The sequence below is a fragment of the Ovis canadensis genome, chromosome 22, assembly GCF_042477335.2.
Source record: "Ovis canadensis isolate MfBH-ARS-UI-01 breed Bighorn chromosome 22, ARS-UI_OviCan_v2, whole genome shotgun sequence".
Lineage (NCBI taxonomy): Eukaryota > Metazoa > Chordata > Mammalia > Artiodactyla > Bovidae > Ovis > Ovis canadensis.
In genome coordinates this window covers 23,796,697-23,928,964 of record NC_091266.1, presented here as the reverse complement: position 1 = coordinate 23,928,964, position 132,268 = coordinate 23,796,697, and the positions used below count along the sequence as shown (strand labels likewise).

Genomic DNA, 132,268 nt, shown 5'->3' with positions numbered 1-132,268 from the left:
CCCCAATCCCTCCCAGTGTCAGAGTCTTTTCCAATGAGTCAACTCTTCACATGAGGTGGCCAAAGTACTGGAGTGTCAGCTTTAGCATCATTCCTTCCTAAGAAATCCTGGGGCTGATCTCCTTCAGAATGGACTGGTCGGATCTCCTTGCAGTCCAAGGGACTCTCAAGAGTCTTCTCCAACACCACACTTCAAAAGCATCAATTCTTCGGCGCTCAGCCTTCTTCACAGTCCAACTCTCACATCCATACATGCCTACTGGAAAAACCATAGCCTTGCCTAGATGGACCTTAGTTGGCAAAGCAATGTCTCTGCTTTTGAATATGCTATCTAGGTTGGCCATAACTTTTCTTCCAAGGAGTAAGCGTCTTTTAATTTCATGGCTGCAGTCACCATCTGCAGTGATTTTGGAGCCCAAAAAAATAAAGTCTGACACTGTTTCCACTGTTTCCCCATCTATTTCCCATGAAGTGATGGGACCAGATGCCATGATCTTCGTTTTCTGAATGTTGAGCTTTAAGCCAACCTTTTCACTCTCCTCTTTCACTTTCATCAAGTGGCTTTTTAGCTCCTCTTCACTTTCTGCCATAAGGGTGGTGTCATCTGCATATCTGAGGTTATTAATATTTCTCCCGGCAATCTTGATTCCAGCTTGTATTTCTTCCAGCCCAGCATTTCTCATGATGTACTCTGCATAGAAGTTAAATGAGCAGGATGACAGTATACAGCCTTGACACACTCCTTTTCCTATTTGGAACCAGTCTGTTGTTCCATGTCCAGTTCTAACTGTTGCTTCCTGACCTGCGTAAAGATTTCTCAAGAGGCAGGTCAGGTGGTCTGGTATTCCCATCTCTCTCAGAATTTTCCACAGTTGATTGTGATCCACACAGTCAAAGGCTTTGGCATAATCAATAAAGCAGAAAGAGATGTTTTTCTGGAACTCTCTTGCTTTTTCCATGATCCAGCAGATGTTGGCAATTTGATCTCCGGTTCCTCTGCCCCAGTGCAGGAGACTTGGGTTTAATCCCAGATTGGGAAGATCCCCTGGAGAAGGAAAACGGCAACCCACTCCAGTATTCTTGCCTGGGAAATCTCATGGACAGAGGAGCTTGGGAGGCCACAGTCTATGGGATCACAAAAGAGTCTGACATGATTTAGTAACTAGATGGCAATGATTTCAAATATTGGTCTTTCGTATGCCAGACACGGTGTTGGGTACTTCACATATGTTAACTGATTTATGCTTCATTACAGTCATTTGATTCTAAATCGTTGAAATGGTTTGTGCAGCAAACCAAATGAAACGGGTGGAGCATATGATTAGAACGTGGCAGTGTTAGACCTAAAACCCAGGCCTGCCTGCTTCCTCAGAAGCTGCTGTTTCTAACTGTATCACAGGATCTCTCAACAAGGCCTTTCAGGTACCAAACAGCTGAGGACAGAATCTTCTGCTTGACAAGGGGGTGGGAGTCACAGGAGCCCTGCTTTCAGTTGGCTTTTCCCTGGGGTGGAGACTCTTTCAACCTGCTATTGTAGAAGCAGCTGATTCTCTTCTCCAGGAGGTAAGAGACCCTGGCCTGCTGAGCTAGCTGGTCTTTGTGTGTTACCCCTCAGAACCTTCACCGTCAGCTTCCACAGCTGCCCTTATTTGGAGACTACCCAGGGAGGAACAGTGTCCCTAGGGGATTCTTAATTTGCATGAGATGTTTTGCCTCTAGTCTCTTTCCACGTCTGTACTAGGCACTGGTTTTGTTAGCCATGAAAGCAGAGTTTCTAGTCTAATTCTCTGAGATTCAAAGTCACTTCCCTGAAGAGATCATAGCTTTTGTACCTTTCTAGTAAAGAACAGCTATTAAAGAACAGATAACTTCAGAAGGTCACTTGTCAAGAAGCTATTTTTAGGGAGACTATTTTGGATACTTTTGGTAGGAAAGTTGGGTGAGAGCAGGCCTTTAGGACAGAGGACAGGAAAAGATGGGCTCTTTAAAACCCGGCTGAAACTCTTGCTTTCTGTGTGATTCTCTCGGTTTCCTCAGGTGTTGAAAGGAAGTGAATGTACCTAGTACTTGTGGCTGAATTCAGTACCAGATGAGATCCTGAAGATCTGCATTCTCACACTCCAAGCTGTTATAAGTCTATAAAATCCAGCAAAGACAACGTGGAAAACAGTTGCCAAGGTTTATTAATACGGCGAAGGAAACTTGCGTGTCTGACCCATGATGTAGAAACTATTCGGGATTCCCTCACCTCTTCAAATGGTAGATTTAAAGGAAAGTGAATTTTAACAGTTTGATCTGGAGAGAGGCAGCCAAGATGGTGAAATAGGAAGACCCTGAACTCGTCTCCTCCCATGGGTGCACCAAAATTACAACTACTTGCCGAGCAACCATCTATGAAAATGACCTGAAGACTAGCAGAAAAGATTTTTCCACAACTAGACACACAGAACGGAATCACAATGAGACAGGTAGGAGGGATGGAAACACAGTATGGTCAGGACACTCCCCAGGGTTGCTGCCCCACAGACGGAGGAGTGTGACAATTGTGGAAGTCCTCCTCCTCAAGGAATGAGGGGTCCAAGTCCCCCGTCAGACTCCGCACCCTGGGAGTCCTGCACCGGGAAGGCAAGTTCCCAGGATGTCTGGATTTGAAACAAACGTCAGGGCTTATGTTTGGGAGAGCCAGAGAGTTATAGGAAATAGACTTGACTCTTAGAGGGTACGAGCGAAATCTCAAACTCTTGAAGTCCAGGTAGGGAGGTAGTAGATTGAAAGAAACCAGGGTCAGACCCATTTGCTGATCCAGGAGGCAGCAGGGACTGCCCCTGGGGATGGAGATGCTAGTGGCAGGCCTATTTGGAAGCTCATTCTATCATAATAACATTGATTCCAGCAAGCAGTATTTTAGAATTCTCTCTTTAGACTATTAACCCTAGAAGTCCAGTCCCAGCTTCCAGAAGACTGACGTCAGTTCCTTGTCTCCCCATGCCCGGGTCATACAGCCAACCATGCAGGAAACCTACCTTTATTTCCAGCAGTCCTGCAGCCGCTGCGCAAGGCTCAGCCATGGAACCAACCAGACTGGAAGCCATCCTTGCCTTGCACACCCAGAGGAGTCAGCCCACTGCAACAGAAAGGCTCACGCAGCCCACATAGAGGGCACACCTACAGCACGTAGCTCTGGTGGCCATAGCGGACAAAGCTACTGAGCCACATAGGACATCTATATGAGGCCACTTGTCCCAAACTGGGAAATATAACCAGCCTACTACCTAACACAGAGACACAGAATTGGGCAAAATGAGGACATAGAGAAATATATTTTCGATAAAGGAATAAGACATAATCTCAGACAAAGAACTAAAAAGTAGAGCTATTCTATCCAATAAAGAGTTAAAGGTTGTGATCATAAGGATGCTAACTGACACAGCAGAAAAATGGATGAACATTGAGAATCTTAACAAGGAGATGCTATAAAGAACCAAAGTAGAGGGTTCCCTGGTGCCTCAGATGGTAAAGAACCTCATCTACCTGCAATGTGGGAGACCCAGGTTCAGTCTCTGAGTTGGGAAGATACCCTGGAGAAGGGAATGGGTACCCACTCCAGTATTTTTGCCTGGAGGATTCCGAGCACAGAAGAGTCTGGCGGGCTTAAGTCCACGGAGTCACAAAGAGTCACACATGACTGACAAACACTAAACAGAGCAGAAGAATATAATGACTGAAATAAAAATTACGGTAGAAGGAATCAGCGATAGACTAGATGATAAAGAGGCATGGGCCAGTGAACTGGAAGGCAGAGCTGGGGGAATCATCCAAGCTGAAAAGGAAAAAAGAACTTTAAAAAATTACTATAGTCTGAGACTGCTTGGACAACATTGAGTGTACTAACATTGGCATTTTAGGAATCCCAGAAAGAGAAGAGGGTAAGTGGTATTTCTTCTTATTTGAAGAAATAATAGCAGAAAATTTCCCTAATCTGGGAAAAGAAATAGACATCCAGGTCCAGGAAATACAGGCAGTCCCAAACAAGATGAAGCCAAAGAAGTCCACATCAAGACACATTATAATTTTAAAAATTAATTAATTAACTTTATTTGGAGTATAATTACTTTATAATATTGTGATGGTTTTTGCCATCAGTTCAGTTCAGTCTCTCAGTCATGTCCGACTCTTTGTGACCCCATGAACTGTAGTACACCAGGCCTCCCTGTCCATCACCAACTGTCCCTGTCCAAATCGTGGGTTTGAAGTCCACCCAAACCCATGTCCATTAAGTCAGTGATGCCATCCAACCATTTCATCCTCTGTTGTCCCCTTCTCCTCCTGCCCTCAATCTTTCCCAGCATCAGGGTCTTTTCAAATGAGTTAGCTCTTCACATAAGGTGGCCAAAGTATTGGAGTTTCAGCTTCATCAGTCCTACCAATGAACACCCAGGACTGATCTCCCTTAGGATGGACTGGTTGGATCTCTTTGCAATCCATGTGAAGTGAAAGTGAAGTCGCTCAGCCATGTCCGACTCTTAGCAACCCCATGGACTGCAGCCCACCAGGCTCCTCTGTACATGGGATTTTCCAGGCAAGAGTAGTGGAGTGGGGTGCCATTGCCTTCAATCAGCCATGTGTCCCCCCCATCCTGAAACCTCCCACTCCCCTCCCCGCCCTATCTCTCTAGGTTGTCCCAGAGCACCAGTTTTGGGTACCCCGCTTCATGCATCGAATTTGCACTGGTCATCTGTTTTATATATGGTAATGTACATGTTTCAATGCGATGCTCTCAAATCATCCCACCCTCAGTTTCTCCCACTGAGTCCAGAAGTCTGTTCTTTACATCTGTGTCTCTCTTGCTGCCTTACATGTAAGACTGTCAGTACCGTCTTTTTAAATTCCATATATATGCGATAATATATGGTATTTGTCTTTCTCTTTCTGACTTACTTCACTCTGTATAAAACGGCAGAAGTTAGAGATAAACAGAGAATCTTAAAAGCAGCAAGAGGAAAGCAACTAGTTACACACAAGGGAAGTCCCGTAAGTCGTGTGTGACTCTTTGCAACCCCTTGGACTTAAGCCTGCCAGACTCTTGCTGACTTTTCAGCAGAAGCATTGCAGGCCAAAAGGGAGTGGCATGATATATTCAAGGTGATGAAATGAGAAAACCTATAATCAAGAATATTTAGCAAGACTATCATTCAGAGACAAGATAAAGAATTCAGACAAGCAAAAGCTAAAAGAGTTCAGAACCACTAAACAAGCTTTACAAGAAATGCTAACATGACTTCTCTAAGTGGAAAAGAAAAGGCCACAACTAGAAATATAAAAATTATGAAAGGAAAAATCTCACTGGTAAAGCAAACATACGCTGAAGATAGCGGATCAACCACTTATGAAGATAGCAGGATGTTAAAAAGACACAAGTAGCAAAATCATCTGTATCTATAATAAGTAGTTAACAGATATACAAAATGAAAGAATGTAATATATGTAATAGAAAATGTGGTTGAGGAAGGAATTAAAATGCAGGGTAGCTAGAGTGCATATGAATTATATCAGTTTAAAATAGTTATATGTAGGTTGTTACATATGGACCTCATGGTAACCACAAACCAAAAACTCATAATAGATACACAAATGAAAAAGAGAAAGGAATCCAAACATAACACTAAAGATAGTCATCAAATCCTAAGGGAAAGGAGTAAAAGAAGAACAAACAACCAAGAACTATAAAAACAACCAGAAAACAAGCTACAAAATGGCAATGTGTTTAAAACTCCAGAGATTCAAGGTCAAACCTGCCAGAGGTCTAGTTGCCTGAGAAATCCAGGTGTCTGTGGTGAGAGAAAACTGACCCTTGCGGCTCAGCTCATCTGCAAAACTACTCTTGGTTCTGGGGAAATCATTTAAACATCACAACCTGCGCTTGATGGGGAAGGAGTTCAGTCTGTTAGGGGGTTGCTGTGCATCTTCTTCTCGGAGAGATGAGAGCAGCTGCAAGGGCGGGGTTAAGGAATGTCTCAAAGTGTGGGGGTCCTCAGCTTGGCTTCTAGCCTAGCTTCCTGCAGAGCAACTCTTTGTCCTTGGAGGAGGGGAGCTGTAACACAAGATTTAATCTAACAGAGTGGTTGTGTTAGCTTGGAGTGGATGAGAAGCAGCTACCAGGTATTTTGCCTTTACAAGAGCCCAGTAATAAGCCCAGAGCTGATTCTTCATTTGCAGTTCTTATTAGTGAAAGATGGAAGCAGGATAGTCAGATGCTTTACCACTGATTTTTAAGATAGAGGAAAGGCCTTGAGCCAAAGAATGCTGGCAGCTTCTAGAAGCTGGAAAGATAAGGAAACACATTTCCCTTTGGTTTCCGGAAGGAATACAGTCTTGCCAACACCTTGATTTTAGCTGGTGAGATCCATCTTGAACATCTGATTATACTGGTAAAATACTAAATTTGAGTTTGTTTTAAGCTATTAAATTATAGAAGTGCTAGGAAACGAAACTGATATCCTGCGTTTGGCCCTTCTCTAGGGATTTTTCTCAAAATGTTACATTTTATGTTTCAAAAATGCTTTTGAATCAGTTCTTTCTTTTTTAAAAAATATGTACTTGGCTGTGCTGGGTATTAGTTGTGGCTTGCAAAAGCTTGGTTGTAGCATGTGGGATCTAGTTTCCTGACCAGGGATGAAACCTGGGGCCCCCTGCCTTGGGAACATGGAGTGTTAGCCATTGGACCATCAAGAAGTCCTCAGTTAATTCTTTCTTATCCAGTCTCACACTTTTGCCCCTGGGTCAAGCACACTTACAATTGAACCCCAGGGTCTGCTTGTACCTACGAGGTGATTCTTGCTATCCATTCTGGGGATATACTTTCTTTTCTCTCTTATTGAGCCCAGCATGGTCCAAACTGAATTATGCTGGATTTAACCCTATCTATCATCCTGGCAGTTAGGAGAGGAGGTGGGAGCATCACTTTGGGAGTTACCTGTTGGAGTAGGAAGGAGCAGCCTTGGTAGTGTCTTCTCACACAGGAGAAGTACTAGTTCTTATTGTGGATGGCAAATTGGAAACTCCTGGGGAAGGTCTATGGAGTGAAATCCTTGAGGGAATCCACTCAGATGTCTCCATCCCACGTTTCTAGGGTCCCGTGCTTTCCCAACCAGAGCCCTGGCTTTAGCTTAACTGACATATTTTGGCTGAGTCTTGAAATGTGAGTAACTAGAAATCCAAGGGCAGCACTGTAAGAGTCAGACAAGTTATATACTGTGCACAGTAGACAATCAGTATGAATGAAATAAAGAGGAATCGAGTGCACACCCTCCGATACTTCCAAGAGTAATATGTGGACTCGAATAAAAGATGAGAACAGGTGTTAGAGCCACCGATGATGTTTTGTTTCTTACTGAAATATCTTTGGAGTTCTGCAACACTGTTAACTTCTAAACATGCTCTTCAGCTGTGTTTGCTTTTCCCCTGCAAGAAATCAGCTTCCAAAGAGGCCCTCTGCTTCTCTCAGTCAGCCAGCAACCACCACACCTGTTTCACATTACTCCTCTGTGACGCACTAGAACAACTTGGTAACTAACTCAAGAGACGAATTCTCTTGTCTTTGTAGGAATCGTGCCCCAATTCCTTTCAAATACCTGAGTCATTGTACGGCCAAGAGCGTTTCCTTCCCACAGAGCGTTTTCCAGATCAGCACCGGTGAAATCTTCAGCAGCTGGACTGCCCCCTGTGCCAGGGACTGTCTGTGCCCTGCAGTCTCTTCAGAATGGACTCATCCCTGGCATTCGGTTAGTGAGCGAGCCAGTCCCGACCCTGTAATACTGCCTGTTTTTCTTGGACCACTTCTGGTATCACCTGTGTCATCCAGGAAGCAGATGCCAAGATGAGATCACACATCCAAGACATTTATTGGGGAAAAGACGCATTTAGGGAAGGGGACAGAAGCAGGTTAGAAAGCCTATAGGCTGTGGTGCAGACCTGGCATTTGTAAGAGGAGAGAGGGAGGGAAGGAATGATTGCATAGGAAACTCCCCAGACCACAGTGCAGTCCCGGGAAAGTCTTGGTTAGGCTGATAGGGAATCTCTGAGCAAAGTCTGATTGATAGAGGAATCCTGTGCTGGGCGATGATGGCCCAGTTCTAATATCTCTGCTGTGCTCATTGTCTGGGAGCAGCCTGGGGTAAGTGCAGCCTTGCCATGAATGACGTGGTAGATCCAACCATGCTTCCTGTTCTCTTAAAGAAGGTCTGAGTGGTGGCCTTCCATGGCTATGACAGTGCTCAGGGTTTGAAATTTGTTTGTGCCACTTATTTGCTCTTTGGTTATTCATTTCTCTGCTGCTGCTGCTGCTGCTGCTGCTGCTGCTGCTAAGTTGCCTCAGTCGTGTCTGACTCTGTGCGACCCCATAGACGGCAGCCCACCAGGCTCCCCCGTCCCTGGGATTCTCCAGGCAAGAACACTGGAGTGGGTTGCCATTTCCTTCTCCAATGCAGGAAAGTGAAAAGTGAAAGTGAAGTTGCTCAGTCGTGTCCAACTCCTAGTGACCCCATGGACTGCAGCCTTCCCGGCTCCTCTGTCCACTGGATTTTCCAGGCAAGAGTACTGGAGTGGGGTGCCATTGCCTTCTCAGATTCATTTCTCTAAGCCCTAGTTATCACATCTAAAGTTGTGAGGTTTATAGTAAACCTCACAGGCAAGCTGTGAGGTTTAAAGACTTAATACATATGAAATGCATAGAAGACAGATTTTCACATGGAATAATCAATGATAGGAGACAAAATAGAACTGGTGACTCTGGAACCTATTCTCTTCTTTGAGTCTACTTATTGCTCTTGTGAATATTGTAGGCTGTCCACTCTATTCTTCTTTAGTTATTTTACAAATACTAAAAGTATCCTAGGCACAATATAGAATGTTGCTGACTCTTGTAGTACTATTTTAGGATTTGTGCAGCTCAGGCGTGAATTCTCTGAAATCCTCATCAACTTGAACTGTGTGGCTTCCACACAGGGTCCCTTTCTAGTTCTTACCTAGATTCTTTCCTCCTGTGGTGTTTATACCCTGGAGAAGGAAATGACAAACCCACTCCAGTACTCTTGCCTGGAGAATCCCATGGAGGGAAGGGCCTGGTAGGCTACAGTCCATGGGGTCGCAAAGAGTCGGACATGACTGGTGGTGTTTATATGGTAGAGAAGAATCTCATTTGTGCACATCAACATCTCAAGTAGTTTTTCCCAGGAATTTGAAGTTTAAAGCTGTTCCTATCTCCTCATACTGTGCAACACCAAATTAGTTCACATATATTTTCTTTCTTTCTTTCTTTCTTTCTTTGGCTGTGCCAGGTCTTCAGTCTTTAGTTGCAGCATGAGGCCTCTTTGTTGCAGCATGCAAGATCTAGGTCCATGACCAGGGATCGAACCCAGGCCCCATGCATTGGAAGTTCAGAGTCTCAGCCAGTGGGCCATCAGGGAAACCCTATTCCTCAAATGTTTATTGAGTATAGTCAGTGGTCAGGCATGAAGATGAAATATTAGTAAGATGACTGAAATACTCAGAAACTTTAGTCTCCAGGCAAAGATAGATAAGGACGCTACTCTGAATTTAACGTGAAAAGCCCAATTAGAAGAAAAGCCATGAAAAAGACAAAAAGATATAGTGAAATGATTCCCAGGAGCCTTCAAGGAAAAGATGGCAGCAGGGACAAATCCAGAATCATATGTAGAGAATGTCAGGAGATTTTGCCTGACTGCAGTTCAAGCATCTCAGAAGACTTTATAGCAATATCACATTCTTCTTCATATGTTTCTTCCAAAGCCCTTTTGCAGATAGTATCTTGGGAACAGTGCTGGGGATACTGTAGTTTACAATGAGTATGCAAAGTGACTCTGATAAGAGTTTAGGGCCCTGTGTATATATGTATGTAATGTGATTTAGCAATATAAGTAATACGTGCTTTCCATGTTTGCTGGTGATACCTACAGTGGTTCCTTGAGCACCATTTTAGCTCTAAAGTATTAGCTAGTCAACCTGCTGTTGGGCTTCCTAGCAGCAGTAAAGAATCTGCCTGCTAATGCAGGAGACTTGGGTTCAATCCCTGGGTCAGGAAGATCCCCTGGAGAAGGAAATGGCAACCCATTTCAGTATTCTTGCTGGGAATTCCCATGGATAGAGGAGCTTGGAGGGCTATAGTCCATGGGGTCGCAAAAGAGTCAGACACGACTTAGTGACTAACTACAATAGCAACCTGCTATCACTTTTGCAGAGGTGGAGCAAGAATCCCTGGTTAACAGGAAATGAATAAGAGCAGTCTTATATCCAAAGCTGACATGGAGCAGCACTTGTGAAGTTATTACTCCAACAGATGAATAATAAAATCCCTGGAAAGAACCGAGTTTTGTGCTAGAAATACCCTTTTCACATCTGGCCCAACACAGTGCAATCCTTCAATTAAACTATAAAAAAGAAAGCCTGTGTGGGGCATTTCTTCCCATCAGAGGAAATTTTAGGTGTACGTAATTTTTTCCTTTTTGGCCACGCTGTAGGGCTTGCAGGAAACCAGGGGTTGAACCCACATCCTTGGCAGTGAAAACACCAAGTCCTAACCACTGGTCCACTAGGGGAGTCCCTAGATATGCATTTCTTTGGAGAAAGGAACACATGAGGACAGGACTTTGAGCAAAATTACTGAATTCATGTGGGATTATTTTCATTCTCCTAGATGACCAGATTTTTCTTGACTTAAATTACAGGTGTTAAAAGATAGATCGAAGCATATTAAAACTTTTCAGAGTTTATTTGAGCAAAAATCGATTGGAATTGGGCAGCACCAGATTGGAAGTGGGCTCTGGGTCCACAGGAACCAAGAGAAAGACATATATAGAAAGTGCCAAAGCAAATTATTTGATTGACTAGCACTTGGCTATGATCAGTTATCTGTAGATTTCTATTTCATATCTAGACATTTACAGGCTTAGTTATGTTTCCTTATGTAGGCCCTCATAGCATTAGAGCCACCTCAGTCCAATGGCCTCCGTGTTTAACAGAAATAAATTTTACTTCCAAGGATTTTCCTATTGGAGATTTTGAATTTGAGAGGCAGCAGTTTTCAGGAAAGAAAGTTTTATACTGATCATGGTCTGGATTGCCTGTGGAACCTGAAGAACAGACCCTGATGCTGGGAAAAATTGAAGGCAGGAGGAGAAGGGACAGCAGAGGATGAGATGGTTGGATTACATCCCCAACTCAATGGGTGTGAGTTTGTGCAAACTCTGGGGGATGGTGAAGGACAGGGAAGCCTGGTGTGCTGCAGTCCATGGGGTCATAGAGAGTAGGACGTGACTTAGCTACTGAACAACAACACAGAGCGTTGTAATATGTAAATGAATCATTTAGTAAATAATCTAAGTAAAAAGATGCTCCAGAAGTGCTAGCTCTGTTCCGTTTGATAACATACATGGCAAAACTTGGCCAACTGGAAACTAGCTTTCCAGAAAACTCCATTAAACACAACCTTTCATCTGCATTTCACAAAAGAAAAGCTGGTATATGGTGTAAATATTAGTTTATAAACTTCAAACCCAACTTCATATATTCTAAACTTGTATAGTTACCAAGAGAAAGAGAAAGGGAGAGAGGGAGAAAGAGAAAGAAAGGAAGAGAGCAAGAGAAAGAGAATTTTTGTTTACCATGGAACCTTTAGCACTTAGAATTACCTGGCACATGGTAGGCACTCAATAAATATCTGTTGAATGAATAAGGACCCAGAAATCCTTAAGGAGCTTCTTTCTTTTTTGAACTTTTTACTTTGTATTGCTGTATGGCTGATTAATAATATTGTGATAGGTTCAGGTGAATGTGAAGAGACTCAGCCAAATGTATGTATGTATCCAATCTCCCCAAACCCCTCTCCAGTCCAGGCTGCCATATCACATTGAGCAGAGTTCCGTGTTATGCAATAGGTCCTTGTTGGTTATCCATTTTAGATACATCAGTATGTACATGACCATCCCAAACTCCCTCACTATCCCTTCCTCCCAGCAATCATAAGTTTGTTTCCTAAGAAAGAGCATTCTTTATTAGGAGTTCAATGATGCTCTAAGTCAGAAAAGGAGATAAACTATTTTACCGAGGTCTTCAGTGAAAAATGTTGCAAGTGAAATACTTAACTGGAGATTTCTCTGAGTTTCTCTGAAATGTTCTGTTTAATCAGCAACTTATAAGTATTCAAAAATTCATTAGTATTTATTTTTTGGTTACTATATGCAAAACAGCAAGATATAGAGTCACTTTTTTCAAGGAACTCAGATTCTAATAGGAAGATAGGGAACGTCAGGCCTAATTGAAAGAATGAACAAGCATGAACTGAAATTGAAGCTGTGTTGCAGTAGAATAAGGAATTCCCTCTCAGGGAGGGGTGCAGGGAATTCTGTGAAGGGGAAATTTTACTGTATTTGAGTCAAACCCTAAAGTGGGAGTTGATTCGTTACAAGTGGGAGGGACTAAACTGATAAAGAAGACTAGAAGGGAGATGGTTATGAGGGGAGAAATTCCAGGCATAAGACAAGACATGGCTGGTAAAGAAGCAGAGAAAGCTTTTCCTGGGGATTTTGAAGGGACGGGTCCCAGAGAAGACACAATATGTGAGAACAGTAGAGAGGACAGGTGATAAGTTTTACCACGTTTACTGCAGAGTTTGTACTTGAATGCCCTTCAGAGTCACTTGGAAAATATAAAGAGTAAAATTCCTTATAAATTATTTCCTGAATGTGAGTCTGAGACCGATTTGAAAGAGACTAGATTTTTATCTGGGAAAAATAGGCAAGGGGTATTAAAAAATAGTTCCTTATATGGGAATGGCGCCCCCATCGTTGTAGCCTAAACCAAAGACTAATGGCAGAAGAATTTCTGGCCAGACGATGGATGTCATCTGACTACTCCTGCAGGCTGCTCTCAAGGGTTTAGAATGTGGCAAGCTAAAGCCAGTCTTCGAGATAAGCTATTTAACTGCAGAGAAATGTCCACTCTCATTATTTTGGATGTTAAATCTTCCTCAATTAGATTACATATTTCCTTACTTGATTAAACTTAGAACTCTAAGAATAATTTAATTGCTTTAATGACTCAGGGGTCATCATTGTGGACATTAACTATTATGCCAGGTTGTACGGAGTGAGACCTTTGGAACTTAGAGTGTGTCAGACTTCTTGCCTCCGTATCCACTGTACTACCATCACATTCAAGTTATTTGTTTTTTTTTTATTTTTAAATTATTGTTCACTCCTTTCTCTCCTTTCTGCTGCCTATGGTTGGTATGAAGCAGAAGTTCATTTCTAACCTTCCAGTGCTCAGAGTGGGAGCTTTTCTCTGATACAAAGCAAAGGGTCTTTGTATTTCAGGGGCCCTGGTGGAGATAAAAGATGTTTCAGTTTAGTGGAGTTTATAATGAAAATATTAATTGGTGGGTCTTCTGTAAGACTTGAGTTTTAGCCTCAGCCTTTTCCCTCGTTGCGATTAACTGTTTGGCATCACTTAACCTTCCTCAGACTAATTTCTACATTAAAAATAGAAATTTGAAGACATGTACCCCCGGAAGGATGGATGCAGCATGGATTCAGGAGTCAGACAGTATTTGCAATTTCTTTTTTCCTTTTTCCCCCTGCATTGTATTTTTAAATTGGTGGGTAATTGCTTTACAATGTCACGTTGGTGTCTGCCATCAACAATGTGAATCAGCCATAAGTATACACGTGTCTCCTCTCTCTCGAGCTTCCGTCCCAGCCCCCACCCCATCCCAGCCCTGTATTTACGATTTCTTCCATGCAAGCTTCACAAGTTACTTGGATAAGTTAGCTCATCTCTATGCCTCCTTCTGTTCCCTTTTCCATTTTGGTGGATGATCATAGTTTTTTCACTGTGGAGTGTGGGTAGGCTAAATGGGGAAAGTTCTCACAGTGCCTACAACCCAGGAGGGAATACTTGTTAGTTCCAGTTCCCTTTCTTCCACTGGAATCTTTTCAGCAAAACTGAGTGCCTGAAAGATCAGAATTCCCCAAGCTATTGAAAGTCTCTAAGTGTCATTAGCAAATGGGCCACTGGATGTCACACTTGATCTAAGCTGGTGCACCTGCCTTGTCCAGTACACTCGGGCTCCGGACAGTCTTGGGCTTCTAGCGCTCAAGTGGACCTTAGTGACTTTGAATCAGAGTTTGAGCTGGAGTTTGAAAACTGAAATTTGTTTTGCGTGTGTTCCGTTTTGTTCCGTTTTAATGGAACATAAATGCACCCAGGCAGAGGGTGCCCTATTCTAATCTGTAGAGCCCTACTTGGGCCTTTCATTCATCTGGGTTACCCACCTGGTTCCTCGAGGCAATGGGGTGGAGAGCACCTGATCTCATTTTACAGAGGAGGAGACTGACCACCCAGACACCTTACATGGTTTGACTGAGGACATGGGTTGAATTGGTGGTAAATCAGGCCACTTGCCTCCCTGATGTTTAGCCAGGTACCCTAGATTCCATCAAGATTATGCACCTTTAGAAACTTTCCACTGTGCAAAAGCAGCTGAGAGGGCTCATTATCTGACTCTCTCTCCTAAGCTCTGTTCAACCACAAGCCTCAGAATATTTTGACTTTCACCGCAGCACTAGATGGGCAGTTTTATCTCATGAATGTTTTATCTCATGAACTTGGTTGGGGGGTTGGGACTGTGTTTGGACATTGGAACATGTTTCCCAAAGCACTTAGCAGAGAGACATTAGGCTAACAATAAAGTCCACAACCTCTAACAGGAAATCAGTAAGACAAGCCAAGGGTCATGATTTATACTGACTCTTATCAGAAAAAACATGCCAACAGAGCTCACTCTGAGTATTAATAAGTTATAATGTAACCATACACAACTTCACAGGAGTTTAAATTTTCATGACTACCAGACAGAGGATAAACACTAATATTGCTCACACTCTACCCACCATGTTTGGAAAAACCAGATCAGAGAGGGTGATTATCTCTCAAATTTAGATTTCCCTGGTTGTGTTCTCTTTAGAAGAGAAGAAGGTTCTTTCTGGGACAGGGTCGGCAGAATCGTAGGCCTATAGGAATTAACAAGATAAGAGTAAATCAGGCTTCCATTGAGAACATTTTACTGCCTAGGTCGGGGGTCCCCAGCCTCTGGGATCTAGTGCCTGACGATCGTAGGTGGAACTGATGTAATAATAACAGAAATAAAGTGCACAATAAATGTAACGTGCTTGAATCATCCTGACACCATCCTCCTGCCATCCTCTGGTCCATGGAACAGTTGTCTTCCATGAAACTAGTCCCCAGTGGCAGAAACGCTGGGAACCACTGGCTTAGGGCACTTGTTGGGATATTCGGCACAATTTGGGAAGGCTGTGATCCCTTCCCTGGCAGCCAGGAGTGTGGAGAGTGAAGCAAGCCTATCTCTTTAGTTGATAAGGATTTTGAAGGTTCTAAAAGGGAGCTTGCTGGCAGTCTCTTTAAAGTCTAATTTGAAGAACTCTTATGTCAGTGATCAGAAATGGTAGCGTAGTCTGTTAAAAGAGGAACAAATGTTGAAGAGCATGAAGTCTAACAATTTTCACATCGCACAATCAAAGATAGGGGTCCAGAGGAGAGAGGCCCTGGGTTCCACAGCAATTTAGCCGAGCCCATACTTTTTCCTTTTGTCAATACTTTCTTGCACCCATATCATCAGAATTCTCATCTCTTGATTTCTCGAATTACCCTGATACTTTTACTATTCCATACTCATTTTTAAATATTGAAGTCTTACTGACATAAGACCTATACAAATATATATAATAAACTATACAAAATAAAACTATACAATTTGGCAACTTACTCCAGGATTCTTGCCTGGAGAATCCCATGGACAGAGAAGAGTGGTGGGCTACAGTTCATAGGGTCACAAAGAGTCAGGCATGACTGGCTGAGGATGCAGCCTGACATTTACATACTCACTAAGCTGTCATTGCTGTCTGGATGATGAACGTATTCATCACACTCCAAAGTTTCCGGCTGCTGCCTGGTAATCCATCCTTCCTTCTCACCCCACCCCCCACCCCAGGCAAACACTGACATGTTTTCTCTCACTATAGGAGAGTGTGCATCTTCTAGAATTTTATATACATGAATCTCTCTTGTCTGAGTTCTTTCACTTAGCATACTTACTTTGAGCTTTAGTCATGTTGTAGTGTGTATCAGTTGTTCATTCTACTTATTGCTGAGCAGCAGACATTACTTTGCCAACAAAGGTCCGTCTAGTCAAGGCTATGGTTTTTCCAGTGGTCATGTATAGATGTGAGAGTTGGATTATAAAGAAAGCTGAGCGCCAAAGAATTGCTGCTTTTGAACTGTGGTGTTGGAGAAGACACTTGAGAGTTCCTTGGGCTGTAAGGAGATCCAGCCAGTCCATCCTAAAGGAAATCAGTCCTGGGTGTTCATTGGAAGGACTGATTTTGAAGCTGAAACTCCAATACTTTGGCCACTTGTTGCAAAGAGCTGACTCATTTGAAAAGACTCTGATGCTGGGAAAGATTGAAGGCGGGAGGAGAAGGGGACGACAGAGGATGAGATGGTTGGATAGCATCATCGACTCAATGGACTTGGGTTTGGATGGACTCCGGGAGTTGGTGATGGACAGGGAGGCCTGGTGTGCTGTGGTTCATGGGGTCGCAAAGAGTTGGACACGACTGAGTGACTGAACTGAACATTCATCTGCTGATGGACCTCTGGACTTTTTCCAGTTGTTGTTGCAAATAAAGCTTCTATGAATGTTCATGTACAGGTCTTTGTATGTGCATGCCTGGATGTGTACTCAGTTGCTTCAATCATGTCCGACTCTGGGAAACCCTATTGACTGTAGCCTGCCAGGCTCCTCTGTCCATGCAAGAATACTGGAATGGGTTACCGTGCCCTACTACAGGGAATCTTCCTGATCCAGGGGTTGAACCCACATCATGTCTCCTGCATTGGCAGGCAGGTTCTTTGCCACTAGCACCATCTGGGAAGCCCTGGTCTTTGCATGCATCCAAGAAGATGGCAACCCACTCTAGCATTCTTGCCTGGAGAATTCCAGGGATGGGGGAGCCCGGTGGGCTGCCGTCTATGGGGTCGCACAGAGTCGGACACGACTGAGGCGACTTAGCAGCAGCATACTTTTGACTGAGCGACTGAACTGAACTGATACTTTTGATTGGATCAAGACTCAGTAAAAGAATGGCTAGATAATAGAATAGGTATGTATTTAACTTTTTTAGATGAAGCTTAACTGAGTTACATTTGATCTATAACACATAGTACATATTTAAATTACACAATTTGATGTTTTGACACATTTATACACCTGTGAAAACATTACCATATTCATAATAGTAAACATATTCATCAGAAATATTTCCTCAGGATCCTTAACTGCCACTCTGCCCTTCTCAGCCTCAAGCTCAGGCAACCACTGTTTTTCCTCAGTATAGATTAGCTTGTGTTTTCTAGAATTTTAGAAAATGTAGTCATACGGTATGAGTTATTTGATGTTTATTTTCTTTCACCCAGCATAGTTATTTTAGAAGTCATCCATGCTGCAGAATATCAATACTTCATTTCCTTATTTTAAAGAGTAGTATTCCATTATATGGGTGTATTTTTATTTATTACAGATAAAGCTGGTGGGAACAGTCATGTATAAACTAATACTTTGGCCACAACTCATTGGAAAAGACCCTGATCCTGGGAAAGATTGAAGGCAAAGGGAGAAGGGGGCCGCAGAGGATGAGATGATTACAGAGCATCACTGACTCATTTGATACGAGTTTGAGCAAACTCTGAGAGATTGTGAAAGACAGAGAAGCCTGGTGTACTGCAGTCCATGGGGTCACAAAGAGTCAGACATGACTTAGTGACTGAACAACAAAATTCTTAGATTTTTCTTGGGCTGGATCATATAGTGCATGTACATTTAACTTTCTAAGGAGGAGTTTTCCAGAGCGATTGTATCATTTTACCTTCCAAACAGTAGTGTGTAAGGGTTCTGGTTCTTCCACATTCTTGCCAGTGTTTGGTAGGTCTATCTCTTTAAGTTTTGGTTACTCTTATTAGACATTTTCTATGGTGTTAATTTGCATTTCCCTTAGGACTAATCATGTTGAACATCTTTTTATGTATTTGACACTTCACTAAAATGTCCAGCCACATTCTTTGCCCATTTTTTTATTAGGCCGTTTGTTTTCTTAGCATTAAGTTTTGAGACTTCTTTACATAGACTGTGGTGTTGGAGAAGACTCTTGAGAGTCCCTTGGACTGCAAGGCGATCCCACCAGTCCATCCTAAAGGAAATCAGTCCTGAATATTCATTGGAAGGACTGCTGCTGAAGCTGAAATGCTAATATTTTGGTCACCTAATGCGAAGAACTAACTCATTTGAAAAGTCCCTGATGCTGGGAAAGATTGAAGGCAGGAGGAGAAGGGGACGACAGAGGATGAGATGGTTGGACGGCATCACTGACTCAATGGACACGAGTTTGGGTAAACTCGAGGAGTTGGTGGTGGACAGGGAGGCCTGGCATGTTGCAGTCCATGGGGTCACAAAGAGTCGGACACGACTGAGCAACTGAACTTACAGTCTGGATACACGTCCTTAATAAGATACATGCTTTGCAAAGATTTGTTCATTGTCTGTGACTTGTTTCATTCTCTATTGAATGCCAGAAGTTCTAAATTTTGATGAAGCTCAATTTATCAGTTTGTCTTTGTATAGGTGATGCTTTTGATATTATATCTAAACAATCTTTGAGGGTCACAAATTTTTCTCTTACTTTTTTATTCTATAAGTTTTATGTTAGGTTTTAAATTTTACTCTATCATTCAATTGGAGTTAGTAGTTATGTACAGTGTGAGGTAGGGATCAAACTTTGCTGTTTTACATATAAACATCCAATTGTTCCATCACAGGTTGTTGAAAAGAGTAGCCCTTATTCACTGACCTGACTTTGAACTTCTGTCAAAAATCAGTTGTGTGTGTGTGTGTGTGTATTTAAACTGTTTCACTCCATTGATCTATTTCACTGTTCTGATGCCAGGACCACAAGAGCTGGGTTCCTTTAGCTTTATAATAAGTCTAGAAGTCAGGTAGGGTAAGACCTCAGGCTTCTTTGTTTTCAAAGTTGTGTTAGCATATTGCATTTGCATTCTATATAAATTTTGAAATCATCTTGTCAATATCTAAAACATCTTCTGGGATTGAGATTTTGATTGGGATTGCACTGAAATTATAGACCATTTTGGGGGGAATTGACATTTTTAGGAACATTGAGTCTTCTGACTCATGAACATGGTGTATCTATCTACTCATTTAGACTTTCTTTAGCTTCTTTTGCTTTGTTTAATCTCAGAAGTGTTCTGTAGGTTTGGCCTCACATCTTTTGCCAAATTTAAGTCTTTGTATTTCACATCTTTTGATGATGTTGCAAATTGTATTTCTTTTTAAATTTCAACTTTGAATTCTTTGTTGCTAGTACACAGAAATATAATTGATTTTTGTATTGATCTTATATCCTGCAACCTTGCTAACTAAATTATTAGTTCTAGTAGCTTTTTTAAGAGTCCTTCAGATTTTCGGTATAGAGTATCATGTTGTCTCTGAATAAAGACAGTGTTACTTCTTCCTTTTCCATCTAGATTTTTAAAATTTCCTTTTCTTATTGCACTGGCAAGAACCTCCAGCACACTGCTGAATAGAAGTGGTAGAATCGGCCATCAATGTCCCTGCCCTGCTGTTACAGCCTTTCTCCTTTGAGAAGTCCCTGCTGAGGCTGGGGGCATGGGTGTCTATTCAAGCCTGCCTGAACTTGCTCTGAGGTTTCTTCTCTAAGATCTTATTACCATCTGGTGGGTGCGGCTTGGATGCAGAAGCCAAATTCCCCATATTCTTGGCTTTTCAGATCTCACTGTCCTCTCTCTCCCCATCCCCATCCTCTTTCTTCTCCATGACAGTCTGTCTATACTATGAATCACTGTCTCCTATGCTTTCACTCCCTGTAAATTCTTTGAATGGATAAAGCTTTTGGAAACACAGTCAGATATCCTTCCATGGAATCTCCAGTGTTTGGCCACATACCTTTACTGAAGCAACGTAGACAAATGGGCCTGCCGAGAAAGGGGGACAATACGGTGAGAGCCAAGTGAGTTCATGTTGTCCCTTCTTTTCCTTTTCTCTTTCCCTTTGTCTCTGTCTCTATACCTCCATCCCTTTCTCCCTTTCTGCTTTCCTCCATCTTTCACTCTCTCCCTTCATCCATCCCTCCCTTCCTTTCTTCTTTCTATTCAACCAGCAATTCTGAGCACCTCCTGTCAGGTACAGCCAACCTCCTTAGCTTCAATCCTCTGCAGTAGTGGGCAAATGCTCCTGCATATGGGCAACAGCGAAGTGATTCACAAACTCAAAAACGGAGTTGGGTTCTCTGATTTGGCTAACAGCTTCAGTGCCTCTCAGATAATAAGCGCAATTTATATTCACTCTAACTTGATAACTTTTCACTGTTTTATTATTATCTATTTCTTCCCAATGAATTATCCTGAAGCTTGGCAACTTAGACTTAAAACCTCCTATAAGTGATCCAGGGATCCAGGTGCAGTTTAGCTGGGTCCTGTGCTTCAGAACCTCTCATGATCTGCCATTAACCTTGTTAGCCTGGGCTACGGTCCTGTCAAGGCTCTGCTGGGGAAGAATCTGCTTCTGAGTCCAGTCATGAGGTTCTTTGCCTGATTCAGTTCCTCACAGGCTATTCCTTGCCATATGGTCCTTTCCATAGCACAGCTCACAACAGGGCAGTTGGCTTCAGCAGAATGAGCAAACAAGATGAGCTAGCAAGATGCCAGTGAATGGAAATTGTAATCTTTTATAACCTTATCTCAAAAGTGATATTCTATATTCTCTTCACTAGAAGTGAGCCACTTGGTCCATGTTGCACTCAAGGAGAAGAGATTATTTAATGGTATAAATACCAGGAGGTGAGATCAGTGGAACCATCCCTACCATAACCATACTTTGAATGGGTGCCAATATCTAAATAATTGAGGTAAACTGGCAGTTTCCTTTATTTGGGGAAGGGGAAGGAGCCAAGGTTTATATGCATCTCCCCTGTGTCAAGCCCAGTGTTGAATGAGCTGATGTGCCTTCCTTATTTCACTCCCACTTCTTTCCTGTGATATATTTGTGGCAGATGTATTGAGGCTTTCCCTCGATATTCATTCTTCCGTTCTTTCCTGGTGTTGTTCCGTCGCTAAATCATGTCCAACTCTTTGCAACCCCATGGACTGCAAAATTTCTGATGGTTGCCCAGGTGAAGACTATACTTCCCACTCATTTTCTGCAGCTAGGGGTGGCCGTGGGCCTAAGTTCCAGCGGATGGGTTGGAAGCTGAAGTGTTGTGTGGCAGCTTCCAATAACCCCCTTGTGGGACAGCTAGTAGGTATCCCTTCCTCTGCTTTGTCCTTCCTCCATCCTCCTATTTGGAATGCCTAAGTGCCATAATTTTAGGTCACGAGATCGACACCTTGCAGGGAAAACAGCTAGCAGAGAGACCTCCTGTTTATGACATTGCAAAGCACAATATCAGCATTGTATTGCCTTTTGGGACTTTAGGGGAGGGACAGTGAATTGCTATCTTATTTAAGCTGCTGTTTTGGGTGCTGTCAAAATGTCTGGTTTTGGTTTAGCGCAGGGTTGGCAAACTTTTTGTAAAGAGCCAGATAGTAGTCTTTAGTCTGTGTGGGCCACCTATGGTCCTTGTCACAAATTCTTCCTTTCTTTTTTTCAAAACAAATTTTTAAAATGTAAAAATAGTTCAGTCCTTGAAACAACAGCAACCATCCATAGCTCAAGGTCCAACAAAGCACAGGCAGCTGGATTTGGTCTCCAGGGATGGTGTGCTGACCTCTCTGCTCTTGTCTTTTAAGGGAACAGTAGGAACCCCAGGGTAAATGTTGACTTTAGGGTCCACTTACCTTTCTGGAGCCATGTTTTCTCATTATTTTTTGTTTCTGAGTATTCTTGTTTTCTTTATTGATTGGAAAATAATGCATTCAATCATTAAAAGTTACATTTACTCTCAGAAGTTGCACCAGAGGAAACTTTTATAAAAGATGTGGATGCAAAGAAGTCACCAAAGGAAATATTGCAACTATGGATCATTAATATTTAGGTATTTACTCAAAGAGGGAAAATTTTAATTTTCAGGAAAGGAAAATGAATCAGCAACACATGTTGATACTTTTTAAAATTTTATAATGGTACTTGAAAATTCAATTAAAATCATTTTACCATCCTGGAATTACACTAATCATTACAATATCACATTATTGATTATCTTATGAGCTTTATGCTTCTATAGTGCACATTATGTCTTCCAAACCAATGATTACTTTCCCGATGAACGAATGTTGTAATTTTACTCAGTATATTTAGATAGATCACAGAGTTTTATAAAACATTGTACGCAAAGTACAAAAATAAGTGCCTCATGCACACTCTTTAATACTGTTTTCATTTCTTTCTTTGGTACCTCAGCTAACTAACTTCACATAAATAATGTCAATAATAACAAGAAGGAAAAGAAGCAAGAAATTGCTTAACATCTAGAAACTAGAGATGCATTTTGCAGACTGCATGCTTTTTATCAAGAGTAGAGATAATATCTGGCTATACTGTAGTCAGAAAAGTAGGGAAAAAAAAAAGAACTCATGAAGAAATAGGGATAAAATGCCAATAATTACATCACATCTTTAAACCACTGATAATAACAAATTGATTTAAACAGACTGATCTTCAGCCTAGGAGCTCAAATCTCTCTTACGAATTATTGCAGAAAATGCAAAGTTTTAAAATTTACGTTTGGAAAAAGTATGTATACTTCATTGTAAATCATCTACTGGAAAGAAATAAAAGGTATAGACAAGGATTGTTAAACTTTGTTAAATTTTATAAACACAGGTATACTTAGAAAATAGAAATAGTTAATAACCAAAATGTTCTCAAGTAAATAAAAAGCATGGATCCCTGCTCATTAAGATCATAAGTCAATAAGTGAATTTGTCAACTCCATGTTTTAAAGCTCCCCTGGATCTCTAACTATATTTTTTCTTCTTTTAAAATTTTTGGATAGTCTGTTATGTTTCTCCTGGGGAAAATATTTGAAAACTAATTTTTACTTATTTATCTTTAAAAAGGCCTACTGTACCTACCTAGTGTTTGGCTGGAAATAAAGTTTAGAGCAGAGTTGATTTATTTTGGGGATTCTGACTAAATGACAAAACCTACCAGCTGATGCACTTAAATATGTGGAATTATATTAATTTTTAAAAACTGCATAATGGATCACTAAACTGTGTACCCCACTGAGGGAAAAAACTTTTTAAAAAATTTGTATTCACAGTTTCTGGCATAAGAGTAAGTGCATAGTAAAACAGACTGATCATACATTCTATGAATATTTTTGTGGGCTAATAGCAATAGAGATTAATAACACTCAGTAAAGAGAATAAAGGAAGAGTGAAAAACTTTCCTTTTTAACAGGAATTTCTATCTATTAATATTATTTTCCATTACAAATAATAAAATCTTTATATGGGATTATATGAGGATGAGGGGTGAAGAATAGTTGATGAATAACCATAATGGTGAATTAAATGCAAGGGAGTTAGTATTTGAGCAAATCTGTAAGACACAGAAGGAGGGGAAAAGGCAACATGCCTCTTACTGTGAAGCTTTATATAGGAAATCCTTTCTGTTTGAGGTGCAGGTAACTTGGTTCAAGAAAGAAAGAAACCAGCAAGTGCTCGAAGACCTTGCAAATGCCCTCCGGATTTTGACAGACCAAGCACATGCCTCTAAGGGCTATTTTTCATCTTTTCTGCTGCACTCTTTGGCCAAGTGGCTGCGAGTTCAGTGAATGACAGGCACCCAGGGGCAGTGGGAAGAAAGCAAGGGCCAGAATGGGGTCATAGAGACTCAGCTAGACAGACAGTGGATCGAGGGTAACGCTGGAGGAGAAGACGATGCATTCTTATGTTCACATGCTCCTACCCCAGACAGCAAGAAGTGGTCAGGTCTCTTAGTTTAAGCTATATCTACGCTGGAGACAATAAAGCCACACTGACAGCATCAAGAAAACAAAAAGAGCCGCAAAGATGGAGTCACTGTATAATTTGTTGTCTAAACTGAGACATGTTTGAGAGTAAGGGGGACAATTGTTTGTTTTAATTGTTGATAGTTAATATTTATAACGGGACAACAGATGTAAGCCTACACTGTCCTGGCAAACCAGGATGTACAGTCACTCCAGAGAGATGCTATTAAACAATGAGTGGTGGGGATGCTCGCTCGTCTCTAAGAAATTCCTGCTGGCAGCTTACTTTCTTTAAAGAGCTATTTCTTGCTATTTCTCCTCCCTTTTAGGCAAAGTAACATATGTGAAGAGAGAGTGGGGGCATCTTCTTTTCTTGATTTCTCCCTCAAAATAGGAGAGATGTCCACAAGAGAGAGGTAGATACGGAAGTATTCTATATTTTATTCCAGGAATTTTTGAATGAATGCAGCCTTCTGGTTTCATATTGTTTTTTTTTACTTCCAAGATTGGTTATGAACTTCTCTTCACTACTAGCTAAAGTATAAGGTATTGTTTTATCTTTCCTACAAAACTGAGGGCAATGGGGCATGTGTAAAGCCTGTTATCTTCCATAAATGAGTCTCTGTGTTCAAGGTATACATTGCTGTCCCTATTATACCTGTTCATTCTATATTCTGTATAACATTGGAAGAAAAAGCTAGCTTATAAAATGTTGGCATTTGTGGGGCAATAGAATATTCTATACCCATTTTTTTACTGAGTAAAAAAAAATGTTAATGTTTTACCCCATAAGTAAAGAGATAGGTATGGGGGGAGTCAGAAAAAAAATCTTATTTTCCTAGTAGTTTCACTAATTATAGCAGGATACATTTGGCTTTGTTCTAATGCTGGCAAATACAAATATATAGCCTGGTGAATACTTGACATGTTTTATGACTATGTCCTCATTTAACTGAGAGTATTTTCAAGATATTGCTAGAATGAAGTGAAATATCAACATCAGATTTGACAAATTAACAAAACCAGTAGAGAGCTGTTGCTTGTCAGGTAGGAACGTCAATTGTCTTCTCTTTCAATAAATATATTAAAATTCCTAAGTTGTGCTATTAATATTTTCTCTTAAAAGTGTTTATCACAAAGTTCACTTATGGTATCATATTTGAAACTTAGTTTGTCTCTAATAGATGTCTTTACAATATTTAAAAATGTATCTACAAAATATGAAAAGTAAGGATTCTCTAGTTTAAATTGCAGCTTTGTTTTTGCCTCCTGGAAACTTCTATATCAGTTCAAGGGTGAAGGGGATACATGACTATGGACTTGTATTGTTCCCTTTTAATTGTAAGTTCCTTTTGGGAAATCTGGGATAGGGCTGGAGTTGTACAATAATAACAAACTTTATCAAACTTTGTAGCTTTGAATACAAGACAATTTACTGAAAAATCCTAGCTTTCTTTATTGACCCTTATTCTGCCAAGGCACCCTGGAAAATCTCCCTATCCCCATGAATTCAAATTGTGACCCAGTTGCCCGAGAAAGAACTATAAAATAGTCATTTAAAAATGCAGTGAAAAAGAACATAAGTTAAAAATTAACATCGAGGTAATATTTCTGAAAAGCTAATCTATATGACTGGAAGAATATTTTGTTTTATATTTTAAAAAAACTTTTAACTTTAAGACTGAAAGTAATTTCCTGCATATCTGTTACCAATACATAGCTATAATTTAATTTCCATCTACCATTAAGAAGTTAAATATCTGTGGTTTGGAAATATGTTCTCATTTGTTAGATATTTCTTGAAGTTTATGTTTTCTTAACATGAGGTAGCTTCCTAGCAGCGTTTTGGGTGCTGTCACCCGAATACAGTGTGGTTTGGCATGATACTAGGTTTGAGCAGGGTTGTGGGTATGGATAGTCATCTAGGAAAATTATATTTTGTGGCAGTTAAGGGCAGTTCTAGCTATATTCATGGGGTGGGAGATAAATTCAACAATTTAAGAAAAGGAGCATTTTTACAGAGAAAAAAAATTGACATCTAATCTCACTGCTATTGTATCTCCTCCTAAGAACTATAGGACTGATTTTAATTCTCACTAAGCTATTAATACCTAAATTTAGAAACCCAGTTCTAACTTACTAGATGTTTCTAGGTTATTGGCTTGGGTATTTTGTTTTTATCACTTGGTAGGTTGATTTTAAATTTTTCTATGGAGATTTTTTTTCTACTAAGCAATAAATTAAGAAATAGGAAAATATCAATACACAAAGAATGATTGATAGATGTTAGATAAGTGCTAATTTCTGAAGTCCAAAAACATGAACATGTGAAAAGAAACTGTGGTTCTACATTTGCTTTTATATTGAAATCTCAAGTTTTAAAGTTTCAAATTCATCATAGTGGGACTTATTCTACATTATTTAATTTGGGCAAAGGAAATGAAAACATATGGTATGGTGAACACACTGAAATTTTCATGATTTATGTTCTAAATGGGATTCCCTAAATTTTACTAGAATAAAATTTTAGCAAAAAAATAAAACTATATCTACTCACTTGAATAAAACTAGCACTCAGGAAGTAAATGTCATGAATGCTTGTTTGCCTTTGAGCAAGAATGAGCTGATATTCCAGTGGAAATTTTCTTTACACTTTGGTATTATTATATATTTATGTTTCTGCTCTTAACCTTTAAAAAAGTGATTATGATTTAATTTGGAATAATAATTTTTTTCTCATAAAGAAATTCTTATATTAACTAATTGTTCTTTTTGATTACGTTTTAAACTACTCTGGATCGGACCTTCTATTGTACATATACTAGCCATGCAGAGTGACTTTTTTTCTGTTTATTTTCAATGATTTTAAAGAGCATTAAAACTTTTGTCCTTGGAATCTGAAATGCTTCTTTGGACTGAGTAGAAATTTGCCTGCCTTCACTGTAATTATTCTCCTTGAGTATGAAAGCAGGTCCATGGGGGAGTATAAATTTAAACCTAAGAATTGCTTAAGGAAATATTTTTCACTTTCTTCTGTTTAGAATTGGTTTGGCCCAAGAGTGAGTTTGAAGCCAGTATGAATTACAGTCACATCTATACTTCTCATGAGATGAATATATTTAAAACTAAGATCTGGCTATTTGTTTTCATTTATTAGGCTTTTTTTTTTATGCATCTTTCTACTTAATAAAAGTGAAATTTAAAACAAAAATTTTTTTGAAACAGAGTGGAAATACAAAGAATACAGCAGTTCCCAAATTTAGCTGCATACTTGAATCACCTAAGGATCTTAAAGAAAAACCAAAAAACTACTGATGTCAGGCTCCGATCCCAGGACATTCTGATGTAATTGGTATGAGGTGTGACCTTGGCTTTGGTGGGCTAAAAAGCTCTCCAGGTGTTTCTAATGTGCAGTCAAGTCTGGGAAACACTGTCCTTGGAAATAAGAAAAGTAAAACAGAAAATTGAAAGCACCAGGCCTTTCAGTGTTTCAGCTATAGCCTTGAAGCCTTCGATACCTGATTGGAGTTAACAGAACTGAAAGGTTACAAGGACTCGTAATTGTTGTTGGAATTTACCTGATTTTGACTGGAATCTGGACCGATCATTTGGATCATAGCATTCCATTCAAGAGTTAACACATTTTTCTGCACTTTGGTGTTTATGTTTGCCCTTTAGTCTTGCAGAATTTTACAAAGGCCAAGGGATTTTTGAAATGGAAATTGAGTACTGAATGTCTTTCACCACTAATGAGACTGCAGTGGTTCATAATAGGTATTCTGTGTGTGGACTTTGCTTGTTTGTTTTGAACAAAAAGCCATCATTTACAAGTACAAAAAGAAAGCAGCGCCTTCTACTCCCGTCTCCATCCCAGTTTCTGTAGCACTCTCACCTCGAATGTTCTAGAGAAGAGGCCTCAAACTCTGGAGATTTTGATAAATAGCACCTTTGCTGAATATCTGAAGACTCAGCTTCTAATATTCAGTGATGGACATGAGGTTCTCCTGTGATAATTTTCAAGACCAAAGGACTCAGATATGGTAAACCGGTCTGATACTTACTGAAAGTAAAAGGAAGAAAAGGCAGTGGATTTCTCAGCAGATTTAGTACAGGTGGGTTAGAGAGTCCATGGCTGAACGTAAGATGATATAACTGTCTCTGAATGCTGGATGGTGGGCTAGGTACTGCAAAAACATCAAAGAAATATGAGTAAATCTTCGCTCCCCTCTTAGTTTGAAGTGACTTTTCAGCCAATGTGAATAGGGAAAAGTATCATAAATGGTATTCTGTAGATTTGATTTAATTTTTACAATATTGGAGATGAGCAAAATGAGACTGAGAGGAAAATAAATCACTATGAACAAGTCAGGATGTTTAAAATGAGAAAAAGTCATTTCATGTTGGTACGACAATTATCTTCTGGGGATTCTTGGGATTGGTAGGAGTTCTAGGGAAAAAGAGGTGTGGGCTAATGAGTTAACAAACGAAGGGCCTGGATTTGTTTTAACAATAGCTATAACAGATCACATCAATTACCAAGTCCCCAGGGGATGCAGGGGATGAGAAGATCCTGACCCACAACAAAATGACTGGATGGAATTTTTCAGACTGACATGATGCTGATTCCCTTAAACCTTGGACAATCTCTCACAAGCTCCAGGCTGTGAACATGCCCCATGCAGTGGGCAATGGGAAATGGACTTGGAAACGCATCTCCTACCTTCCCGCTGTCTTTTGTGACTGTGTGTTAAAGCTGTAAGCCAGAGCCTAAGACTGGAACTACTTGGCTCCTTTGGTTATTACTGGTTGCCCAAGTCTGTTTAGCTCCTGAATTCTTGCTGGCTAAAAGGTCTCTCTCTACTTTGTCAAGGTTTGTAAACATGCTCCCCAAACCCTCAGGAACCCTGAAAGAAAAACTTTTGGGGACAATAACTCTTTAGCTATCTGTTTAGATAAATGGCTCCTTAACATTGCATTTAGTTAGGAATAAAGTTCTATTAGCATAATTTTACAATTAGTATAAGCTGTACAGTCTCAGGACAGGCATCACTTGGGACAGGTATTGTGATCATTGCAAGACTGAGTTAGAGGTTTATTTCTTCTGGACTGAGTTTGTGTGTTTTATTCTTAAGACAAAGATGTCTTCAGAAGGTTCCGTATCCATCCCCTCGGGCAGTCACTGCAAAAGTGGGGTAGACCTCATATGCTGCATACGCTGCTAAGTCTTGTCCCAGGGTCATCGCTTGCTTGAGCTGGGCTGCAGACACAGACGCAGTTGGACTGGGGACAGCATAGCCTGGAGGAGGAGGCAGAGAAAACTTCATGAAGGGGGTTTAGATTTGCTTCCTTTTGGCTTATTGTCTTCTTTCTGAAAGATGACAATTTAGCATGGTTGCTTAAAGCTCCAAATTAGTGTGTACATTTTAAGAGGTGCCCTCTGAAGACATAATATCTGGACTCATGCATTAGGGAACAGTGTTTCTCAGAATAGGGTCAACCACCTATGTCAGAATCATTTCACTTTTAGAAAACTAGAAACATTGTGGGTAGATCTCAAGAAACAGACACTTCATAGGATGCTGAGTTGAGAAAAGCTTGAGGTTCAGAACTTTTTCAGAGGGTCTCAAAACTTATAAAGGAGGGTTGGCAATTGATGGGTTGGCAAGGCATGGAGGGTGGGCTCTGTGGGTCCGGTACTGCTGCACCCCCACCTCACCTAAACAGAATATTAAAAACCATTGCTGTACTCAGGATTGTAAGGACTGCGCAGACCGGTAGGATAAATATTTAACATGTTAGCACATTTCTAGGTAGCAGCATAAAAGCAAATACCTAGTATGGCCATATTTTGACCTAACTGGACAGGGCCAAAAATACCTAACCCCCCAATCAGTCTGTCTTTGGTGTATGTGGAGGCCTTGATGCTCATCCTGTCAGAGAACCAAGGGATTTGAGTAATAAGGACAAAATCATGTACTTTCATATTACTGTTTTTCTAACTGATCAATATTCCCTTTTGAAGAAAAGAGTATAAAAGCTGTTATCTACAAGCAATATTTCCCTGTTAATGTTTCAGATAAAAACCTGGTTCTCTCTGAGATGATCCCCAAATTGTGAAAGGTAACAAGAAAAAGGGAAAAGTATGCTTAAGCAACAAATGGGGAACTGATTTTTTTATTTTTTAAAAAGCCCATTGGTTTCTGTGTTGTGGAAGTCTGCCCAACCCCAGACACATTGATTTCTTTCCAGTGGCTTCTCGGGAAGTGGTGGCAGGAAGCTGGCTGGACTAGTTTTTAAAAAATTGAATCCGCTCCTTGGCTTGCACCCTTGGGGCAGTAATGCTGACTCATGCACGAGTGGGGTTTGGTACATTTTCCACAGATATAAGAAATGTGTTAAGAATTACTTTCATAACTTTGGAAACAGTATTTCTAAAGTAAGTAAAATCTGTGTGTGTGTGTGTGTGTGTGCACGTGCATGGGGCATAGATTTTATCTTCAGGGATTTTGAGTTTTCTTTTTCAATTTGGCTAATTTCTAAAGCGCAAGAGTATTTGTGTTCCAAACAGAGTCTTCCCTTGGAGCCTGTTATTCTTTGCTTGACTTCATAGTGAGTTATAAAAGATCATCTCAAATTCTTCAGCATTCCCAAGATGATTCTCCTGCTCTAAATAATTTTTTATTTCTTGTAGGGGCAAATAAAAGTGAGGATAAGATAAAACGTTTTTGAGTAAAAAGCAAATCCTTTCCAGTGTGAAAGCAAACTTTAAAATTCTTCTGGCAGTGGCTCATTTATTTTTACAGTACATGAATTAGATGTCTTTGGGGTACAGCTCACTGTAAGGCAGGGGTTTAACTTGCTGCAGGAACTGAGAAGCCTGACACAAGTCCCCAGAAGATGGATGAGTCAACACCCTGCTGTAGGGAGAGTGAGCACAAAGCTTATGGCCCCAGCACAACCCAAGAGGGACCTGGCCCTTGGCAGTGGCTGCCATTGGCTTGGAAACCTTGAAGGCATGCATCACACATCTTCTCCACATTCTACAGAACAAAGCTGGAATTGAGATCATACTTGTGTGTGGAGTGTGATTAGTTTTAGCTTCACTTGACAGAATGGAAGACATATTGGCAAGTTTTGAGAAATAAAAGGAAATGAGAGCAGGCTCTCATTTGCTATGGATGTGAGGAATATAGCAGTTTTCGAACCCACATGCGATCCATATAGAAGTTAATCAGTTGATAGGAATGTCCTATTTCTAGGTCTAGTCTGATTTGGGTTTATGGGAAGTATGCCAACAGTGACAAGCCGGAATGATAGATTGCTTTGAAAGATACAAACTTTTATTATTAAGAGTGTAGTTGCTCAGACTAACTGCTGAAGGAAAATTTCCAAAAGACATTTCTTGTCTGGTCCTCTCTAGAGGATTCATTTTAATTATTAGCATTTGTTGTGGGTATGTAATAAAATGGGGGAAAGTCTTTTAAATGTGACCCTAAAGGCATGTTGATCTACAGATAGGCTTTGCTTTAAGTGATCAGCATACGCCCCAGACCTAAATTATACAACAGATAAAATGAGCCTGATTAGCCCCTTATTGAAAGGGTCTCTCTCTTTTCTCTCCCTCTCACATACAGAATTTACTTCAAATAATTTTTAAAAACTGCTCTACACATTTCTTTCGGAAAGCAAATTAATAGTAGGATTGAGTAGAACTGAAGATTAGAACTGGGGAGGGAGTCCAAGGATTGCTTCAAAGCTGATTGACCTTGACCAATGGCTTAATCTTTCCAGTACTTGGTTTGTTCATCTGTACAATGGGCATGATGGTAGAGTCTGTCTCTTGTGGTGTCATGAGCATTTCTGAGATAGGTGAGTGCCTGGCACATAGTTAGAGTTCAAATAAATATCAGCTATTCATAGGCAGTTCTGAACTCTCTTACTAAAAGTAAAAACCAAAACAAAACCTGAGGCAGAGTGACTGCTTCATTCTCAACCACGTAGATGCTCATAGCTGAGCTAAGACTAGGTGCCCCTACCCCTGTCGCCCAACTCTATTCTCTCGCCTATACATTAATGGGTCACTAATCAGATTTAGAGTAGATTTGTTCACAGACAACTCTGTGAGTCCGTGGTACCCAAGAGGGTTTCCCAAACACTCTCTGTAGGGTGTCATTTCTGGCGCTATTTTTTCCAAACCTGGAAACGCAGTAGCAGCAGCGGCGGCAGCAGCGGCGGTCTGGGCGTCGGCTCCATCAGTGGGGATGCCCAGGGCCTGCAGGGTGTACTCGGCCGCGTATGTCTTTGCTTCATCCACATAGGCACTTAGCTTCGGAGGTGTGAAAGGATGGCTGGAAAGCAGAGTCAGTCAGGGTGCACATTTTATTAATAAATGTGTGCTGCTGAGACAGATGAAAAGCTAAGGCGCTGTATGCTTTTTAAGATGATCGGATAACGGAATTTTGTGTGGGTACTTATCTTTCTTTTTGCTTTTAAACCTTTTAAATATCTATGCATGTCGGAATATTTGTGAACTTATTTAGAACATGGGTGGGATGACACTCCTGGAATGTACTTGCAACATTATAAACCTTTTCTAATATATATGTGAAACATGATGGTTCCTAAAATGTGTAGAAATGCAGGCTCAAGGTAAAATTCTGAAGGTAATAACGTCTAACAGAGAGGTTATATCTTTTGTCCAAGATTTAAATGGCAGAGGATGGTGTTATTAGGTATAAAACGGTAATTTCATATAGTTCAACCCAAATAGCACACAGATAAAAACATGGGCTATAGTTTTCATTTCTATTACACTTCATATCTGCAGTTTTCCATTGGTTGATGAGAGTACCCGGTCTTCATTGTCTCTGAAATGTAGCGGCTTTGAGATGCTAGTCTCATAGCTGGCACAAATATCCCAAATACACATCTCAACGTATGCTTTGAATAAAATGGGTCGGTAGTAAGCTTGAATATTTATCTTCTTTAGATAGTGATAAACATACACTACATTTACAAGAGACTCTTATTCTAAAATCTAAATGATGAGAAGTTACGCACATGGCAGGATTCTGGCTGGCCAGGGCAGGAATGGTTATTTTGTATAAGAAGAGTTGTCTTTGATCTTGTCCGATGGCAGAATGAAGTTGATACACAGGTTGTCCCCAGTTATTTTTCTGACAAATTTCTTCCAGTATCTACAAAAGCGGGAAAATAAAAGTGACTTTTTTTTCAAATGTCACATTTGCATTATTTCTCCAGCTTTCAGGTTTTTAAATGGAATTTTCAGAGTTTAAGCAAATATAAGAAGATATAAAATGCCACATGGTTTAATGACTCATAAAATTTAAGATGAACTCAATTTGAACTCCATTTAAAATGTTATGTCTATTAATTCATAAAAATCATTTTCACACCATTTATTCTAATATGCTTTTAGTTTAGTCCATTAGCTCTAACTTTTTACCAATACTTTACTTTTACAATTTGTTTGATATATTCTTTTTTTTTAATTGCTATTCCAGCACCGTGTAGCTGGATTTACTCATCATTACTGTGAATCCTTCTGTTTATAGTGGGTTAGAGAAAATAACCTAAGGATTCATTCCTATTTCACGGCATTTGTCGAGGGTTTTAACTTTACATTTTCACAAAAGAAGAGTTAAAAGGTTTGATGGACATGAATAGATGGGTGTTGATAGTTGCCATGTTTTTGTCTGGCAAAACACCACTTCTGGCTATTTTTACAGTGATCCGATTTTTAGAAGCTGCCTTCTGTCGTTACTCCAAACCAAATCTTTCCTAACGGCACATATTTTCTTCATCCTGAAACCATTTTTTGTTGGCCCACAAGCCTTGATGCTCCCACTGGGCAGCAGATTCAGTACACTGTGCAACATAAGGCATAAATCTGAAAAAATAACTCCCGGGGTAGAACTGTTCCCTAGACTGAGTCCATGGATCTTATCTCATTCGCGCAAACGCTCGTTCAGCAGCAATGGCACAGTTTCTTGTTTATTAAACCTGTAGGTTGTTTCTATTTCCTCTACCAACTTTTGCTTTTTAGCACTCTTAGCTTGGTAGCATCTTTTTTCATCTGCAAAGTGTTCTCTACGGTTCCAGGGCAATAGTCAGTTACTTGAGCGAGTAGATATCTTGCCTGCTTGTTTATGCCCGTTGTGCAGACATGTGTAAAGGATTTTAACTCCAACTCCTGACTTGCGGGGCAGCCCTAGTACCTCTGCTCCTCCTGTTGGAAGTTCATAACCCCTCCAAGAATTTGTCAAGGCTCCATCTAGGCTGGTTGGTGGTGGCCTGACCCTTAATTTCTAAGCCATAGTTGCAGAAATTCAGAGAGATTAATTTTTAAAACTTTCATTAGTTCATAGAGATGGTTACTGATGGTACTATAAAGCATGTCCAATTTCTCACCTGGGTTAATATAAAAGCAGAGGTCATTACACACTCTATAGTAGCTCCTAGAACTATTACGTAGAATTTATGACAATGATGGGGCTTCCTGAGTAGTGCTAGTGGTAAAGAACCCGCCTGCCAAGCAGAAGACATATGAGACATGGGTTCAGTTTCTGGGTCAGGAAGATCCCCCGAAGGAGGGCATGGCAACACATTCTAGTATTCTTGCCTGGAGAATCCCATGAACAGTGGAGCCAAGAGGGCTACCATCCATGGTGTCACAAAAAGTCGGACATGACTGAAGTGACTTGGCGTGCAGCATGCACATAACAATGACTCTTTTTTTTCCCTTAAAATGTTTCTGGATACCCCAGTACTTTAATTAGATTGCTTATTTTAGGTTTTAACCCAAGATATATTGGATGACTAGCTTTTGTGTTTTCTGACCAAAGCTCCATCGTTGTACTTAACTAGATTTTATTGTAGTTATTTATGTGTCAGGATCCTCTCACTGGATTGCCATATGATTTTTGATGGCAAGAATTATGTTATATTTGCTTTTCCATCTTTAGCTCCTAGCGTAATACTTGGTGCATAATGCTGGCCCCCCAAATGGTTTTAAACAGACACGTTAATACTGTTTACTACTCTAATTGGCATCCTTAAAAAAAAAATTACCTGGGGAGGGTTGCAGAAACTATAGATGAGCTCCTTTATATGTATAAGAAAGCTATTAATCCTACCAAAAATAATCAACCAAAAAAAACCCCAGAAACCATTCAACCTGAGCTTTTAGAGAATCAAGTTTTCTACTCAGTTGTAATCATAAGGCTACTTCCATAAATTTGGGGCTTATACCTTTGGGGTGGGAGTCAGAAAGATTCCTTTAGGATGTGTAAACTGTCAACTCAATATTGATTATTCAGCCAAAGTATCTTTGCAGAGTCCAACACATAATGCACATCCAGAGGGAACAGTCTGAGGGTTAACACAGATCCTGTTTTGTTTTATTTTTAACCCTGTGATTCAGTTTCCATACTGGAATAACTTTTATAGCTTTAAATTTTCCAATAATAAAAATCATACCCTCATGCAGGAATATGGAAACTTAGAACTGTGAAATGAAAGCAAAAAAAATTTACTGTAAAGCCACTGCCCAGATATAATCACTGTAGAAGACTTGATTTGATATGACTGATGGTGTATCATAGTTAATATGAGTAATGATACACCGCAGATTGCACAGTGTTTTCACTTTAATAGTGTTTCCAAGAAAAAATGTTCTAATGAATCTATTCATTCCCTGTTGTGAGTGCTCTTCATTTGCTAACCAACCTTGCTTTATTTTGTTTTCTTTTAAAGTACTGGTTGATAATTCTTAGTAGTCCTCAGGATTTTTGCATTTCAGTGGATGATTATTTAAGATGTCAAATTTTATAATTAAGAAAAACAAGAAAGAGTCTGAAGTAGACCAATGGTATTCAGTGCCCACTGTTGTCTCACAATATGTTATGTTGATTGGTCACTTTATCTATGTAATAAAACAAATGAAAACAAAGCAAGACTACAGCCCCAAGTAGGGATCAAGTCAAACCCATTGATGAATGGTGAATGATGGTCTTTGACCCAATTTACACAAACTATCCAAGCTGCCTCTGGAATAACATTACATACCTGGGGAGCAAGTTTAATTCCTTGGGGCTTTAAAGTGGCAGGATTCATTGGGGTGAGCTCCATCCCAGGTAAAAGGTCATAGAGTCTGTCTTCTCTCTTGTCTCCTTTGACCTGGTATCCCCGGCCCAGGCCTGTGTAAGCCAAATAGCCACGGCCGCCCAGTCCTCTCACTCCCGCAGCCCCTACAGGTACATTCATGTAAATTTCTAGGAATGTAAGAAGGCATTAAACTGAATCAAACCACCAGAAAATCACCCTGAATCTTACTGTAATGGAAAAGTTAGCCCAAGTCACATTGATTATTGCCCTGAAGATGGATAGAAAACTCCAGCATTCTAATGTAATGAAACTCAACATAATACAGCATTTACCATAGGCATCTTTTTTTTTTTAAACTGTACATAAAAGAAAGCAATACTATCAAAGCTATAGATAAGTACACATGCCACTTTAAAACTTGGGTATAGAGAAAATTTTTGCAATTTCTCTCTTCAGTTAATTTGAGTTGACATTTTTTTTGTAGACTAGTAAATGTTGGGAGGTATATATTTTCACATTTTACAGTGTAATATGACCACATGTATTAAATTAAGTCTTGCCTTTTTGTCTTTGACCAGTAAATTAGAAATGAATTCTAGTTTCCCTAATGTTAACATTCCTGATGACCTGTTGGAAAACCAATGTTTAGAAAATGTGTTTTAAAATACACCATTTTCTTATATTCTGTTAATGTGAGGCTTAAATTTCCGTTGAGTTTCATTAATAGATTACTTTTGATTTTTTGTTTTGCCACATTGCTACTTTGATTTCCTATTAGTGCTGTAAAGAGATAAAAGTTGATTACCCTTCATCCATGAATATCATTCATTGATTTCTTTCTTGTTATAAGACAGGTATTTTTCCCCTTGGAGTACAGTTTGTTTTTTTCCTACATTACAACTGGTTGACAACTTATACTTATTGGAGGGATTGTTTAATGATGTGATTTTAGATGATAAATGTACAATGGTTTAATGACATAATTTGTCATCAAACATATAAATAGATTGTCCTGAATGGATTTCCTTCAGGAAAAGGTTCCTAAAGGTTTCTTTTATATTACAACTTTGGGTGAAGTGATTGTATTATGAGTGTGGAACTTTCAAGGCAGTTGAAGCTAGAACTCCTAGGACGGCCAATTCAGTTCTCCTGAAAAATAGTAAAACACAGTAAGATAATTGTTTCCACAGTAATCTGGATATGCCCCTTGCTTCTAGTCAAACCCAAGAATAGATTTAAGTATACAGTTTGTCAATGAATTGCCCAGACTGTTGTCATATTTGGAAGACAGAATTGAGATTCTTTTGGCATTGATTCCTAGCAGAACCATTCTGAAGGATCCCATTAGGCAAAATCAAGACAGTTTCTTGAAAAAGTGCTTTCCTTATCTTTGACATTTTTTGAAATAACTGAGGTCATAGAACTGCTTGAACATTTGGAATTCTCATAGGATTCAGTAGGAAAGATTTGTCTGGCAATGAGATTGAGAGTTGTTTATTTATTTATTTTTTCTATTTGGACTTTTACTATTTAGTTCCCCGTATCCTGGAGGAACAAGTTGATTTCCCTAGTAATGTGGCTTTTGGGAAGGCATTGTACATATTTCTCAGGGGAGGTCAGATGAGAGCCTCTCATGCATCTGTTAGAACATATTTATGATAATTTGTGATTTATATATGGACATGATGGCACTGAGTCACCATCCAATACACGTGTCTTGACATTTGAGGTAGTTGGTTTCCACTGAACCATACTGCTCCCATTTGAAAGTTTTGTAATGAGTCACATATGTTTGTAATATGGTAGTACAATGATAAGGAAGAAACTAGTAATTGTGGATTTGAATTTTAGTGTGTGTATATTTTATGGGCCTATGCAGAGATCAAATGCATACCTTAAATTCATTTACACTGTATTCTGACCAAGTTTTTCAATAACCAGTTGTAATGTGAAAAAAGATTCCTATGAAAGGACAAATATTAATGTAATATTTGATTTTCAATGAGCAATTTTCCAGTTCTCTTCTCCCAGTAGACTCATCCAATTAGACATAACTTAGACACAAGTCTATTGCAATACACATAGTTTGAAATTGCAGAGCTTCATCCAAGACAAGAGCTGGTTAATGTTACCTCTAACAGAAGGGGCCCGGATAATGGCCCTGCTGCCAAGATGTCCTTTGGTGGCTGGGAAATGAAGGCTGGGAATCGCTGTGTAGGCCTGGGGGGCATAGAAGACAGGGGCTCCAAGGTAGGTGGTGGTGGGGTCGTAAACGTGGCCCAAAGAGTAGGTGTACTCTCCCTGCAACATGGCGCCCCTTCCGCCTGTTCCTCGGGTGTACCGAACATAACTGTCCTTGTCCACTGGTTTGGCTAGGGTCACTTCAATGGGCGACCCGTCCAGCACCTGTTGTAGACAGTAAGGAAAAAGCATGTGAGAAGATATGAAGACAGCCAGGTGTGGCTGAGTCCTAGTAACACGTCTCCTTCTAAGGGTTAGTCTATTTGCTGCCGTGTTTACTATTTCACTTATCTGTTTGAATGGAAAATGTTGCCTGTCATGTCAGTAAACAAAGGCTGTTGCAACCAACAAGCCATCACATTACAGCTGCCCCCAGTGGTGACCTCGAAGGATGGGAAAGAACAGGACACTGGCCCTAGATAGCTGAGGTGCATATCACAGGAATGATTTCAAAGAGCCCAGACTCTTGCATCTTCCCATATACCGAAAAGTGCTAAATTCCTTAACTTGAGATATCAGGTTTTCTTTACCAGTTATCTCTTGTTCTAACTACCTGATCTTTGTCGCAAAACCCCTATATATCTGGCTCTTCTCTTACCTCTTCAGAGTAGTCCTTTATAACTATTGAGAGGCTGTCTCCCAGGCTTCAAGTCCTCAGAATGTCCTCAAAATGAAACAGTTCTCAACTTTTAGGTTGTGTAGTTTTTCCAGTCAACATATGCATCATCTTTTCTTAGGTTCTTGTTTTGTGTGCCAGTTGGGTTTTCCCTGAATGGTTTGTTGGTAAATTGCATATAATCTGTCAACAGGCCAATAATTGGCCACTGCCTATTGACATATTAGTTATAAATCTATTAACTGAATACAGTCGCTGAGACAGAATTATATAATATTTTTATGGGATGTATTTTAAAATACATACTTATATAATTACATAATTCTAAGAGATTTTAGGTTAATTATGGGTGGAATATAATCTCCAGTACCTAGCACAACGCAACGAAGATGAAAGATCAATAAAAGATCTTATCAACTGTTCACACTTTGTTATGGGCAGCCTGCTGCTGCTGCTGCTAAGTCACTTCAGTCGTGTCCGACTCTGTGCAACCCCATAGACGGCAGCCCACCAGGCTCCCCCATCCCTGGGATTCTCCAGGCAAGAACGCTGGAGGTGGGTTGCCATTTCCTTCTCCAATGCATGAAAGTGAAAAGTGAGAATGAAGTCGCCGAGTCGTATCTGACTCTAAGCGACCCCATGGACTGCAGCCTACCAGGCTCCTCCATCCATGGGATTTTCCAGGCAAAAGTACTGGAGTGGGGTGCCATTGCCTAGTCAGGCCTTTCCAGTTGCCAGCCAGCTAAGTGTCTTACTCTTTGGAGCTACATAATAGCTGAGTTTTTACTGGAAAAGAAGAGAGGCTTAAAAGTAGGACCCTACTTAAGGAAGTGAAATCATTGAGGGTTCTGCATTTGTCTTCTAGAGATACTTCCTTAAGAAGCAAACTTTTGATCTGCTAAACAAATAGGAATAGCAGGTCAGGACTAATGTTTCTCAAGTCAGGTGCTACTTAAAACTTGCCTTCAAAATTTTTTGAAGTGGTTCTTTTCTGATACAAGTTTTTTTACATTTTGCAAACAGATCTGGATATTGAAAATAATGGCCATGTGTGGTTCTACAAGTGTGATTTGCTTTTTTATGTGTTGTTTGCATACATAAGAGACAAAGATGGCTCTCAACAATTACTTGATACATTGATATATTTACTATCAAAGAGACAAGGTGTTTTGAGGAGGCATTTGTAGCTTCTTTCAAATAAGAATATTATTTAATAAAGAAAAGAAATATTAAGTGTTCTTGCAAATATTCCCTTTCACAGCAGCTGATGGTTTCATGGGTGATTCAGTGGCTCCTGGATCACTGATATCTGCTGGACAAAATTCATACTTTATGATCATCCTGATCATTTGGGCTCAGCCTTTTGTTCCTAGTTACATGTATATACCCTACTTTTTAGTATCAGGAATCAGTATCAAATATCTTAGGTCAAACACACACACAGAATTCAGCTCATATTCTACCATATTATATTGATGTTGATATAATTAGAAGAAACAGACTTAGAGTATTAAAGAAATACCTTGGATGTAATTCCTTGTCTTTGTTCCTATCTTAAGAAAGATAAGATACCTAAATAGGTCTGTACTTACAGGCACTTCTATATCAAGAGATGTTTTTAGCGAAATGATTCCTTACTGAAAAGTTAGTTTCTTACTGAAATATGCCTCTGCTCCTTTACAGTGTTCTAAACATCACTGACTCAATGGGTGCGAGTCTGAGTGAACTCTGGGAGTTGGTGATGGACAGGGAGGCCTGGCGTGCTGCGATTCATGGGGTCGCAAAGAGTCGGACACGACTGAGCGACTGAACTGAACTGAACTGAAACCAACTATTGCATTTTACTTATTTTGTTTAGGTGTTTCAAGGTCTAGAACAATATCATATTAACCTGTATAGGCCCGAGCCCAGCGAGATTTCTTTCTCATTGTGGACATTCACAGGTATTTGTAGAATAAGTGAATAGTCACGTGCAAAGCTCAGTTCATCACCTTTCTGTCCAAATAGGTTCCCCGCCTGACTTCCCTAACATCATTATCCTGGTTCTCTGTATTGGAAACCTAAAATGGCTCATCCTTCTTTCCCACTGCTCTATCCAATCAGTTCCTGGATCCTTTGAATTCACCCTGCATAGTTCTGTGTAGAGCTTTCTCCTTCATTCCATTCTCACCCTCATTCAAGCCCTTATTTCTTCCCATTTGAGTGACTTTAATAGTTACTTAACTAGTTCCAATTCATCTCTCTCCCTATTCTATGAAACTTCTATTCTTAATAGGTTGATTTCCCTAAATTGTTAATGGGATCATTACTTCACTGCACAAAAAACTTCAGAGCCTCACCTTGTCTCATAGATTAAATATAAATATCTGTATGGATACTTAAAAACTTTCATAGTTCTAGGCAAACTTACTTTTGCTTTTCCCATATCACATTACAGTTAAGTATTATTATAATATTTAATATATGTATTTAATAATAAGATTAAATATGTATTTAACTATATAATACATGTATACGTTGTTATAAAAATATCTAGCCATGGGTTTCCCTGATAGCTCAGTCAGTAAAGAATCTGCCTGCAGTGCAGGAGACCCAGGCTTGATCCCTGGATCAAGAAGATCCCCTAGAGAAGGAAATGTCAACCCACTCCAGTATTCTTGCCTGGAAAGTCCTATGGACAGAGGAGCCTGGCGGGCTACAGTCCATGGGATAGCAAGAGTCGGGCACAACTTAGTGTCTAAACCACTATAAATATGCCAGCTGTAAAAACTGGAAACAGTTTGGATACTTTTTCACTGTGATGATTCCAATGCAATTATTTAGCATTTAATTTACGATGGTCCCTTCTTTGCAAGCATCATGTGTCCTCAGAAATGTTTTCAAAGTGAGAAACTCACATTTTTTCAAAGAAATATTACTATGACACTAAATGTAATTATCAATGAAGAAGAAATAATATTTTGCTTCCTAGATATATTTAAATATGCATTAATATTTTGCTTTCAAGTTTTCTTTTTGTATTTTGGAGTCAGTAGTCTGCAGCCCCCACAGCAGGATGCACACACTCTGTAGACCAGGAATAGCTCATAAACCCCATTGTGTCTGAAGGCCTTGTGCGGAGACCCTCTATTTGCCCTGCAGATCCACTCCCCATTGGCTGCCAGCCTCCAAGCTCCCACAGGGAGTTCTGCACGGCTCCCCTTCAGGGCTCCTGGGCCTTCCAGATTATGATTGAATTAAGTCAATGGGGACGTCTGGCCAGAGGTTGGTGGGAGAGAGAGCAGCAAGTGTGAGCTATTTCTTCTCTTGGCTCCCTCTGTACGAGGTGACCTTGGCCTGAATATGTCCATTGGCCAAAGTTCATTACTTTTCTGAACAAGATCTGCTCTTTACACTCCTCTCTCCTTTAGGTTTCCTGTTACTTCTCTAGTCCTTTGTCTCCTTGGCTCCAGGACTGCATGAGCCCCAGGCTCCTGCACAGTCTCTTTTAATTCTCCTGCCCCAGGCTCATATCTTTATAGTTAGTCCCTTTGCCAACTGTCTCCTATTAGGATTGACCAGTGCAAGGCCTGGCAGGTGAAACAGTCCTATGCTTATTCGATTCATAGCAAGGCAATCCATCTTTACGCTTCTCCAATTATACTTTGCTCTTTACAAATTCTATGCCTCTGTCTGAAATTACTTCACCTTTGCTCTGATGTTGGGAGGGATTGGGGGCAGGAGGAGAAGGGGACGACAGAGGATGAGATGGCTGGATGGCATCACTGACTCGATGGACGTGAGTCTGAGTGAATTCCGGGAGATGGTGATGGACAGGGAGGCCTGGCGTGCTGAGATTCATGGGGTCGCAGAGTCCGACACGACTGAGCGACTGAACTGAACTGAACTGAACTGAACTTACCATGTTTTGTGTTTTTTTCCTTTTGGAATTCTTCCCAAGTGTCAGGGCTTCTCTTAAATATTATCTTTTCACATCTATGAAGATTTTCTGATTCTTAATAACCCACTCCTCTTTGAACATTGTCACCACTTATCCATTTTTTTTAAAAAACAAAATTTATCTGACTGGCCTTTGCAAAGGTATGTGAGTACTTGTCTTAATCCTCAGTTGACTTTTAGCCCTTTGATAAGCATCTTTGGTTTGATCCTTTAAGTATTCCAAATAATACTTAGCATGATAAATGGTTTACAGAAGATTTTCAATATTATGGGATTAATAAGTAAATATTACACTGGTTTCTATATATAAATCATAAGTTAGAATATAATATCACTAGTTGTTTTCCCCAGAGCTTACTCTTGGCAATGTGAAGAGATTCTAAGCTTTCCAGACTTGGAATATCAAACTATAAGGGCAGAATGATAACCTTGACATCTTGTCAGATCATCAGTCTCCAAAATACTGTACTACAAAGGTCATCATTTCTTTGAAATAATGGAGAGAAAACTGAAATTGGGAAAATCACCTTGGGATACTCCATTCCAACTCTCTATTTCTAAAAAAATTGAGGACCAGTGACTTGTCCAAATCAGCCAAAATTAGAGATAGAATTGGACGTATAAGCCACATCTCTGTTGAATTTTCTATCACCCTTTTGTTCATCTTAGATGGATTAAGGCAGCCATGTCAGAGATGGAGGAAGCCTGAGTGGGATGGGCTTGTAGGTCTGTTCTCCTGAATAAAACCTCCACAACAAACTTCGGTGGAATCTGTACATAGTTTTTCTTTGTCCTACATTACCTTCCCATTTAAAGCTTTCATAGCCTCCACTGCATCTTCTCGGTTAGTGAAGTGCACAAAAGCATAGTCTCGGATTTTCTTCACCCTTTCCACAGCACCTGGAAGCAGAGTGAAAGGAGCTCCATAGCAAGCCTGAGATAGCTGAACATGGTGTACTGAAACATTTAGCTTGCAAGAATCTTTTTTAATCTTTTATTTTGGAGATTCAGTATTGAAAGAGCCCGTTGAGAATATTTCCTGTGTTCAGGTTTAAAATTCTGCACATTCAACAAAAGATTTTGTTTGTAATTCTTTAATAATACTTATGTTCTGCCTTATTATTTATATATTTATTTATGGATTTGTTTTTCCACTTCCTAGATTATTATCTTTGAGGATAGAAGGGTGTCTTTCTCAGTATATTATATAAAGGATATTAATGTATACATGGTAAAATATTTGATGAGTTGAACTCAATTACTGGTCATCTTATATATTTAGGTAATTACCTTTTTAAATTTTGTGGCTCTTTCCTCAGAAAGACATCTTGACTCCTTTGATTTGTACAATAAAATTTTAGAGTTAGAAGAGACTTAGCAATAATTTAAATTTTAATTCATTTAACCTTTATTTGTTTTCAACTTAAAGATTCTGAATCTAAATCTCTGACAAAGTAAGTGAAATTTATGAACTCACATAGCTAGGAACTAGAACTCAGATCTCTCATCTGCTTATCTCATTTGATCAAAACAAACAAACAAAAATTCTGAAAGTACATCTGAGAACCAAGATAGTTTCTTACCATGCTGGTTTAAAATATCAAAGGTTGGAAGCATATGTACATATCCACTAATGTACATAATGTACATAATGAAGCATAATGTACATATCCACTAATCCTACTAGAGGAATCTCTTTAATAGAAGTATTCACACATGTGCAAAAGGATCATGTGTAAGAATATTAATAACACTAGTCAGTTGAAATAGCAGAATAAAACAACTTAATGTCCTTTTTCATGAGAGTGATTAAATCTGGTACACTTGTATTAAATAATACTAAGAAGTCTTTAAAGAGAACAAATAGGCTTTTCATGTATACTTACCTGGAAACCTTCAGGACCTGTTGTTAAATCTAAAAAGTTACAATATAGTTAAGTGTAATATTATAGCACTTATATTTATAAAATCCCAACCCACATATATATTGCACAAAAATATAAATATACACACAGAAAGAGAACTGAAACGATCAGGATTGAATTGTTAATAGGGGTTAGTTCAGCAGAAGATTCTGATGCTGGGAAAGACTGAAGGCAAAAGGAGAAGAGGGCAGCAGAGAATGAAACGGTTGCAAAGCATCACCAACTCAGGACATGAACTTGGACAAACTGCGGGAGATGGTGAGGGACAGAAAGGCCTGGAGTGCTGCAGTCCACGGGATTGCAAAGAATCAGACACACTTGGTGACTGAACAACAGCAGGAATGGGGAAAAAAGTTGGGGAGAATAAAGGGGACTTTCATATTTTAATTTGCATTCTTTGGTGTTTTTACAAACATTTGCAATATTGATATATATTCTTTGTGTAATAAAAAAATAACAAATCAACCCAACCTATTACTATGTAGAGGGATTGTTGTACATGTTGATGGGCATGTGTAAAAAAAAGTTCTACCAAGATGGTTGAACTTTAGATTTTACATTTTATTATTAAAATGTCCTTGCTTACTCAATTTTAAAAATAGAACTTTTGCCTAAAGATAAAAACTTGTTTAATATAAACCTGTTAGTTTACCACGCAAATTATCCTTTTTCAGTTAGTCACCTGGGTATATTTTTGAGCACTCAGGTTTTCTTCCATCCTTGGTTTCCAGGGCCAACCGAGGATGGGACCCTATGCCAGGGAGGACCAGAAAAGGATATGTCTTTTCCTTTTTCCCTCTCACTGTCAACGTTCAGTTATCTCCCCTCTTAGATTCAAGGTCATGAAGACAATTTGAGTTTCTGCTCCGCCACATGTTTCAATGGCTATAATCTGTCTTCCTTTGGAATAATGATAGGGTGCTAATGTAAAAATAATTTAAAAACATTGTGATGCTTCTTTTTCCCCTCAGTATTTGCTTCTTTACTTCTTATGATAGTGGTTGTACAGAACGAAATTATATGGCGAAGTTGAGAAAATAAAGGTATTTGAGACCATGAACCATGCAGACATGTAATTAACTGCATTGCAAACATGGTCTCTATATTCCTTCAGTATCAGGTTGGAGTAATTATTGACTTAACCTCATGCTTTTCTTGGGTATTAACAGGTAAAAGATGGGCCAGTCTTCCCGGTCTTCGCCCCATTCACTCTGCAGTGCCATCTTCCAGCTAGTCTGTTAGCTCCCAGAGGCAGCTACAACATTTCCATTTCCACTGGAAAAGGGCCCTGGTATTGTCCTTACCTAGTTCTTGCATAGTATTTTGTGCACAGGGGCTATTCAATGAATATTCCTGGAATGAGCAAGTATTTTAGTCAATTTATATTCTGTTATCATTCACATTAGTTAGGTGGCATTTCAGATGATAATAGATTTTGGTGTACTCAAATTCTACTTGCAGATATTGAAATCAGCTTGGGTTTTTTGAACAATAATGTTTAGCCACACATGCTTTTAGAAATCATGGAACGCATGTAAGAATTAAAGATTTTAAAATTTAAAAAATAAAAAACTGAAAAAAAAAATCATGGTATGTGAAAATGTAACCTCATTAAAAATGCAGATAGATTAGAAAGTGAGAGTTTTTAAAATCCTAAGTGGTGTTTACCATGTGGCTTATTTTAATATGTTTCTTCTTGTTTATTGATCAATCATCATTTTGCAGAGGGTGAGGCAATAAAATATCAATGGTCCTCCGTAAGACTCTAAAACAGGGAATCAGAAAACAGTGACTCTGTTCATTATCAACTTGTCAGCAGCAGTTGAATTACCGGAAGACAAACACATGTGCAGTCCCAAGGGGAGACTTTCAGAAGGTCATGTTTCCCAAAGTGTGGTCCCTAGACCAGCAGTATCAGCTTCCTCAGAACTTAATGGAAATGCGCATGCCTGGGACCCATCCCAGACCTATTGTTGTTCAGTCGCTCAGTCCTGTCCTGCTCTTTGCAACCCCATGGACTGCAGGCTTCCCTGGCCTTCACTGTCTCCTGGAGTTTGCTCAGGTTCATATCCACTGAGTCAGTGATGCTACTGAAGATGAAATTCAGGTGGGCAGGGCCAGTAATCTTTTAACAAGCCCTTCAGGTGATTCTGAAGGTAAACTGTTTTAAGAAAATCAGATTTTATAAAATGATTATAATTGGAATTTCAGCAGATACTCTTCAGCAGATACTCAGGCTACACTGAGGAAGAATATACATTTTCTGGCTCTAGTTTTTTTTTTTTTTAATTATCATTATTTCTCTGAATAGCAATATAATATTTTCAGTTTAATAACGGTTAAAATAATATATTGATAATTATTTGCGAGAATACTCAGGGTCCTTTGAGGGATCCAACTTTCAATAGAATTTTTTTTAAGTTATTTTTTTGTTTCTCAAATTTTTCTAGGTTAAGTATAAACTTATCATTTCCACTGGAAAAGAAACTGGTTAGCTCTTTTTTCCCCCAATATAGCAGATGTCTGCTAGTCAACAACCCTCTGCAATTCATTTTTCCTTTTTTTTTTTTTTTTTTTTTTTTTTGCAGAGTGCCAAGAAGCAGCAGCCACATATCCTTATGGAGTCCTAAGAGTTGTGCCACCAGCCTCAGAGAGAGAGAAACAGACCTGGCGTTTATTACTTTCACTGCAATTAAAAGGGCCTAGACACTTGTCTCTCTTCAACATGCAGACTAGAAAGCTGATAGCCAGTGACTATGAAAGGAAGCAGCCTTTTAGTAGTTTCTCATTCCAGCCTTTCTGCACCCCCTCCATCCCAGAGAGTAATGTTTTAATTACACAAAATAAGTGTTATTCATTATGGGAAGGAAGAAAGTCAGTGCTAAGTCATGGTGAAACAATGTTTATACAGGCATGTATCAGTTTCTATGCTCACAGTTGCATCAACTTCCAGATCTCCAATTACCTGTCACTTCTCCTAAATGACCTAACCCCAGGAGTTAGGTTGCCATTGCTGTTAAACTCCTTCCACACACACACTTCCTACCTGTTCGTTCTTCCCACCGTGGGGCACCGAGGAGCTACTGAAAAAATGACAAGTGAGTAATGAGTGGGTGAATGGAATATGTGTAGGTCAGGGGGTGCTTGAGTTGTTAAGAACAAGCTCTTAACCAGACCTGGATTTAAGTCCGGACCCTGCCACTTTCTGGTTGTATGACCCTGGACAAGCAACTTATCTGCTCTGGGTCCTGGAAAATAATGGAAGCAGTAAGGTACCCTACATCACAGAGTTGTTGAATATACCATTTTACTCAAGTAGCAAGGAAGGCAGAGCTCCTGAAGTGTGGAAAAAGACAAGTCTCTGGTGAATCTTTAAAAAGGGAGAAAAGGGATCCTTACTAATTACCTTTAGAATAAATCATCAATTGATGCTGTTACACTTGAGAGAGCAGTCAGAGCTGGAAACAGGCAACATCACTATGTGAAGTGAATATTCTCTGGCAGTTTTAAGGTGATGGTGTCATGGCCCATGCTTATCAACAACTTGGAAAGATGTCACCAGAGTGATAAACTTAGACTAACATGTTCTAAGGCATGCGAATCCCACAAGATGGTCTGCCAAAAATGGGATCCATGGCCCTCAAATTGGGAAGCGAGTCATTTTGCTGCTGCTGCTGCTGCTAAGTCGCTTCAGTCATATCCGACTCTGTGCGACCCCATAGCCAGCAGCTCACCAGGCTCCCCCGTCCCTGGGATTCTCCAGGCAAGAACACTGGAGTGGCTTGCCATTTCCTTCTCCAATGCATGAAAGTGAAAAGTGAAAGTGAAGTCGCTCAGTCGTGTCTGACCCGCAGCGACCCCATGGACTGCAGCCCACCAGGCTCCTCCGCCCCAGCTCCTCTTTTGGAGGCTTTGAAAGCAAATTAGAAGGTTAAGAACTATAAGTCCCACAGACAAACAAATTTTTAATTTTACTGAATTTGGTGTTAGCAAACTTATTTGACCATGGATCCCTTTTAAGAGCAACATCTACTGATAGTTTATAGAATTAGTGTTCTGCAGAACTGGCTTTGAGAAATACTTCTTTGGACATCATTTCTTAAAATGCTTTACCTGCCTCAGTGTTGCAGTTCCTATATGAGGAACTATATATATATTTAAAGCTATAAAAGTTGTTCCAGTATGGAAACTGAATCACAGGGTTAAAAATAAAACAAAACAGGATCTGTGTTAACCCTCAGACTGTTCCCTCCAGATGTGCATTATGTGTTGGACTGTGCAAAGATACTTTGGCTGAATAATCAATATCAAGTTGACAGTTTACACATCCTAAAGGAAACTTTCTGACTCCCACCCCAAAGGTATAAGCCCCAAATTTATGGAAGTAGCCTTAGGATTACAACTGAGTAGAAAACTTGATTTTCTAAAAGCTCATGTTGAATGGTTTCTTTTTTTTTTTTGGTTGATTATTTTTGGTAGGATTAATAGCTTTCTTATACATATAAAGGAGCTCATCTATAGTTTCTGCAACCCTCCCCAGGTAATTTGTTTTTTAAGGATGCCAATTAGAGTAGTAAACAGTATTAATGTGTCTGTTTAAAACCATTTGGGGGCCCAGCATTATGGCTTAAAACTGACAATGAAAAATATTGACAAAATGAAGAGTCATACATTTTCCTCCGCCATCCTTTTTCTTTTCTAGTCACTCAAATTAGTTTTCTAGGACAAACTGTTACTTCCTTTCCTATGCATCTAAAGTCATAAGCATATTCCATTAGACCAGTGGTTCTCAACTGGGGGCAATTTGCTCTCCCAGGCACAAAAAATTCTAGAGACATTTTTGGTGATGAAAATTACAAAACATTACATTCTGGAATGCACAGGACAGACCCCCACAGCCAAGAATTATTGGCCCAAAATGTCACAAATACTGAGGTTTAGAAACCTGCACCAGATCTTTAGTTATGGCCACACATTCATTACCACAGTAAATATTTAGTGAACATCAGCTAAGTCCCAGGCACAGAAACAGGAGCTGAGGAGACATCAGAAAAAGAGCTCATGGAATTTATAGGTCAGTGAAGGAGACATGTATTAAGTAATCACACAGAAACATGTAACATTATAATATTGATAAATGTTGTAGAACCTTACATCCACATTTTCTAATCCAAAGGTAGAAATATGGTTTTAATAGTCTGTATGTGATTATGAGAATGGTAAGTGAAAGCTATCTTATTTAAAGTTACGGGAAGTCAGCTCAAGCGTAAGTGTTTTAAATATATTTTGAACCAGTGATCTTGTCTGGCATGTCCTACCTGGTTTAATGTTATTGAATTCTTTCTCAATCATCTCTTCTGAGGTAGACAGCATTAGGTTTCTTACGTACAGGATTTTCACTGAGGACATTGTGTCTTCATCAACTTCTACTTCTGGTTCTGCCCAGTCTACTGCAATAGGATGTCCCCATAACTGAATTCTTCCTGTTGAGAAAGATCAGATACGATTAATTATATAGAAATTAGGACATCATCGCAGTTCCTACTAAAATGGCCTTTTAAATTGAACCTTGAGATGTTGATTGAGCAAGAACGCTAATATTAAAAAAGGTGATGGTTGATCTTGAAAGGTATTTCAAATAAGAGCTAGTTAGAAGCAAGTTCCGGGCTTCCCAGGTGGCGCTAGTGGTAAAGAAACCCACCTGCAGGAGACATGGGATGTGGGTTCAGTCCCTGGGTCAAGAAGATATCCTGGAGGAGGAAATGGCAAGCCACTCCCATATTCTTGCCTGGAAAAACCCCATGCACAGGGGAGCCTGGCAGGTTACAGTCCAGAAGGTCACAAAGAGTTGGACACAACTTAGCAACTGAGCACGCACGCACAGAAATGAGTTCTGAATGACAAGCGGCTTATTATAATGGTTGGGTATAAAGGGAGCTCGAACATGACTTGCAGTGGAACAGGAAGGAGGCAGCAGATGTCATGTCTGGATCTTAGAACAGTTCTCTCAGGGTGAAGGTAGTCACTGAAGACGGCAAAAAGGGGAGAAAGGGAAAGAATGAGGTTAGGGCTCAGACATAGTCTGGCTTCATGAAGCATTAGAAAGGTCACTAGAATCTTCGTGATCAAGTACCACCAGAAAACTGTCCAAAAAAATGGTGGGTGTGAAAGCTGTGTAGGGCTCAGGTACATTCTCTGTCCCTTAGAGCTCTGCTCAACAGGATTCTCTCCTAGTTCTTTGCCAGAATATAGAAAAAGTTATTATGTTTCCAAATCAAGATAAAGAGCATCGGTAGAGTCTATGATGGGAAACTGAACTCATCTTAAAAAGGTAGCTGTTATCTTACATAGATTTTTGTGTCTCTATAATTGTAATTAACTGAGTGTCTTGCACTCTACTGTATGTTTCCCATATTCTGCCTCAAAGTGACTTCTCACAGTAACTCTGTGGGGAGGGGTATGACTTTCTCAGTTTTACAGAAAAGGAAATGAACTTTTGAGAGGATAGGTTGCCCAGATCCACTTTACTTCTCCACTGCTCCCTTTTGCTTTTTATTACTCCATCTTGTACCCCCTATACAGTGAAGATCCACGTTGAAGTGATAAGAGGAGAGTGAGGGTCAACTCAGTTTCTAAGTTTGACTGGAAGTATGTTTATTTTTTATTAGTTTTGGAACAAGTTATATCCTGGAAGCAATAAAAAGTGTGAGAAAATAAGATCAGAAATCCTCAGTACTGGTAAGAGTTTAGTAGTTTAAGTATTGCATGTTTAAGGCAATTCTTGTCAATCAAAATGTATCTTTTTATCCTTTAAAAAGCAGTCAATGAAAGCACCTGTGGCATTGACATTCTAATATCCAAACAAAAGACAGACGCAGCCTGATGAGTCAGCGGATCCTGGGGAGGCTGTTTCCTACTCTTCCAGTCCTTCCTTGCATCCTAGAGGACAGTTTTGTCCATCCCTCTTTCCCCCTTCCCTTCCAATCCCCTTCTATACCTCCCTCCCTTTTTATACCATTCCCTTCCTTTTCTCTGCTTTACATAGACTTTGCTAAAGGTCTTACCCCAAGATCCCTAAGGCTCCCAAGTGACTCTGGTTTCTGTAGCTCAGTGGTTCTTAGTCTTGACCCCACAGTAGAAGAGCTTAAAAAAACATGGGTTCTACTGAATCTGCTGGACCGAGCTCCTTTCTACCTGCAGGGATAGACTCTTCAATTTTCAGAATTTTTTGAATCAACTGATGTCACCTTGGTAGCTTGAAATGAGCCACAGTGGGAGTGTTACACTAAGGAAATCCCAAAATGCTACAACCGAGGCGTTTGGTTTTCCCCTAGAAATTGCCTCATCTCTGATCCCGGGATCCTTCTTCCAAATTCTGAGCTAAGTGGCCTAGTCTTCAGGATTTTGGAAAGCATCTCAGTTAATTCATCCAAGATTGAGAACACTATTCTAGCTCATTGACTTTTGCCTACCAAGACTGAGACCACATTAAGTCATTCATAAGCCTGAAGATGTGGAAAAGGTTAAAATGGGTAGAAGTGAGAGGGGGTGCAGGAAACAGCGATTTCCATAAACATCCCTGTGAAAGTCAGTGTTGGAAAGTGATTTGCGAATGTGAGCTTTGAAGTCAGACAGGTTCCGTAATCAGATCAGTGATCTTGGCTAGCTTCTAGCTTCACTTTCCTCTTCTGTAAAATTGGGATAATAAAAACACCTACTCATTAGGGTTGTTGTGAAGACAAAGAAGATGACGCATGGAAGGGAGAATTTTCACTTTTAAATGATAATTCAATAATGTACTTTCCTCTGGCTACTTTTTGGTCAATTTTGGAGATGTATAGTTTATAAAGGATATGCGTTCTTTCAGTCTAATGTAAATGGTGTCAAATTACAAATGATTTTTTTTAGAGTCTCCCTTGTCCTTTAGAAGAAAACAATGTACATTGTAGATACTTAATAAATGTTTCTATCCTGAGTCATTCCCCGGGTTTTCCTATATCTCCCATGCGATTAAATGGCTGATATCATTAGACTTCCCTGGTGGCTCAGACGGTAAAGCGTCTGTCTACAATGTGAGAGACCTGGGTTCGATCCCTGGGTTGGGAAGATTCCCTGGAGAAGGAAATGGCAACCCATTCCCAGTACTCTTGCCTTGAAAATCCCATGGAGGGAGGAGCTTGGTGCAGGCTACTATCCATGGAGTCGCAAAGAGTTGGGCACGACTGAGCAACTTCAGTTTCACTTTCATTAGTTGATGGATATAGCGGTGGATCACAGAATTTGGCGCCACAATAGAATTAACCTTGAAAACTTATAAATATCAGTGCCTCAATGCTACTCTCTGCTTCCAGAGAATCTCTGATTAGTGACTGATTTGGATACTGGCATTGTTTAAACACCTCCTCAAGGATTTCCCTGGTGACTCAGTGGTAAAGAATTCACCAACCAAAGCAGGGGCACGGGTTTGATCCCTGGTCCAGGAAGATCCCACATACCACAGAACTAACCCTGTGTGCCACAGCTACTGACTGACCCAGCACTCAAGAACCTGTGTTTTGCAGCTACTCAAGCCTGCATGCCTGGAGCCCATGCTCTGCAACAGGAGAATCTACCGCAATGAGAAGCCCAGGCATCGCAACTGGAGAGCAGATCCTGCTCGCCGCCACTGGAGAAGGCCCTCATGCTGCAGTGAAAACCCAGCACAGCCATAAATAAAATACATAAGTCTTAAAGCCTTGGGTGATTCAAATTTGTAGCTCACCATGGACAATCCTTGATTTAAATGACCAAATCTCAAGCCTGAGGTCTCAGGGGCAATTGCATCCTGGCAACTTGTTATAAATGCAAATGATCAGACCCCACACCAAACCTGGGGTCACAAAGAGTCTGACACAACTTAGCAACTAAACAACAACAACAAACCACACCAGGCCTACTGAATCAGGAGCTCTGTGGGGAGCGGGGGGCCTCCAGCACTGTCCTTTAGTAAGCCCTCCAAGTGATTCTGATGGAGACTAACATGGAAAAAGCACTCTTGGAACTCTTTTTCAGAGCGTCCTTAGAATGCTTCGATAAACTCTGTGCTGGATGCATCATCTTTTGCTCCATATATGCCTCAGCAAAGATGCACTGTCAGGAGAGAGTTGCTACTGTTGATAAGGTAGGTGGGGGAGAGGGAGACTCAATACATCACTTCAGACCAAGTTTTCTCTCTGTCTCAAGTCTGGATCAATTAAGAAGGAAAAGCTTCTTGTGGTCCTTGCTTATCACGTTTCTGAAAGATCTCCTTATCCTTTCAAACCAGGCTCTCCAGAGGATTGCCCATTACTGAAATCCTGTTTTGTCATTTAACTGGTGAGGTCCAAATGGGTAATAGGTTTTACTCTCAGGCTTTTGTAGAAATAAAATAGTTTGCTCTGACTGGCTTATTTGCTGCATCTTGTTAGTCTGAGGCACTCTGACTTAAATCCAACCTGACTGAAACTCCAACAGCTGAGGCCAATTAAAGGGTCAGGCAAGGAGGGCAGCCTCAGATAATGAGGAAATGAGGAACACCTGGAGAGAGGGGCTGCCTCCATGTTGCTGCTTCCTGGCCAGAGACTCCTAGGGAAGGGTCAGGATCTTGCGTGGAAGCTGAACAGAGTGCTCGAGAATTCTTGCAGCCTAGGTGCTCAGCCCTGACCCAACCAGAAGGCTCAACTCAGGTAAAGACAGAGGCTTTTTGTGTGACTCAGTGTGCTGTTTTCTTTGAAGAAAGGAAGCTGGTGGGAAGTTTTAATTCCCCAGGAACTCTGGTTGACTTCTGAAAACCCTTTCTCCTATTTGGATTCTCTTTCACTGCCATTCTCCCGCTACCCCTCCCAAATGATTGTATGTATCTGCACAGGTAATAAAGAGGAAAATAATTAGTGTGGGCTGAAACAGTATAAGGCTGGTTTCTTCACAAAGTGATGGCTAAGCTGGGCCTTAGAATCAGTGAGTCAGGAGAGGGGAAAGCGTAACTCTTTCTAGTAGGAGATACAGCATTGGGAATAAAGGATATGAAATGAGCAGGTGTTGTCTAGGACATTGAGTTTGTCCTGAGAGAAAGGAGGGTTTTTTTTTTTTTTTTTTAATCAGAAAACAGAATGTACAACGTATATTTGAAAAGAACTGGAACCCTGAGTGAAAGGCCTTGAATGACAGGCTCAGAGGTTTATGGTCTATCTCATATGCAGCAACAAGACAGTTCAAATAATATTTTTAAATAATTTTTAACTAATAGTATTTTAAACTAACTTTTTCACTGAGTGAGTGACAACATTCAGCCTCTTAACAAAGAGAGGCTGAATTTCTGCTATGTAAAAGAACCTGTAGAAAGGATGATGGGATATTTTAGGAACACTACTCTGGTGGTAAAGTTCAGGATGGAGTCACTTGAAGGTGTGACCCATTGAAGAGAAAGCAGAGCTGAGAGAGTAATTAGAAGACCTTGATAAAAAAAAAAATCCAAGGTTGGGCATATATGTGTTAAGCCTACAATGATGGCCCAAGAACACGATGGAAATGAGGGGCTTTTCGATAGAATTGTTAGTGTTGAAGAGGACCAGTTAATTCTGGTCACTGAGAGGCTAGGTAAGAAGTGTGAGGAGTTTTAGTGATTCTATGCCCCTATGAGTCAGGCACCTTGACCAGTGGGTAGTGAATTTATGTTCACTTCTTTTCTTTTGACTATTCACTTTTTAATGGACGAGTCCATGTTGAACCTATTCACCTCTCAGGACAAAACATTTTTACTGTTAAATTTTAAATTTTGATTTCATCTTCCCTCATCTTTGTAAAATTTCCCTTTCCTATGTTTTCTAATACTAATGTTGTTCAGTCACCCAGTTGTGTCCAACTGTTTGCGACCCCATGGACTGCATGTACAGATTTTATGAATATTACTTTAGATATAAAAATATCCACCTCAATAGACTCAGCAATTTTGGGGGCTAGCTCATATTTTTCACTTTAAGCTGCCTTCATAGTATTAAAAAATATTCCTCAAGCTCAGAAGCCATATTTCAATTTTGAAAAATTTTAGAGGGCTAATCCTGTTAGTATTTTTTAAGAATGTGTATAGGGCAGCATACATCTAGGTATTATTGCTGTTTTGCTTTGTTTCAAATTAAGGTAGGTCTTCCACAGTGCTTAAGAGAGACATTAATTCCATTGTGTTCAATCAGTTATTCTTGAAATCCTTATCATTTTAATGTTAATTCATTTCAATACCTTTGTGTAAGTTTTGGCAAATATTTTAAAATAAGCACAAGACTTTCAATAATTTTTCCTAAGTTGATCTGACTGAGACAGTGTCTTGGTGGAACTTTCTAAACCTAGGAATTTATGGTTGTTGCCCAGACAGGACCTACCTTGTATTCATAGCACCTAACTAAGGTGTCCTTTTGTGGAAAGCTATTATTTCTAATTTCTGAAAATACAAATTATTAGACACTTAGTTCAGTTCAGCTGCTCAGTTGTGTCCAACTTTTTGCGACCGCATGGACTGCAGCACGCCAGGCCTCCCTGTCCATCACCAACTCCAGCAGTTTACTCAAGCTCATGTCCATTGAGTTGGTGATGCTACTAGGGAGTTATAATAAAAGTATGCCACCTAATTGTCATTGGGATAATGTTTCACTTGCATATTTATTATTTCTTCATTATGATGAATAATGTACCTTATTTCTAATAAGTCTGATAATGAAAATGATACATAAAGATAACTGTTGGTTGATAAATTTAAGGAGATTCTTCAGTTTAAAGATTCAGTACGGGGTTGCTATAGGTGTATTGGATTTAAGGCACAGAGTGAATAGTTTCCAGAACCTAATCTGTGAAAATTCTAGGGAACAGAATTAACTGAGAATAGAAAGACAGAGAGTTTAAAATGTTGCATAATGAGAGATAAAGAGCAAAGAAACAGCCTGCAGGGTTTTGCTTCCTTTGCTAAGGAGCACAGCAGCCTGAAGCAGGCAGGAGGGAGTGGCACCGCCTCTCTGAGGATGGTCCTAACCTGGGAGAAGCTTCCTCCGAGCCATGGCAGCTGCGCGGTGATTCTCATACTCCACGAAGGCAAAGCCGCGGTTTTTGGTTTTATCTGCAGCACTTGGGTAGACGATGACATCCACGACTCCTTCGGTGACCTTTTTCATCTCTGATAAGATTTCTTCTCTCTTTTTGGTCTTTGGGATTCCCCCGACAAATAATCGGCAGTTGTCCACACTGGCACAAACCCCTAAGAGACGCCCATTTCTGCCAAAAGAGCAGGTGTTTTGATTGGTGAGAATCCTTGTGTGGTTAAGGTTTAAGACAGAAGTTGAGCATGTCTGGCCTTGAAACTTTTATGGTCTGTGGATGGGTGATGTTTGGCTACCTTTAGGGTTTAGATTGCTTTTGGGAAATTCTGCTTTAAAAAAATTATTTTTTAATTGGAGTACAATTGCTTTATAATATTGTGTTAGTTTCTGCTGTACAACAAATCAAATTAGGTATATGTATACACATATCCCCTCCCTCTTGCGCCTTCTGCACACCCTTCCATGCCCCCCTTCTAGGTCATCACAGAGCCTGGAGCTGAGCTCCCTGTTCTGTATAGCAGCTTCCCATTGCTATCTTGAAAACAAACTGAAGCTTAGTACCTGCTGTCTTTAGACTCATTGTTAATTCGCTAGCTATTGCCAATCCTTAACCCTCCCAAATATTAATATATCACCAATCCTGAGGCCTTTACACCTGGCCTAACCTACACATGTAACTTGCCTGGCTTCCCTGAAGGTATCTGAGGTTGCAACCCCTGGTGCTCCCTTTCTTTTCCAACCAAATAGAAGCTATTCTGACATCTCTATTCAAGATAGGCCATATACAGAACTGATTTTCACTTATTATCTTATTTGACTGACACAAGGAGAATGTGAGATGGGCAAAAGAGGTATTGTTTCCATTTTTCAGTTGAAGAACTTGAGACTCCAAGAAATGAAATGACTTGCTTACAATTTTGCAGGTTTTAAGATATAAAATTGGCCTTTGGGCTCAATTCAATCTCCGTTTCTCACACTGTACATGTTGCTTATTAGCAAGTTGATGGGTACGTTTGCCAAGATGAGATCGGTTCAACTTTTCCAGGAGCATTTGGCAAAATGCATAAAAAGGATCTTCACTGTGGGAAACCTTTGGCCATATAATGGCCCTCTGGGGTGAGTATCCTTAGAAACAGAGATGAGTACTAGAATTTTGTGTAGTTATTCACTGTTACTATTTAAAATCTCTCCCAAATTGGAAATGAGCACAACATTCCATCATAGAGAGCTGGTTTAATGTATCTCAGCTGAGATGACACTGATTCTAGGGCTGGATATGTCCTCATTGTATACTGTGGTGTGTTTGCCCTCCCTAGTTTTCACCCAGTCAGTGCCAGCAGCCACCCATTAGGTCATCCAGGAAAGCCTCCTCACCATCTCATGTCCCTCAGGGGAGACAATACTGCTCCTGGCTGAGATGCACTGGTAAATAAAAGATGAGCATTCGTAACATAGAATGCCCTGTAGTCAATAGACACAGTAATATAGGAGAGGATTTGATAGTTGAAAACACCAGTTCAGTCTGTGCTGTTGGCTTAAAAAAAAGAAGACTGTAAAATGAGTATAGGAGAAAGCCACTTTGATTAAAACTGTATAGAAAGTCTAGAAAGACTATAAAAATTCAACATAGGGCAATGAAGAATGGTTGGAACTTTTGTTACTTTTTTTTTTTTGGCTGTTTTTGTGTGTTGTGTATTAGGCTATGTGACTTTTGTAATAACACAAAGTTATTAAAAATGGGTAAATTTCCCTTAATAGAAACTACTCATTCATTAGGAATAAAAAGTGCTTAAGGGGGAGATTGCTCTCAATTCTTGCTTCTAGTGGTTCTCAGTTGTGTGGCAGATGTTTGACCAGGGTCTATGCTTTGCTGAAGAATCAATAACTGCATATCAGACCTGTGACAGGTCTGTCTCTATTTGGTGAACATTGTCCTAGGAATGTGGTTTTTCTGGAGGGGTGAAAGGGTTGATAAAATGAACTTTCAGTTTTTTTTTTTAAACAACTTAAACCTTTTGCTTCAAGATATTATTTATTTAGAAAATAGATTATTGATCATTAAGGGGCTTGTCTTATCAGTTACCAGTAGGGGAAGCCTGGAGTCTCCATATCCTGTTTTCAGAGCTGTGTCGTTTCTCAGGCAAACCACTCCAGTACTCTTGCCTGGAAAATCCCATGAACAGAGGAGCCTGCTGGGCTGCAGTCCATGGGGTCACAAAGAGTCCAGCATGACTGAGCGACTAACACTTTCACTTTTCCAAAAATTGGAGATGAAAAACTATGTCTCAAAAGCTGAGGGCATGACTTTAATGTCGCCAGAAGCCAGGCATTTAGAAGATACTCAGTGGCTATTTGATGAGGGGGAGGATGACATGACAATTGTGAGCCTTTTCCAGATAAGAACCTTATCTGTCTACTGAGAGAGAGTGGCCTTTATCCTACTCATTAAAGTCACTCTGTGCCTTCACCTTGCTTCTGGCATCCAACCTGAACTAAGGAATTTTGGCCACCACTTTTCTCTTTCCAAATACTTCGTCATATTTCTCCTCTTCCTTCTCACCCTCCTCCTGTCATCACCAAACCATCAGCAGACATTTATAGAGCAGCTGACATGTCAGGCGCTGACTTTCCCATGCATTATCTCTCTTTTATTTATTATGCCCCCCATGAGGTACAGGTACTTTTATTTCTATTTTAAAGATGAAGACATTGAAATTCACAGAGGAGAGTGTTATTTTTCAGTGGATTGTGTTTATTGTTCATACCCTATCTATTTTCAAAAAGTATTGATAGGCTTTAGTGTGTAACAGCGGAGAAGGCAATGCCTGGAAAATCCCATGGACGGAGGAGCCTGGTGGGCTGCAGTCCATGGGGTCGCTAAGAGTCGGACACGACTGAGCGACTTCACTTCCACTTTTCACTTTCATGCATTGGAGAAGGAGATGGCAGCCCACTCCAGTGTTCTTGCCTGGAGAATCCCAGGGACCGGGGAGCCCGGTGGGCTGCTGTCTGTGGGGTCGCACAGAGTCAGACACGACTGAAGTAATTTAGCAGCAGCAGCAGCAGCAGCAGTGTGTAACAGTATGCTAAGAAGATCCAGCAAACACCACTGATTCCCTATAGAGCCAATTCTATATCCATCTCAATTTAAAAGCTCTTTTGGCAATAATCCTTACCGCCAAGATATCCAGATACCATGAGAGATCAAGGAATGGAGAATCCTCTAATTCCTGAGAACATATAACTGATATTAAAAGCTATACTAGGATATAGCTTTTTATAGCCCTTTCTGAAACAATTTGGTAGGTGTTATTTCATGTGATGGATGCCCAGAATAACTCGGTGTGATCATATGATAGTGTAATAATGATGCCGAAAGAGGTCAAAGGATTTGCTCCGAAGAATCTGGACTAGACCTCAGATCTCCTGATTCTCATCCCCCCAAATTCTGCACATAGCAGAACTCTTTTGGATGCATAGAGCCATATGTTGGGGGAGCCTCCTTTATGTTTTTTCTAAGACTCTGTTCTAGAATCCAACCTTGAGACTGAATGGCTAGACTACTAGCAGTTGCCAAGTCCAGTCAATGTCCTTGTGGCCAAGGGGTTTAAGGAAAATGATCCAGTAGTTGACTGACTTACAGAATTACAGGGATAATGTGGAACTTATTTGGGGCCTATAGGAAGTGAGAGGAAAATAATGGTAGGAAATCACTGTCTTTGTACTCATCAAATTTCGGCTTCCATCACTTTTAAGGTGTGACTCTGTTACAGGAGGGAATGTCTTCCTTCCTTCCTGTGAAAAACAGCAGCTCAGAATTAATGTTGCTAATATGTGACTTCTATCATTTATTGGCCTGTTCTGAATACTGGGCTAAACATTGGAAAATCTGGATAACTTCCCCATAATAAATCTATGAAATAGTATGATTATTATTCCCACTTTGTAGATGAGGAAACTGAGGCTCAGAGAGGTCAAGTCACCTTTTGACACTCAGCTGAAACCTGTCTGACCCCAAGCTATTCCTTTTTCACTTGGTACACTAATCTTTGCTCTGGGTGACCCTGGGCTTCCTTAAGAAAGGGATTATGGCAGTTCCCTTTGGAACTCAAACATTTTCATGAAGTTTAGTCCTATTGCCAATTTATTGATTGACACGCCCTATGGTCAGGTGTGTCCACCTGGAACCTTCTGCTAATTTCATGTCTTCAAATATTACCTTTATTTGGCTGATCCCCAGGTTTATACTCCAATCGTGACCATTCTCCTGACTCCAGTATCACACAGTCATCTCCTTATATCTCCCCTGGGACATGTAATGTTCATCTCAGGTGTTGCCTGTCCACCACATAGCACTTCATGTTTTCCTGCTCTTCTCCCAGCCTGTTCCATCTCAGTGACACTATCACATCCACACAGACTTGAACCAAAATCCAATTTTCTTCTAAATCCAACACTTAGCCAGTCTTGTCTATTCAACCTCCAAACTATCCCCCACATCTGACTTTTTACCACCTACACCACTAACCAACCCCTTTGTCTAAACACCACCATTTTCTGCCTAGTTCTAGACACAGTGGCAGCCTTGGAACTGATTTTCCCTCTTTTAATCCTTACCCTGGCACTTAATAGCTGGAGGAATATTTTTTTAAAGTATGACTCTAGTTGAACTCTTCTGTGATTTCCCCTTTTATTAGACTAAAATCCAGATTCTTAAAGATGAAATATGACTCTCCAACTAACTGTATTGTCCTCAACCCTCCTCTCCTTACTCTGTTCCGAACATTGGCTTTTTTTCTGTTCTCTAAAACATCACGCTTACTGTCATTTTGAGACCTTTTTCACTTGTTCGTTCTTTCTCTGCAAAGATCTTCCTCTAGGTCTGACTATCGTGGTGGATTCTTTTCATTCACGTCTCAGATTAAATTTTGCTTCCCAGAAGAGTATTTTCTTAAATACATCAAGTTAGAACAGCAACCTCTTCATACAGCTTTATCCCATTTCCTGGTTTTATTTTATCAAACTCTTTTGAATACATCCAATTGCTTACTATGACTGGAGAAAAGTGTTGCTTGATACTTCTAATGGTTTGAACAGTGGCCAGCACGCATTTATGAAATAGATAAATGAATGAATTTTGTTTCTTTGAATAGTTTACAGAACTTAGTCTGGCACCTTACATAGTGTTGACTAAAAAAATGTTTCATTAAATTGATTTCCAAGGAAAAGAACTAACATTTTTTTCCCTGATTTTGGCTATCTTTTGCATATACTAAAATATAGATAGACTTGATAGAAGAATAGGTAAAGGTACATTGATTCACTTTTAATCTAGAAGAGATAGATCTTACCTGATTTCATAATTATTAAGTTGCTTGATTGCATTCTTGGCTTCCTGTTTATTTGAGAATGTTACAAATGCGTAGCCTCTATTGTTGCCATTAAAATCCATCATCATTCTCATTTCATAAATTTTACCAATCTACAAGTAATGAAGAGAGAGAATTCATATTTAAACACACATACACAACCCACTCCAGTATTCTTGCCTGGAGAATCCCATAGACAGAGGAGCCTGGCAGGCTACCGTCCATGGGGTCACAACAGAGTCAGACACAGCCTAGCAACTGAACAACAGCTTATGGAAACAACAAGAGCTGGACCCGACTTAGTGCACCGTCTCTCACACAGACACACACTGTTTTGTGAAGCCTGCCTCTACCACGTTTGGTGTTTGCGTCTCATGTGAACGGTTCACATGTTTTCATGCTGGGTTCAAATTTGTCTGCTGACTCCTTGGCAAAGTCAAGATAATAAAGAAAATGTGTGCAAGTGGCATTTCAGCCTGAGTTGCCAGAATATAGATATATTTTTGACAGAGCAAGTGACCTTTCATCACACAATTATCTGGGGATTTATACACCATTTTAGGGACCAGAAAACACATTTGTCCTCAGAAGTAAAATTTTTCGATAGATTTGTCCTTATTCTCTACATTGACCTCTGAGGTCTCCATGGTTTTATCTTTACTTGGTTTTACTCTACCCTTAGTGTTTAAAAACCAAAACTAGGAACACTCCGGAGAAGGCAATGGCACCCCACTCCAGTGCTCTTGCCTGGAAAATCCCATGGGCGGAGGAGCCTGTTGGGCTGCAGCCCATTGGGTCGCTAAGAGTCGGACATGACTGAGTGACTTGACTTTCACCTTTCACTTTCATGCACTGGAGAAGGAAATGGCAACCCACTCCAGTGTTCTTGCCTGGAGAATCCCAGGGACGGGGGAGCCTGGTGGGCTGCCGTCTATGGGGTCGCACAGAGTCGGACACGACTGAAGCGACTCAGCAGCAGCAGCAGGAACACTCGTGTGGAACACTGCAAAATTGCCTTATTTGCTATCTTTCCCCCACCATGATACAAAGGTGAACAGAGCAGGCGCATTTCAGAGGAGGGTCTGGGAAGCCCTGTTCTCTCCGTCTGCAGGCGGAAGGCAAATGCTAGTGTTTGTGCAACTGGTCTGGGGCCAGGCCTGCGTGGCCACAGGGCGCTCCCTCTGTCCCTCAGTGCGGCTCCTGCGTCGCCTCTGTCCTACTCTCTCCTGCTTCTCCAACTATTCTTCATAATCCAGACAGGGCCGTTCATTATTGCTGGCTGCTGTAAGAAGGATGGCCGACACAGATGTGAGGGACACGTGTGAGAAGAGGCATTATTCAGCAGATGTTGTTATTGCAATGGTGGCTTGCCCTCAGCTCAGCCCCACCCCATGCCACCCCAGGTATTCGGTGATGGACACCTGTTTCTCCTGGGCTCATTAGAAAAAAATCCGAGCATGTTTCATCTCTGCATTTCAGGTGGCTTTGGCACTAATTTTCACGTTCAGTATGTAAGATTCTAACAGGATGAAGTCCTCATAATTTGTTCTTGTGCCAATTAATGTTGTTTGTATAAAATTAAAAGTAGTTCTGAAACAGGCTGAATTGCACACATACAAACACACACATAGCTGATTTTGGCATTAGGAAAAGAAATAGCTAAACTCTCATTTTCACTAAATTTTCTAGGAATGTGATTGTTTGAAATACCCACTTGGTAAATTATCAAGAATGTCAATTTTGCATTTTCGATTTAGCTTTGGGTTCAGTAGCAAAATGTAATTTAGAGTTAAAACTGAGGAAATGTATTCCTCAATTATGTAATAACTTTGAAAAACCATGTTATTAATCTTGCTCATCACATTCAAATTTTTAGAAAGAAATTTTTTCTTTCTGGATCAGTATATACAGGTGCCTAGTTGAGCAGTGACAAATATAGACATTTTTTTTAATGTGACAGTCTCACACTTTATAAAACCATAGTAACATTTCATGTTGAAGCAATATCTTATTTTAGACAGGTTGCTGGAGTGTTATTCTAGACTGACAGGTATGTTGAGTTTGCAGTAAGATGGCTTTGCCAGTGGAGACGGGGGATTGAAATACAGATTTAAAAGTCATCAGCAATGGTAGTTTCAGCTGTGAGTAATAGAGCAGAGAGAATTCAAGGCATTGATAATTAGAGGCAAATCACTAAATAGCTAGGAAGGTTTTAACTTTGTCCATGATTGAGGAGTGGCAATTGGAAAAGAAAACTGTCACTGACCAAGAAAAATGAGGGTGAAGAGAATATATCTTTTTCCTTAAAAGATTTTAAAAAATCATCTTCAGACTCACTTTTTCACACAGTGGGATAAGCTCATCTTCAAAAAGGTCTCGGGGGAGTTTTCCAATAAAAATTTCACAGCCCCTTTCTGGGGGTGCAGCATCCCAACCAGGCGGGGGACCACCGTATTTTCTTTGTCCATTTTCCTGCGAATTCCGTGTGGAGTATAGGAGGGAGAAGAAAGCAATACAATCTTTAGTTTGAGTTCCTCGCGCATTTTCAAAATCATTTCTTAATAAGGAAGATGCTTATTGACAAGTAATAGTAGTAGACTGGTCAGATAAAAATTGAAGTCTCTTCAATGTGGATTTTAACACCATGTTCTTTGCTTCAGGGACTTGCTTCAGATAAGCACAGTGAAAACTTATAAAGTGCTGGACAAATATAAGGGGTCATTATTATTTTTTGATTGCCATTCAAACTTACCAGTGCCTGATCATCAAAAAATCTGACCCTAATTTGAATCTGGGGTTCTGATTTAATGTTGAAGTCTATGAGGGTTCTGGACCTGGACTATCTGGCTCTGGGATCCACTAGCTGTGGGACTTTGGACAACTGTCTTGACTTCTCAGATCCTGAGTGTGTTTCATCTGCAAAGTGGAGACATAATCAGCTTTTGATTAAAGGAGATAATGCATCAGATGTGCATGGCACAGGTCTTGGCATGTGATATATATTCAATAGTTACTAATCCTCTTCTTGCCTGCCTAGATTGAGGTGGTTTCATAAGAAAGGCAATGTGAACCCCTACTTAGAAACATCATGAAGTTTAGCATTGGAACTGGCTAATTTGGGGGGGTCTGTCTTTGAAGTTGACAAGACTGGTGAGAGGTGTTCACTGATGTTGGATCTTTGTGGGGAACCAATGCAGTTCTTAGCCCAGATATAATTAGCTTCTATTTTTTCCTTTGTCATAAAAAGACCTTTGGTAAATTCAGTGTCTTTTTTTTTTTTTAATTGGAATATAATTGCTTTACAAAGTTGTGTTAGTTTCTGCTATACAACAGTGTGAATCAGCTGCATAATGTCCTTTTCAGGGAGGAGTAACGCAGGGTTTTCTGCCAGCGCTGTCTTTACTTTTCTGAAAGTTAATGACCTAAAAATAACTTCAGGGGCCCCAAAGTGAAAGATAGGCCTAATCCACCACTACTGAGCTGACAGTTCATTTGCTAGAGAGGGATAAATTTCCTTTTCACTTGGGCATAGCCAGAGCTCTTTGTTATTATACTTTATTGTGAGTTTTGGAAAAAGGAAAATGTAAGGAACCAAACGTCCATATTCATTACTAACTTCTACCATGATTACTTAAAAATTTTTTATACCATAAAATGATACATGATGTTGGAAAAAACATGGTAATGTATAAAGTAAAACAAAAATTTCTCAGCGTGTCACCCTATCTGTTTGTAGAAGCAGTTGTTGTTAAGTTTGTCTGCCTTTCCAAATAATTTTCTTTGTGTATTTCTAAAAGACACATTTTAGTTATTTAAGGACATTGTTTTACATGGTGGTAGTTTGTTAAAAATCAAAGTAAAGCAGTTTCTAGTTTCACTGTTAAATCTTTGAGAATACTAACTTGAGACTTTCTCAATTATTTTATAATTAATAATACAAAAGCTTTTTGGATTACGGTATTTAGTGTCTTTAATTGTAATCATGTTTAAAATTCCTAATAATTTAATCATGTTGTTTTAAATTAAAAAGATGTCATATGGGTGTTCTACCTTGCCTTGATTACTTTTTGCTTCAAACAAGTAGGTGTTTCTCATTTTACTAAACATGCAAATATTTGCCTCAAGAGTTCTTATTTTTTTTTTCCTCCCCCTGTATTCTTTTAGGATTATTCATTAACAAAGCTTTCACTGAGAAATCTGAGAAATGAAATGTATTATACTTATAGGAAAAAATTTAAGAATTCAATGAGCTATGTCTCAACCAAGAATTTCCTAAAAAATGAATTTGATTTTTTTGGAGACATATTTAAGATTTTATTTACTTAACAAATATCTGTATAGTGCTTACTACATACCAGTCTCTCTTCTAATTCTCAAACAGTATTATAGGTTATGGACTATGACTATCCTGATTTTACAGAAGACACTGAAGCCCACAAAAGATTAAATAATTTGCCAAGATCCTGTGGTTGGGAAGTGGGGAAGTCAGAATTTAAAGCCAGGCAGTCTGGTGTCAGAATCTATCAGCTTAATTTCTACTATATTTTGCTTTGATATATGAAAACCTAGTCACTTATAACAGATTATACATTCAGTTACTTATTTATGAAAAAAATTGTCATGCCATTAAATTGAAGACTCTGTTGCCTTTAAAATCATTCCAACTTCCAATCATTTTATTACACAAATTTTGGAAAGAACATATCTCACACCTACTTTCTACAGAGAGAAATATTTCTATTGCCCATTCTATAGCCCACCTCCTAGGACTGACTTTTACCATTGAATTGATGTAGATCCCTCTGAGGCCATTTTTATTTAAGTATCTGGAGATATACTTCCCAGTGGATTATTGGAATAAATTTAGTATAAATTTGGCAATGTTTATATCTTCAACCTAAGGGAAACAAAGTTTCATTGCATAAGAGTGAAGCAGCTATTCCAGAATTTCTCATTTGACAAGTTTTGATAGCTTAAAAATAAATAGGCAACCAGCAGATTGACCTTTAGAATTTCCTCCTCAAGTTTCTTGCTATTGCTAAGAATGTCACCAAACTGTTTTGTGCTTATCATATATTTAGAACTCATGTGATTATGAGCCAAAATGATTGATTAGGAGAGATTATTAATTCTTTTGTTTCTGTAACACCAAGAGTATTTTGGGGAATCACCAGGAATCTGACTGGTGCAGAGATGCCATGAAATTCAGACACTGGGGGAGATTTGTCCTATGAACAACCCACTGGGCTCAGAATGCACCAGTTAGTGGAGGTCCAGGCCAGTTTAAGACAGGCTCTGGGCATTAGTCATGGGGTTAGAATAGCTGTCCATTACTTGGACAGTTGGAAGCTGAATTGCTGGTATTTTAGGCACCATGTTTATAGTTGAGGAGTTTAAAATAGACAAAGCGCAGTTAGAGCTGCTCCTCCCTCTCCTGGCTGATGTCCTTCTTATGGGGTGCATTATTCCAGCAGCATACATGTATAAGTAGTTAAAGATAAAAAATATAGGTTTTTGTTTTCTATGAGAGAATGTTCATTAAACTCTGGGATCTTTTATTTTTCCATTCAAAGATGTGAATGTCACATATAAATAGGTGAAAATCTTCAACTATATAAATTTCAATATTAAAGAGCTAATTCTAACTATAAATCCAGTGGTTTTAATTTAGATACTGAATACTGAGCTTACCCATAACTCAGTTATATGTTAAGAGTATTTGGTAGTCCCTCCTGCCACAGATATTTTAAGCCCTTTCATGAAGGAACCGTAGAGTCTTTAAGAAATTTTATATACCGTCTTCTTCACCTTGGTTAAAACCACCCAACCTTTAATACATGATTCTGAGCAATAAATCTTAGCTTGAAGGACAAGCAGATTGAGTTAATTTGGGCCACCTGGCATCTGATCTTTGACTACATCTGAGAAATCTGGGCAAAACTACCTTTTTCCTGTAAGAGTTAAAAATGCCCAGATACTTGCTTTTCTAATGTCCCTTGTAGCTGGGATAGTTCTGGTTATAATAAAGTTAAGTTGGGTTCTGGTGCAGAAACTGTGATGGTGCTAACATTAGCATTGACAGTGGATACGTCTTATTACCATTCCAGATTTGTGTGTGGTTCTGGGTTTCATTTCTAAGAGTTTACCCTTTTTGAAATTATTTTGTTTTAATATTATTATTTATTTTTTAAATTGAAACAGTTGATTTCTGATGTTGTGTTATTAATAGTTTCAGGTGTATAGCAAAGTGATTCCATTATATGTGTATATATATTTATATGTATATTTTTGTAAAAGCTTACATCATTTTTACTCTTGAACCTAGTTCTTTAGATCCAAAATTTCTAGAAACCAGTAAACTTTTAATAAACTGCTTTTCTGCTTAATCGTCCAGGGTTTACCTCTAATATTTACCCGTAATAGTAACAGCAGCTGAAAAAACAACAGCTAACCCTGAGTCAGGATCTGTGCAAAAGCTTTCCATGTATTAATTAATTTAACCTTCTCAACAAACGTATGAGGATATTATTATTACTTTCATTTGTGGGTAAGAAATTCAAGGCACAGAATGTGTCCAAAGACATACAAACAGTAAGTGACAGGACAAAATTTGAGTCCTGAGTCCATACTTGTCGTTTTAGCATTATTTTTCTTTTTTTAAAATATAAATTTATTTATTTTAATTGGAGGCTAATTACTTTACCATATTGTATTGGTTTTGCCATACCTCGACATGAATCCACCACAGGTATACGAATATTTTTCTTTTTTAAAAATGTTGACCTAATATGTTCATTTTACCGAGGAGGAAGCTGAATCCAGAGATATTATGTGACTTCCATAAGGTTGCATTGGTTTAACTTATTGCAGCAAATATAGACTAAAAGTTCTCCGGTTCTCAGTCTGGTGGACTTGGCGTATGAACTGTTCAAAGTCCGTGAGGGCCTTTCTTCCCGGGCTTAGCAGTCTCGCCGTTTTGCGTGTTGTGTGCCGCCCTCACTCTTGTTCAGCCGCATCAAGCATGGATAGCAGATGGTTGGTTGTCTTGCTAAATGAACCCATTCATAAACTAGAAGGACATTGACTAACGGACTCTCATTCAGTCTGTTTCCCTGAGTAGTAATTTCAACTCCTTTAACTGGTTCTTCGGAAATTTTATATTCCAAATCTGTCACCATCTTTGTGGTTCCCTCCCTTTGGTCCTTTGTTTTTTCTCGCCAGGAGGGAAGAAACTGTGGATGTTTCCTTACTAGACTGCTTTCAGATGTTCTCCAACACACTTTCCAATTGACCACGTTTGTATCTATTTCTATTTCCATTCTCTGAAGTGCTGGACAATCTCCCCGAGTTTGGTGGCGTTTCTAGCCTTCACAAGCATGCCAGTCACCAGTGTCATACCAAGAACCACGGTTCTCTGGCTAAACTCCTGCGGTCTGTCCTCATGGTTGACGCCTACACACGGAGAACAGCTGCAGGGGCTGTGTCTCTGGGAGTTCATACCTTACTACCGTGTTTTCCTAGTTGCTGATTTGTGAAACTGAATAAAGGTCCTTACTAGACCTTATCGTCATTACCTTCCACCTGTAAAACACCTATACCTCAACATGTGATAGGGTTCAAGGCAAATCTTAGGGGCCTTAAATAAGAGGTACCAAAAGAATCACCTTAGTTGTGATTTTCCCTTTGATCTGCTAATGCTATTATTTTTGTGGGGGACAACAGACAGTGCTATAAGGAATGTTTATTTTGTTAATTCTGTATGAAAGCTAACAGTCTGTTTTGTGTATTATTTGTTTACCCACACATTTTAAGATCAGTGACTTCAAATTGGTAAAATCTACTTTAGGCTGAGAATTTTTCCAAGGCAGAATTTATCTAACTTATATATGTTGGAAGTTGGCATTACCCTTGTTAGGTACTTTTTTTTTTTTTAACAATCTTTGCAAGGCATATACAATATGAATGCCAGATATTTTTCTTAAGATAGAAAAATAACGATTGTAGTATAAAACTGAATAAGTGGGATGTTGGAATTTGTAGAAACATGATACTATAGTTAGTAACAAACAGGAAAAGCCAGAGCATGACTATAATACATGAATATAAATTTAGTTTATTATCATACAGCCCAGAGTTTCTCAAAATATCATATGTGAGGTGATATTAGGTAGTTTATAGACAATGTTTTATTTTAATAGTTATGTTTTATTTTAATAGTTATGCATTTATTTATTGCATATTAGGAATGTAAGACTTTTCCCATTTATATGTTAGGAAAAGTCTACTTTTAATATGAAACAGTATTTCTGTTCAAATTTTTAAATAAATTTCTAAATATGATTGTTGGTGGTATGTGTTTATGGCAAAAATCACATAGATGCAAGGAGATTTTGGCTTTTGAAAATTTATCTCTTTGTTTCAGTCTTCAAAGGGCTCTCACATTTGATCTTTAAAAAATGTATGGTTTGTCCATAGAAACAAATGTTAGCAAATTATGAATCATGTTCTTGATGTATCGTTTTGGAAGAGTGACTGTTGAAATCCAATCACCTAGGAAGAGTTCTGATTTCAAGTTGTTAGTTGTCTTATGAAGGCAGAACTAATTTGTTATCAAATGATGACTTTAATGATATCTTCTAATATTTCCCCTTTATTTTTAAGGTTTATGTGTGACAGCCACCCTTTAGGATTTCAGTATCTCAGTAGTGGAAGTATTTAAGAGCAAACAGGTTTTTAAAAATAACTTGTGTTTTGTAAAGCTTCCTAGACATTTTTGGCTACTTCATGTGAACATGAAGTTCAAGAATATCCTTATGTGAGTTTAGAAATCAAGAAAATATATTTTTTGGAGTGTGTATGTGTGTTTCTGCATAAGAGAACACGTGAGATGCCAATTCACTTCCAAGACAGTCTATTTACATTTGCCCCGAGGTTCACTAATGTGGACTGCAAAGCATATATTATCATGAGACCAGGATTCACTGTGTTCATGTTCACTTCCGGCTCTGGGTATGTGTCTTGTCTCACTCCTCCAACCTGCAGGAAACTATAAATTATATCTATGAAATAGCTAGATGAAAGCTTTGGTGATTCCTTTATCTGTTTTGGGCTTTTATCATTTTGGAATGTGTAATTTATTCCATAGGCCCATCCAACATTTTATTATAGATACAGTTCGCCCTTTTGCATTGACTGATAGTAGCCGGAGATCTGGTTAAATGACATAAAGATATTCATATGCAGATTTGACCTAAAAAAGATTTGTTTGGGGTTAATTGTTCTATCCTTTTCTAGTTCAACATGTGCCGAGGAGAATTCCGAGCGCACTTGTTCTCTTAGCATGTGAGAAGTCTTGTATAGCAATTATTCTTCTTACCACACCCAGAAGAATTTTTGACAAGCTAAGGGACTCAGCAAGGCACTAAATCTTTCCTCAGGAAATTCTTCATTTAAAAGGGAAAAAGATTAATGAGGTGATTGCAGAGGTCTTGGGAGGGTGTTAGGATGCTTGTGAAATGGAGTCTGACTTTTGCCATATTTAAGTGTGGAAACATATTCATAGAATGTGTTTTGAGTTAATTAATAGGATCCTTAAAGGAAATATAGGGATTTTAAAAATCCAATTGCATATCCACTTGACATTTCCTCCATTAATTATTCAGTACTTAATGACTTTCTTTGCATTGATTCACTGTCTTAAACTTATGCAAAAAAGAAAGTATCATTCTCTTAAGTGGAGTATAATTTCCCACAAATGGAAGGTTGTTATTTAAACAATACAAAAGAAGGAAACTGTGATTAAATTCTAGCCAGACATTGTTATCTACTAAAAACCGATCCCTAGTCCTGTTCTCTGCTTTAAAAGATTAGCAGGGGAAGGAGAGGTGTTTAAGATGTACCTCTAAAAACTTTCCTCATCAGAAAACTTAAAAGAGAATTGAAAGGGGAATAATTCTCTCAGGATGAAATTCAAAGTTGTTGACTGCTCTGCCAAAGTATTGTTCAACATCACTTCAGGTCTCTGCCCTGCATCTCTGAAACAATGTTTAAAAAAAGGATCACAGCTACTGAAATCCCACCCAGCTTCATGATTGTATGCTTTTGTGATCTCACTTTTTTCTCTTTAGCTTATGTTGGAGAGTTCTCTTTGCATGTCATAATAAGATTTTAGGTGAAGATTAAGAGCCACTTATTTTTTGTTGCTGATTGATATTAAACCAACAGGTAACAGTTTTAAATGTCCTGAAGTTACCTGCAAACAAAGTCTAAAGTTCAAAACTGCCATCAATGCTTCTGTGTGAGTCATGAAATTTACACCATTTTTTAAGCCAACAAAACAGAAACCGTCATGTCCTTCTATTTTAAGGGAAAGCACTATAGTTCATATTTTGCAAATATTTTGAACCTTATATGGAAGACCTCATATATAACCCACTCCCTATTAGGCGAGTGGAGAAGAAATACATTGCTGTTTGAAAATAGCTCCTGGAATGCGTTTCTATTCCTTGGGATGCTGAAGTTCCCATCTCACGTCAGGTACATGCACTCTCCACAAAAGGATTCACAGAGCTGCTCCTTCACTTGGAGTCTTCCACTCCAGGCTATGGCATTGCTGGCTAGTAAAAGCAAAGCTTCTTAGGAGCTTGAAAATGAAGTTAGCCTATGGGTGGCTAGAGTGGTGACCTTAAGGAATCATGCCTGTGATGATCTGATGGTACCATCCTGTTCCCCTGTTTAGTGCCACTTATTTAAGGAATTAGCATTCATGCACTTGAGGCATGACATAAGTCCTTGAATAATGGGGACCGAAGCAGGTGGTAAGAACAGGCAACAAAAGCAAAAGGAGGGCCAAGAGCTATATTTTGTCATGGAGTCAAACTTATTTCTGTCCCTAGGATTTTTGTGTGGTGGTTGGAAAAGAATGTCAATACCACAGAGTTTTTCCATCTGCTTCTCGCTGATCTAGTCTAGTTGAAGCCAGTTGTAAACTCTGGGATCCCAAGTTACTTATTTTTATGGCATCGTTTGTAGAAAAAGTTGCCATTTCAAAAGTATCCAAGGAAAGTTACTAAAGCACATTATACCAAACCAAAGAGACAGGGGAGTTAATTTGAGGCACATAAGCAGAGAACGGCTTTCTAATCAGATTAATGTTGATCTGGTGCCATCTTTTGTACCTTTTGGCTTGTAGATATTTACTTAGGAATTGAACAAATTAGAAAATTAAAATATATAGTTGCAATGAAACTCCAAATAAGAGAACACGCATGGAAAGGAAAGTTTGAGAAACGGGAATTAAAGTCTGTATTTTGTCCTTCAGTCATGTCCGACTCAGTTATGTCCGACTCTTTGCGACCCCATGGACTGTAGCGTACCAGGCTCCTCCCTCCATGGGATTTTCCACTTCCTAACTTTTGTCCCTGGTTTGAGGAAATTGGTCCTAGGAGCAGACTGATGACTGATTGAAAAAGGAAGAGAAAGATGAAGCACACTGATTTCTTATTTATCTGCTGTAATCTTACTGAAATTGAGGCACTCTGCTTCACTGCTTGCAAGTCATTGTGCATTTTACAAATATTTTGGTTAATCAGTGCCCCCCAAGTGGTCCCCTCTGCTAAAGATGCTGCTTTGTTTTTGGCTCCTCGCTGTGTTTGTTTGCTCTCATCCTTCATGTCTCAACTTCAACGGCATCTTGTCTGAGGAAAGCCTTCTGCCATTCTGTCACTTGACCTGATTTATGATATTCATAGCTTTTAACAGGAGAAGGCGATGGCGCCCCACTCCAGCACTCTAGCCTGGAAAATCCCATGGATGGAGGAGCCTGGTGGGCTGCAGTCCGCAGGGTCGCGAAGAGTCGGACACGACTGAGCGACTTCACTTTCACTTTTCACTTTCATGCATTGGAGGAGGAAATGGCAACCCACTCCAGTGTTCTTGACTGGAGAATCCCAGGGACGGGGGAGCCTGGTGGGCTGCCATCTGTGGGGTCGCACAGAGTTGGACATGACTGAAGTGACTTAGCAGCAGTAGCAGCAGCAGCATTTAACATGCTACGCTGGTTTTTTATTTCTTGCTTATTTTCTGTCTTCCTTTGAGTAATTTTCATGAAGGTAGGCACCACGTCTCTATTTGTGGAGTAAATAAATAAGCAAAAGAATGGGAATTCTAACATGTATACTATCATGTAAGAATTGAATCGCCAGTCCATGTCTGACATAGGGTGCAGCATGCTTGGGGCTGGTGCATGGGGATGACCCAGAGAGATGTTGTGGGGAGGGAGGTGGGAGGGGGGGGTCATGTTTGGGAACGCATGTAAGAATTAAAGATTTTAAAATTTAAAAAAAAAAAAAAAAGAATGAGGGTCTAGGCTTGAATTGGTGGGAAGGACAAGGAGGGATGCTCCTACTTCCTTTAAGGAATCTTAAACCCTCATCTATGTTATAGGGCATTTTCTTTAAGAACTGTGAATTAGAGAGCAGACTTGTGGTTGCCAAGGGGAAGAGGGAACAGGGGAGGATTGGACTGGGAGTTTGGGCTTAGCAGATGCAAACTATATATATACTTGTATATAGTGGATAAACAAGGTCCTATAGTATAGCACAGGGAAGTATATTCAATATTCTGTAGTAAACCATAATGGAAAAGTGTATGAAAAAAGAATATATGTAGGTACACACACACACATATATATATATACACATACACACACACATATGTATAACTGAATCACTTTGCTGTACACCAGAAATTAACATGGCACTGTAAATCAACTGTACTTCAATATTTTAAAAACCTATGGTTTAACTTACAGAGTACTAAATTAAGGATAAGAGTTGGGAGTCAGCAAACTTTTTCTGTAAAAGGCCAGATAGTTGGGATTTTATGATTTAAAAAAAAACAACCTTCTAATATTGTGAGAACCACTCATGTCCTTAAATCATTGCAAAAACAGGCTGTGGCCACATTTGAGTCACGGATCAGTTTGCTGACCTCTGGCTTATGTCTGTACTGAACTGTATAACTCTGGAGCTTGTTTTCCAACAGTGAAATGGAAGTCTTGGATTATATCAGTATTGAATATGCGTACAGCAAACATATAAAGAATTAGAAAGAATCGCCTAGTGAACCCAAGCATGTATCACCCAGCTTCAGTAATGACGTTTTCTTCATGAAATTTTCCCAGGTTTTCTATTCCTAACTGAATGCTTCTTAGAAATATTTTCTACTTTATGAGTTTTTCTCCTTGAAATAAAAATAATCCATATTCATTATAAAGAGTTTGGAAAATAAGAGCGCAAGAAAAAAAAAGCTATCCTTATCAGAGATTACCTTTTATTATCTTCTAATATTTGTGTGTGTGAATAATTTCTTAAAATATGATCTATAAGCTGATACATACAGGTTTGCTTTCTTATTTTTAACCTAATTTAAAATTTTGGACATTTTCCCATGTCTTTCTTGGAAATCACAGTTTTATATGACCATATAATTTGGAAATATAAGGGTGACATATTTTATATGACCAGTAATATTTTATGATGATATGTCCAATATTTTTAAGCATTATAAATTCCACTATGATGAACATCCTTATGTCTAAATATTAGTCCTTATTCCTTAGATCAAAGACTATGGTCAATTTTAAGGCTCGAAACAGAAATGTTATACCCATTCAATGCAGTCTTATGTTGTCCTTTTAAATTCTAGATAAATTAATTTTCATTGCAATTACTTGATATGCATTTTAGGTCAGCTGCTATAATTTATACTTCTGTAGTCTCAAGGACTAATACTAATACATTGTGTTTCATAATAAGGATTAGGGGGGAAAAGCAAAGAAAATTTTGTTAAAAACAACCACTGCATTGGACAAACAGTAGGACTGGCATGCCACATAAATGTTTGTGTTGTAATAATTTTTAGAAAATAGATGATCCATAGGGTAATTGGACAAAGTACTAACACACACCATATTTTAAATCACCTGAAAATGCTGTATAACCATTGGGTCGTCTTTAAAATAAATTCAGACTACTTAACGAGTGATCTTCATTAGCTATACGTGTAGACTCCCTTGTAGATCTGATGTAAACTGACTCCACATTGGGTAGAAAGTTGTCTGAAAATATCCACCTATGGAAATTTATTTTTCTAGTTTTAGGGGGAAAATTCTGGATGAGAGGAGCATCAGATGTCACAGGGTTGATGACTCACACTAGTAATACATTCTGGAGGAAAGGCTCATCACGATGTTATTTTTTTTCCCCTGTGTGTCTCAAATATATGGTAGTTTTGGAGGATCTGGGAAGTACAGTTGAGAGTGGAAAAGTGAAAAAAAAAACTCCATATCTAATTTCATTGCCTAGAGACAGATTTCATTTATAAGTTAACATTGCAGCACACATCTGAAATCTCTCTATGTGGCCTAATGCGACTAAGTTGAAAGTTTAGCTTGTCAACATTACACAATTTTTATAATAATATTTATTGAACCTCTATTGATTAAAATTCTTTTATCATCTAAAGAAATTTGATAAAAATTTTAGTTATCAATTCTAAAGATATCCAATTATTATTTAAAAAGAATATCACAAGGCGTATTTTCAGATCCTCATGAGCACGTTTTATTGCATCAGTTTGGATATGAGACTGAGTCATGTTATTAAGTAACCTGCAAAATTCTATTTTTAGCAGCTCTATTTGTCCTGCTAGTGATAAGAGTGCACAGATTAGTCACACTCTCCTTCTGGAACTCTTGTTTTGCAAGTATTCAGCATTCAGTATCAGAGACTGCAAAGATACAGCTGAAGCAAATCCTTCAAACCCTAACTTAGTGAATACTGTAATATTTTAAAATATCATTATATAGGTACAACTCCCTGAAGTGTATTAATATACTTATTAATGGCTGCACTTTTGTACTGGGGCTTTTTAAAAAGTACATCTGATGTTCTTTTATTTGATGATGATGCTAATGTTTTCCCTAATCCGGTGTAGGAAGACTGAAAGGCTGGGAAGGCTGAAGGATTTTCCCTGAACTGCAGAGTTCGAAGCTATGTTTCAGTACATGCTGGTTTCCTTTTCCAATGAAACAAGTTTGCTGACCAATAACTAGACTGAGCATATGCTAGAATAACAAAACCTTGACTAAGAGCGGAGTAGGTCCTAGCCAGTCTTCTGGGAAATTAAGGCCGAGGGCTGTTAAGGGACTTGAGGTTGGGGTTAACATGTACACACTAGTATATATAAAATAAGTAAACAACAAGGACCTATTATATATATAGCACAGGGAGCTATACTCAATATACTGTAGCAACCTACAAATATATATACTTACATGTATTTTTATATATAAATCTTAATCACTTTGCGGTATATTTGAAAGTAATACAACATTGTAAAGCAACTATACTTCAGTTTAATAAAGGAACTAAAAGAGAAAAAAATGATTATTCTTGTGTGTGGTAGAGACTGGGTTAAATAACAGGTCTCTGATTTGAAGTCCTGGGTGACTTTCTACGCTTTGCAGTCAAAATCAGAAAGGATTTTCCAAATCATTCAAAATGATTGAACTGAATCATGTGCATATTTACATCTTGATTAGAGGCTTTTTATGTACATAGCAAAGGTTTCAGAACTTTAGGTTTCTACATCACTAGACAATTTCTGATCCAGTAGTCATTCTGGGGCTTCCCTGGTGGCTCAGATGGTAAAGCGTCTGCCTGCAATGCGGGAGACCCAGGTTCGATTCCTGGGTCGGGAAGATCCCCTGGAGAAGGAAATGGCAATCCACTCCAGCACTCTTGCCTGGAAAATCCCACGGACGAAGGAGCCTGATAGGTTACAGTCCACGGGGTCGCAAAGAGTCGGACACGACTGAGCGACTTCACTTTTACTTTCAGTCTTTCTGCTAATAAATGATTACTTCAAGCAAATCATGTTACAAAGTTTAAGCTCAACAAAGTGCTTTTAGCATGCTTTGGCATGCTAATCTCTCAAATAGCAATCTTAAAGATAGCATTATAATAGCACTTAGTTCTGTAAATCTTGCTGGAAATTTTGGCCAATTGAAGTGGATTTATGGCCCATAAATCTTGGGCAAACTATGGAACTCCTTGAGCTTTGTTTTCCTTATCTGGAAATTGGAGATGATCATAGTAACTACCTCACAGTGTTGTGGTTAGGACTAAACAATTAATAGACATAAAGCAGTTGGAATATAAGTGCCCAATAACTGTTTACTGTTTTATAATTGCTATTAACTTGTGATCTAAATCCTTATTATTAATATTTTCTAAATGTAATTGATTATGTAAGACCAAAGTGATAGGCAAGTAGGCCATGTATTTTTAGGTGTATTTTATTTGAAAACATTTTATATAATAAGGGTAAAATAGCCCTATTATTTTTTCCTTTTTAATGAAAATGTTCTTAAATTATTAGGTTTATGAAAAGGTCTCCATTGCTATTTGAGCCTTTTAAAAATGTATTGTTATTTGCAAGCTTTTTATATTGCTTTAATATGCTAAAGTTTTCAATTCTGCAGAATTTCCTACCTGATTACTTAGTGACTTTTTACGTTTCATTTGTAACAGGAGTTAAAGATGGAATGCAATTCTTCTGGCCTGTGATGTGGATATGAAACTTACTGGACCAGCAAGCAGGACAAGGAGGTAGGGAGACACTGTTTAACAACTTTAACTGAACACCTCCTACCCCTCCCCATCTGTGAGTTTAGAAAAAATATTGAAGAGTTTAAGAGGAATTTTGGAATTGATTCAAAGATCTCTGGAGCCCATTGCTAGTGTGTTGTGAATCCTAGTTCCCCCTAAGTGGGAGGAATTTTGAGGTGCTTCTCAGCTCACCTAAGGCAGAGGAGGGGAGTAAGGAAAAAGCTCGTGCAGCTTGCTATGCACTCCCTGCAGTTGGGAACACCCAAGGACAGTAAGTCTAACTCACCCCTGGAGTATCTCAGCAATAGGCTGGCCGTTTGCTTTGATGTTGGTGAGAAGAACTGGTTGCTTCATCTCACCTGCACTTGCAGGTTTTACTGGGTCAGAATGTGAGTTTCCAGGGGTCTAGAGTTGGGCCACATGTAGGAATTAGGGTTGAAGTTCCATCTCCTCCAAGAGGGATGCTAGGAGTGTTAAAAAGAGCTCTGTCGAAGGAGGCTGGGTCTCAGGGAAGTAGCCTCTAGCTAGAGGGACCCCAGCAGTGGAATTCAGGGTGTCTCTGATGACTCTAGAGAGTACCCTAGGAGCTTTACACACCTGCCAGGCCCAGAGACCAATGCCAAAAGCAGTCAGGCGAAGACTTTCCTGTCCCCTCTCCTTTACTCTCATCCCTTTCTTCAGTTTCAGCTGAGTCAGGAATTCTAGTTAGTAAACTGGTGTAGGGAACTGTGCTTCTGAGAGCATACATAAAGAGAAAAAAATAGAAGTTGCCTTCTACCCCGATATGTGTGGGAAAGGGAAATAGCTTTCACTTTGAATGAAGTTAAGGTTTTATTCTACTGGACTAGACATATTCATTATTTAGCGGCTAATCTTTTATTAGCTGAAAGTTACCAGAAAGGTCATGAGACTCGCCCTGAATTTCATCTAGGGGAAATGAAAGAATCAGCGCCCAGAGTAAAGTTAAATGGACAATTTATATTGTTTTACGGTAATTTTCATAAACTTCTGCTTGTTGAGGGTAATTATATATTCACAGTGAAGACCTTGATATTAGAAATAGTGTCACACTAGAAATGTCTATATATATTTTCATCATTATATTTTAGATCATTAGAGGTTTGTTTCCACAAGGATAGTACCCTTATGTATGAATATTGACAAATTGCTTTTCAAAAGGGTTTAAGTGCTTTTCACTCTCACTGTTCTTATATGAGTGTTTCAGATACAAAGAAGTTAAAAAGATAAACTGATTTAAAAATTATTGATTTTATAACATTTATGAGACTGCTGTTTACAAAAGAAAAAGAACATTGTTTTCAGCTAACCATACCTAAGCAAATGTAAAAAATTATTCTAAATATTTCTGGTTTATAGACTGTAAATGCCATTGCATTTTCTCTGTGGCTTATGAAAACCCCTTTATGTAGGAAAAGACGGCATAAAAAATTTCAGTCAGACATTAATTTTGAAGCACGTTAAATTTGGAGATAAAGGCATTTAGATTATTAATGAACCTAAAATAGACTTTTATTAAGTATTAAAAACTAATAATGCATTAGTATGCCCCTTGGCTTAAATTCTTAGGAGTCTTCTGGGACATAATACTTTCTGAAATCTTAAAAAAGACTAAATAAATACTCTTCATTAAGATGAAAAATTAAAAATAACTGAGCATTATCTCTAACAAAGTGTGCCATGACTCATGATTATTATGAAGTATGCCACATTTAGTTTTCAATTGATCTGACAAAGGAATTTGCAATAAAGGATACTACTATATATTTTATTGTTATCCACCTATGACTTTCATTTTCATAATAGCACAAAGTTTTGGTTAAGTCAGGAAAGTATGTAGGAAAAAGATAACAGCTGAGAATTAAAATATTAACAATTTGTTTTACTGTAAAAAGAGCAACATTAAAAAAAGATCAGCATTATTTCTTCAGATAAGATAATTTATATGTATAATACTAGTTTGCTTTTCAATGTATCATAAACTCTCTAACAGGGGTTATCATGAAGACAACAATATGCAGATAATTCTGAACAACTAGTGACTATGAATAGTTAGTTTTAGGATATTTTTTCTCCTTTCTTTTTCAAAAATGCTGGACAGGGAGAGAAATTATTATATATCCTAAACGGCTTGAGTAGCTATTTTGAGAAAACATCCTGAAATAGCTACGCTGACCAAATGGTCAGTTCTTGGACCCTTCATCTACAAGTTGTCATACATCCATAGTCAGAAATTTCTCTGGAAACCAAAGCAAGTCTCTGGATAGTTTGTTTTCTGCTGATTTCTTGAAACACCAACTTGGTTCTACTTCACTGACTCCTCTCAGTGGTGAATTCCAGATGACTTTTCTTATTCTAAATTGGCCTGTCAGAACTGTGATATTCTTCATGACTGTGAACACTAGTTCAGCTTCCAAATGACAAGGCAAAATTGAGTTGATAACCCAGAATAGAGAGAATATCACTTGTAAGGTCCCCTGCAAGACCGAAAGGATCCAACTTCCTCTGCCCCAGGAAAGGAGTGTCCCTCATAAGTTACACAACTGACCAGTCACATTTTACATGCTAGGATCACCGATATTCCCGCCACTCTGAGTTCAGTGGTGAGTCTCAGCAGATGGCTCGAGAAGTTCCTACCTGGACCAAGCTATATCCTGTGCGCTGGACCAGTGTGCGGAGAGCTGCTTCCTTCTGGGTTCCGCTCAATCCATCCCCGGATTTGTGATTTGATTCCATTGAGAGTGATTATCAGCAAAAAATCAGGTTAATTAGGGTTGCTCACTGAAACCAAATTTAAGATAAATTAAGTAAATTACTATTACCTAGTCCAAATGTGTCCCTTTCATGAAGGACATCTTCAGGAAACATTCTCTATAAATGAGTCACTTAGGTTAGAGTAACTAACAGTCACCCACAAACCAGACCAGTGAAATGTCCTCATTAAAAAAGAGCTTTTTAAAAATGTTCAATTTTAGCTGAAATTTAGAAGTAAAAACTGAATAATATCTCTTTTTACACTTAGACGACAGACCAGTATTTCTCAATCCAGTTATCCCAGAATGTCACCAAATGCTCGAAAACAGATTCGTTCTTACCAATTAAAAGAATACGTAGAATGGTCCTTGCAAATGTGGGGGAAAGAACACTGTTACTAAATCAAATCAACTAGAATATGGTATGAAGAGCCTTACCTAGGACATTTACCAACTTATTCTTCAAAGATAAATTTCTAGACCACAGGGTGCTAGATATAGAAAAGTCATGCAAACTACTCTGTAATAAAAGTATCAATGGGGTTTAGCAGAACAAGGACAATGGATCCTTTTGAGTGGTGCTGGAAGTGCCTACTGGCACCTAGATCACATGCAACATGGACCACTCAGGAAAGGATGTGAGGCTTTTGTAAAATCTAAGAAATTACAAAAATTTGCATATGTCAGTGTTGATCTATGCGGGCTACCCAGGTGGCTCAGTGGTAAAGAACTTGCCTGCCAATGCAAGAGACACGGGTTCGATCCCTGGGTCGGGAAGGTTCCTTGGAGAAGGACATGGCAGCCCACTCCAGTATTCTTGCCTGGGGAGTCCCCTGGACAGAGGGGCTTGGTGGGCTACAGTCCATAGGATTGTGAAGATACGGACACGACTGAGTGACTCAGCACACATGCTGACCTATGTAGCTACCAATAGGAAACTTCAGCATTTCATTATCTGCACTCTCTTTTTGGGAACATTATTTGAGCCCCATTCCCAATTTGATGGTGGCTCAAATCTAAAGATTCCCAGGGCAAGGACACATCCTTGGTGAAGGTCCCAGTTCACAGTGGGGAGAGGCCCTGGAGGTTTTCATGTTCAGAGAGGAATGAGCGGGAGCGACTCAGCGAAGCTCCTGTGCTCGATTTTCACTCGGCCTGAAGTGCTCTGCAACCAGGACAGAGGAAGCTTGTTTTACACTGATCTGAATCACATGCAAATATTGTGCATTTCACTATAGGCCCTATAAAAACTTCTCTGTCCTGTGCACTGGGGTTTCCTATACTACTGTGGTTTTCATTTAAAGATTCAGAGTAAATGTACCATTAACAACACAGGGAATGGGTAAAAAATTAGGTGACAGAAGTGAAGCTGAGACAATCATTTGAGTAAAATGCAGCTTCAAAGTATTCTGTTATTAAAAGTAATACAAATGCTCCCAAATTAATAGACAAACATCTTCTAGAACGTAATATCTTTCATATAATTTAGAAAACTCAATCAAGATTCCAGCGAGAATACTTCATTAGCTGTTAAAGGGATAGAACAGTTTCTTGTTCTGTATATAAGCATGGCCATTCTTGCCCAGAATTGCCTCATAATTCTTGCCTGCTTCTCACCCAGATCGAGTCAGTGCTCAATCACTCATTCTCTCAAGAAGCAATTAGCTATGTTATGGGGAGGGAGGTGGGAGGGGGGTTCATGTTTGGGAACGCATGTACACCCGTGGTGGATTCGTGTCAGTGTATGGCAAAACCAATACAGTATTGTAAAGTAAAATAAAGTAAAAAAAAAAAAAAAAGAAGAAGAAGCAATTAGCTAGTGTTGCCTGCATGCCAGTTTCATTTTCTGCCCAGCTTTATGGCACTGCGTTCCGTGGACAGGTGACTAAGTTTCTGTGTTCCTTACTTTACAAAAGGCAGAGCTTTGTTTGTTTCCATTTTAATTTTGTATCTTGGCTAAGACAAACTGGAATGTATTTTCTGATAGTGGTGGTTATATATATATATATAGATGCAGCAATTCAGAATGACGTGTAGCTTTACTGATACATTTATAGTATAAATAATCTCTATGCATACTACAAAGTAGGCATAAAATGAGACCTATATTTAGTTTATAATTCTAAACTGCTGGCGAAATAGTTATAGAAGTTTCTATGAAACAATATAAATCATTTAAAAAAATAAAACTACAAAGGCATTTTATATATTTTTTAAAAAGGAATTTTGTGCCTTTGGCAGCAACACGGATGAACCTAGAAATTATCATACTAAGTGAAGTAAGCCAGACAAAGACAAATATCATATGTTATCATTTATATGTGGAATCTAAAAGGATACAAATGAACGTATATTCAAAACAGAATAAATTTATATTAAAAAAAAAAAGAAATAGACGCACAGACGTAGAAAACAAACTTATGGTTACCAAAGGGGAAAAGAGGGGAGAGGGATAAATCAGAAGTTTGGGATTAACATACACACATTACCGTATGTAAAATAGATAACCAACAAGAACCTACTCTATAGGAAAGAGAACTGTACTCAATATTTAGTAAAAACTTTTAAGGGAAAAAATCTGAAAAGAATATATATATTCTGTATATATTCAGTCATATGTGTGTGTGTGTCTAAACTGAATCACTGTGATGTATACCTGAAACTAATTCAGCATTGTAAATCAACTATGCCTCAAAACCTTATGTTAAGTTCCCCCAAAAGGGATTTTGAAGATTCAGAAAGAAAAAGCTAGTAGTTAAGACTATTTCTAACTTGTTTACTTTTCTCAAATGTTACTAAAATTGCCTTTTCATCCAGATATTCTCAAATGATCCTACAGTGCTAGATTTAACCCATCTGAGCAAAGAGGTCATGGATGGACTGGGGTCTGATGAGGTTAGTCTTGTGTGTGTTACAGATGTTAGAAGGCAAAGTCTGTTGTCTTCTAGCCAAGCTGTAAGTTTGCTTTTTGCTGAACTTCATCTTCTCCATCAGGAAATAACAATTTGTGGTGAAATGACAAGTTTTATTTGCAAAACTTACCTTTAGTTTGGTCAATTATTAGTAAAGGTGATTAAACATTTGACATCAGAATGGTCTTTTGATCACATACAGGTTCACTCCGATATTATTGAGAAAATCTGTAGAATATCTCAACATAGTATCAAGTCTTTGGAAATTAGGACATGAAAACAAAATTCAAAATTTGGACCAGAGACACTTGATCTTCAACGTTTATTCCTCAAAAACAATCCTCTTTCAACACTGACCTAATCTAAGTGGTGAGCTCAAATCCAAGATCAATATATTCTTAAGCAAGTCAAACTTTTGTTAAAAAAAATTTGGTCAATTTGAGAAAAAGGCTTTGCAATACATTTTCTAACGCACAGAGTCGGACACGACTGAAGTGACTTAGCAGCAGCAGCAACACACCTTATAAATACATCAGATCTGAGCTTCTGAATTTTGAAAGAGCAATTTCCAGTATAATTTATTGAGGCAATCAAATTCAAAACCTATACATAGCAGACATTCAGAGCTAAACGAAAAGCACTCGTAAACGCTTATCCCTTATCCATTCACAAGTTGTATACTGGGTACATGCATGCATGCCAAGTCGGCTCTGTCATGCCTGACACTTTGCGATCCTACGGACTCTAACCCATCAGGCTCCTCTGTACCTACCATCATCCAAGAATTTTTGAGACACTAGGGATGAAGCAGAGAGCAAAGCAAATCCCTCTCTCCCCCAAATCTCATGAAGTTTTATGTGGGTGTGATAGACAATAGTAGGCAGGATAAATAGGCAAAACATGCACTCTGCTTATATTCATTTCAGAGAAGAAAAAAAGAAGCGAGAAGGAATGTGAAGTATATGCATTGGGAAGGGCATGGAATTTTAGATGGTGTTATCCTGATACAGCGAATTTGGGAAGGGACCTGGCTGAAGTGAGGGAGGTATTTGGGAAAGAGCATTCCAAGAAGAGGGCTTGGCAGGTTTGAGGGCCCTGCGGTGCGAGCTTGTTGATGAAACAGTGGAGGCCTAGGTGGAGAGGGTGCAGCTGAGTGAACTAGTAGAGAAATGGGATCTGATATCAGAGAGATGATGGTGGGCCAGGTTGTGAAGGATTTTGCAGTTCATAGAAAGGGCCTTGGCTCTTGCCTCAAGATGTGATGTTACTCATGTTTAATGGAATAGTTCTAACCATCAAGAACACGTTGATTTGCATTTCTCTAATCATGAGCAATGTTGAGCATCAAATGTTGCCATCTGTATATCTTCTTTGGAGAAGTGTCTATTTAGGTCTTCTGCCCAGTTTTTGATTGGGTGTTTTGTATACAGTGAGCTGCATGAACTGCTTCTATATTTTGCAGATTAATCCTTTGTCAATTTCTTTGGAAGGAGTGATGCTAAAGCTGAAACTCCAGTACTTTGGCCACCTCATGCGAAGAGCTGACTCATTGGAAAAGCCTTTGACGCTGGGAGGGATTGGGGACAGGAGGAGAAGGGGGAGAAAGAGGATGAGATGGCTGGATGGCATCACTGACTCAATGGATGTGAATCTGAGTGAACTCCGGGAGTTGGTGATGGACAGGGAGGCCTGGCGTGCTGCGATCCATGGGGTCACAAAGAGTCGGACACGACTGAGCAACTGAACTGAACTGAACTGAAAGAGGCTCAAGAGGAAAAGGATATATGTATTCATATAGCTTATTCACTTTGTCGTATAGCAGAAACTAGCACAGTGTTGTAAAGCAATTATACTCCAATTATATTAAAAAAAAAAAAAGGTAAGAAAATACATTGAAGGGAATCAGACAGGCCGAGGTGAGGGTGAGGCAAGGGAGGCAAGGCAAACAATCCGGTTCTGTTTTCATTTAAAATCTGCCATTTTGTTCACCATGAATTCTTTTCATTGATTTTGATTTTTTTAAAAAAACATTCCATTAATTTATCATTTGTCTAAACTACTGAGTTTTATGATGCCTCTGACAGTTTGCATTTAAGACAGGGCCTTGCTTCCCTTGCTCTGATTGGAAAGGTTGAGAGGAGAAGCAAGGAGACCAGTTAGAAACACCGGGACAGCCAGATAAGAGAGAGCAGCGGCTTGTGGTAGAATGGTGCTAGTGGGTGGGCTGAAAAGCGATCAGATTTTGGAATATATCTTACAGATGAGTTGTATGCACTGGGAGAGAGAAAAACAAGAGATTGGGGATGATCCTGTTCTTTGGCCTGGGCAGCTAGAGAAATGGAGTTGCCACTTTACTGAGATGAGGAACAAGGAGTTTGTGAAAAAAGAGCAGAACTCAGTTGGAGGCACATTGATTTCAAGATGCCCATTGGGTAGCCACGTGAATGCACAGTTCAATGCAGTTAGATATATGAGTCAGAATGTTATAGGAGGTTTATAGACAGAAGATACCAATTCGGCTACAATCTGCCTAGAGATGATGCCTAAGCTGTGAAATTGTATGAGATCAGTAGGGACCGGGTGTTAGAAAACAGATCAAAAGACTAGTCTCTGGGGTACTCCAACTTTTGGAAGCCAGGGATCAAAGAGGAATCAGCAAAGGGGAATGAGATGAAATAGTCAGACAGGTAAGAGGTGAACCAGGTGAGAGAGGGGGAATTGGAAGCCAAGGAGGAAACAAAAAGGATTTTGAGATCAAGAGCCGGGTCAGGTGTGCCAAGACCTGCTAAGGCAAGTAAGATGAAGCCTGAATAGGGATGCAGAGCCTGGAGCTAGACCTCCTGGATTCCATTCTGTGCCCTGGAAAATTTCCTTAATCTCTTGGTCACTCAGAATCTTCCACTGAGGGAGCAATGGTCTTTCTCTGGGGATTATTGGGTGAGTATTACATGAGTAAATATTTTGGGAGGGCTTCGGAAGAGTTCCTGGAATGTAGCAAGTGCTGGATTCATGTTGGGCACAGATAAGTAAAAATAGAAAAGGAAAAAAAGAAGAGGCAATCACCCCAACTTCTCAGAGATTGTACAGTAAGAAATTCCAGAGGTTCGTGGGACAGTTGGTTACCTAGATGAGAACAGAGAAGAAAGGGGCAAAGAAATGGGAGTTGGATAGAGGGAGAGCTTATGGGAAATATTAGGAAAGGATAAAGGAAAGAATCATGGGCTCCCCTCCCCCCAGCATCAGTTTGCTTATCTGTGAATCAGGATAAAAGGCAGGTTGTGACATTGCTGTTGTGGAGACGGAATGAGAAAACATCTGCGGCGTGCGAGTTGGGCCCAGCCCTCTAGGTACGCCCGCCTGCCTTTCTGTCTCTGCTATTCCTCATGTTGGAGGGGAGAAGCAGAGGGGGAAACAGCAAAGAGACTGCTGGAAGCTCCTTCTCAACATGGCGGCGCTTCCTTCTCCTCCTTCCTAATTCATTATGAAAATGAGGTGAAGGAGGGGCTAACAGTATGAAAAACCAGAGGTCTCCTCCAGCTCTGCCAGTTTGCATTAATCTGCCCTCAAGCCTCCCCACCCTGTTTTTTCTTAGCAAAGGAAGACTTTGTTCAAGCATATGCGCACCACCAAACCTGCTGCATAAATATACTGCCCTCTCGTGTTCTTCCATTCAGTGGAAACTGAGTCTCAGTTTCCTAACATTTAAAATTTAGGGTAGTGTTAGTTCCTACTTCACAGGGTTGTTTTTAAGGATTAAGTATTTTAAATGTATTCATATTTTAAATGGCTATGGACATTTAAAAACTGCCCAGAAAGCATTTGCTATATTATTATTTAATTGTGATTATAATTAATCTCTAATTCCAAGGGGTAGAGTTGCTGGGAGGATAAAGTCCCAAGTCCTTAGGATGATACATCATATATTCAGGACCAGCTCCCAGATTCCCCTTCCAGTGTGACTCGGAGACGCTGCTGCTGGGAATTCCCGTGTTTTCTTATATTGATACTTCTGAGCTCTCTGTTTCCAATGCTCTTTCTTTCTCTTCCCTTCTCTTCCTTACCATTCCTTTCTCGCATTTCACCTGACTGCATCCGCCCTGTTCATCCTTCCAGACCTACTGAAATATCGTCTGCTCTGTGACGGCTTCTTTGATCCTCTCTATTGATAATGTTAGATGCCACATCCTTAATTCTCATGAAAGCTGGTACCTGCCTCGGTTGTTGGAGATAGTACTATAACTATTTGCTTACTTAACTAAATTGTGAATGTCCTGAACATAAGGAGTATGTTGTATTCATCTTTGCCCAGAAGGTGTAGCCTGACTTTATGCTTAGTGCTTAGTAAATACCTGTGGAACAAATGAAGGACTTTGCATGAGCACTTTATAAACTGTCGTGACTTGCACTGATCAGAAGTAAAATGAGTCGCATCTAATTCCCTAATACTTATTATTATGCTTGTTCCAGTCACTTCCTGAAAGTTCTATCCTAGAATGAATTTGCTTTATGTAGGAATTGATTTGCAGGTTTCTCTGCATTTATGAATGAGTCATCATATCTGGGAGAATACAGTTTTATAAAATTAGAATGATGGTAACAATAACCCTGTATGCGAGACACAAAAGAGACACAGATGTATAGAACAGTCTTTTGGACTCTGTGGGAGAGGGAGAGGGTGGGATGATTTGGGAGAATAGCATTGAAACATGTATAATATCATATATGAAACGAATCGTCAGTCCAGGTTCAATGCAGGATACAGGATGCTCAGGGCTTGTGCACTGGGATGACCCAGAGAGATGGTATGGGGAGGGAAGAAGGAGGGGGGTTCAGGATGGGGAACACACGTATACCCGTGGTGGATTCATGTTGATATATGGCAAAACCAATATTGTAAAGTAATTAGCCTCCAATTAAAATAAATAAATTTATATTAAAATTTTTTGAGTACAAAGTGATTGAAAAAAAAGAACATATGTTTGGATTTAATTTTCTTCTCAAGGCATTTCTGGTTTTATATTTGCAATGTTAGTGCCTATTTGAAAAACATAAAGTGAACCTGGAAGTTATTGCGGGATCAAGATTTCTGCCTGCCTGAAAGTCATAGTTGGATTGGAATGAGCAATCACCTCCTCACTTGGCTGAAACTGATTGATAGAAATTTCCAGAGTTCACTATTGGACAGGATCAGAGCTGCTGTTCCTGACCTTTGACCCTGATGGCCTCCAAAGCCAGTAGGTCCTGGCTCAGGGAAGGTAGCAGGGAACAGAGGTGAGAAGGAAGCTGGAAGAAAGAAGCAGGTAGGAGGGGAAGATTATGACTTTTCCAAATCTAGAGCTGTCAGAAATAAACTGTATGATGCTCTGTTTTCCCCTTGTATGCTGCTTCTAAATTAGAACCCTAACCTGTAAAGAAAAGGATACATAAAAGTTGAACATAAAAATTGGGCTCACATAGAGAACCTAGTTGTTGAAGGAAAAATATGAGAATCTGAGGGGAATTTAGGTGATATTTGTATCTAGATTTGCCTGAAGTTATAACAATATGGGAAGATCTTAATGCCCTGGTGGCTACTAGGGAAACAGAGAAAGTGGGAAAATAAGCTTTTCGTTTGTTTGCTTTTAAAGTCCCTCAAAACAGTAAACTGAGCAAGGCATGAGACACGGGTAAGAGGAGTGCACGACGGAAAAGCCCGCTTACAGGACGAAGAAAGAACGGCTTAGCAAGAGCTGAGATGGCAGCTGTGAATGAGAGGCAGAGGGGAGCGAAACGCAGGGGAAGGGCAAAGACAGAACTGAAGTTAGAAGATTTCTTGGTGAAAAACTAAATGAAGTAATTATCCTCAACTTTAACCAAGAGGCCAACAAACACTTGATTATCTATTGCAAACGTGTAATGCCAGGCATTGGGCTAGACGATTTAGAGTAGTTTTGTTCATTTATTTCTATCTCATTTGTTTTGCGTTTTGCTTTTTTTCTGAAGAGAATGGATAGGAATAGTGTTAAGCTGTTCTCTGTGACTGAGGATGCATGGGATCCTGTACCAGCGATGTGCCATGTGCTTGTCAAGTTGACGGGAGCTTCAGTTGCTGTTGGGACCTCTCCAAACCAAATCCAGTCTTTCCCCAAAGTCTTACTGTTGCATGATGTAGGCCTTGTGGCTCAGATGGTAAAGAATCTGCCTGCAATGGGGAGAAAAGGGTTCGATCCCTGGATTGGGAAGATCCACTGGAGAAGGAAATGGCAACCCACTCTAGGATTATAGCCTGGAAAGTCTCATGGACAGAGGAGCCTGGTGGGCTATAGTCCATGGGGTTACAAAGAGTCTGACATGACTGAGCTACTAACACACCAGGTTGGATATAACTCTTAGGCAACATGCAAATTGTGATTTTATCATGAATTTCAGCCTTCTAATATGCCCTGGGAATCTTACACAGAAGTTTCAAATTGTATTGAAATGGTTTGTGAAGGATTTATGACCAAAGTTTACATATTTGCCTAATGAGATTCAGTAAAAATTACTCTGTATTACTTGATAAAATAATTTAAATTAACTCTAAAAGTCTCTTTGGAAAAGTGTTTACAATTAGTCTCAAGCTCATTTTGGAAGTGAATTAATGTGATAGCTCCTTATTTGGCCATGAATCATGAACGGTAACAAAATTAATGCAGAGTATGCATACATAAAATTCCAGAGTGTAGCCACAACAACATCTCACAAAATCCTATTACTTGGCGTATTATTTTTAAAAAACGACATATATAAACAAAAAAATCAAATTAACCAGAATACCTTCTATTTTTTTCAAGCATTGGTAATGAATTATGCATTAAGTTGGGCATGGTCAGTTTGAGCTTAGGCAAAGCTTAACATAAAATAATAAACTTGTTCATAGTAGTTATATTAATTTTACTGGTAAATACTGACAAAATCCTCCTTTTAGAGTAGCCTGCACATTTTTAGAGAAAGACAGTTTGCATTTAAATTTCAGTTCTGCCACCATGATTTTCATTCTTCTGAGACATTATTTCCTATTTTAAGAAAAGAATAGGAACATAGATACTTACATGTTTTTCTTTCCTTTGTTTTTTTAAACACAGGATTAAATAAATCAGATCATGGACATGAGAGCATCTTATGATGCGCCTGGCATACAGAAGGCACTTAATAAGCATTCCTTATTTGTTCCTTATCTGCTGATTTGGCTGGCCTTTTAGCCGCCATGGTCTGTGGCTCTCTGAATGGTTATTCTCCTTTCTAGAAACTGAGGGGAAGAGAAGCGCAGTTTTGAATGTACTATATTATCTTGACTTCTTTCTTACTGCTTTCTTTCTTCTTCTTCTTAATAGTCTAGGTACTTGCCTTCATGTATCAGTAGGAAACATCTTCAGTGTCCTCAGTGTTTGTGTGTTTGTGTGTGTATGTATGTGTGATGTCTTATAGAGCACATTCATTTTTTAATAAAAATTAGAAACAATCTAAATATCCAATGATAAAGAAATATGTTAATAAGCAGCGGTACAGCATAGCTAATAAAATTGATGTTCTAGTAGAACACATCATTTAAGCAGATATTTATAAAATATAATAAAGTAAAAAAAAATAGCAGGTTATAAAACTCCATATAGGCTGATTTCATTTGTGCTAATTTTTGTATTGTAATCATCAGACTGACTATAAAAGGCTAACTGATTATATCTGGGTGGTTAATTAAAAATTATTTCTCATTCTTGCTTATTTAACTATCTTAGCTATCTATAACATATAGTTCTTACTTTAATTTTAAAAAGTTAAATTATATTAATAAATGAATGTCAATATAAGCAAATCATCAAAAAACAAATCATCAAAAACTATGAGATATGGTCAAGATTTTGTTCTGAGGAAGCTGTTTATTTTCAGCATTTTTCTAAGTGATAATAATTTCACTAAAGAGGCTAGGAAAAGAGCAACATAGACTGAAAGAAATCTGAAGGAATTAAACATTAAATTAATAAAACAAAAATTTGTAAATAAATACATGTAAGAGCTGATTGAAGAGATGGTAAATTAGCACATCTCTGACAGTCTTGACAAGATGAAGAAAACTGTTTTAAAAACAAGGGAAAAAATGAATATAACCACAGATCAAGAGACTTTTAAAGAGAATGTTTTTATCAATAAATTGAAAAAATGCAGTAGTCAATTACCTGGGAAACTGAATTTTTAAAACTGCTTCAAGGGTAAGTTAAAAATTTGAATATACCAATGACTGTAAACTGTCATTGAAAAAAACTGTCATTGAAAAAAAAGATTGTATTTTTCCCAAATAACACAGATCCAAGTGGCTTTATCAGGCAGGTTTTATAAACTTCATATGTGTCTGTGCATCCTCATTCGTGTCCGACTCTGCGACACCATGGACTGTAGCTCACCCGACTCCTCTATTCAAGGAATTTCCTAGGCAAGAATACTGGAGCGGGTTGCCATTTCCTACCGCAGGGGATCTTCCCAACCCAGGGATCAAACCTATGTCTCTTGTATCTCCTGCATTAGCAGGTGGATTCTTTACCACTGTGCCACCTGCTTTAAACTTTAAGTTTTCTTAAATGAGTTTTACAGACTCATTTATGAAATATATATTATTATAGAAAGATTTTGAAGCATAGAGTAATAACAGAAAACATGTGAAATTTGACAGATTTAGCATATCTCTTATGCAAAGCCAAATATATCACAAAACAGAAAACTATAGACCAATATCACAAGTATAGATATGAACTGCATACAGCAAATTATCAAAAGATTAATATACAATAAACATGGGTTTATTACAAGACTACAAGATTATTCAGCATCAGGGATTCTATTAGTTTAACTCATTTCATTGATTCAAAGAAGAAAAAATATGAACGTCCCAGTAAATGTAAATTCAAAACACACTATTGGTTCAAAAAAAGGAAAAAACTCTTAGTTAGTAATAGAATAGTAATTCTTAAATTAATAGAGTATCTATCAGAGACATTCAGCAAACATTATACTAAATAGTGAAATACTGCAATAATTCATTCTCAGTAAAAAGAAGTAAATCAACTATATAAAACTATTAGAACTAATAAAGAATACTACAAAGACAGTTATAAAAATGTTCCATACTTAAGCAGAAAGAAACAAATGAGTATCTAAAAAATATAAATAAAAAATTTTAAATAACAGTAAACAATGTGAAATATCCAAAATCCATATGAAGAAAACATGAAATTCTACTGAAAGATCTAAAAGCCTTGGTAAATGGAGGTCTTATTATAAAGATTAATTCTTCTAAAATTAAACCAGTGTAATACCAATTTAAATTCCAATAAATTATTTTGAAATTTGACAAACTGACTCTAAGTTCATCTGGCAAGAAAAATGGCAACATATATCACAGTGTGTATTGAAAGTGTAAAGTTACTTGGAGCTAGCCCAATCAGAAGTTAAAACAGGCAATGGTGATCATCTGGTAATGCATAGAAATATTGAATTACCATGTTTTGTACATAGAATTAACATAGTATTATAGATCAATTATACTTCAAAAAATAATTAAAATAGGCACAGGAATAAACAAATAGATTAATGGCATGTTAAAAAAAAACTAGCCCCATAGTTACGTTTGTATTGGAACTGCCAATAGGTGTAATCATAGGGAGATCATAGACAATTTGAGACAAAGATGAAGTTGGCATACCATCTCACAGCATATACCTGGATGCTAAGTGGAAAAGAAATAACCTTTATAAACACTGTATAACTGCTAGAAGAAAGTATGGGAGAACATTTTTATAATCTTGCAATGTGGAAAGTCTTCCTAACTAAGCATATTGATAGCCAGAAATGAAAAGACTAATAGATGTGAGTAAGTAAAAATTACAATTATCTGTAATGGCAAAATAAAGCTAAGAAGCCACAATCTAGAAGAAAATGATTGCTACTTACATAATATAAAGAAAATTCATATCTGTAATATAAAAAGAGTACTTAAAACCCCGATTTCCTCCTCCTCTTTCTCCTCTTGCCTTCTGGTGCTCTGATATCAAGTCTGGAAAATCAGCCTCTGGTCCCCTAGATATGCCATTGCCCCACTGCAGGACCTCTGGTTTGCTGGCAGCTGTGTTTTAGAAAAATCTATCTTCAGCAAGGCAGAAGCTGTTGCTACTCCATGATCAAGGTCAGGAGGGGTGACCTCATCCAAGGTAAGGAGCAGCAGCTGTGCTTTGCTGGAGCAGCCGTGAAGAGATACCCCACTTCCACGGAAAGAGAAACCCAAGTGAGATGGTAGGTGTTGCGAGAGGGCATCAGAGGGCAGACACACTGAAACCATAATTACAGAAAACTAGCCAATCTGATCACATGGACCACAGCCTTGTCTAACTCACTGAGACTAAGCCATGCTGTGTGGGGCCACCCAAGATGGGCGGGTCATGGTGGAGAGGTCTGACAGAATGTGGTCCACTGGAGAAGGAAATGGCAAACCACTTTAGTATTCTTGCCTTGAGAACCCCATGAACAGTATGAAAAGGCAAAATGATAGGATACTGAAAGAGAATCTCCCCCAGCTTGGGAGGTACCCAGCATGCTACAGGAGATCAGTGGAGAAATAACTCCAGAAAGAATGAAGGGATGAAGCCAAAGCAAAAACAATACCCAGTTGTGGATGTGATTGGTGACAGAAGCAAGGTCCAATGCTGTAAAGAGCAATATTGCATAGGAACCTGGAATGTCAGGTCCATGAATCAAGGCAAATTAGAAGTGGTCAAACAAGAGATGGCAAGGGTGAACGTCGACATTCTAGGAATCAGCGAACCAAAATGGACTGGAATGGGTGATTTTAACTCAGATGATCATTATATCTACTACTGCAGGCAGGAATCCCTTAGAAGAAATGGAGTAGCCATTATGGTAAACAAAAGAGTCTGAAATGCAGTACTTGGATGCAATCTCAAAAACAACAGAATGATCTCTGTTCATTTCCAAGGCAAACCTTTCAATATCACGGTGATCCAAGCCTATACCCCTACCAGTAAGGCTGAAGAAGCTGAAGTTGATGGGTTCTATGAAGACCTACAAGACCTTTTAGAACTAACACCCCAAAAAGATGTCCTTTTCATTCTAGGGGACTGGAATGCAAAAGTAGGAAGTCAAGAAACACCTGGAGCAACAGGCAATTTTGGCCTTGGAATACGGAATGAAGCAGGGCAAAGGCTAATAGAGTTTTGCCAAGAGAACGCACTGGTCATAGCAAACACCCACTTCCAACAACACAAGAGAAGACTCTACACATGGACATCACCAGATGGTCAACACCGAAATCAGATTGATTCTATTCTTTGTAGCCAAAGATGGAGAAGCTCTAGACAGTCAGCAAAAACAAGACCGGAAGCTGACTGTGGCTCAGATCATGAACTCCTTATTGCCAAATTCAGACTTAAATTGAAGAAAGTGGGGAAAACCACTAGACCATTCAGGTATGACCTAAATCAAATCCCTTATGATTATTCAGTGGAAGTGAGAAATAGATTTAAGGGACTTGATCTGATAGACAGAGTTCCCGACGAACTATGGAATGAGGTTCATGACATTGTACAGGAGACAGGGATCAAGACCATCCCCACGGAAAAGAAATGCAAAAGAGCAAAATGGCTGTCTGAGGAGGACTTACAAATAGCTGAAAAAAAGAAGAGAAGTGAAAAGCAAAGGAGAAAAGGAAAGATATTCCCATTTGAATGCAGATTTCCCAAGAATAGCAAGGAGAAATAAGAAAGCCTTCCTCAGCTATCAATGCAAAGAAATGGAGGAAAACAACAGAATGGGGAAGACTAGAGATCTCTTCAAGAAAATTAGGGATACCAAGGGAAGATTTCATGCAAAGATGGGCTCGATAAAGGACAGAAATGGTATGGACCTAACAGAAGCAGAAGATATTAAGAAGAGGTGGCAAAAATACACCGAAGAACTGTACAAAAAAGATCTTCATGACCCAGATAATCACGATGGTGTGGTCACTCACCTAGAGCCAGATATCCTGGAATGTGAAGTCAAGTGGGCCTTAGAAAGCATCACTATAAACAAAGCTAGTGGAGGTGATGGAATTCCAGTTGAGCTATTTCAAATCCTGAAAGATGATGCTGTGAAAGTGCTGCACTCAATATGCCAGCAAATTTGGAAAACTCAGCAGTGGCCACAGGACTGGAAAAGGTCCATTTTCATTCCAATCCCAAAGAAAGGCAATGCCAAAGAATGCTCAAACTACCGCACAATTGCACTCATCTCACATGCTAGTAAAGTAATGCTCAAAATTCTCCAAGCCAGGCTTCAGCAGTACGTGAACCGTGAACTTCCAGATGTTCAAGCTGGTTTCAGAAAAGGCAGAGGAACCAGAGATCAAATTGCCAGCATCTGCTGGATCATGGAAAAAGGAGGAGAGTTCTAGAAAAACATCTATTTCTGCTTTACTGGCTATGCCAAAGCCTTTGACTCTGGATCACAACAAACTGTGGAAAATTCTGAAAGAGATGGGAATACCAGACCACCTGACCTGCCTCTTGAGAAACCTATATGCAGGTCAGGAAGCAACAGAACTGGACATGAAACAACAGACTGGTTCCAAATAGGAAAAGGAGTACGTCAAGGTTGTGTATTGTCCCCCTGCTTATTTAACTTATATGCAGTGTACATCATGAGAAACACTGGAAGAAGCACCAGCTGGAATCAAGATTGCCAGGAGAAATATCAATAACCTCAGATATGCAGATGACACCACCCTTATGGCAGAAAGTGAAGTGGAACTAAAAAGCCTTTTGATGAAAGTGAAAGAGGAGAGTGAAAAAGTTGGCTTAAAGCTCAACATTCAGAAAACGAAGATCATGGCATCTGGTCCCATCACTTCATGGGAAATAGATGGGGAAACAGTGGAACAGTGTCAGACTTTATTTTGGGGGGCTCTAAAATCACTGCAGATGGTGATTGTAGCCATGAAATTAAAAGACGCTTACTCCTTGGAAGGAAAGTTATGACCAACGTAGATAGCATATTAAAAAGCAAAAATATTAGTTTGCCAACAAAGGTCCGTCTAGTCAAGGCTATGGGTTTTCCAGTGGTCATGTATGGATGTGAGAGTTGGACTGAAGAAAGCTGAGTGCCAAAAATTGATGCTTTTTGAACTGTCGTGTTGGAGAAGACTCTTGAGAGTCCCTTGGACTGCAAGGAGATCCAACCAGTCCATCCTAAAGATCAGTCCTGGGTGTTCATTGGAAGGACTGATGCTGAAGCTGAAACTCCAGTACTTTGACCACCTCATGCGAAGAGTTGACTCACTGGAAAAAACCCTGATGCTGGGAGGGATTGGGGGCAGGAGAAGAAGGGGACGACAGAGGATTAGATGGCTGGATGGCATCACCAACTCGATGTACATGAGTTTGGGTAAACTCCGGCAGTTGGTGATGGACAGGGAGGCCTGGCGTGCTGCGATTCATGGGGTCACAAAGAGTCAGACACGACTGAGTGACTGAACTGACTTAAAATCAATAGTAAAGAGACACAAATAAGTGGGCAAAGAGCAAAGGACACAAGCAGTCAATTCACAGAAAAAAGTAGTTTATAAATTTAATTAAATATTATTTATGTTTAATGACAGAAAAGACAAATCAAATGAAGATAATTGGTTCTGCCTTTTGTGGCATTTAGTCTTTAAGTCATGTCCAACTCTTTGTGACCCTGTGGATTGTACCCCACTAGGCTCCTCTATCCATGGGATTTCCCAGGCAAGAATACTGGAGTGGGTTGCCATTTCAATCTCCAGAGGATCTTCCCAACCCAGGGATTGAACCTGGGTCTCCTGCATTGACAGGCGGATTCTTTACCACTGAGCCACCAGGAAAGCCTTTTTGCCTTTTATGGAGCAGAATTTAAAATTTCAAATAATACAAATAATAATATACATAGCTGACATTAACTGAACAATTACTATTGGCTATGTTCTAAAAGTTTAATATATAATTTAGTTCAGTTCAGTTGCTCAGTCATGTCTGACTCTTTGCGACCCCATGAATCACAGCACACCAGGCCTCCCTGTCCATCACCAACTCCCGGAGTTCACTCAAACTCGCGTCCATCGAGTCAGTGTTGCCCTCCAGCCATCTCATCCTCTGTTGTCCCCTTCTTCTCCTGCCCCCAATCCCTCCCAGCATCCATATTAAAACTCAGTGGGGTAGGTATTATTCCTATGATATAGGTAATAAACCAAGTAAGGTTAATGAGCCCAAGGTTACTTGGTAATGAGTGGAAGAACTATGACCTGAATCTGTGCTTCCCTGGTGACTTGGATGGTAAAGAATTCACCTACAATGTGGGAGACCTGAGGTCAGTCCCTGGGGTGGGAAGATCCCCTGGAGGAGGGCATGGAAACCCACTCCAGTAGCCTTGCCTGGAGAATCACCATGAACAGAGGAGCTGGCGAGCTACAGTTCATGAGGTTGCAAAGAGTCGGACATGACTGAGGGACTAAGCCCAGCTATGACTTGAATCTAAGTAGCCTGGGCCTAGCATCTGTGCTCTTAATTACTAAATTTGAGTTCTCACCTACTTTGGCCACATGATATGAAGAGATGACTCATTGGGAAAGACCCCGATGCTGGGAAAAATTGAGGGGTAGAGGATAAGGGGATGACAGAGGATGAGATGATTGGATGGTGTCATTGGCTCAGTGAACATGACTTTAAGCAAACTCCAGGAGGTAGTGAAGGACAGGCTCGCCTGGCGTGCTGCAGTCCATGGGGTTGGCAGAGTCAGACATGATTTAGTAACTAAACATCAGCAACATCTCAGAAATATTAGGCAAGTTGTGACAGGGAGAAGAGTGAGATTATATCTCCTAGCCTCCCTTAGAGTGTGAAAACCATGATACCATGATATAACTGATGAAGCTCGTACTGTGAGTCTATGTTCTCTTCCACGGGGACAACGTTATGGATCATTTAAAGCAATATGGTAAGTTAGTCTCTTTGCTTGAATGAAATGAGCTATTGTTCTAATTTTTAAACAGTGCTGTGGATGGACTGTCTGATGGTTCAGGTGGCTGCATGTAGAAGCTAACACCTGCTGGACATAATCCAGAATGGACACATGGTCCTTACCAGCCCTCTGTTACGTTCTTGGTCATGCGTCACTCAAACATCACTCTTTGACAAAGCGTGGAGTCTTCACAGGTGACCAAGTCATGTATCATTTGACAGGATCTGACTGGAATTTCATGTTCCTTTCTATTCCCATATTTAAACTAAAGCATTATTTGTTTCTCGTTTTATCTTTAGCTCTTTTGGATTGTAGAAAGTCAGAGAGGAGGGTGTCAGCTATGGACCAGGTATCTGAGGCAGTCGTGCAGCAGTGGGTAACCGAAGCCGCAGGTACTTCTAATGGGCACCAAACACAACTGTTTCGGTAACAGGGTCTTCTCTCTTTCTCTTTCTGTCTCCCTCCTCCTCCCTCCTTTCCTTCCTCCTTTAAACACCCATTTAACTACTGTTTTCCTTCTCCTTTCTCTTACTGCCTTCCACTCTTTAATCCTGTACTTTATTCTCTCTCCTGCTCCTTTGGTGCCAATGGCTAAAGAAGTTGCTGATTCCATCCAGAAGGTATACCATATTCTCAAGACAAGTTACTAACGGTTATAGAGAAGCAATGCTGACAGACGCCATTTCTAAATAAATGGCTATTTTTGCAAAGATGTATAGGACCAGCTGATACTTTGATTACTGTTTGTTGATGTTTAAATCCATACACCATCCTACTTGGAGTCATTCCGAGTCCTAAATAGAGTGACTTGAAATAGCAAATCCTAAGATACCAGGAAAATTACACTACAGTAAAAATATCTATAGAGAAAAATAAAACTGTACCAGGGAAAAAATACTGTTGGGGCTACCAACTAAGAATATATCAGAGAAAAAAGCAGCAGAAATATAATAGACAAATGATTGGATTGCAGTTTGTGTACATTTCTTTGTGTATATACTTACACCTGGACTAAATTAGAGCATTATGAACATTGGGTGATGAGAAAGCATGTCTCTTCAACTTTTGTTTTAATAATTAAAAATCAGGAATCACACACAATCTCTTTTGGAAAGACAAGACTAGCCAAACTCTTGGGAAAGGTAAGCACATTCATCTGGTCCACAGGTCATTATTACTGCAAAGCAGTCCTGACATCTGGAAATCCTTCTTGTTTTGTTTGAGGAAAAAGTCATTTCAAATAGTCAACATTTTTATTTTCACTTTAAACGTCTGTTTAAAACTGCAAAATTTATGGTCCAGTAGAAACACCTGCTATTTAGCATATTCTCATTAAGTGGATATTACAGAGGTACATTTCATCTTCTTCAAAAGATATTTATCATTTATTTGCTTCAAATGCCCTTTAAACATCAATGAAGAGCCTTTAAATCCCTGGAATTTAGCTTGAAACTATAAATTATATGAGGAAGACAGGAGAGGAAGTGTTAACCTATACGTGTCTTGTCAAATTAGGACTTTGAGATTTAACTGCAAATGTTCCGAATTTTAGCAGAAACTATGGAGAAAGAACAGATTCCCTACCTGGCCTCATGGCATATTCACCTGTATTTGGGAGTCATCCTTACCACCTCTAGAGGAATTATTATTCAGCTGGTCTGGAATGGAACCCAGGATAGTCTAAAATGGTATGGTCTGAAGCCTGCTCAGGTGATAATATGCAACCAAGTTAAGAACTTCTGAATTAAACTCTAGTCTATATTTGTTAAATGTCAAACAAAATGCAATACAGAGAGTAATTTATTCCACCTGCCAAATCATTGGGATATACACATTTTAAAAAATTACTAAAAAATTCTATAAAAGAAAGGCAGAGACTAGTTTACAGGAGAAAGAAAATAATTCAAAATTGCCTTTAATGTCTGTCCTGTCTACATTCTCATTACTTTCAATGAGTAAATGTTTTTATAATTGCCATCATTTATAAATAATGCCCTTGAAATATCAAAAACCCCCACATTCTTCCCAGAGTCTGGCATAGGTGATTTGTATCCAAATCCATTTCCATGAGGACCAACCAATAAGATATTCGTATTACCACTGTATGAGTAAAACTCTGGGTCATAGCTCTATATATGGAGGGGAGGCAAAAGCTGTGAGGTAGAGAAAGGATAGGGGTTAGAAAGTCAGGATGGCTTTTAGAAGAGAGAGGAGCAGTTGTAAAAAGTAGTTGAGTCAAGTGAACAGTGAAGCAACTTAGCAGGTCTATGAATCCCTGCAGGTGAAGTCCTTAAGGCCTCTTCACCCAGAACAGTCTCCAGGATAGGCTCCTCACGGATTCTGGATCTTGATTTTTTTGTTGTTGTTGTTCACTATACATATGTATCCATACTTGTTGCTTTTCTTACTCCTATTGCTATCCTTCACCCTGTCTTCCATTACTAGACTTAGCCAAACTAGAAAGAAATTTCGCTGCTTACTACCCCTAGTTACTGTCTACCATTGCTAGATCAATCTTTCTAAAATATCCCTTGTAATGTTCTTCATTGGTCTCATCACTGACTATGAAGAAGTAGTCCAGTCCCTTCTCCTGAAATCCGACATCCACCATGATCTGGTCCTCACTCTGCTTTCCCAACTATCTTTCAGTGCATATCTAGAGCTATTCTGTGCTCAAGCCCATCAGATCTCCCAGATACATCAGTGACTTCTTACTTCTTAGGTTTCTTTGTACTTGTTTCCCATTTTCCATGTGCCTGGAGTCCCCACCCTTACTTTCACACTTTCCCTGGCTGAGATGAATTTATGCCTGTACCATCAGGTTGTGTGTGGCTGTACCTATATAAGAATGCACAACCGCACATGCGTGGCTATGAATATGTGTATATACACAGGAGTGAATAAACTGGTGACCAGTGTTGACAGCACAACATCACACAGAAAGTTTCCTTTCATAGCTGGTTCTGACACCACCACCCCCTTACAAATGCTCCAGCTTCTGCTTAACTTGTGTAAGAATATCAGAAACTCTGAACTAGAGATCCTTATGAGTGATCTGTACTTGACAACACTGAAGATTGATGATGAAGTTTTTTCCAAAAAAGACATTGAAAAAATTTAACGACAGACAGAAATTGTGCATGTATTGGAGGAGAGAGTGGGTAATAGAGAGGAAATGGGGATTCTTAAGACAGCATAGGCACTTTTATTCTCTTAGGGTTATCTTTTGATGGTTAATTTTATGTATCAACTTGACTGGGTCACAGAGTGCCCAGATATTTGGCCAAGCATTATTCTGGGCGTGTCTTTGAGGACGTTTCTGGATGAGACAGATGTTTGAATATGTAGACTGAGTTGAGCAGATTGCTCTTCTAATGTGGGTGGGCCTCACCTAATCAACTGAAGACCTGAATAGAATAAAGGCTAAATAAAGGGAATTCTGCCCAGCCTGAGTGCTTGAGTTGGGACAGCAGTCTTTCCCTGCATTCAAAGTTGAACTGAAACATCGGCTTTTCTTGGGTCTCTAGGCCTCTGGCTTCCAGATAGAAATTACCTGTTGGTTGTCCTGGATCTCCAGATTGCCAGCTTCAGACTTACGAGCCTCCATAATGAGAGGAGCGAGTTCTTTATAATAAACCTCTTTATCTATTGAAAGATAAACATATTTATATATATCTTATAGATACCAGAACATGGACAACTCTAAAACCATGTGCATGTATGTATTAGCCAATTAGGATTCCAATTGGAATATTGGTTCTGTTTCTCTGGAGAACTCTGGCTAACACATATACATACATGGTTTTGGTGGTGTTATTGTCCTGGTACATGTAACATCAGGGTAACAGCCATCATCAGATGCCTATCATGTTACCCTCACTCAGTAATAATGTTCAGCTCTGATCCTATGCCTGACTTTCTCAAAGATCCCTGGGGAAGAGAACTGGCAGAGTTCAGAAATTCCAGAGTCACATACCCTAACAAGAGCAGAATCTCCTTGCAGTTTAGCTCAGTTGCTCAGTCATGTCCAACTCTTTGAGTCAAAGTCACTCTTTGAGACCCCGTGGACTGCAGCATGCCAAGCTTTCCTGTCCATCTCCAACTTCTGGGGCTTGCTCAATCTCATAGTCTTTGAGTTGGTGATGCCATCCAACCATCTCATCCTCTATCGTCCCCTTCTCCTCCTGCCTTCAATCTTTCCCAGCACCAGGGTCTTTTCCAATGAGTCAGATCTTCGCAACAGGTGACCAAAGTATTGGAGCTTCAGCTTCAACATTAGTCCTTCCAGTGAATATTCAGGACTGACTGATTTCCTTTAGGATTGACTGGTTGGATCTCCTTGCAATCCAAGCGACCCTCAAGAGCCTTCTCCAACACCACAGATCAAAAGCATCAATTCATACACCCAGGAATCGAACCCAGATCTCCTGCATTGCAGGCAAACTATTTACCAGCTGAGCTACCGGAGAAGCCCTGAATTTCCTTGCATGTATGTTTAATTTCTAAGTTGACTTAGAGATTGGTAAAGTGGCAATCAGCATACAATGTAGATAGCCCTCAGCTTAAAGGCAGATGCTTGCCCAGTAGTCCTGGGACCAATATTGCTGTGGCAGATTTCAGAGATCTGACCAGCTGGTGAGGTCTGGTGTTATCGTGTTGTCTTTTTATTTTTGTTGAGATTGTCCTTTTGAACTCATTTGCTGCATCTGGTATCCTCCGACCAATTTGGAAAGAATAAGTTGAAAACTCAATTCTCAACCAAAGCTGCCGATCACTGACTAATGGGATACATTCAGTCCTGAAGAGAATCTTACAAAATCAGCTATCTAAAGCTCTGTGCTACAGTGACCCTGAGGCAGTCTGACACTTGCCGTAAAGGACAACCTTATGTTTCCCTTTAAAAAGCAGCCAATACAGTACACTAACACATATATATGGAATTTAGAAAGATGGTAATGATGACCCTGTATGCGAGACAGCAAAAGAGACACAGATGTATAGAACAGACTTTTGGACTCTCTGGGAGAGGGAGAGGGTGGGATGATTTGGGAGAATGGCATTGAAACATGTATAATATCATGTAAGAAACGAATCGCCAGTCTAGATTCGATACAGGATATAGGATGCTTGCAGCTGGTGCACTGGGATGACCCAGAGAGATGGTATGGAGAGAGGTGGGAGAGGGGTTCAGGATTGGGAACTCATGTACACCCGTGGCGGATTCATGTCAATGTATGGCAAAACCAATACAGCATTGTAAAGTAAAATTTTAAAAAAAAATAAAAAATAAATAAAAAGCAGCTTATATAAATTCTGATTTTATTCTAACTTACATGTATTGGTGTAAAATTCCCTCATTAAATTGTTGTCTCCTTATTTCTAATCAGCCATCATGCTCCGATATTTAGCTTTCTTTTGAATTCCCACTGCCATTAATTTTTCATTTTTGCAACCCTTATCTAATATCTAGATCACTGTTACAATTCAACCTCTAGTTTTTCTAACTTTAATGCCATCTGTATAACACTGGTTAATTTTCTTAAATATTTTTTTAATATTGCTCTTCTATTAACATAATTCCTATGACCTCATTAACTATCAATTAATGCCAATTTTTCTATATTGTTACCTATCAAACATCTCTAATATTTCATATTAAGTTGTACTCCATATTAATTTCCAGCATATACCTTCCCTCACTCAGGCCAATTGAAGGATGGCTAGGAGTTATGTGAAGGGAGAAGAGGAGAAAGGAACTGTAGGGGACAGGACATAAGTGAAATAATATGGATGGTTGAGAAGTTGAGTATGATTAGAATGTTGAGTACAATTTGGGGCGGGTTTTCTTGCGGTGTGTCTTTGAGGATGTTTCTGGATGATATGAATGCTTGAATCTGTAGACTGAGTAAAGCAGATTGCTCTTCCTAATGTGAGTATGCCTCATCTAATCACCTGAGGGCCTGAATAGAATAGGGGAAGGGAATGAGAGTGGCAGATGAGGCTGGTAAGGCAGGCAAGAATTGAATCAATATATCTATTGGCATAATAGAGCATTCTTGTTGTAGTATGAAGTCACTGAGATCACCCTGGAAGAATTCTAGGGCCCTGCGTACTTTAGAAAGAGAACTCTTGAGTTTTCTTGCACACATGGATGCCTTGTTGCTCAGTCGTGTCCAACTCTTTGTGACCCCATGGACTGTGGCCTGGCAGGCTCCTCTGTCCATGGAATTTTCCAGGCAAGAATACTGGAGTTGGTTGCCATTTTCTACTCTAGGGGATCTTCCTAAGTGAGTAAAGTGAAGTCACTCAGTCGTGTCCGACTCTTTGTGACGCCGTGGACTGTAGCCTACCGGTCTCCTCCATCTATGGGATTCTCCAGGCAAGAATACTGGAGTGGGTTGCCATTTCCTTCTCTAGGGGATCTTCCCGACCCAGGGATCAGACTCGGGTCTCCTGCATTACAGGCAGATGCTTTAACCCCTGAGCCACCAGGGAAGCTAACCCAGGGATCAAACCCACATCGACTGTGTCTCCTGCATGGCAGGGAGATTCTTTACCCACTGAACCATCAGGGAAGCCTGATGCATTATCTTGAGGATAGTTTCAAGGCAGAAAGACTCGTTTAGAGACAGATGGGGAAAAGGGGGCAGAACTATAGTTGAGGAATAAATGTAGCATGAAGAGAAGGAGGGCCCTAAACTCCCCAAGGATATACACTCATCTTCTTAGCCTTCAGCCTCATTCTTGGTTGTCACTTCATACATATTTGCTGAACCGAATGGAAATTTTATATAACCTCTCTGACTATTCCAGACTTTGTGCTCTTTAACTTTCTTGTTTCACCACATGATATTGGAATATACAATATTTGGCTCTGTGTTGTTCATTATTGGTTCATAAGTCTAAGGGTGTCACAGTCATGAACAAAAACCTATGGGATCACAAGTTCATACTGGCTTAGGTTCAGATGTTGAGTTCCATCCCTTAAGAACTTTGCAAACTTGGTTTAAGTTATTTAACCAAGTCCCAGCTTATTAATTTCAAAATGGGGCATGATGATGCCTGCCTTGTGGGGTTGTTATAGTGATCCAAAGTACTGGATGAGTGCACAGCCTGGTACATGGCGCTCACTAATGTTTTCCTTTACCTCTTCTAACCTCTTATCCTTCTTCCCCAACTAGGTGGCTGTTTTATTCAATAAACAGTATTATGCAACTGTTATGCATATATATAACACTTTTAGGTTTGGAAATTAAATAGGATACTTTTCTTGCCTTTCAGAAACTCCTGATTTTGTAAATAATACTCATTTCAAACAAAGTAAGAGGCCTTGAAGAAGGGAGTGATTAATTATCCCAGAGCTACTGTGGGAGCTTTGGAGAATCCTTCATGGGTTCCTTGATTTTAGGGACAAATGTACAATATATCTTTGTATCCAACACAACATCTAGAAGAATGGTGAACTCAACAAAGTCTCAGTAAATCAATTCCCAGTGGGTACGTTAACATTGGAATCTCCCTGGTGCCCTTTCATCTTGCCACTTCCCTTAAAATGAACACCGACACCAACCCCTTCTGTGGCAGTGCCGATGCCCCAAAGCTCCTCCACACACAATTCCTCTTCAGGTGTCTGTTATCATGCCTGTGCAGGGGAATGATTTGGGGGCAGTTTATATTAGCTCATGCTTGCTTTTTTGCTGTGCTAATGACCATCATTCAGCAATCTGCACCTTTAAAAGTGCCTTTGAATATTTTGATAATTGTTGTTGTATTAATTATGAAAATAATAGAACCTGAGAGGTTTGTTCTCTGGGGTGATTTCAGATCAGATTTTTAGGCTTCTGCCCTTGGTAATTACCCAGGTCCCTTTAAATCACTCTATCCTGACTTTATTAGGAGGCCCTGCCTGTGATAGAGAACGTCTCTGCCTTGGAAAAGATACCACAGAGTCAGGGAGAAAATCGCTCCCCATTTACAGAGCAAGCCAGTCGTGAGGATAGATAATTTCTAAGCCACTGACTTCCATGCTAAAACAGTTTCTACATGTTGACTTCATAGCCTGTCTCTCTCCTAACCATTTTCTTAGTAAAGCATTGTGTAATCAACACAGAAATGAGATGAGAATTACCGCTGTAATAGCTGAGGCTTGTGTACACTTACTTGGCATTGTTCTGAGAGCTTCATGTGTAATTTCTGATCCATTCTCTAAGCAACTCTGATTTTACAGCAGAGGAAACAAGCACAGAGAAATTACCTTGCTAAGTCACAAGGATAGTAAGTGGTGGAGCTAGGATTAGAGCCCAGGCCTTCTGGGTCCAGAGCCCTCTGCTTTAACATTGGAATCATCTTCCTCTTAGCCATGCCAACACCATGAATCAGCTTTCTTGTTTTCATCAGAATTGTGGGAATACTTTGAAATCTTGAATTACTATTATTGGAAGTATTAAACTGAGTTATTATTATAGTAAATATTTGATTTTATGGCTTATTTTGAAAGGCAAATAAAAATGAGAATTTGTAGACACTATAAGATTTTCTCTTATCTTTATTTTCCTCTGGGACCACATAATGACATTCTCTGATTGATTTCAATGTAAGTAAGTGCACTTGTATTAAATAACTGTTTTGAAATGAGGGAGAGATGGAGGAATTAGTATCTGGTAGGCATGATGCTCAAATTACTTTAATAATAAATCAAACTTGTTTAATAAGTAAATTCTTTCTCAAAAATCAAACACCATTCAAATCCCTTGTCCTCTGGTTAGCCATGACACTTCCACCCTGAGCCATATCTCCTCAACATCTTCTCTTCCCCACCATTGAAACTGACTTGTCCTAAGTCCTCTTTCCATAAGACTTTACCAGGCTGTTGACTATGCTGGGTGATTTTAGTCTTCCCTGGTGGCTCAGATTAGGTAAAGAATCTGCCTCCAGTACAGGAGACCCACATTCAATCCCTGGAAGATCTTCTGGAGAAGGGAATGGCTACTCACTCCAGTATTCTTGCCTGGAGAATCCCATGGACAGAGGAGCCTGGTGGGCTACAGTCTATGGGGTTGCAAAGAGTCGGACGTGACTGAGCGACTAACACTTTACCAGGCTGGTGACTATGCTCGATGGTTTTAGGCTACAGTGTTCCTGAATGTTAACACCTCAAAGTGCCCTGATCACTCTCACTCTATATCCCAACTAATTTGTATCTTAAAAAGGAACTTCTGAAAACATACTCTTTTTAAGCTAAATGAAAAACTCTCTTGAGGCTGGTGGAACTGCTATTTGGGTGCATCTGGGTCTCCATTTAAAGCTCCAAATTAGGTCAGTTTAAATATGGGATTCCCTTAGCATTCATAGACCCAATTATCCTTTCCCTGGGGAGAAGGGTGTGCCCGCTAGGTGGGAGGTGCTATGTCCTCTTCAGACACTAAGAGAATTCTAGTGTAAGGCAGCCAAGTCCTTCAGGACAATTACTGTATATTTCTAGAGATATCGCCACTGTATTCCTGGCCCGTGCCTGCACGTATTTCCACTGTGATCTGGGCCTTGCTGTCTCTTCATTCACAAGATGGGTCTCCTTTGACTGAGTCTCTGCTGTGTCATCTGTGAATCTGAGCAGAGTGGGGAGAGGAAGACTCTGAATGGAGGGAATATTTCTCATAATGGTGAAGTCCTATTACTCTTTCTCGAAGAATGTGTATAGAGAATCCGGCTGAATTAGAAATGCTATCCAGCGGGTGGTGGTCCAGTGGAAAGGACCTGCCTGAGGACGGGAGTCCTGCATATGAGTTCTCTCTCACTCTAATAAAAAGTGTCTTTTATCCTTGGGACACTCACTTAGCTTTTTCTCTGTTAAATAAAGGACCTCAAAGTTTTCTTCTAACTCCAAGACTCGAGGCTTCTCAGTGTTCCATTTTTACTCTTTTTATATGATCTCTGTGCCAGACTGCTGGAGTTCACTCCTGTTTCTACCACTGATTAACTGGGTGGTCTTGGGCAAGGTTTTCCTTGTCTCTGAGGCCTCCCCTCTTGTTTGAAAACGGGGTGTTGCATTGGTACCCATTCCAGAGGATTCCAGAGGGTTAAACGAGTTCATCTGTGTGTTTGGCATATGGCATAAGCTATGTCAGGATATAAGAACTGTTATTAATATCATTGCTCTCATCCTTGTTATCATAGGGTGTCAAATGGTTGGTAGTAAACGCCTAAACTGTGAGGCAGCGTTAGGGTTCTTCAGGACAGAAGGCTGAAAAGCGGATTCATGAACTGAGCCTTTGTATGTGCCAACACAGTCTTCTCTGTGGTATCAGATTCTGCTTTCTGGCTTCCACTGCAAGTAAGCAGAGGTTTTAGGCTAACAAGTCACTTCACTTCATGCAGAAGGCCCCAGCTGAGCGCTAAATAGAAACCTAAGCGACAAGTTGGATAGAAGTATACTAAAGGTGAGTTAATAGGAATGAAAATCGGTTGCATGTATACCTAATACCCTGACAGTGCCCTGGCAGTTTTTCAGGAGGTGTTACAGACTTGTCCCTTTGCTTCCCTCACTATGTTCGTTGCGGCATCTGCACTGGTTTAAATCTTTTCAGGATTGTTTTCTTCTGGGACCTGCATGGAACTGATTCTCCCCTCACCTTCCATGGGGTTCCTTATGCCTTCTCTTCACAGTTTCATCAAACTTCTTAATTCATTCATAGACGAATCAGTTAATGCCCAGGACAGTAGGTGAAGGCTCCCAACATAGTCTGCATTTTTGCTACATAAACAGAGCTGGGGTTATAAACTCTAGGTGAGAGATCATTCAATGATGAATAATGACAATAACCTTGAAGAAACTAAGATTACTAAGTTGACTGTGAAGACAGTTTCTTTAAAAAATCTAAATTCTTCTGTATTCAATGCTAGAATAGTCTATAAAAATAAGGTATCATAGTTGTTAATTTTGCTATGTATCAGTAAACCTCATATTCTTAAGTCAATTCAGCATTCCAAAAAATGGCGGCTTTTTAACTGCTGTAGGAATAAAAGGCATTATTATGTCATTGAAGGAAGAAATATTTTTTATAGAATTGCAAACCAGTTTGCTCACTTAGTCATTCTATGTGACCAAATTGCCATATGCTGATTCTCCTTAGCCATATTATTGACTGGAGCAGAACCCTGTATATAATCTTGCAAACTAGAGGGAGTTATCTTAATTATTCTTCTTACTTTCCTCTTAATATTAGCAGGGGTGAATCTGGAAAATACTTTCCATATGATTGTTAACACCTACAAATATAAAATTCCACATATATATCCAAATAAGGAAAAAAAACAAGCTTAGTTTATACATCTTTAAAAGAAAATAAAATTAGCGAGCTTAAGAAACGAGCATATTTTAGTCAAGACAACCATTTTTCTAAAGGGAAATATTTTAATTTTGGATTTGGATCCATCAAAACCACTCACCACAAAATGTCAATCTTTAAATTAAAAATGTAAAATAGTTTTTAAAGCTGACCACCTAGTTGGATAAGGTTTAATGGGATAAAATGAAAAACTGCTGATTGAATCAGCAGTAAATATTTGTTAATTACTGCCTGGGTTTCACCTTATCAGGCCAAGGAGCAGATGGGCCTTAGATTTCTGTATAGAAGGTCACTGCAGCCCTGCTGCTCCTTTTCCAGGTGCTTCCCTGGGGGAGTTTGGACTGTGAGGAAAGCACTTTAGAGGAGCCTGGTTACTGTTTCCATGAATAAGATAAAATGGTGTTTATCCTCTGTGGATCAATACCATCTTGTTTGAACTTATTGAGTCATTTAGAGACACAGAAGGTAATGAAAACCATTGTGCAACAGTACCCAGCAGAGTACCCAGTGTCCTGAGGGATGACAATATTTTAAAAGACAGTTATCAAAACAGATTTGTGACATCAACTGGCTGTATGATGAAACGAACGCACGCTGTGACAGGGTGTCCTGTGGGTTTCAGCAGAAAAGCCTTTGGGTTCTTAACTAAGAGTCTTCTTGAGAAACATTCTCTACAATAAAAATGATCTAGGATGCTTATTTTTTGGAATAAAAGAAAATGATAAATTCTCTTATTTTCTGAACAAATAGGAGTTCCCTTTGTGACTCATCAAAACTTCATTTTTTATGTACAGAGTTTGATTCAAATAATATTAGCCTTGTTTTGACAAAGAGGAGCTAATGGGGAAGTTTGGAAAGTTTTAAGAAACTCTGGAAAGCTTTAGGAAACTATTGGAGGTTTGTACTGATAGGGAAATGGACAGGGAAGAGACTTTTGCTGAATTTTTGAATTCACATTGCTGAGGACTATGCTTAATTAGTTTTGCTTTATTGTCTCCTGTGATCTTTATTAAATTCTGCAGGACAGATTTAACCCCCATTTTATATTTGAAGGGGCTTCCCTGGTGGCTCAGATGGTAAAAAATCCATCTGCAATATGGGAGACCTGGGTTCAATCCCTGGGTTGGGAAGATCCCCTGGAGAAGGGAATGGCAACCCACTCCAGTATTCTTGCCTAGAGAATTCCATGGACAGAGGGGCCTGGCAGCCTACAGTCCATGGGGTGGCAAAGTGTCAGACATGACTGAGCAACTTTCACTTCACTTTTACATTTGAAGAATCCTAGATTCAGAGTTGAATATCATGCCTAAGGTCACAAACCTAAGGAATTTGGGAACAGGAATTCCAGCCCATTCAGTAACTTATTCATGCCTCAGTTGTAAAATGTTATAATAGTATCTAACATATATGGCTATTCTAAGAGTAGCTTGAGGTAAATGCATGAAAAGTACTTAGACATGCACTTGGCCATATGCTTAATAAATGTCTGTTAGCGTTATTATTTGGAGAAGGCAATGGCACCCTACTCCAGCACTCTTGCCTGGAAAATGCCATGGATGGAGGAGCCTGGTGGGCCGCAGTCCATGGGGTCGCTAAGAGTCAGACACAACTGAGCGACTTCACTTTCACTTTTCACTTTCATGCATTGGAGAAGGAAATGGCAACCCACTCCAGTGTTCTTGCCTGGAGAATCCCAGGGACAGGAGAGCCTGGTGGGCTGCCATCTATGGGGTCGCACAGAGTTGGACACGACTGAAGCGACTTAGCAGCAGCAGCAGCAGCAGCGTTATTATTACTCATGTAGTAACAAGACCTGCTTTAATTGTCTGCCATTTCCTCAACTTACTTAACAACACAGTCTCCCTTTGGAAACCACATGTATTAACATCCACTGAATACAGTGTAGGGAAGGTTACATTTGAAATGACAGAAAACCAACTTGGTATTAGCCCAGGTGAACATAATAACTAAATATTCAGTGTTTTTATATCCACTATGGAACTTTAGGTTTATCCATAATAACTAATTTCTTTTTTCTTTTTTTTGGACAGCCATCTTTCCCCTTCCCTTACACTTGATAAATAATAAACTGAAACAGTAAAGTGTGAGAATTTTCTCAAATGTAGAGTATCCATACTATTCCAGAAAATATGGTCCTTAAAAACGAACCTGTAAGTCATATGTTTATTACCTATATTTAACAGAGGAAGGCTTCAGTGCTTTAAAATCAGTGATTTCACTTGTATTTCTTAACCTATGCCCTATTGTATGCATCTTAGCACATATAATAAAGAATTTTTCAGGCCAGGCCACCACATCTTTGATGTTGCTAAATTATAGCAAGAGTTATATTTGCCAACACACGTTTTACAAAACACTAATCCTGCCCAATGCAAACTAATGCTCTGTTAGCCATCTTCTTGAAGACACACAGTACACAGCTGAACAGTCCAAAAAACTTATTTGACTTGGAACACACTTCTTTACCATTCTCCCTGGAACTTACTCTGGCAATTATAGAACAAAACTATTTCAATTAGAATATTTAAGAGATTTCTGGGAGGAATGAGATATTCCTGGTAAGTGCCCTGATTGATTTCCTTTTTTAGATAGAATACCATCATAGTCTGATTGTGAATCATCTTTTCGGAGTGAACAGAATGATCACGTGAAATATATCCACTGCAGCACAGCTGCCCAAACCATCCTGAAAGGAAACGATCTAAGAATTAAGCCATCTGAAGGTAGAGATTTAATACACTCAAGACCAAAAATTTTCCATGACTGTTTTCGTTTCGTTTTCTTGTGGTTTTGTTGGTGGTGCAGGATAAAGGAGGAAAGGGAGGGAGATAAATGAATATGTGAAATCTAAAGTATGGTAGAAATCATGACCCCCACAGAGAATGCAGAATCTGTCAGTGATGTTAATACCATCTCTCTTGTTAATTACACTTTTATGCTTCCCCAGATCCGAGGACCAGAACAGACAGTCAACCACAACTCTCCCGGCTGTCTGGCTATTGCTAAATACGTTTCTCAGAAACATTAGCCTGACTCTTGAACCTGGTGTGATAAATCTACATTATTTTTCTACCCTCAGAAATTGATTAAATCAAAGGACAAAAGCCGGCTGTTGTCTCATTTTGAGATTATATGATCATTCTAATATTTTCTTTTGTTTTCAGATGGCTTTATCAGTATAAAAGCAAACTAGAAATATCCCTGAATTCAGCTGTCTTGTGGAAGCGCGTAAAAGCTGTTTCGCTGCGTTCCCACTGATCCACACAGCACAGTTTCACAGAGTTGAAATAGAAAAATCGAAACACATGGACCATACCTGAGTGATTTCAGAGATCCCCACCCGGAAAAGGTTTCCTTGATTATGGCGAATTCAACGTGTCACGCTTGTTATGCTCTAATCATCATATCAAACTCCAAAGGTTCAGTGGCTTTAGGTTTGGTTTACAATTCCTGGGAGTTAAACTTTAACTCACCCTGTCTCTTGCATCCATGCAGCCCTTTGACCAGATAATTGGGTCACTACAACCCAAGCATAATCTACAAAATTACTGTTGTCATTTGTTTACCATATTAAAATGAATTTTGTATTAAAAATCATTGAGGTGAATATTATTTTGATGTGTTTTAAGTGACATATATTTTAAAAAGTAGAACACTGCGATTTGGCTAACTAAGCTTTCCTTTATATTAGGTCCCTTGTTTTCTGCTATGCCAAAATGATATTAAGCCTATGGTAATTTAAGAGAATGTTTCACACTCCTTATATCATTGTATGACATGGAATAAAGTGTGGAGTTTTAGGTCAAGTAGGCGGATAAATGCAGGCTTAGAAAAATAGAACACATGAGGTATTTACATAACCAAATAAATAGTGTCAGATCATGTTGGGGAAAGCAGGCTTCTTTTTATATAAGCTGCTCATTCAGATTTTAAGAGAACCATATAATCAGCCATGTACTGAGGTTATATGAGAGCCAAGGCTGTTCATTGCTTGCAATCTCAGTGGCAACTGTGTTTATTAAAGAATAAGTGAAGTGAAGTGAAGTCGCTCAGTCGTGTCCGACTCTTTGCGACCCCATGGACCGTAACTTACCAGGCTTCTCCATCCATGGGATTTTCCAGGCAAGGGTACTGGAGGGGGTCTTCCTGACCCAGGAATCAAACCCGGGTCTCCTGCATTGCAGGCAGACGCTTTACCTTCTGAGCCACCAGGGAAATGTATTTCCAAATATATAAACCCAACATTCTCAATTCTCTGATAAAAGCTCCAGTCTATACAGGAAATTTCTAAGAGTCATAAAGCCCACTGAGGGGGGGGGGACCCTTCTAATTTTGAGTAAATTGTAAGGGTTTATAAACCACAGGCCCTAACACTAAAAATAGAGGACATGCTTAGCTTCAGTTCTAATAAGAGGAGTCTGCTTTTCTAGCAACCAACTACTAACAGAAGTCCTTGCTTATTCTGTGTTTTAGTTTATTTTACAATCAATCGTTCCATAATATGGGCATAGAGGAAGATAAGCCGCTTGCTGGCATCTGGTAATATAAAGCCTACTGTTGGAATGCTAGTTCTGCCCACAGTTTTCAGCTCTCAAACACAAGCAAGTCTAGATATTCCTAAACTTTCCCCAGAGCAATGCCTGACAAAGTTCAGCAAACACACGCCCGGACCTGTTGCTTTGCCTTGGATTGTGACTGGAATGAATCCTGAGGGAGGCATCAGGCCCCTCCCAGCTGACAGCTCTCTAAGTGTTGCATCTCTCTACAGCCTCCTCGGGAGTGGATGCCCCTCACCAGGCAGTTTTTTTGGTTTTCCTAGTGAAGGCTCAGTCTGGGTGTGTATGATTTCCCATTGTGTGGGGAATTCTTACCCTGAATTCACCTGGTGCCGCAGAGAACTGTAGATACTGTGAGAGGTCGGCCTGGGCGGATTTTGTTGGTTGCTTGGTATGGTTGGTGCCTGGATGGTGAGGAGTGGAGATGATGAAAAGAAAGCCAGGGGTTTGAGGTATCTCATGTAGTAGCAAAATATGACAGTAAAAGAAGGCATTATATTAACTAATTATTTAAAAATGTATCAGTTTCCTATTTGAGGGGTCCTGGCATTCTCTGTGGCCTTGGGACAAAGAAAAACCAACTGATCAGAATGAGATCAAATAGATGACCTTGATCTCATCTGTCTAATCAAGGGAAATGAAGTTCCTTGAATGGCAAGGCTTGCTTTCACTATGTAAAAATAAACCTAGGTTAGCTCTCCTGGGGCCTCCTTATCCTAGGAGAGATAAAGCAATGATCAAAATGTTATACAATGTAAACAAACAAATTCAGTTTAAGTAGTGACTGGTAAATATTTTTCATTTATTTATTCTTCAATTACCTAAAGACGTACAATTTGCCAAGCATAGATGGACATTTATTTAGTTTCACACATTTTATTGAAAGTACAATTTTCAGAATACCATGAAACTGCTATAAATGGGCCTGTATGAGCACACTGATGCTAGGTAATTGATTTCCATGGCTAGCGTAGGACTCATTGACTAAGGTGTCTGAGTTTTTGTTTTTTTACATTTAAACTTGTAAATTTTAAAAAATTAACTTCCTTTCCAGCCTTAGTAGAATATAAAATACTAATGATAATAATGATAAGGCTAATTATTCTTAAGACATATCATACCATCTTTACTTTTTATGATCCATATATGTAGTTTTTTATATATTAAGCATAGAATGTTGGTCTTTTTCTGTTTTATCCAAGGTAGTCCCAGTAGATTAGATGAGTGATTTTTTAAAATGAGGGTTGAATTTACTAGTAGACTGGAAAATCAGGATACTGAGTCGTATACAACATATTCAAGCCAGAATATAATAGAAAATACAAAGTGAATTGCTTCTAGAAAAGGTATGTAGTGATCCTGAAACTTTTGTTTCAGTTATATATATGTGCACATGCTGTTTTTGATATAATTTTGTTTTTTGTATTGTGAAGCACAATTTGAAAAGCCTGCAGAATGCTGTGTTAGTCTTTAGGTATTCAGTGGTTAACAAACCAGATACAGGGTATATGCACTGAGCAGACTTTCCCCCCAGTGACTGACTGAGGTATAAGTATCATGAAAGAGAAGTACAGGATGCTCAACAGAACAAAACACAGGGATCTGCAATGATACCCGAAACAAACACATTCCTAGAAAAAGAGATCATTTGTGGTTACCAGAGGCAGGCATGCGGAAATTGGATAAAGGCAGTCAAAAGGTGCAAGCTTTCAGTTATAAAAGTACGAGGGATGTAATGTACAACATGATAAATACAATTAACACTACTGTGTGTTGCATATGGATGTTGTTAAGAGGGTGAACCCTAAGAGTTGTCATCACAAAAAAATTTTCCATTCAATTTTGTACTTATATGAGATGATGGATATTCATTGATATCGCTTGTTAATAATTATTTTAAAAAGAAACAGAAGCAACACCACCAACACAGAAACCTAGCCTAGCGTGGGAGTGGGTGAGGGTAAGGAAACCCTTTCAGAACAGCAACTATTTAAACTTATACAGAGTGAAGTAAGCCAGAAAGAAAGACACCAATACAGTATACTGACACATATATACGGAATTTAGAAAGATGGTAATGATGACCCTGTATGCGAGACAGCAAAAGAGACACAGATGTATAGAACAGACTTTTGGACTCGGAGGGAGAGGGAGAGGGTGGGATGATTTGGGAGAATGGCATTGAAACATGTAGACTATCATGTAAGAAACGAAGTGCCAGTCTAGATTCGATACAGGATACAGGATGCTTGGGGCTGGTGCATGGGGATGATCCAGAGAGATGATATGGGGTGGGAGGTGGGGGGGGTGGAATTCAGGATTGGGAGCTTGTATACACCCATGGTGGATTCATGTCAATGTATGGCAAAACCCATACAGTATTGTAAAGTAAAATAAAGTAAAAATAAATAAAAATAAATAAATAAAAACAAAAAATAAACTGAGACCCAAGGCATGTGTCAGTGAAGGATGGGCATTCTAGTATGGAGAAATAGCATGTGCTAATGCCCGGAGGGTGGCACATTCAAATAACTGGTAGAAAGCCAGTTGTGAGGGGTGAGAGGGAGGTAGTGGGGGAAAGTGGCTGCTAAAGGACTATGTGTGTCGTGTTACAGATTTCCAGCAAGGGAAAGTCACTGAAGAATTCTAAGATGAATCACATTCTGTATTTGTATATATTTGGGGTATAGAGTTGAGAAAAAAATTGTCATGAGATGATACTGTCTACCTATGTCTTTTTTATTTAAAAAAATTGAGGTTTAATTGATATGTTCCTGCTGTTCAGTCGCTAAGTCCCATCTGATTCTTTGCAACCCCATGGACCACAGCATGCCCAGCTCCGTTCTCCTCCATGATCTCCCAGAGCTTACTCAAATTCATGTCTATTGAGTCGGTGGTCTCCTTTTGCCTTCAATCTCCCCCAGCCTTAGGGTCTTTTCCAATGAGTCAGGTCATATATAACTGATACATGATATTATATTAGTTTATCCTTTTTAAAATAAAAATATGCTTCTCTTAGAATTGTTTGATTCATGTATGTATTTAATAAGTTAGTCATTTGGATTTGAGGGAGGAAAAGCATCTAATAGACTTCATGGTGGTAAAGGTTAGGACAGTGGCACTGGAGCAAGAAAGAATGGAATGAGAGTAAAAACTTTGCGAAGTGAGCTGTAGCCCTCAGGTCCATAGAACTGCTCATTAAATAGGAGCTGTTGTCCATCATTTGCTTGTGGATTTTGAAATAATCTTTCCTTTAATATCAGATGACTTTGTCACCTAACAGAGCTGGTATACTTACGCAAAATTTGCTGATAATTGCTGACTTAGGTAAAACAAACGTTTTAAAAAATTTAAGATACAATTCAAAGCCAAAGGTTACCAAGTGTAAGAAGCTTTCGTCCCAGTCATAATCTTCCCTCTCCTACCTTAATAAAAATGTTCTCCATTTCTTAGGAATGCAAAATTTATCTTGGATGTCTGATAGGTTGGTGGAGTTACTTAATTCCCTGGAAGGGAGCATGCTAGATAACGTAAGAGCCATGTTGGGCACGTTACCTAGGGCCCAAGCCTAATTGTCTTTTCTTGTGTATGATGTAGAAAGAGCTTTGAGCACGGAGCTGGTGCCTGAGGAATCCAGGCCTGATGCTGTCACTCATGAGCTACTTGCCCCTGAGCAGGTTCCTGCCCCTTGTCTGAGCCTGCGTCCCTGCCTTTAATGAGGCAGACCTCTACCTCCCTTATCTACCTCGCTGATTATTGAGAGGGTCAAAGTATATGTGAAAATGCTTTAAAAATAGAAGAGTACAGAGTAGAATGATTACAGAGCAGATGAAATTACACTCTCGAGGTTATGTCAGTGCAGCTTCTTGTTTCAATCTGTGAAATACATGGTCTCCCAGGATTTTAAGCCTGCTCTTTTAGAGATTTGGAACATGTCAGGCCTAGAAGCCTGATGCTATTATTAAGGCGTGCATGACTTTAGAAGACAGTAGAATTTGACTCAGTGGGTTAGAACCCATCTGTTCTTTAAATGCCATATTCCAGGATTTTAGACTTTTGACAAGTTATTGGTTTTGTAACTAGAGCCATCTAGTGTTGAACGGATTAAAACACACACTTGCACATACATGCACACGTGCATGCACACGGGTACACACACACACACAAACACACACCCTTCTTTGGTTGGTGCTTGAGGAAATCGTATTAGGTTCTCCTGACATATCTGAATGGTATTTTCAGTATCACATAATTGCAGGATTAAATGAAGTCTTGAGAATTTATCTGAAGTGTAGACTAATCTAAAAATCATATCAGCCAATGGGAAGCCACACTGGCCCTGTCCTTTAAGCATGAGTGGCGTACCTTCTGTTTTATAATCCATGGTCCTTTTGATTAGCATTCATATATTGAAACAAATGTTTTTGAAATTTTAGTTTGCAAAAATCATATTGCTTTTTAAAAGCAATGTTACTTAGTTCAACCCCAAAGCAAAAGCAAATATTATTTTTTTAAATAAAAGAACAATTTTAGAAAAGGAAATCCAGTTGGCAACTTGGTGTTTTCCTTTCTTGATATTAGAAAATTCTGCTCATTAGATTTTAATCTGTTTAATGTCCTGTGTTCAATTTTCTTTAGGGAAAATAATTCCCACAGAAAAATCTCCACTAAGCTCTTAGATAACTTCTAGAGAGGAAGTTATTATACAGTCTCTCTTAATGATTATAATATTACCCATTTTCTTGAGTTAATTTTACTAAGTTTAAAAAAAAGATCATTTTGAAAGGTAGGAGATATTCTGGGGGAAGCAAAGTTAAAACACATATATACACATACACATCCCAGACAGGATGATTATGGCATAATCACATTCTCCCTCATTTTCATTCAGCGTGCCACTTGATGTGACTAACTGGTATACTGAATACTTCAGGTTCACAAAGTATCTGAGAAATATTATGGCAATTTGGACAGCATCTTGAATTTTTTTCCTGTAAAACTAGATTTGGCTGATTTAGCAAATCTAGGTTTTCTACATCCAAGCAGGAAAACATTAAGTATTAGTTGCTCAGTCATATCTGACTCTTTGTGATCCCATGGACTGTGGCCCACCAGGCTCCTCTGTCCATGAATACTCCAGGCAAAAATACTGGAGTGGATAGATATTCCCTTCTCCAGGGGATCTTCACAACCCAGGAATCAAACCTGGGTTTCCTGCATTACAGGCAGATTCTTTACCATCTGAGCTACCAGGGGAGGTGGCTCAGATAGAAAACAGTATTGGATATAAAGAGGGGACTTTTTTCTGATTTTCTTAAATACTAGAATAACTTTGGGGTTAAGGATAGCAGAAATGGAATAATAAAATGTTAATTATTTTCATTAATCATTTTCAAATGGTAAAAGGAAGCTGAAATTAATGTTGAGATGGTTAGGAAGAGAACATTAATTTTTCAAACATAACCGAAGCTGCTGTTTAATGGGCCTGATTCCTAATTTGTGTTCATTGTGGTTTATACAAAATGAAAACTTACATTTCAAATGCACTTTGTATTTCCAAAGCACTTCTAATGGATCTTCACCACAACCATATTGGATTAGGACTTGGTAGAGTTTAATGTTTAACAGCATGATGTTAGCAGTCCCTTCTCTTGGGTTATAATCTCAGCTAACCACTCAGTATCTGCCTTCCCTCAGACAAGTCTTTAATCTCTGAATCTCTATTTTCACATCTGGAGATGGAATCATGGTAACACCTGCCTCAGACTTCCTATGAAACTCAAAGGAGAGAAGGTGCGGAAAGAACTTAGTCCGATGCCAAATGCATAGCAAATATTTGTCTATTAATTGTATATTGGTTTTAAAAGGAACTTTGAGCGTTAGCTGTCCTTCCATCATCCCCAGTGAACAGAAAACTGCAACTCCGTGTGGTCTCAAATTTACTGCTCTGAAAATTGTTTCCAGTCAGATGCTCCAAGATCATTCACATGGTTTGGTGAACAGCATGGATCTACAGTGTAGAATAAACAGTTTGCATGTGTTTTGAGAATCACAGATCATTGTAGGAATTAAGATGTCATATGCATTACTGCTGCTGCTAAGTCGCTTCAGTCGTGTCTGACTCTGTGCAACTCCATAGACGGCAGCCCACCAGGGTCTGCCGTCCCTGGGATTCTCCAGGCAAGAACACTGGAATGGGTTGCCATTTCCTTCTCCAATGCATGAAACTGAAAAGTGAAAGGGAAGTCGCTCAGTCATGTCCGACTCTTCGCGACCCCATGGACTGCAGCCTACCAGGCTCCTCCATCCATGGGATTTTCCAGGCAAGAGTCCTGGAGTGGGGTGCCATTGCCTTCTCTGGTCATATGCATTAAGATGTATGTTTTTCTTCATAGAAACTCTAGGAATTGATGAAGGCAAGAAGGCAATTTCCTCTGTTTTGAGGAAGAGAAGATGAACTAATAAAAGGCTAAATGTTTTAACAAAGTGATATTATACCAGGAAATAGTATAAAGATGAAGCAAAGCATACAGGCTTTTGCCATTTACTCACCAAGTGGCCTTAGAAAGTTTCCTAATGTTTCTGAATATCAGTTTTTCCTCATCTGTAAAATGGAACTGGTCATCTCTAATTTATAAAATTCTGTGGACGGAGGAGCCTGACTGGCTACAGTCCATGGGGTCACAAAGAATCAAACACAACTGAGCAACTCAACCACAATAACCAAAGAGTTAAATGAGCTTTGTGTCTGCACCACGCCTGGCACATGGTAAGTCCTGTCTTATCTCCAGGTCTCTTGCTACCACACTGGAATCCATCCAGATTAGCGTTCTTACCCTGCTTCTTCACTAACAAATCAGAATTTCTATTTAGACTGTTTGAGAAGCCTTCTGTTTCCTGAATCTAAGGATCTAAGTCTTTGATTGCTTACTCTTGTTCATTGTTTCTTTAAATGTTGCTCCTGAACCGATTCTCTCTCATCTTTCCATGCATGTAGATATTAGAAGTTCTATTTGTTTTTTTTTTTAACAGAACTGTGCATTATTGTTTATCTTTCTTTGTTTTCAGTTCCATCTTTTATTTTGTGTATCATGATAAACATTTATTTATTGTCTGTATATGATTATGCTATCATAAAGTGATGCATTTCCAATTCTGCTATTTTTGAGACTCTCTTTTAAAACGTCTTATTGATGTATGGCAAAACCAATACAATATTGTAAAGTAATTAACCTCCAATTAAAATAAATAAATTTATATTTTAAAAATAAATTAAAAAAATTTTTAATAAATAAAATGTCTTATGTTCTTGTAGTTTTGTCTTTTTTAGATTGTTATATTTAACATATAGAGGTTATATTTCATATGTACTTTTATAAGTAGGAATCATGGACCACCTAGATTTACTAACTGGGTTGTGTCCCTCCAGAGAGGTTCTGTGTTTGTATCCTCTGGGGACACTGTTCTACATTCATTTTTTAGCTTGGTATTTATGATATTATGCAATGTATATTATACATGCATGTATTTATACACATACATCATATGTGTATGTGTGTATACCTTAAAACTTGCATACGGATATACTAGGTTATACATATTAGAAGCAATTTTATCTTATTTAGATCTAAGATCGACACAGACAAATTCCACTTTAATTTTCCTTTCCCAGTAGGCAGATATTTTCCAGTCTGCATTTCATTTTGGATGGGGCAGTTACATTCAAAAGTCCTGGCTTTATGAAGGCACTTAATACCAATTCTAATACCATGCTTATTTCTGGTCCAAGGTCCCCACCTGGTTACAAAGATCCACTTCACTTGGTTGCTAATGATCAGCTTCTGTCAATTTTTTTCTTATTGTCTTTATGCATTTATATGAGTATGTTATATTCTATCCACATTTCTAGGTCTTTTAGTGGAAATTATACATATTTGAATTAGGTTTTGGATTCATATAATAGGAGACTCAAAATAGCAGTGACTTAGATAGAAATTTATTTATGTAAAGTCAGTCCACAAGGAGGCAGTAAAAGCTGGCTGGGTGGATATAAGCTTTTTTCAGAGACATGGGCTCCTTTCTGCTGTCAGCTATGTTATGACCCTCATCTTCATACACCAGAATCCTTATTAAGTTGGCCATCACTTCTAAGATCCAGGCGGCAGGGTACAGAAAGGGGTTTGGAAGTCATATGCTTTCTCTTTAGTGAAACTTTCCCCAAAATCCCACTCAACACTTCAGCTTACATCTCACTGGCCAAACTTTGGTCATAACGGGCTCATTTAGATCCTAATTGGAGGAATTATTCTTTTAAGGCTGCCCCAAATAAGTACTCTTGCCTGGAAAATCCCATGGATGGAGGAGCCTGGTAGGCTGCAGTCCATGGGGCCGCTGAGAGTCGGACACAACTAAGCGACTTCACTTTCACTTTTCACTTTCATGCACTGGAGAAGGAAATGGCAACCCATTCCAGTGTTCTTGCCTGGAGAATCCCAGGGACAGGGAGCCTGGTGGGCTGCTGTCTCTGGGGTCACACAGAGTTAGATATGAGTGAAGTGACTTAGCAGCAGCAGCAGCAAATAAGATCAGGTTTCCATTACTATGTAGACAGAACTGAGGTGAGCAACTAGTCTTTCTATCACAATTTTTTAAGAGGTCTAGTATACAGGGTTGTACCTAAAGGAACAATGTTCATTGAGCACTTGGGTCATGCTTGATATGGGAGTTATTGAAGCCAGCCAGTATGGTCTCTGCTCTCATGAACTTTTGTCTAGAGTGATAAATTGTCATATACATAATAACTTAATAATTATAGAGACAATTTCATGTCTCTGAATCTGTTATATCACTTGAAACTTTATATGCAATTAGGAGAAGGCAATGACACCCCACTCCAGCACTCTTGCCTGGAAAATCCCATGGACGGAGGAGCCTGGTAGGCTGCAGTCCACGGGGCCGCTGAGTCGGACACGACTGAGCGACTTTACTTTCACTCTTCACTTTCATGCATTGGAGAAGGAAATGGCAACCCACTCCAGTGTTCTTGCCTGGAGAATCCCAGGGACGGGGGAGCCTGGTGGGCTGCCGTCTATGGGGTCGCACAGAGTCCGTCGGACGTGACTGAAGTGACTTAGCAGCAGCAGCAGGAGCTTTTTTGATGATAAATTTAATGTGTCAACGTGGCTGGTGTATAGTACCCAGATACTTGATGGTATGTTATTCTAGATGTTTCTGTGGAGGTATTCTTTAGATGAGATTAACATTCAAATTGATAGACTTTGAATAAAGCAGATTATCTTCCATAATGTGGGTAAGCCTAATTCAATCAGCTGAAGCTTTAAGAGGAAATGACCTTCCTCAGGGTAGATGGAATTCTGTCAGCAGACTGGCTTTGGGCTTGAAATGTGACTATTCCCTGAGTCTCCAGCCTGCTGGCTGACTGTGCAGGTTTTGGACTACCAAACTTCTAGGATTGAATTGCATGAACTAATTCCTTAAACTCTACTTGTCTCTCTGGTCTCTATCTCTGAATAGATACACACACACACACACACTCAAATACTTGCTAGAGGCAAGCTACTATAAAACCTACATTAGAAATTTGATAATTATCAAAAAGTGACGATAAAATCAGAAATGAACAGACAAAGTCAGTAAACATTTATGTGTGTTAGTTGCTCAGTCCTGTCTGACTCTTTGCGACCCCAAGGACTGTAGCCTGCCAGGCTATTCTGTCCATGGAATTCTCCAGGCAAGAATACTGGGGTGAGTTGCCGTTCCCTTCTCCAAAGGATCTTCCCAATCCAGGGATCAAACCTGGGTCTCCTGCATTGCAGGCAGATTCTTTACTGTTTGAGCCACCAGAGAAGCCCCAGTAAGCATTTGGGGAAAGACAAATCTGTGAAACATAAGTAACAAATTCAGAACATAGCATGTCCAAGAATTATTATCCTCAGATATTTAATAGGAATTGGTATTTATTTAAAAAAGAATTTGTTGTTATTTAGTTGCTAAGTCGTGTCCAAATCTTTTGTGACCCCATGGACTCTAGCCTGCCGGGCTCCTCTGTCCATGGGATTTTCCAGGCAAGAATACGGTTGCTATGCCCCACTCCAAGGGATCTTCCTGACCCACGGATCAATCCCACATCACCTGCATTGGCAGATAATTCTTTACCACTAAGCCGCCAGAGAAGCCCCAACAACAAAAATGAAAAGAATAGGCTACTATCAAGAAGAAATCTTGGGCAAGTGAAAATACTTCATCATTTGGATTTCAGCAGTAAGAGTATATTTAGGTATAATTTTTAATACTAATTATTTTAAAAGTGGAATATGTATAGTGCTGTTGTAAAGAGTGTGCTAAATTGGTTAGTAAAGAGATGCTTACTTTGTAAAACTGTATTTGATACATTGGAATGAAGCTGAGTCAAGAAAAGAGAAGACAGAGAGGGTTCGCTTTAAATTTTGTTCCCGTCATAGGAATGGCAGTTACACTATAAAGAAGGCTTTGGACAGAGGAGGTTTCTTCACCACCTGGTTTATCATTCATACCTTTAAGCACTGCCTTCCCTTTTTCTTCTTCTTCTTTTTTTTTTTTTTTTAATAATTAAGGGAATCGAGTCCCATAAAGAAGTGAGCTGTGCAAGGCTGACAAAAGGTTTAGTTTAGTGGAGACCATCAAGTTCTAGGATAAGCAACTCCAAAACTTGAATTCCAACTTTAAAACTTGGTTCTAGGTTTGAATTGGGAGGTTGAGACTAGAATTCTCTGGATGATATGGCTGCGTAGTAATTTCTGGTGACATGGTGCAATGATGAAGCATTTAGGCTCTCAAGCTGGATTTCCTGCTTATTTACAATGTAGCTTCCCCACTCACTACTTGTGAAATCTTGGTGAAATTATTTGAAATTTTGGTACTTGAATTCATTCCCTCTAACATGAAGTATTTTGAGGATTAATATATTTGTGTGATATGATAATTACGTAAAGCACGTAACTCATTGCCTGGCATAGTTTAAGGATTCAATGGATGTTAGCTATAGATTCTTGAAGTAAAACTAAGTTCCCATGATATGAAGAGGTCACTATACAGAAAGATATCTCAATAATCAAGGAAGGGAAGACTTCCTTTCCATTGTTATTTGACAGAAATATGCAAGAGAGGGTAGGAGGGCTCACAGTATATCCAGTCTTGGTCAAAATGTGAGTTAAAGTGTGTGCTTGGTGTTCAGGGAAGCACTATAATGCCTGAATCCTGGAGTGAGAGTATTGGAGAGGAAGACATAAAACACATCCCAGGTTGTGTTTGTTTTGGCCAACTCGAATATTCCTGGATTCTGTTGCTGGAAATATTTTGACCTGGCCACACAAATTACTTCTACCCCATTAACTTCACTCAGCGGAGCACTGCTCAAAAGAGAACAACCAAACTTGAAAAGATCACCCAGTTCTGTTCACTCAGTTGGAAATGAGCTCCATGTTAATGGCAGTGGATCACTTTGCTGCAAAGGGACATTCACCCAAAACACCAATTAAAGGCACATTTAATTCAACAAGACCTACTTTGCTGAGATCTTTTGAGTTCAAACATCTGACTACTGACTTTATGCCAGAGGAGTTGTTGTTGTTGTGTTTTTTTTTCCCCCATTTTTAATAGGGAAGTAGATTGACATTTTCACCATTTTGTGATTTTTACATTCCCATATAACTGTGACCAGGATAGGCCTTTTAAAATTACTCATCTCATTAAGGCTATGGTCTCCGTGTTATAAATACAAAATGAGCAATTATTTTGAGTGGCTTCCCAGGTGACAATAGTGGTAAAGAATATGCCTGCCAATGCAGGAGATGTAAGAGACATGGATTCGATCCCTGAGTCAGGAAGATCCAAACAGAGAGCCAGAAATAGTCCAGTTTAATGAGTCTGAGCTCTGGCCAATCTGGTTGAATGCTTTCTGAGCCTTAGTTTTCCCCATCTATAAAATGGGAGTTTTCAAACTTCAGAAGTCTATGAAGAGTAGGTGAAATTGGTTCTATTTAAAGAGTTTGCTATGTGCTGAGCACACAAGCATCTGATACATGTTAGTTTCCTTCTTAGACTGATGGAAGTATGGCAGCATCTTGGAGTCTCAGATGAAACTGTCATACTTAGGGATCTTGTCCCCTCTCCCAGGCAATGGCCCTTAGGTTGCATAACTCAAATCAGTGACTCCAACAGAGTAGATTTCTGACTTAGGAGGCAGAGCTCTTTCTTTTAAAATCTAGCAAAATTTATCAGAATAAAAAAATAGCTACTGCTAAATGTGTCCAAACTCAGCTCTTCCAGTACTGCCTCAAGAAAACTGTTGTACACACATATATAAATCCAGAAGCTGGACGTTAAATCTAGCAATTGCTTACACTACAGGTTCCATATGCTTCTATTTAGGAGCATGTCTGAAAGTTTTTGAAAATATGTTTATTAAAGTTTACAACAGCACATTATAGACTTTTTAAACATTTCTTTAAAATAAACTTTACTTTTAGAACAGTTATAAACTTACAGAAAAATTGTGAAGCTGCTGCTTAGTTCCTTTATATCCGGCAGCCAGCTTTCCCTTTTATGAACATCGTGTATAGGCATAGTACATGCGCTACAATTAATAACCCAGTATTGACATGCTATTTCTAACTAAAGTGCATACGTTATTCAGATTTCCTTAAATTTTACCTGATATACTCTCCCCATTACAGGTTCTCATGCAAGATATAGTGCATTGAGTCATTGCATCTCCTTAAATTCTTCTTGGCAGTGAGAGTTTCTCAGACTTTCCTTGTTTTGGATGACCTTGACCATCTTCAGGCATACTGATGAAGTGCTTTGTAGGGTATCCTTTAATTGGTTTTTATCTGATGTCTTTGTCATGATTAGACTAGAGTTATAGATTTTCCGGAAGATCACAGGGGTGAAGTGCTATTTTAATCACATCATGTCAGGGTTACACACTATCAGCATCATTTACGACTATTGATGTTGACCTAGATCCCCTGGCTGAAGTAGCATTTGTCAGGTTTCTCTGCTGCAAAGTTGCTTTTTATCTTCCCCTCTCCATACTGTACTCTTTGGAAAAGAGTCACAATGCACAGGTCTGTGCTTTTAAGGAATAGGGAGCTATGTTCCCTCTCCTTTAGATTATAGTATCTACCTACATAATCTATCTGAAATTATTCTGCATAGGAGATTTGGCTCTTCTCCCCTATTTATCTATTTATTTATTTATTTATATCTAATCCTAATGGAATCATATAATTAATTATATCATTTAATTTCAATCACTTAATTAATTAATTTTTATGACAGATAGGTGATTTTCAATGTTGTGTTAATTTCAAGTGTACAGCAAAATGATTGTTATCCCTGTGCTATACAGACCTTGTTGTTTATCTGTTTTAAATATAGTGGTTGCTGCTGCTGCTGCTGCCAAGTCGCTTCACTTGTGTCCGACTCTGTGCAACCCCATGGACGGCAGCCCAGTTAGTAAATGTTAATTCCAAACTCCTAATTCATTCTCCCCTTTCCCCTTTGGTAGCCATGATTTTATTTGCTTGTCTATGAGTCTATTTCTGTTTTGTAAATAAGTTCATTTGTATCACTTTTTTGGATTTTACATATGAGCTGTATCATGTGATATTTGTCTTTTCTGACTTATCTCGATTAGTATGATAATCTCTGCTGCTGCTGCTGCTACTGCTAAGTCGCTTTAGTTGTGTCTGACTCTGTGAGACCCCATGGATGGCAGCCCACCAGGCTCCCCCATCCCTGGGATTCTCTAGGCAAGAACACTGGAGTGGGTTGCCATTTCCTTCTCCAATGCAGGAAAATGAAAAGTGAAAGTGAAGTCACTCAGTCGTGTCCGACTCTTAGCGACCCCGTGGACTGCAGCCTACCAGGCTCCTCTGTCCATGGGATTTTCTAGGCAAGAGTACTGGAGTGGGGTGCCATTGCCTTCTCCGATGATAATCTCTAGGTCTGTCTGTATAACCACAAATGGCATTATTTCATTCTTTTCCATGGCCAAGTAATATTCTATAGTATATATTAATATGCATATACACCAAAAGGCAAAATGGTTGTCTGAGAAGGCCTTACAAAGAGCTGTGAATAGAAGGGAAATGGAAGGCAAAGGAGAGAAAGAAAGATATACCCATTTGAATGCAGAGTTCCAAAGAATAGCAAGGAGAGATAAGAAAGCCTTCTTCAGTGATTAATGCAAAGAGATAGAGGAAAACAATAGAATGGGAAAGACTAGAGATCTCTTCAAGAAAATTAGAGACACCAAGGGAACATTTCATGGAAAGATGGGCTCAATAAAGGACAGAAATGGTATGGACCTAACAGAAGCAGAAGATATTAAGAAGAATTGGCAAAAAAAAAAAAAAACCCACAGAAGAACTGTACAAAAAAGATCTTCATGACCCAGATAATCACAATGGTGTGACCACTCACCTAGAGCCTGGAATGTGAAGTCAAGTGGGCCTTAGGAAGCATCACTACGAACAAAGCTAGTGGAGGTGATGGAATTCCAGTTGAGCTATTTCAAATCCTTAAATATGATGTTGTTACAGGGCTGTACTCAATATGCCAGCAAATATGGAAAACTCAACACTGGCCATGGGACTGAAAAAGGTCAGTTTTCATTCCAATCCCAAAGAAAAGCAATGCTAATGAATGCTCAAACTACCACACAATTGCACTCATCTCACACGCTAGTAAAGTAATGCTCAAAAATCTCCAAGCCTGGCTTCAACAGTACATGAGCCGTGAACTTCCAGATGTTCAAGCTGGATTTAGAAAAGGCAGAGGAACCAGAGATCAAATTGCTAACATCCGTTGGCTCATTGAAAAAGCAAGAAAATTCCATAAAAACATCTCTTTCTGCTTTATTGACTATGCCAAATCCTTTGACTGTGTGGATCACAACAAACTGTGGAAAATTCTGAAAGAGATGGGAATACCAGACCACCTAACCTGCCTCTTGAGAAACCTGTATTCAGGTCAGGAAGCTACCGTTAGAACTGGACACGGAACAACAGACTGGTTCCAAGTAGGAAAAGGAGTATGTCAAGGCTGTGTATTGTCACCCTGCTTATTTAACTTCTATGCAGAGTACATCATGAGAAATGCTGGGCTGGAAGAAGAACGGGCTGGAAGAAGAACAAGCTGGAATCAAGATTGCTGGGAGAAATACCAATAACCTCCGATATGCAGATGACACCTCCCTTATGGCAGAAAGTGAAGAAGAACTAAAGAGCCTCTTGATGAAAGTGAAAGAGGAGAGTGAAAAAGTTGGTTTAAAGCTCAACATTCAAAAAACGAAGATCTGGTCCGATCACTTCATGGCAAATAGATGGGAAAACTGTGGAAACAGTGACAGACTGTATGTTTTGGGGCTCGAAAATTACTGCAGATGATGACTGCAGCCATGAAATAAAAAGACACTTACTCCTTGGAAGAAATGTTACGACCAACTTAGACAGCATATTAAAAAGCAGAGACATTACTTTGCCAACAAAGGTCCATCTAGACAAAGCTATGGTTTTTCCAGTGGTCATGTATGGATGTGAGAGTTGGACTGTAAAGAAAGCTGAGTGCCAATGAATTGATACTTTTGAACTGTGGTGTTGGAGAAGACTCTTGAGAGTCCCTTGGACTGCAAGGAGATCCAACCAGTCCATCCTAAAGGAAATCAGTCCTGAATATTCATTGGAAGGACTGATGCTGAAACTGAAACTCAATCCTTTGGTACCTGATGCAAAGAACTGACTCATTTGAATAGTCCCTGATGCTGGCAAAGATTGAAGGTGGGAGGAGAAGGGATGAGAGAGGATGAGACGGTTGGATGGCATCACTGATTCAGTGGACATGAGTTTGAGTATACTTTGGGAGTTGGAGATGGACAGGGAGGCCTGGCGTGCTGCAGTCCATGGGGTCACAGAGTTGGACAGGATTGAGTGACTGAACTGAACCATATACACTAAATCTTTACACATTCATCTGTTAATGGACACTTGAGTTTGTTTCCACGTCTTAGCATTGTATGTAGTGCTGCTAGGAACACTGGGGTGCATGGATCTTTCTGAAGTAGTTTTCATCATTTCTGGATATATGTCTAGGAGTGGGATTGCTGGACCATATGGTAGCTCTTTTTTTTTTAGTTTTTTTTAAGCAACTTCCACACTGTTTTCTGCAGTGGATACACCAATTTGCATTCCCACCCACAGTATAAGAGGGTTTCATGGATATTTTGGAGGTTACTTATTTTATACTTTGAATTATAATCTAATGTTACTCTTTTTTCTTGCTCAAATTGCTTCCGTTTTGATCACTGGGAGCTCTTTCAGTTAGCTTCTCTTTCTAGGTGTACTTTTCACAGTTGTGATTTTACAAATATATTTTTATGATTCATTGATTTAATACAGTTCCTCACAAAAAAATGTGTACTTTATGAGGATAAGTTTGTGTCTTA

At 39.3% G+C, this 132,268-nt stretch overlaps 1 protein-coding gene across 12 annotated transcripts; it reads right to left on the bottom strand.

The window, feature by feature from the left end:
- Window positions 1–26,336: 26,336 nt before the first annotated feature.
- Window positions 26,337–114,678, bottom strand: A1CF (APOBEC1 complementation factor). Of its 12 annotated transcripts, none has more exons than XM_069567857.1 (13): window positions 114,522–114,650; window positions 81,779–81,922; window positions 64,788–64,922; window positions 62,433–62,563; window positions 57,018–57,256; window positions 50,299–50,463; window positions 43,858–43,955; window positions 38,392–38,665; window positions 36,221–36,402; window positions 33,194–33,330; window positions 32,330–32,481; window positions 29,348–29,429; window positions 26,337–28,317 (listed from the first exon to the last, which is right to left on the bottom strand). In XM_069567857.1, exons 2-13 carry the CDS (start codon window positions 81,875–81,877, stop codon window positions 28,311–28,313), a joined length of 1,701 nt encoding a protein of 566 aa, XP_069423958.1. In that variant the 5' UTR covers window positions 81,878–81,922; window positions 114,522–114,650; the 3' UTR covers window positions 26,337–28,310. The 12 variants fall into 12 exon arrangements, with proteins under 12 accessions (XP_069423958.1, XP_069423957.1, XP_069423962.1 ...); XM_069567856.1 differs by having other exon boundaries at window positions 26,903–28,317; window positions 36,221–36,426; XM_069567851.1 differs by lacking the exon at window positions 26,337–28,317 and adding an exon at window positions 103,393–103,484 and having other exon boundaries at window positions 28,413–29,429; window positions 36,221–36,426; window positions 114,522–114,657.
- Window positions 114,679–132,268: the final 17,590 nt, after the last annotated feature.

Coding starts and splice junctions, on each gene's coding strand:
- A1CF (XM_069567851.1), bottom strand. CDS start 81,877: ATGGAATCAAATCACAAATCCGGGGATGGATTGAGCGGAACCCAGAAG. Junction 50,464..57,017: donor TCGGAGGAAGCTTCTCCCAG/GTTAGGACCATC, acceptor CTTTCTCAACAG/GAAGAATTCAGTTATGGGGA. Junction 32,482..33,193: donor GCCAGCCAGAATCCTGCCAT/GTGCGTAACTTC, acceptor TCTGCTTTCCAG/CCATCCTTTCACACCTCCGA.